The following is a 144,179-nucleotide window of genomic DNA, read 5'->3' as shown; positions in this document are numbered from 1 at the left end:
CACCATCCTTAGAGGCATTTAAAAGGCATACAGATGTGCCACTTAGGGACACAGTTTAGTGGTGCACTTGGCAGTGCTGGGTGAACAGTTGGACTCAAAGATCTTAAAGGACTTTTCCAACCTAAACAATTCTATCATTCTAACAGTGCTACAACAATACCACACTACCGTAAAACCACTTCTAAACAGCAGTGGGTATGCTTGATACCCAGAGTCAGCATAGGATACTATCTTAAAGCAGTTCAGTTGTGTTGGTCTTTTGGTTAATTCTCTTAGAATAAGTCAACCACCAAGGTAAGCCCACAAAAGAAAAAAGGTCTCAGCTTGTCACATTACACCACATAAAATGGGGATGGCCATTAACTTTGTTGTTGTTGTTAAATTCTTAATTTTGTCACTAGTTGTTAAGTTTGTTTTTTTCTGCTAAATTTCAGTTCCACCTTACTGCTACTCGTTATTCTACAACTTTTTCCTTTACCGTTTGTGTAAGAAATACTATGAATGGGAGGAACATTTCCAACTTAGGTACACACCTTTCGTAGAATCACCTAAGAAGGATGGGAAGAACAAGATATAGAACCCCATGTTAAATTCTGTAATAGAAAGTGAAAAATCTGTTCCACAGAAACAAATGTCCCACTTCAAAACTGTAATACCACAAATACAACACATAATTTGATTACCTTCTCAGTGGCATAGCTCCATAAGCCAACTGTGTGGGAAACATTTGCATCTATTTGAGCCCTATCACAGCAGCCTTCTATTCTTTGTAAGACTTCCAAACAACTCAAAAATACCCAACAATCCAAAGCTCCAGGAGGAATAGAGACCTGAAGATGAACAAATAGAATTAGCTGGGAAATAAGCATTAGTCAGATGAGAAAAACATTTCAGCAAAATATTTTTATTGATACAACACAGCAGAGTCTCTTAGAAGAGCTTATTCCAAGAATACACAAAAAACCCCACCAGGCCAACTCTCACTACCTCCTGAATACTTTATATATATTAGCTTGTGAAACAAGAACAGCTAAGCAACTAAACAGTGATTACATTAACTAGATTTGATACATTCACCGAGATGGAAGAGAATGAAAAGAGGACTAATAGATGTCCTTGGGAAAATTCCCCAAATTTGGAAACAAAGCCTAAGGAAAGCAGAGTTAGGAAAAACTTCTGTAAATATACTACTATTTTCCTAAGGAGACATCAGATCTGAGACTGAAGTTTACAGTACACTAAGAAGATTAAAAAAATGGGGAAAAAAAAATTAGTCTAAGTTTCCTTCTCAAGAGTAAGTTAGTTAATGAAAGGATAAGACATCTGTCATGGACAGCTGGTTAAAGAATGAAGGCAAAACCAAACAACTAGACAAAAAAATTACAAAGAAGGGGTTATTAGTCAGGACATGATAAAGAAAGACAGTAGAGTTTGATACAGAAAATATCACAAATCAACATAAAGATGAGCATAACTAAAGACCTGGAATATGATCACAATAATGGTATCTCAAAATCCCGTTCATAAGCAAAAATATTCCTTTTAGAAAGACTATGAAAGTCTTGAAACCCATAATGAACTAGGGAGTTGACTAATGTGAGAGGAAAGTTCAACATGCAAGCTCAATGTATTTGAAACAGAAAATAAAAATCTGGATTCTGAAATAATTTTCAGGAAGAGAAAGGTCATGAGAACAGCACAGTTTAGATTTCCGCTAAATGGTGTCAAGCCGCATTAAGGGATTTGCCTGTATTAAGAAAAAGGATCACAGCAGGGATAACTACATGCTATGCACAAGTAAGTGTCACTGTCTCACAGCTTGAACACCTGCATTCAATTTGGATCACCACATGAAGACAGAAACAGCAGAAATAAGAGACAGTGCAGGAAAGAGCCCCAAGCACTGGGGGCACAGGACAGACTTGGGGTGGAGCAAAAAGGGGAACTGCAGTAAGCACCTTCAGAGATTTAGAAGGCTGCATCTATTTAGTCTGGAAACTAAAAACACCCACAACTACAAAACACACACACAAATGATAATATATATATGAGAATTACATGTTAGTTTTAGAATACATGAAGGTGTCAACAATGTAGCTGAAGTAGATTCTCCATTTTTAAATATGGATAAACAGATGGAACTCACTACCACAGTGCCAGACAGGCAAACGTTAGGAGCTACTGTTATAACAGCAGATAAAACTAACAGAGAACCCATGGGATTAAGGACATGGATGAGTCACAAAGTGAAATCCAGAAATATTCTTATGCACACTGTGCTGTTCTTAAAGATGTATTTCAATTCATAGACATCTGTGGTCCTACATGGAGGATGATCGGTGTGCAACATCCCTGATAAAAGCCCCTCAGAGGACTAAAAAACACCAGCAGAAAATAAAGTATGGAAGGAAGAGGGGCAAAGCATCGAGGCATGCAACATGATAAAAAGCTTTGAGAGATATCACTTGTTTCTATCTCTTTCTTCTGTCACTGGATGAGATAGGCAGAGACACATGCATAATACCAAAGAGCATTGCTAGGCACATAAAAGAATCACAAAGAACCAAAAAGACGATCAAAGCAGCATCCAATTCATATGGCAGTAAGAAGCCCTACCACAGGTACTGTTTATAATTCAGAACTGCTTTTTGTTACAGACTTCTAGCCTGCATATCAGCATACTAGCCACTCTGCCTTATATTCTTCAGTACAACACTGCTTAAGATTTAAATGATGGGAACTACAGTTCAAGAGACTGGTAATAACCCAGAAAAGAAGCAGACAAATTACCTACCAGCTTGAGAATTCAACTTTCCAAGTGGAGACTAGAATACTTTAACTAAACAAAGGTTTGTTTCCAAATTTCTTTCCAAAGACATCCTCACGATGAAGCATTCAATGGTAGCACTCTTACAGTCTTTTATTAAGGCCTCATTTTGATAACTCACAGACAGTGTTTACTGTATTCTGGTCGCCAATATCTAAACTTCAAAAATCTTGCTAGATCATCATTGAATAAAATCGTTCATATAATGGAATATATTATACTGACTCACTTCTAATAGTTTGAGTTCTTGCACACAGTTGTGAAGAAGCTCCAAAGCTCGCTGGGAAACCTCCCATGGCCTCTGCAGGAAGATTAATAACGTGCACTGGCGAGAAAATAGGTAACTACGCAAGTCCAGTAGAGTGGCTTCTTGATTCTGAATGAGCTCTCTCTTCTCCATGTCTATTGGTTTTCGCAGTATTAAACCATTCCAGCTCCTCACTGGCTGGCAAAAAAATGTCAGCCAGTTTGCACCATCTAAGTAAATAAAGTTAATATCCAAGAATCAACCACTGCTTTCTACTAAAGCCTCTTCTTCCTGCCCTCCAGAGGTTGTAAGCTGGCTTATTCTTTCTAATGTTTATCATATGACATAAGACATAAGACTTAATGTCTTAACTTCAAAAACAGAACCAAAAAACAACCAGCAAAACTTCCATAGTTAAACCAGATAACTGAAATTCAGCACGCTGAAATCCCATAGCATTTTGTGTTAATTGTGTATTTGTTATTAGCCTAATGGCATCAGTTTGTGATCTAGCAATTAAGCCTACCTGAAGTTTAAAACAAATAAGCTTTATCTACTGAAGTATTTCTTACTCAGCCATCATGAACACATGAATCCCCACTTTCAGGTATAGCACCAGGTTCAGTCAGGACAAATACATGTCACTGCAATTACTCCTGCACTATATTTTTAGCAGATTCATAACACATACCTGATTAAAGCTGTTACATAACAGCATGTGCTTTAGCTCATTAAAACAATTTAAAGTTATTTGATACTTTTTGCACAGTATTTTTTTCTTGGAAAAAACGTTAAATCTTCTGGAGTGCAGATTAAATGCATATTTCTATTTAGTTTTGCAATGAATAGCAAATATCTCATGTAATTTCAGGCAAAACTGAGTACATTTCTTCTGGAAGCTCTTTATTGAGTGACTTAACAGTGAGCTGGGAAAAGAGCAACTGTATCTCAGTCAGATCAATACTTCAGTAATTACAGAGTTTCAAGGCCCCCTTTGTAACTATCGCTTAGTAAGAGCCAAACACAGATTTTCATTTAAAATTGCTTCTAAGCCTCAGATGAAAAACAAAAATTAATGAGAGAATAACTGATGTACACTTGAGTTTGCATACAGCATAAAACAAGACCACAAACTGCTTCGTGCATCTTCACTACAATGTGCCATCTTTTTCTCCCATGTACGCATAAGGTACCCAAAGCACTGTGTTGTTTAGCAGAAGCATATTGAAGCAATTAATACACTTAACATTTATTAACACTTATTTAACATTTATTAACACTTGAGGACACTTACCACCAGCCCCAAAGTTGACAACGTACTGAGAAAACAAGGCATCCAGTTCATCATACTGTACTAGTGCATCTTCAAATTGCTGCAGCATCTCAAAGACGAAGGCCAGTTCTTCCTTTTGACACACAAGCAATACAAGGATCACGTTACTGATATTAGTCATGTCTGATATTGCAGCCTGCCCCCATCCATACACAGAGCTTTGGGAATTATTTTTCCAAATATTCTTTCCCTTCCAATATTCACACATGTAGGGAAACCTCCCATTGTAGCCAGATGTACCATTTCTTCTTAACACAGGGAGGTCCACAAAAGAAGATTAAGTCATACAGCTTTGCCAGTAAATTCTGATGTGGATCCAGATCCTGACCCACTACAAGATATTGTTCATACATCAATTAAAAAGTTGATATTTAAAAAAAAAAAAAACAAAAAAAACCAAACCACCAAACAAACAAAAAAAAAACCCACAACAAAAAAAAAAACCACAACAAAAGCAACAAAACTACCAAAACCAAAAAACTGAAGACTCATCTCCCATAATATTTTTCCCCCTCTGTTTACACTGTGAATGCATCAATTGCAGTATCAGTATAGGTACTGCAGACACAGTACTGGGACAATTACAAAAAATTCAAGAGCAACTTCTAAAACTCTTTCTAGATGCAATTTTTTTTGTTTCAGTGGAGGTCCATAAAACTTTGATTCTGCTTTTGTAATAGCGCTGTATAACAATGTAACACAAATCTGCTGCGAACAAGATCTAGGAATGCTGCTTTGTACAAGTCTTCGTATTTCCTGCCCCAACCCGCAAAGAATGAGCAGAACATTCAAAGTACCAGAAAGCCAACTACTACAACAATGAAGCCTTTATTATAATTAGGACTCAAGTACTCTTCTCAATAAAAAGAGAATCTTACCTGGACCATGAAATACTCGCAGAAGCTCCACCCTGGCTCAGTCCTTTTCTCTCTCAAAGTTCTCATGTCATCTTCAAACTTGCCTAAATTTTTGGTAAAAGACATGAGAAGCAACGTCCTGAGTTTGGTCAGGAAGGCATTCCAAGATTCCTGAGAACGGGAAGAGTCTTTCAAAGGGTCAGAAAGTACCACACATCTGAAAAGGAGATGGATAAAAATATTTTTGAGGAGGTAAAAACAAGGTTCATGTATAAATGCACAGCTGAATATTGTGTATACTTGACAGATTGAAACTGAACAGAATTTAGGTTTTCATTCAACACTAATCTGAGGAAAATACCAAAGTTGAGGGTTACGTTTGTTTCTTTGGGGGCAGTATGTTGGGATTTTGATTTTGTTAAGTGTTTTCCACAAAATAAGTATATAAAGCTTTACTTTTTCGTTTGTTTTTTTAAGCAAATTACGGATACATTATTCTGATTACTTAAACATGAGTAATGCTGTAGCTATCCAAGAAAAAGTCTGCTTAGCAATACATCAGCAGAACAGTAATTATAGTTACTCCTGGCAAGGATTATGCAAGATACAAATCAAGATCCATTAGATCACATATTGTCAGCTTTTCTAAAATCACCTGAAATAATCCTCCATAATATATTCTTACAGTAGTTCAATTTGCTATATTCTGCTTTTCTCAGAAAAGAAATAAACAAGTCACATTAATTCACAAATAAATCAGCCTTTTTTAGACCAACTTCTTTCCTCATTTTTTTCTATCACAATTTAGGAGCATTCAAAAAGCAACCAGTACCTGCAAAGGCAGGAAAATCTCTCATCCAAATAAAACACCATTTGTGTATAGAAAAGTCATCTTGAGGCAAAATGATTAAACCAAGCCAATCAACCAGTTAGAAACCAAAACCAAACTGAATCAGAGTTGTTGTTCTAAGCATTTGCCCAAGTAATCCTGTAATATATCAAACACTGTCTAGGTACAAAGAAAGTGCTGCCAATACACAGAATCTTTTAACATGCTGACCTGACAGTTACTGTCAGCTCACACCAAGGTCCAATGAGTGCTTCCATCTACTCTTTTCAGTTTCAAATGTTTATCCTGTTTAAAGTTAACTCTTAAGGCTAAAAGAAAAAAATGTAGCATATAATAGACTCAGTGAACTGTTTCAAAATAAGGAAGAGAGCATATATTAAAGTTGGCATCAAATTAGCATTTGTGTCTTATATTGACCTTAATGAAAGCAGAAACAGTTTCATATATTCATTATTATTTTTCCTTATTATTTTATTGGCTTCATATTCCCTGCTCACCTCACTCCTGTCACCTGTTATTCTGCTAATGCTTTTGCAAGCACCTAAGCAAACAAAATCCCCTCAAGTTCTAAAACCTGATTATTACCACACTGTTCCCCTTAAACCTCTCTTAGCCATGGGGAGATACTTGAAAGTTTTTTAAAACACTTTCAAAGCCACTGCAAATCCAGGAAGAACTGAAAATAAAACTTCTCCCTTTATCGTTTGTGTCAGTCTTCTTCGAAGTACAGGTCTTACAGTACCAGCAGTTTGAATGCTGGACATCAAAGAAAGTCCTTAAACGAATAAGGAACCTGTTACATAGAAAGTTTTTAAATTATCACACCAGTCAAAAGGTTAAAATATTTGCAAGTATAAGAATGCTTACCTGTCACTTTGTTTGTTACAGAAGTCATTTCTTATTTTATCTACTATAGAGGTTCGGGGAAGGATATTTGTTTTGTTCTTTTTCTTGGCATCACTCTCAACTACCACAATTAGCCAGTCCAATGAGTTGTGAGCTTTGAGAACATTCTGCCACTTAGTGATGTCATCCTTGACTGTAGTTTTGTACACTTCCGTGTCCTGGGATGAGAAATGGTGAATCATCAAATCAAACAGATATTCTCAACAATTTCAAAAGGCAACTTTTTTTTCCAGCAGAAGACAAACAAAAAGACAAGTCAAACAGAGTTAATGGTGATTAAGTTCACTTACTGAAAGAAATCAAATAAGAAAGTATTGTAAGGGTTTGGTCTTTGAATTTATTTCTAGCATTTTGTTTAACAGTAAATACATCTTAGTATTTGGTATCCTATCATTCTTTCAATAATAATTTATTATTTTAGACATTCTTGAACTTCACAACAAAAACATGTTTCTAACTACAAAGCTGAACTGTTTTATTCTCACATAGTAACAGAAGTGAGATGTTTGTGCCTTCTAATACTGCTCAAATCTTAATCTGTTTAAAAGCTTTTTCATGAAAATAAAATTTTAAAAACTCCAAAAGACTTGTTTGGCACTTTTCTGGCTTCTGGGTTGGTTTTAAATAGATCAATTCAGACAACTTTTAAGGCTTTTTTGGATACCTTTTGATTGGTCACAGATTAGAAGTCACCTTTCTGTGTCAACTGGATAACTGATTCGTAAGAGACCAAGCAAAAAGCAGTGAACTGTAGATAAACAGGATGAAGAAATTCCAAATCTTACCCAGTTTAGACTGCTGGTACGTACTAGTAACTGACACATATCAAAGATGCACTAAAGAAAAAAATCTTAGCTTACAATTAAAGCTCATGAATAAATCATAACTAAAATAACCTGGCCATTTCTGTATTAAGAAGCAAGCGTGCTGTGCTTCTGCATTAACACTGTTAGATCCTGGGTTTTGTCATGACAAAGTACTGAAAACAGGTTATTCAAAGGCCTATCCTCTTAGTGTCAAACAACATTACAAAGAAATACTGCAAAAAGTACTCAAGCTGACTAAGTTTGTGTTCCAATACTACTGGGTATTCGTGCTTATGCAGTGCAGACTTAATCGTTCTAACAAGCACAAAAATCAAATGAAAAATACCAGAGAACACAAGCAGAAAATCAAAACCATTTCATTTTTCAATCCAAGTACTCAGTTTTTCATGGTGTTTTCCTAATACTTACACAACATTCTGTCCAATAAATATGAAGAAAGGGAAAAGTCAGAAGAGCCTTATTTCCCTCTTTGGGTAGTAGCTCCTCTTTAAACTGAACGAAGTTAGATTCTAGATGAATCATCTTTGGAGCACGGCCGTAAGACCTACAAAGTTTAAAAACTGAAATTAACAGATAACACGTACATAGCAGAAGACAAAAATGAACACGTATTTTGGGAATGAGGAATAAACTGAAACACTCTAGCACAAACTACCCTTACTGCAGTTTAGTTTTAGTTAACTAAAGTTTAGTATCACTTGCAATGAGACAGATGCTCCTTTCTGCAAGAACAAGAGCTAGAAGCTTTTCAGCTTTCACTAAAAGATTTCCTGCATCTCTAGGACCATTACAAGTAGAAAATTCCAAATAAGAAAATCTACCTCTTTTTTTTTTTTTTTTTCCTAATCAGAAAAAAGTGGCCATACCAAACTTTCTGCAGGAAAGCACATCTAGTTTCGTGGAAGTTCCACCTATATCATCAAGAGGAAAGCTTATCACTCTCAGAACAAGGCCGCCAAAGCACATCAAAGCACATGCCAAGACAAACCCAAAAACCACACAAGCACAAAGAGAAACACAGCATTACTATAATTTTTCTTTAGGTGAAGTTCCCCATAGCTGAAGTGTGGAAGTGATCATCCTGATGTGCACATTTACCTTGCTTACCCAAGTTCTCTTTTCCCCTAGTCAGTTGCTGTAAGAGCTTCTCAGAGCACAGCAAATACATACACACAATGAAATAACATCACAGAATAAAATGCAAGTTTACCTCCTCCATTCCATGGGTTCTCTAGGAAGCTGCTGTGAAAGTGTAGGATATAAGGAAGTAAATAAATTCTGATCTCCAGCACCTAAAAGTGAGAAACACGAATCTATCATCCTATGCAAATTATGGAATAGAGATCAATAAGATATACTATTAATGTTTGTTGTTTCAATAAAAAGATGTAACTTTGTCTGCTATATGGAAACTGGAGTCTAGCACTGAACTAGACTTAAGTCTCATGCTCTCACAATCTAATACAACACTTTGACAAGGCACATACCACATAAAGTGTTACAGCTTCATATTACAATTTTCCGCACAGATACATAATCCATATATCAAAGACAGTACCATTCAAACAGCTGGTCCAACTCTAACTAAACAAGCAACTCCTTAGCCAGAGTCATTGGTCAAACAACATGTATTAAAACCCTCAAGAATTTAGCCTGACGACTATTTAGATAGTGGTTCACATCCCTTCTGTAGCTGGGACTGCCATAAGAAAATCAGCATTAGCGTAGTTCTGTGCTTTAGTGGGTTTGATTCCTCTCTTCCCATTATTATGGGGCTGCTGTTAATATGAAGCAGCTCCCTGACCACCATGTTCTTGCTGCCTTCAGAAAAATCAGGTCTGCTAACATGGTGCGGGTCCCCTGGAGCTGGCCCCATACAGAATCACACATCTGTGGTTAAGCTTTCATCACTTGGGCTTTGAACAACTACATTAAATGCAACACCACTGTAGTAGCTACTTGTATACAAAATGGAACAAAATGTAAGGTCTACCATATGGAAAAAAGTATTATCAGTAGCCTATTAACATTAATTCTTAAATTCTGTTCTTTTCCTTTGGCTACAGAGAGGGCAAGGAAAAGACAGGCTTAAAAGTAAGTTCTTCCAGCTTCTGATCGTTACCGGCATCTTTGAGCACAGAGATAGTAAACTCTGGATTAAGGTACTTTGTCAGACATGTTCGAATACAAATGGACCAGTCAACCACACTGGCAAATGCATAATGCCCAAATGGTCTTTCATGATTCTTAAACAGAAGGCTAGGCATTTGACATCTGGCAAACAGACACATCCAAATGAAAAGGGAGTAAGGTCAAAAACATACTTACCACTGCATTTGATCATAATTCAAAAATCTGTTATGTCATGTGCACTCTATAAATCTGAGAGAATGAGCTACTCCACGCTAGTTTAATGGTATCACTTATTAAATCTCTCATCCACATGTTGCCCTGACTTACCACAGCTATTGCTCCCTTCCCTGCACTTCTTCCTTACTGCCACATCATTCACTGGCTGTACTCTCTTTCTGTTGAAGATGGCAATTCAATCCTAAACTCTTTATTTCCTCCTGTGGAGATGCTACTCTTTCCCCTCCTCCCTCCACCCCACCCTTCCCCAGGATCATTTTCCACTCAAGACTTTAAGAGGCATAAAGGCAATTCTGCTATTTCCTCATGGTTTTCCACCTGTTTTCTATTTACAATCTGGAATCGTATAGCCCAGCCTGAACAGAAAGATCTTCAGAGAGCTATGGCTGGAGAATTACCTAACACCTTTCGTCTCCCTTCCACCATGCAGTCTCATCTCCTGGCACACAGCCTGGCATTACCTCCACAGTAGCTTAGCATGCTTTAGTTTATCTTGGAAACCCTTTTCTAGTCCACTCACCTTTTCCCAATTTTCCAATATGTGTTATTTTGATTACTAGCCACTAGCATAATTCTACCACCACATCATTAAAATACCAAACTTAAAAGTCTGATAGGCTGGCAGAACAAGCAAAACCAGCACTTCTGATGTCTCACCACAATAGCTAATATTCTATAATACAATTTTCTAAAATAGTTAAAAAACAAAATACAAACAAAACCCCACTCTACTATTAGAGCTTTAGCCTTAAGTCTCCAGAAAGCACTTTGCTTTTGACTTTTCACCTTTGTCCTATGCTGTGAACTAAGCGTAGCATGCCAGATCTTAAGACTATAAACAAAGCCTAGAACAATTATTGAAGCAAGTGTTAATCATATTGTTAATACTGTCTTATATCAAGTTACGTTATAACTTGATATAACAAGTTCTCTATAAGCTAGGCCACAGAAAACAGTCTATAGGTTTGAAACTCATTACTGCCCATAGAGAGTGAAACATGGCTTACTGATTTAGCAACATGAGCACCACAGTAGAATGATAACTCATAAAGCTTGGAGCCTGACTGAAAGAATGAACCCTGTATTTTACCTTGGGAGCATAGCAAAGTGTACTTTCTGTACTGTACCTGAAAGTCAGAGAATTATAGAATGGTTAGGGTTGTAAAGGATCTTAAGATCATGAACTTCCAACTTAATGGGCAGGGATGCCTCACCCTAGACCATGTCACTCAGGGCGGCTCTGTCCAACCTGGCCTTGAACACTGCCAGGGATGAAGCAGTCACCACTTCTCCAATGTATGCAAAAAGAAAGTTTCAGAATTTAACATTTCAAGTAAAAAGGGCTACTCCAGAATACAGAGGGAACTAAAAAATGATAATGTTCAAGCACCCTGCTATTCCAGAAAATAACAGAAAGCGGTAGTGTTCAAATTATATATATTAAAAAGAGAGACTTCTGGAGAAAAGGAAGAAATGAGAGAGCACATTTCCTTTCTTTCCACATTGCAAAGTACAGAAGGTGCGTCCTTTGTCACTTATCGAAACACTTGGCAAACAAATTCATACAAACAGCTCAGAAATCAAATGCAAGCAAAGCAATAGAACCTTAAGAGGGTTTTATGATAACCTTAAATCAGACAGCCCAAGTTAAAAACATTTCTATGACCTTCAAAGACTTGATATCTACCAAATTGACATCCAAAATACTAAGATGGCCAGGTCAAGTGAAAGAAAAACAAAACTTACTCAAATGAGTCTTGATTGTGAACCTGGATGTAAAATCTCACCATGTAAATGAAATAAAAACACAGGCTGCATTTCTATAGAGCACCTCATAGGCATAAACCTAATTCTGGGGAGAAATTCTGAAAACTACATTACCCAAGAACTGAAGCTGGCATCTAAGCCAAAACACTCCTTATTTAAGTTGTAGATTAATGCAGAGGTGACTGTGCATCCTAGAAAGTACAGCTCCAGAAGACCACATGAATGTCCAAACTACTAATTTTAAAACTTTTATGCTATTGGTCCTACATTTTCCCTTTCCCCCTTCTTCCCCATTTGTAAAAAGACAAAAAAAATGAAGACCCAGGGAACTACAGGCCAGTCAATCTCACCTCAGTGCCCAGCAAGATGGGGCAGATCCTCCTGGAAATTATGCTAAGGCACATGGAAACTGAGGAGGTGATTGGTGACAGCCAATATGGCTTCATAAGTGCAAACTGTGCCTGACAAATTTGGTGGCCTTCTACAACAGGATGACAGCATTGGTGGATAAGGGAAGAGCAACTGATACCATCACAACCGAACTTGTGTAAAGCATTTGACATTGTCCTGCACAACATCTTTGTCTCTAAACTGTGAAGACACGGATGTTACAGTTAGACCTATGAAGACAGGCTAAAAGAGCTGGGGTTGTTCAGCCTGGAGAAGTCTCTGAGGAGACCTCATAGCAGCCTTCCAGTACCTAAACAAGGCTACAAGATGTCTGGAGAGGGACTTTTTACAAGGGCATGTAGTGACAGGACAAGAGGCAATGGCTTTAAACTTGAAGAAGGTAGATTTAGATTAGATGTAAGGAAGAAATTCTTCACTGTGAGGGTCATGAGACACTGGAATAGGTTGCCCAGAGAAGCTGTGGTTGCTTCATCCGTGCAAGTGTTCTAGGCCAGGTTGGACAGGGCTACGAGTTGGAACTAGTAAGATCCCTTCCAACCCAAACAATTCTATGATTCCTTCCTCTTTGTCTTTCTCCCTGACATTTTGGTAGATCGAGTCAATGAAGCCATCCTCCTTTACCCCTGTCTGGGACACTTGTTCTCTTGAAAATTCATTCAGGAATAATATGTGAACCAGAATGACCACCTTACAAGGACTCCCAAGAGAAACATGTACTCTTTGTGGAAGCTGTTTGATACAAAAGAATCATAAAATACTGACTTCTTGTTGTTGCTGTTGTTGTTTGATGCCTGCCTAAAAAATGCAAAGAACTGGGTTTTTTTTTCCTAACAGTTTCCAAACTTCCTGAAAACTTACAGGCTTTGTCGCTGCAGTATAACTCACTACATAGGCAGGCAGTGAAAAAGAAAACTCCTGAGGCCAGCTGACTAAAGTAGGCAAATATTTTCCTTTGATACCAATGACAAACCCAGTCGACTGAGATAAAAGGCTTCAAACACTTTTAAAAAAAGCTGAGTGCTAAAACTACATTTTGGTGTGGTTTTGTTTAGTTTGTGACCCCAAACACCAGTAACTGCTAATCTTTCTAATCGCACTTCTGTTTCCAATGGTAAAAATTTCTGCTATGAATCTTTTTTGTAATTCCCTAGCCTATTATACGTGGATCCATCTGAAGTTTTGGAATGCTGGTGGGTGTATTGTATTTGTTTCTTTTAAATGTTTCTCCTTCCCCCCCAGTTCAGATTCATGTTCAAAAGAGGCCTAAGTTCAAAACACAAGACAGCTTAATTGCTATATAAAAATCTTAGCTGATTCACCGGTAGCCTGCAGATGAAAATCCTTTTTCTAAAACTTTACATCTTTACTTACTGCTCCACTACTAAATATGTAAAATAAAGGTTTAACACTAACAAGAATATGCTGCTGGTACTCATGACTATGTAAGACCAACTGCCTAAGAATGCCGTTCAAACTAATTTGGAAAGGAATCATCATGGCAGTCAGTCCTAATTGACAAAAATTATTTAATACTACATGGGATGCTGCCATCTGGAGAAAAGGGAAAAAACATACAGAAACACCATCTTTCTGTGAATACACTATTTTTTCCACACTTACAACATATAGTTGTCTGTTTGCCTAGAGAAAATGTCTCTAGAAGTTTTTGGCTAGATAGAATTCAGTTCAGAAAACTATTAACCTAAACTCTATTAAAACTGTAGGGCTTTGCCAGTAATACAAATACCACAAATAAAAGGCTAATGCATCTACATAAAAATCCTAAGGACAATTAAGTTGCAGTACCAACATGAGAAGAGTAGTGACAAAAACTGTATTTGCAAGTGCCATCAAATATACAAGCTACATGGTATCTACCATTTTTATTCTATAGGCCAAAGCCTGTACCTACATAGAGAGTGCTGAATTCAGGGTTATACCAAAACAGAAAATAACTACTGCTACAATACAGACTAACTCACAAATCTGAAAGCATAAATGTCTTTACCAGAAAAGCATTCCTTTCACAATACTGTCAAGTTTATTTCAAGTCATTTGTTTACAAAACGTCTCCGGTATGCACAGTGTTCAAAGGAAGTTTTATTCCAAACAAAACTCTCTCTTGGGTTCTTCCTTATTAAGAATAAACCCTAAGAGTTAACAGGAGTATTTCACGACACAAATATTTACCTGACAGAGATTAATCTAAATCTTGCAGCAAAAAGGAAATCCTTATGTTCCAAGACACAGCGTCACTTAACCTTCACTCTTCCTTCATATAATGAAAAACTAGGCACCCCCTTGCAGACCTGTTTCCCCCTCATGTGCACCTGCCAGGTGGGGCAGTTATCTCAGACATCTCCAAATGTATGAAATCAGAACCACTAAATGAAAGATAAACTGTATTTCTTGAACAGCTTCTAATATCATGGCTTTGAATGTGTATTCCCGCAGACCAATACCAAGCCAACAATTCTTTCCCTGGAAGACCAAGCTTCACCTCCTAATAAATCACTGGCAATGCAATGCTTAGAAGAGCTTGCCTTCAAGTAAGTGATTTCTGTTGAATGCATTTGTTTGAAATACTAGGGTTTCTAACTGCTTCAGTTCTCTGAACAGAAAAAAAAGGAAACTAAAACTGCTAAAGCAAAACACATTCCCCATTAAAAGCAAATGTTACAGTTTAAAAATGGTAGCAAGTTGCCCTTACTACATTTACCAGAGAGGTCATCTCTGAGCACTTTTGCCTTATTTTCTGAATTAGTTTATCTCAGACCAAGCCATTCTAGTAAATATACTACTGTCATGCTTGTTCACAGCACCGGAAATTATTCCTTCAGTACAGGAGCAATGCATACAACCAATACACAAGGTTCACCTCATATCTCATTTGTAAATATGCTGCTACCATACTGTATAGTGATAAATCCGAAACATTTTGCAACCATGAAGTACACTCGCTGTATGAAATATTATTTTCAGTATCAGATAATTGGGCTTGACTGAAATCTGATGAAATTTAACGTTCAGAATTTTCAAAATTTCCTTGCATAAAGATACCAGAGTTCTTTTCTGCATTTATCAAGAAAAAAGCAAGCCTGAGGTAAAACTGCATGTACTTCAACATACGCTCCTCATTCAAATCATACAGAACAGTAAGGCCTGACATGCACCGCCACCACCCCACACACAGAGACTCTCCAATTTTGAATACAGGATAGAGTCAGCAAATCTAAAAAGCAGGCCACCACAGCCTTAACAGTAGCATAAAAACAACAAGGAAGGCAACGATATCCTCTAGATGTTTCCACTGTGTATATTTTTCTGACTTTTAATCTGTAGGGAAATGGATTTCAAAAGTCTTGGAAGAGGTGAGTACAGAAGATTCAATACAAATATCACTGACTTCAGTTTATGAACTGCATTAAAAAAGTCTAAGAAAGACTTTTAAAAGCACATTTATAAAATAGCCTGGAGAAAATACATAAACACATCAAGTTCCATAACTACATAGTTACAAGGTTAGTTAGATATATTTTCCTAATATCAACTCAGTCTAAGACCTTAATCCTGAAAAATTTCTGACTTCAGTGTAAGACAACACATACCTGTGTAACAGTTTCTGTTTCACAGGCTCATAAATCATTCCCAGCATTTTAGTGATAAAGGGCAAATACACAGTTTGTTATGGCATCGATAGAGATACTTCTGACTAAGAATGAACAGTCATGGGTTGATTTTTGTTAAAAAAAAAGCAGAATTCTCTACACTGATCTCATTCACCTTACTTCTTTAATAAGAACATTATAGATGTACTTAGAATAGAACTGGCTATTTCAGTTGGAAAGAACCTACAGCAATCATCTCATCCAACTGCCTGTCCAATTCAGGGCTGTCCGAAAGCTAAGGCATGCATCTACTGCCTCTCTAGGAATCCTGTTCTAGTGTCTCAACAGCCTCTTGGTAAAGAAGCGATACCTCACGTCCAGTCTAGTTCACATGCCTAAGTGGACTTTTGTGTGCAATCAACTCTCCATACGTGTAAGGAGCTCATATTTTACACCAGGACCAGCATGCACACATCCCAGCTGCCTGCCTCTGACACCTAAAAGAAATAATTCACTACTGGAAACACACGATCCGGTTTGTTAAATAAACTGTCTCAGCAATGAAACCAAAGCACAGTAAATATTAAATTATAATGTCAGTAGGAATTTCTCCTCACCACAGAGGATATCTTACTCCTCGTGACTTCTCCAACCCAGATTAAAACTACAAAAAGCTCACTGGCAAGAAGTTTGGGGTTTAAGATTTATTGTCATATTTAAATCTCTTCCCTTAAGCACCTGTAAGCATGTCATTTGGTTTTTCTCTCTACTATAGCCCTGAAACACAGTGACAGAAAACCAAGTTTATCCACTGCCATTAAAGGGGGTGGGGGGTACACTACCAGTAAAGAGGCAAAACCGGACACCAGAGCCCCTTGTAGGCTCCGTGTCCCTCAGCCCCGAGTGCCGGCACCCCTCCAACCCGGCCGCTCCCAGCCTCGCCCCGCTGCCACCTCCCCGCCGTGCCAGCCACCCTCACAGTCCCTGCGGGCCCGCCCGCCGCCGGACACCGCCCCGGGCCGCCTTCCACCCGGGCCCAGAGAGGGGCACCGGCCAGAGCCACCCCCCTGCTCCGGACAGCCATTGCTGCCTCCACACCCCCCGGTTGCGACTCTTAACGACTGTCTGGTGGCGCGGGGCGCACTCACAGGTAACGATGGGCTTGTTCTCCATGGTGTAGATCACCGGCGGCTTCTCCTTGCCCTCCTCCTCGGCGGCCGCCGCCGCGGCGGGGTCCATGAGCAGGCGGGGTCCTCAGCCCCGGCTCCCCCGCCCGCACGGCGCCATGGAAACGCCACCGCAGCTCCCCCTGTGCTGGGGGGGCTGGGACGGGCCACTCCGCCTCGCGGCCTGCTGATGCCCCCCCCCCCGCCTCCCCCCACCCCCTCCCCGCGTTCCCGCAGCGCCGCTCCGGAGGGGAAGGCGGGCGAGCTCATCCGCTTCCTGTATCACCGCCTGAGCATTACCGCTTCCGGGGAGCGCCGCCTGCGGAGTTCGGCGCGGCCGCCCGGGGGTTAACCCGGAAAACGGGTGAAATAAAGGGGAAACGCGGGATCAGGGGCGCCGGGCGTGGCTGCTCGGTGTGGGTGAGGTGCAGCCCACCTCTTTTCTCCACAGGGATAGGGAAGGGGCGGTCACTGAGGCGCCGCCGGCCCGTTCCGCCCCGCTCTGAGCTTGGGGCAGCCATTCCCGGGCGGGGTTGTGGGGGCCTGCTGGCGATCGCGAAGCTACAGGTGGCCGGAGGGAACCCCAGGGGACTGGGAGCGGGGCTGCCGGTGCCCTGAGGAGACTGCGGGAAAGAGCCCCCCGGTTCTGCCCGGTTCGTTGATACCCGGCGGGAATATCTATTTAAGTCTGTTACAGGACTTCCGTGAGGTTCTGGTGGGCAGCGGCCCATGGCCTGAAAGGGCAGGGAGGGGGCCTGGCTGTGCCGTGACCGACAGTGACAATGCCCTACAACAGACAGGTTGTGGTGGTTGCTCTGGGCCCAGAAGAAATGGGTTTGTGAGACAGATGCATTACCAGTTTTCACAAGTGGATTTAAGCCTCTCTTTATCACCCTTAAGTAATCCCTGTGGCAGCATTGAGAGCTATTTTCTTCTCTTCTGCCTAGGTAAAGAAACCCCCCATGGCAGGGGAGTTGGAGCTAGATTATCTTTAAGATCCTTTCCAACACAAACCGTTCTATGATTCTATGACTCTGTAGCACATGCTTCAGAGCCTAGGTCATTCCCATGGCTGTTAGAGCCTGCAGCTCAGCTGGGTCACTGGGAGTAAGCGCATTAGGGTTCATATTTTCCACTGACCTCAAATACTTTAAGCAGTTTTGTTGCAGGCCATCTTCAAAATATGCTTTACAGATCACAGGGAATCAGGCAACAGATGACTGACCTTATAATTCACTAGTTACATTCTTGGAGCATGGAAATCATGAACAAGAAAGGACAGTGAGTTGTGTGTATAGAGCATGACCCTGGAGGATTATAGGGAACAGAAAAGAGCACACAGCATGGGCCAGTGGGTAAGTGGCAGTGAATGAGGCGCAAGTGCAAAACTGGCTGATGCAAAGGAAGCACAACCATAAGTGTATTTCCATGCCAGAGCAATGCATAGCAGTTTGTGTACATCGGTGAATAAGGCCCTTAAAGTTCAAGGGCTTGTACTGTGCTGTTTTAAAATGCATAGACATAGTAAGATACTGCACTTCTGTTGGCACATATTAGTTGCATTAGGCTTCAGTTCTCATAAAATTGACCCTTTTTTTGTTGTACACTGAGATCCTATTCCATTGTTTTTAATAAATTGTTTACTTTGGTATTCTGCAGTTTCTTCACAGTCAGGAGTCCTAAACTTAGATGACTTAAATTTACTGTCTCAAATAGAAGTAAATAAGATACAGAAGAGCATACTGAAAGTAGTCTACTGCAATGGGTAAAAAAAAACAACACTGCATACACGTGTAAAACCAAATGTAATCTAAGGTAGGACTATAAATGATCTGTGCATTCATGACTGTTCATTGCACAGTGACATTGTTTGGGTGTTGTGTTCAAGTATTTCCAGAAGTCAGTTTGTTTAGATTTTTCTTTCAGCAAAACCTTACCTGGGTTTTCCTGGTAAGGGAAGCCTGGTTCTCTTATTTGCTGGGCTTAAAATGTTTAAAAAATAATTACAGCATCTTTGTAACATGTTTCATTCCATGCTGCAAATGAATATTCCTGTTTTATCTCTACTATTTTGCTTTGGGGACTAATGGTTGTTTCCAGTTCTCTTGAGTATTTTCTTCAGCATTTACACAGAACTTCTCTCTCACCTTGGTTGTAATAAGGCTTGTTTCTTTGGCACAAATACAGAATTGCTTACAAGGCCAAAACTAAGAATCTTATACAGCACAATAAAATGTTGTATCTGATTTTTCAGGATTAGGTGAGCAGCTGGACACTAAGACTTTTTCATTACTTTTTTTTAGTGCTATGAATCAAGATGTGTCATGGCACAATTTTATTTAAAAAAAATGGCACCATTTATACATCATTTTACAGTATAAGTAATAACTGGGTGGCAAATACGTGATTTACTGAAACATAAAAACACCGTTGCGTGCATGTGCAGAAAATGATAAATTCCTTCCAGTAAGGTAACTCATGTCTTGTGTCTGTCCTGCAAAGTCCTAAACAACACAAGGAAGGAAAACAGGCAGGATTATAAGTCAAATAAGCAGGAATCTCTTCCAGTGATCTCCCTTTACTATAGAGTGCTTGTCCCCTTTTTTTTTAATCACCACAGAATTTCATATGTATTCAGTCACCTCTCACTAGCTGTTATAGCATAGCTGTAGCATTGCAATGTAGCTTTGCAGCATAGCTGTTTCTGTTAAATAAAGTCCTAACCTTGCTAGCTGTTTCTATAGGAAGTGAAGCAAATACATCTGCATTTGTGGTTTATTCCCAAACCATCTTACCTGCAACCAAAAAAAAAAAAAAAAAAATTAACATAAGCAAGAAGATCTAGAATACTAAGGACAACTTTTCCCTGTGTTCTCAGGTGTTTAATTGTCAAAAACACTTGAATTTGATTTGGGAACTGAAATTGACTGGTCTCTGATGGGACTAGAGAAGTAGTTCTGTTATAGCAAACTATACAGAAAAAAAATAAAGCACCTGGAAATCAGGACTTTGACAATTCGTACTTTTACCTTGCATTTTGCAATGAATGGAGGGAATTTTCTTTTGGGGAAAATGTGGGAAAGGGAAAAAGGGATCACCTGAATTGCAGTCAGAATGTTCCTCTTTACACCAACGTCTAAAATGCTCTTTGTCTCTACTTAAGTCATACATGTCTTAAGTGAACATTAATTTTTTTATTCAGAAGACCCAATCATAGACACAAGGCCACCTTGGTGCTTCCATTCTGTCCAGTTTTTCAACATGCTTAGCAAGATAAAATCACATTCATGCCTATAACATTCTCTTCAGCAAAGCAATTAGCAAATTGTCTTCATCATTTCAGTTTGTTGGGTATCAGGTGCCTGAAGTTTTTCCCTAGTCACATTAGCAGAGGAGAATTATACCTGCACTTTAAATGATGAATCAGTGAGAGAGGAGGAGCTGAACTGGAGGTAGTTTATAGCCAGACAGAGCCTGGACAAATGCTTCTCCTGAGTATCAGCATTATCATTTCTATTACAGCAGTAGGCTCACTGCCCAAGTAGGTCACCAGTGGGGTAGATCTTGACTTTGAAGTGCAGTAAAGGGAAGGAGCAGATTAATGTAGGAGGCATCTATGTGACTGGATGGAAAGACTGCATAGATGTTATTAGACAGGAAGAGTATTCCAAGTCTGCATGTATCTCAGCTTCCTCTGAATTTCAGGTTGATGTGGACAGAAGTGCACAATAATCTTTCATCAGTACTGCAGTCTGGCTTCTGCACAAAGCCATCAGAGGCATGCTGGCTGAACATGGCCATAGCACCTGCCATTGACTTCCTTAAGTGAATGCGTACAGGAACAGGGATCTGGGTGTGTGAGAACACACCAGCAGGAAAAGCAACCTCAGAAAAAATGGTCCCTCCTCTGAAACAAGGTGCACAAACTCTCTTGTTACACTTGAAAATGTAGACTCAACTCTTCTGGCTAATTTTAACTGCACCTCACTAACTGTTTCAACAGCTGATGTCTATTCTTCCAACTTTGTATATGCACTCAAATCTTGCAGCCACAGGACTTCCGCTCATTTCACCACTTCTCTGCAACAGGATTTTAAAGATACAGAGAATTTAAGATTTTCACCATCAAAATTTTCAGTTACAGTTGTTAATGTTCTGCTGTGATGTTTCTTTTTGCTGATGCCTTAGAGATTTGTACACCCAATAGTCACTGCCGTCATGCAATCCTGTCAGGATAACATGAATCATAGAATCACGGAACAGTTTGGGTTGGAAGAGACCTTAAAGATCATTTAGTTACAATCTCCCTGCCATGGGCAGGGACACCTTCTGCTACACCAGGTTACTCCAAGCCCTATCTAGCCTGGCCTTGAACACTGCCAGAGATGGTGCAGCCACAATTTACCTGAGCAACCTGTGCTAGTGCCTCTTAACCCTCACAGTAAAGAATTTTTTTCCAAAATGTAGTCTAAATCTCTACCTTAAATTTAAAACCATTCCCCCTTGTCCTATCACTACATGACCTTGTAAGAAGTCCCTCTCCAGCTTTCTTGTAGAGCCACTTTAGGCACTGGAAGCTGCTCTGCGGTCTCCCCTGAGCCTTCTCCAGGCTGAACATGCCCAGCTGTCTCAGCCTGTCTCCATAGGACAGGTGCACCAGCCCTCTCACCACCTCTGTGGCCTCCTCTGGAGGAATCATGTTACATGGCTTGTTTTGGGTTAGGCTAGTTTCATGGGCAGTTTCTGTGGCTTTTGGGAACTCCCCCTCCTAGACCAGGAATGAAGTCTGACTTGAAAGGTGGGAATTGTTCCAGAGAAAGAAACGGTTTCAGATCTGCCATATGTGTATATTGTACACATATATTGGTTAATGTAAACAAAAGGTTAAATTTCTTATTGTCCCCTTCTGTCCTATTTCATATGTTCTGAAGCACAAACTCACATGGCACAGGTATCAAGCAAAAGGGGAAGGCAACATACCCCATCTCTGCTCCTGAATTTCCTTATTTTTCCCCCATCTCTTCTATTACTGATTTGTTTAAATTACATTCTCTGCAAGGCAGGATAAGGAATTTCATTATCTCTGTAAAATATTTAGAACTTTAACTTGAGCATAATAAAATATAGCTGTAGTTCTAAATACAGGATCAGAGACATTAACGTGTTCAGTAACTGCAAGAGAAGCAGCAGTGGTTTGGGGAGGCACTGGATCCTCTCTCTCAGGTCTCCCAAAGAGCTGGAAGGTTAATTAAACCCTGGCTCATTGTTAAATACTAAATCCTAAAATACACTGTTGGTCTTCAGGTCCCTACTGGGACAGCCCTTATTGAAATTCTTTCAAATACTTAAGCAGCAGGAAGAAGGAAGGAAAGCAGTTAAATTGTATCCCTAATTGCCTTATGTTTTGCTGGAATGGAAACATTCACGTTTGAAAATCTTCCTGCTGAGTCTGAAGATGGTATGAACCATCCTATTTTGGGGAGGCAGAGAGAAAAGAAGACAGAATGATAAATAGTGTTGAGGAAGGGAAATGATTCCCACCAGGCAAGCGTGTGATAGGAAGAAAACAAAAATGCCTACGCCAGGTTTTGATCAGGACAAAGATAAAACTAGCAGTGTCACCAGTGTAATTTGATTCCTTCTGTCCAATTTTGCCTGACTGCCTGGTAGCCCTTAAGATAATGGAGGTCCCAGAGTATCACAGTAGATCCTAGGATCCCAGGATTTGCTAGCAGTAACAGTCATTTACGTAAAATTCCTTGTGCCCTCTAATCCATATACCCCACCGTTCCTATTTGGTGACCTCCAAACAAAGATTTTTCATTAAAAAAATGTATCATCATAATAACCGTATAAGTATCATAATAACATTTTTTTCTGTTTCACATAGTGGGCTGGCCCTGGACAGCAGCCGTACAACTCTCACTCCTCCATTCCCAGTGGGGCAGGGGAAGAAAAGAAAAAGAATTAAAGTGAGAAAATACATGGGTTGAGACAAAGACAGTTTAATAGGTGAAGGAAAGAAGTAAAAATGAAGCAAAGGAAATAGCACCTCCTGCAAGCAGTGCCCAGCCAGGCTCTGAACAGCAGCCATCTTGGGAGCCAAAACCCTCTACCTTAGTTTCTACCGTCAAGCATGATGCTATGGTATTACAGCTCTCAAAACCCCTACTAATCCAGTGAAAATGCTACCAAAAGGCAGATTCTTTCAGCTATCAGAGGCAGCTTCACCTTGCAGGCATGAGGAGAAAGGTGTTTGAACTCACAGATGAAATGCTGGGTATGTTACAGGTGCTCTTATCCACCTCGGTAAAGAAGTTCAAAGTATGAAATTTTGAGTGTGAACTCTTGAGTATGAAAGTATGAACATCATTATCAGGATGATAATGTTATGTATCTAATGGTGCAAACAATTTTTCTTTCTCCTCCTATGCCACATGAACAAAACAAAAGGAGGAAGAGGAAAAAGTAGACAAAACGGCTCTTACTCCAAACTAGTTCTGAAGACCAGAGTAATTCAACCCCATCAGGTTTGCAGCTGAGGCACCACTGTACTTGCCTCCTTTTCTTCTCCCCTAGCAGGTCATTTATATCCATTTCCTGAGTCACTCAAGCCTATTTAGAAACTAACTAGTAATAATGAAGTGATCCTAGAGCCTTTTACAGCTCAGCAAAAATCCAAACAACTTCTCAATGCTTCCAGCACAGGCAGAAATGAGGTCAGGTGCCAGCAGACAGAAGCTCTGGAGTATTCTCAGGATGTCAATCCTGGACCAGAACAGTAAAATAGGAACACTTCAACTGCCAGCAGAGAAGCACTAGGTCTAATTAGCTGGTCTTCCACATGAAGATCCAAACCAACAGCATCTAGCACTCTCTCCAGCAGGTCATGTGTGCTGCTTCTCTGTGTCACCCACTGCTGAACCCGCTCCCTTAGCAGCTCCCTTTTCATATCATCCAGCCCTGCTGAGTATGCAGCCACAGTAGCTACTGCGAGACAGTCAGCTTTTACTGCATGGAAATTGAAAGCACTTATCCTAGCTCAAAAGAAAGAAGGCTTGTATGTGGAGTTTCATTCTCATTTACACTGAGTTTGAGTGGGAGAGTCCAGTGTAGTTTTGAACTTCTTCTTGACCCTGAAGACCTTAGAAGAAAAGGGCTTATTTCTTGTTTATCTGGAAGGTTATACTATCTTGAGAGAAGGAGTTAGAAGCACAGAAAGATAAAAAGTTGAACACGGCCTGTATTTTGGGAAAGGGGGAGGTAAGACACAGTCATGAGATGTTTCCACAATCAACTCAAGTAGAGGGGCTTTGATAGCACCCACCAGGAAGGTGACTGCATCGCTAGAAATATGCAACCTGTTCTGACCTGTCACAAGTGCATAGATAGATCAGGATTTATTTAACCCATATCACAGCCAGCTGAGTTCATAGCTCAGGAGGAAAATCACCGTTACTTAAGTTGCTTTAGGAGCCACACACTGCAGTTCATGCACTTGTATACCCTTAGCTGGAGGCTGTACAGACCAGGCAAAATACAACCCTTTCCTTCAGCATATATTCATGACTCTATTCATTTTCACTTCATACGCTTTAGAAGTACACATGCGTAGTCATTTCTAGAAGTCCCTTTAGAGAACATTGTGGGAAACATTAATAAAATAAACTTAACCAGCTAATTATGGTTTTGCTAGGTTTACAGACATATTGTAACAGAGTAGTTCTGGGCTGTGCCTTCTCTTCATTTATGCTCCTGCTTAGGACTAGCTTCTGAAGAGTGTGAGTGAAATTGGTAAGGACTACACCATAACATTTATAATTTGATTTTTTAGGCAATAAAGATCTCTGCTTGTCCATTGTACCAGCCTGGGGAAGAGCGCACATGTCCAAGGTTTAATCAAAAATTGATGGGGAGAGGAGGGAACCATTATTTAAATACTCTTCTCTGAATTCATCAAGGGAAAGCCCATTTCAAAATTACCATGTCAAAAGCTATTAGTCATTAAGTAAAATACTGTATTAATTAGAAATGAGATTCCCTTGCAAGCTTACCTCGTGCAGGTCGTCCCTGGGTGGCAAATGGAAATACTACAGGAATAATGAAGTCTGAAGAGGAGGCTCAGAAAGCCATCATAAGCCTAGAAGTGAATATTCAGATAAGAATCCTCCACTTTATAGAGTCCTATTTCTTTTCCTGCATTCTGCAGTGACATGACAGGTATAACGAAACCCATCTTGTGGGTAGAGGACAGCTTTTATGCATGCACTGGAATGTTGTTATGAAGATGTCAGATGCTTTTATGCATAGTAGCAGGGGTGGAGTGTGGATTTTGGCATCCAAAGCATTCACAGAGTGGGTCCCATTGGGAAGAGCCTTTTTTCTTACACTACCATCAAATGGTAAGATGCTCTGTTAGCACTAGCCTTCATTTTTGAAAGTCTTATACCCTAAATGCCGAGATAGCAGTGATCCTCACAGAGGGTTAAACTGGCAATTTACACCTCTTAATTTCAGTGCATATGTGATTTCACAGAGGAGGACTAAGCAACCAGAGACACAACAGTACTGTATGTTTTGAGATCATAAAGACATCCAGGCAGCACAGGCTTTTTCTGTCACATGTTTCTATTTCAGGATTTGATCCTATTAGACACTGACACTTAGTAATAAATCTAAGGCAGCTGTAAAACAAAAGATACCGTTGACAGATAGGAGAGAAGGGACAATGAGATCTCTCATCAATTCTTGCTCTGAATAGCACTGCCCCCCAAAAGAATTAACAGTAAATATTTCTAACAGATGATGCTACTTACATCCAGAGCCCTCTAGCAGCACTGCGAGCAGGTCTTCACTACTTTTAACACTCCCATTAGTATTTTTCAGCTGTTCCTGAAGATGGAAAGGCACCATGAACCTTGCCATAAACACCAAACTGAAGCTGAGTAAGACTTGAGATCCCTCATCCCATGCCCCAAATGAGTTGTTGGTAAATAAGAACAGGTTTCCTCTTGTGAGTGAAAGAGCACAATTCTATTATTTCATATTTTGAAAAGGTACTATATGAAGTTATGATATTTTGTTTTACATTTTGAGTTGGAGCATGAACTGTTTTGTCACAGGTTGCACACCGAGTGCTTTTCCTTGGAAAGGCCATCTACCCTTCTGATGGTGGATTAGCAATTCTATCCTTGCCTGGGGGACAGTCAGAGGAGATCTGGGTGTACTGATGGTTTGGGTGCCGCTTCTGAATCTGTGCTGAAATCTCAGAGAAGCTCAAGGGAATTAAACACTTGACTCCCATTAGGCTGAAAAGGAAGTCATGTGCCTAATCCTATTAGTGCCTGTGAAATTCCCAGACCTAATATTAGCTCCAGAGGTTGCTACACTAAGAGATCGCTTTGAGACTAAAAAAAAAACACCCGTATTTCCTCAGTGCAATTTGTTCTCCCTAACTACATTATCACTTTGGAGTTAACAGCAGTGATTGATATTCCATTATGTGCGGCACTTAATTTAGATAGGCCAACTGCTTTCATGTATGGCTGCCAGCAAAAGAGTGCATAGGCTCAGGAAGTAACAAGTTTTCAGGTTGCTGTGGTTCTGGGCTGGAGGTAGTGGTGAGAATGATGTTTGTTCATTCCCATCTGACAGGGAACTAACCCTGGTCTGAGCAAATTTCCCTCCCCCAAAATACCGGGTTCCATTCTGCACCACATGGCTGTGTCTTGTCAACCCCTCACAGATGCAGGTTATTCAAAAGCCCTTTCAAGGAAGCATTTCTTAGCAGTTTGAGAAGGTCTTCTCCATCCTTTACTGAACCATTTAATTAATCAGATAAGAAATACAGGATTTGCCAGGCAAACTCTTGGACCATGTTCAGTCAGTGAGTCTTGCTGTGAACCTCCCTGCTAGCAAAGAGAGCTAGCAATGCACAAATACACACCCCAGTCACCACAATGGTCTAAACAGGCTTTATGTCAAGTAGAATCATAGAATAGTTAGGGTTGGAAAGGGCCTTAAGATCATCTAGTTCCAACTCCCTGCCATGGGCAGGGACACCTCACACTAAACCATCTCACCCAAGGCTTTGTCCAACCTGGCCTTGAACACTGCCAGGGATGGAGCATTCACAACTTCCCTGAGCAACCCATTCCAGTGCCTCACCACCCTAACAGGAAAGAATTTCCTCCTTAAGTAAACTTGCTGTCTTAAATGTCACCACATACATGAAAATGTTGAATGGCCAAACAAGCTGCAGGGCTCCATTCTGCTCCATGAGCAGTGCCTGGCTGGATTATAAAGTGGAGAGCTTTGGTCAGATGGAATAAAGTGCAGCATTGTTCTTCCTTCTAGAAACCACCATGAAAGAGTTCACACTTCCCAGAGTGATGGGGAAACACAAATGCCAGCGGAGAGCCCAAACCACTGCCATGAGAGCCTTCATGAACTGAGAGAAGCAGCCTGCAACAGTGTAGTTGGGTGGTTTTGCATGGTAAAGGTCTGCAATTGAAAGATGCATCTTCCAGCCCCAATCTTGACACATAACATTGCTACAGCTGATTTAAAAGATAGGACAAAAGGAGAGTGTAGCACTCTCTTACCTTTGATAAGGAGCTTTGAGCTGTTAGGAAGCACTGAAGAAATAGCATTTTCCTGAAAACACCTGTAGTTTGTAACTCATTGCAGCCAAGGTGGGAAATTTATACATGTTCTTAAACACTACCTACTTTCTTACACTGATTTTCCTCATAAATGAAGCATCCATTAGTTCATAGCCACTTGTAAATTCGTTGGAGAAATAAATAAAAGAGATGTTACAACTAGGCCACTACTGAATTCAGCTTTTGCGAATGTTGCCCTACATCAGCGAGATGAAAACAAAGGCAGTTCACATCGTAAGTGCCAGTGAAGAAAAATAACCTGTCATCAGAGTCAAATATGCTCTGTACCATGTTCTTCACAGCCAGTCCCTTGTAAACTTGCCCATTATATCCTTCCAGTTATGCATCAGTGTCTGTGCAGAGGCATCTACCACACACAACAACCTGCCATCTCCTTTTGGTAGCTTGCTTTCTAGCAAATGCCTTGGGGAGCAACGTGCTTTGCCTTTCAGGCAGGGAGCAGGAATGTCTGCTCCAGCCATGCTGCCTCAGGTGGTGCAGCTCAAGCCAGCTCACCAATCCTGCCCCTTTGGCATATGCCTTCATCACAGCAGGAACACAATAATGTTGGCATTATAGGGGATTTTTATATATATATACATATAATAATGGAACCATAGAATAGTTAGGGTTGGAAAGGACCTTAAGATCATCAAGTTCCAACTCCCCTGCCATGGGCAGGGACACCTCACACTAAACCATATCACCAAGGCCTCGTCCAACTTGGTCTTGAACAGTGCCAGGGATGGAGCATTCACAACCTCCCTGGGCAACCTATTCCAGTGCCTCACCACCCTAACAGAAAAGAATTTCCTCCTTATGTCCAATCTAAACTTCCCCTGTTTAAGTTTTAACCCGTTACCCCTTGTCGTATCACTATAGTCCCTAATGAAGAGTCCCTCCCCAACATCCCTATAGGCCCTCTTCAGATAATGGAAGGCTGCTATGAGGTCTCCATGCAGCCTTCTTCAGGCTGAAGAGCCCCAACTTTCTCAGCCTGTCTTCATACAGGAGGTGCTCCAGCCCCTTGATCATCCTCATGGCCCTCCTCTGGACTTGTTCCAACAGTTCCATGTCCTTTTTATGCTGAGGACACCAGAACTGCACACAATACTCCAGGTGAGGTCTCACAAGAGCAGAGGGGCAGGATCACCTCCTTCGACCTGCTGGTCACGCACCTTTTGATGCAGCCCAGGATATGGTTGGCTGCAAGCACACTGAAGCCAGCTCATGTTCATTTTCTCATTGACCAGCACCCCCAAGTCCTTCTCTGCAGGGCTGCTCTGAATCTCTTCTCTGCTGTGTCTGGGATTGCTCTGACCCAGGTGCAGGACCTTGCACTTGTCATGGTTGAACTTCATGAGGTTGGCATCAGCCCACCTCACAAGCGTGTCAAGGTCCCTCTGGATGGCATTCCTTCCCTCCAGTGTTATCAACCGAACCACACAGCTTGGTGTCATCGGCAAACTTGCTGAGGGCGCACTCAATCTCACTGTCCATGTCAGCGATGAAGATGTTAAACAAGACCGATCCCAACACTGATCCCTGAGGGACACTGCTCATTACTGGTCTCCAGCTGGACATTGAGCCATTGACCATAACTCTTCATGTGCAGCCATCCAGCCAGTTCTTTATCCATCAAGTGGTCCATCCATCAAATTGATGTCCCTCCAATTTAGAGACAAGGATGTTGTGTGGGACAGTTTCGAACACTTTACACAAGTCCAGGTAGATGACATCAACTGGTCTACCCCATCCATCAGTTCAGTAGCCCCATCATAGAATAATAGAATAATGTAATATATTGTTCTCATACCATATATCATATATTGAGATGGTATTATTGTAGGTGCCCAATAAACCCCTTTGAAGGGAAAGCATCTGAGTGGAAATTGGTAAGAGGGATGTGCCTATGAAGCTCAGGGAATACTGTAATGCATGACTGACCACAGCTGTTGCAAAGCAAGCTGATTTCAGCTCGACACAAACAGAACTGAAGGGTGACCTTTGTTTTAGATGAAGAGCTATCAACAGGTGAGTGGATCAACCCATGGTATAAACATCTTCCAGAGTTAGGCAGGCCACCATAGTGGGTATTAAACATTACACCTTCCACATGTGGGTATCTAAAACAACCCAGTCAAAGTGTATTCAACTCTGACATAGATACATATATATATATATGTATGTTCATGGATGTGAATCCATAGAGTAGCAAAATCCAGAAGGGTATTTAATTAACTCACAACAATGTTATTAAGCTTATATTTACCTATTAAAAATCTGTTATATTTAAATAAAGTTTTATTTCATAGATGCATTCCGTCTAACAAGCTTCTCAGGAACAGATTACAGTTTTAGATGTACAGGCCGTCTTCCCAAATGTATTAATGCAGTACTGGAACTTCTATTGCAAAAGGGTGGACTAAGTGAGATTAAGGAATCCAGAAGAGCTACCCCTACAAAGTGCCACCACCACAGTGAACTTCCTACTGTGTCTGCAGTTTAAAGAGAAGTTGTATAAGAAGCTCCCACAACCTAAAGGTCACCGCTATATGGATTCCTTTGTACAGAAACAAACTACCCAACAACACTCCTTGTGCCTTCATCCAGCTGGCAAGCATTTTCATTTCCACAGCTACCTCACACAGTGCTGGCTATTGAATACTGTGGTGACACGCTGCACCGTTCACCTACCCTTGCCCGTACCTCCCACTAATGACCGCTTCTGCTCCTCCAGTATGTGTGGTTGTGATGTCTGTCAGTGCCTGGTTCACCAAGAGAAAGCAGCTCAGGAAAGAGGACTTGCAGAAGAGCAGGTGGATAGGCAGTGAGAGAAAATAGGTACTTCTGGGGACAAGAACTGACAACAGTGATGTCTTTTTAGCAGTGCATGGGAAGACAACACATTGCTCCAGCACCAGCTGTGGCTTGCTTTTCATGGCTTGGTTTCTGCACGCATGTACTAAGAATCATACCATCTTAATAAAATTAATTCTTCATATTCTGTACTGGTAAAAACTTTGACTCATATATCTCACTTTAAAGCTTAAATAGTAGTCCTGGAACAAAGCATTAAAAATTCCAGGTCAAAATTATCATCCTTTAAAAATGGAGTATGGGTCTGAGGAGTCTCAATGGTGGCATAGAGAGAAGAAAAGCTGTGTTTGTGCAAAGTCACAGAAAGGAACCTTCTGTGTGCATACTCTTGAAATAGGAGCCCACCCTCTCCACAAAAGGTCTTTAAGGTGGCTCAGCACAACATAGAATATTCAAAGGAGCAAAGGATCATGGAAAAACCTACAGGAGAAACTAAGAACTCAGTGCTTGAACTCTAGCAAAAAGATGACAGGAACATAGTGTTCTCACATGCCTGTCACTTGTTACAGGCACAAACGTCCCAAAGCAGAGCTGATGTCTTCGGAGACCAAGCAGGCACAGAGACTAGGGGTAGGAATTGTACAGATCCACTTCTGTTGGGCAGCCTTCTCATAAAGGTATGGGGAAGGGAGCAAAAATGCTAACTGAACTTCTGGTATGTCTTCTTTTGCTCTAGTAGGTAGGAGTGCATGATGTTGGCATACAGCTGATGAAGGGGCAAGGTGTGTTCATCTTCCAGTGAATAACAGAAGCTTAAAAGATGTCAGATTTTGAAAAGTGGTTTAATCTACAGTTTAATAACCCATACAACCAGCTTACCCTGCTGGAGTCTCAACATCTCAGACCATACAGCTTTGGGTTTACTTCAGAGGACTCTTCCGGAAAGGAATATCCCTCCCCACCATCCACGGTCATTTGGAGTAGCTATGTGAAACTTCTACAAACGGTATGGCAACATACCGTCCCTCTGCAGCTCTCAATAAGCGGCTCAATGACTGGGAATGGACATGGGGTTCAGCTTGTTCTTTACTTGCAGCCCCCACAGAACAACCCATCCAGATTATTGCTGCAGACGTGCCCCTCACACAGATCAGTTTGCAGGACAGACCAAAAAGCATAAATGGAAACAAAAGCAAAAAGACAACAGCCCTTAGTGCATGTTTAGTTACAAAGACCAGAACGGCAAACAGGAAAAGGATGCAGATCTTCCAGTTACAGCACATAATTGGTAACACTGCAAAACACCCAGATGCTGGGCAGTCACCCTTTCTCATTCAGGCACCATTAAAAAACCCTCTATGCCAGCATATTACATACAAAATCCCATACAGTTAAATTAAGCAACTGAATGCATGAATGAAATTCTAATATACAGCACTTTCACACAGCCAAAGCTATTTTATTTCACAAGATGAGTCTTTTGCATTTGTCTTTTTCTGAAAGCCCAGTAAAAACAGCGTGAACTACTTCAGCAAAATTTAAGACAACTTACAAAGTAGTGTTTGCATAGCACTATAAATCTGCGTATTTGTTTGGGCACAGATCTTAGTAGAAAAGGTGACAGGTTTGGGTTTTTCCGAATAGCTTCTTGTTTTTAACCAGATTCAGACGCATCTCTTCTGAACATCATAAAATCAAGTGTAGGAAATAATCGTAAAAACGTACAAAAATATATACACATGCCCAGTAAATGCATACCCTGTGTACAGTGTTATTACTCGTTAGATTTGGCTACGTTTGACAGGTTTGTAACAGATCAGTCAGGTTAAGGAGGGTGAGTTTTCTCGGAGAGGAGGTTTTCATTAAAGCTACATTACTGCTGGTGATCTTTAGGAGTAAGCAACGCGTCAGCTGACGGTGGCTGTCTGGCATTCAGGCAGCAGCATTCCCTTGTCACAAGGTACAGCTCTGGCAAAGCTGAAGCAAAATAACACGAGGGGACACTGCTTGGCTCTCTGCACAGATGCACATGCACATAAACAAAGGAGGCCTCTAGAACCAGTTCACGCCTTGGGGGAAAAGTGATTAATTTCTGATCAGCATCTACTGCCCACTCTTCCTCCCTCTGTAAATTAGGTTTTAGTGTGACTGGTAAAGCTGTGTGTTTTCCTTGAAAATGCACACTGGTCAAAATGAAAAAAGAAAGAAAACGTGTAAGACTACAAATTGGTAGTGGTAGTACCCATACTAAAAAATACTTCCAATTTAGGTTATAGAAGTACCATAAAATCTGGTTTCTCATAAAGTGTCTATTTTAAAAATACATTTCCTCTTAAAAAGATGAAATGCTGCTTCTGCTAATGTAAAGCTTTTCAGAAATGACAAGCAGTTGCACTCAAGTACTCTCAACAGTGACAGTGCACAAATTAACTTTCTTCACAGTTTCAAAGTCTCAAGACTGGCTTGTAACTACAGGTAGGACATTTTAAGAAACACAGGCAGCTTTCCATAGAGTCAGAGAGGCCCAGGATAAGAGACATGACATGTTTGTCTTACCGATGCCAATCCACTGTCTTCCCAATTGCAAAGTATGAGATATTTTGATGACATTTGCTGGTGGCCACCAAATGGGGTGCAGAGTCTCTAACACTGACTTCCAGAAAGTTCTCCCTCAAAACCATAGCAGGTAAAAAATACACAACCAACAATCTGCAAGGACCTTGATGCAGAGATTGCGGAAACAAACTAGTCTTCAAGATAAATAGGGGGAAGCGTGGCAAGAACATGAGATGCCATCTGTAACAAGCCCTTGAAACAAATTCCAGTCCTGATCACATGAACATTTTAAGGGTTACCTTTTAAGTTGTCACAGGGAAGCTTCACATTCATATTGGAGTCAGTTTGCTGCCCACATACACACTTCTCTCTGGTTTGCAGAATTCTTGGCAATGGCTCCATTTTCTCAGGACAAGAATTTGGCCAGGCTGCCTTCAGCAATGAGCCTTGCAGCTCTCACCTGCTGCCACCTGCCTCAAATCCTGGCTTCACTCAGTGCTGGCAGCCCATTACGGATCAGAACATTCAGAGATGTGGAAACAAGTAGCTGTGTCAAACCTGGCCAGCATATAAATTCAGCACTGCCATTATGGGGATGGGTTTTTTTCCACAGGAATAAACCAGAATGCGTAGTAGTCATCTGCTGCAAGCCAGGAACTTCACACCAAGTGACTTAAAATGTATCCAGGAGACGCTGTGAGCTACACCACCACATCCAATTTTTAAAGGAAATCTAGGAATGGATTTTTCACTTTTATCTGCCTTGGTCTCCAGCATCTGAATGAAACACTTGGGTGAGATCTGTCCAGTCTTGGCCATAGACTTCTTAGTACATACTTCTCCAAGATGCCAAAATATGTATTATCTGCCTTCAATTAAAAGCCTCCAACCCCACATTTCTTTAATCAAAATGTACACAAAGCAAAACCAGTTTTTTGGGGTAGTCCCAGACAGGAACACTACCTTTAGAAATTATCAGATGTACAGTGTACAGATGTACAGTCCTTGCTAATTACTCCAAGTGTTAGTAAAGACCTTGTTCCAGCTCCTTCTGTTGGTTTCCTCAATGCCAGAGGGACCTGTTACCAGGTAGCGATGGCCTATGTGAGCAGGCCTGGGAAGGACTTCTCTTCCCTAATGAAAGTTTGGCTCTGAAGCAGCAAAGTTGCGTTATTGCTTAACACAAAGTGTGTCACTTCAGACCTACTGAGCACGTCAACCAGTGCAAAATGCAGGAAGACAAAACCCCAGCTATGTGAGACAGTTTCTACAGGATTGGTTGGACTGGAAAGCTCCAAGTTCCAGCTAAGGGGTTGTAACCGAACCATCTGCAGAAAATACAGGTGAGCAAATATAGACATCCATGACTGAGACAAGTGGTATCATGTGGAAGTGAGCAGACATGCTCACTTCTTCTGTGAATACCAGGCAATTAGGACAAAGGTAGTAGCTATATTCATTGGTCAACAAGCAAGTGTAGAGCCCTTCAAGATAATTTAAAGCAGAACAAAGGAACATTGCCCATGCTTTTTGTGCCAGACAAAGTCAATTGCAAGATCACATTCAGCACACAGTGGGCAACAGAGAACTGTAATTCCTACTGAGCCAAGACCTCTGGATAACAGTTATCCAATTCTTCTTCAGCATCAGCTTTTTGTGCCTTCCAAAGTGAGAGATGACACTACTCCAGCAGTCTCCAACCTCTCCCACCAGGTTCTCAGAGGTAGGTCCACGTGATGCTACCTTGGAACTGGTGACGAGAGCAACATGATTGTTCTTTATGACAATGTCAAAGCTGTCAAGGCAAAAAGATTAGCATCTGTCCATATCAGTCTGAGAACCATTCATCTTCGGAGTCAATGCTGAACTCCATGGCAGTCAGCTTGCAAGTCCATACTGGAGAATATGGTATTTAGTCTAAACAATGAAACAGTAAGTGAAAGTTTTCAAAAGTGGAGAGAGAAAACGCTCCCATAGCTTTAAGTTTATTAAACCTAGCATGGTTGAAAAGCAAAAGACGAAAAACGTGATATATTTTTGTTTATTATTGCTCTTAAAGGGCTTGGTAGTCAAATATACAAGCTATGTTCTATTAAACCAGAAGAAAATAAGATATAAAATCTATGCTCATTTTTCCAATCCAAGCCATCTGCTAATCTTCATTAGTGACATTAATTTCAGCTATTTCCAGTCATTTTAATTTATACATACTCTGTGTACATGTGCACGTGCGTGTGTATAAAAACCCCTATTGAAGAGGTAAAATTCAAAATGAAGAGACTTGTGTCAGTTTTGTACTGTTTTGTGCATTGCTATATATTTCAGTTTTCAAAATGACTACTGATATGTCTGTTTAGAAGAGCAAAATTTAAGTAAGTGATGATGTATTATATTTTCAAAAAGAAAGCATGACCAATAAGTTATCATAAGAAAATATGAAATCTTGATTATTCTCCCCTTGATGTACATGCACTAATCCCATGATTCAGAATAGGGAGCTACATGCACTAAGAGGAGAAAAGAATCCTGTAAAGAGAAAGGTTATTAATTCCCCTCTCCTTTAAGCATCTCCCCTCTTCTCAGTATTAAGAGGGGATTTATTTTGTGAAATTCTTTTCATGCCCATTAATATACTGCTCAAAATGTAAGTATAAAACATGTCAGTGGTCAGACTGCTTTGCAAGACTCACTCTGCTAAGCCAGTACAATTTATATAAACTCAGTATCATCTTCAGGAAGCAAGTGTACAGCATTTGTAACATCTCTCTAAGCAGCAAGAATTATATCCATTACTGAATTACTTAAGGAAAAAGAAATAAAAGACTAAAGAAAAGAACAAAAAGCCCACTGGTTTTAGTCCTCTGGTTAAAACACAGGGAAAAATCAAGAGAGTTATCTTCATCAGCATTTGGAAGTCCAACCGTATTTAAAGACAAAGTACAAAAACATTCAGCAAGGAAAACAGAGTCCTGGCTAAGCTCTGCTCTTCTCAGTTCCAAAAGCATATTCCAAATTCCACTAAGATTAACAACAGTTTTGCATCCCTATCTTAGTAAAGATTTATTGAGGGGACAAAGACGACATACGAATGCCGGGGCTACAGGTACAGTGATTTGGTGAGGATGAGTCTAACAGGATACAATGTAGGTCATCCTTCAAAACCTCTTGTTGAAAAGACCACAAATGAAAATCAAGTGCCTGACAGAACAGTGACTAATGACCCCAAGTAAAATATTTTTCTAAGTTACAAAATTGCTTTTCCAGTGTTTGAAAACAGAAAAACCTGTGGGATAAGAGGTTACATTCCAACAGTTGCAGTAAATATGAAAAGGTAAATTATTACTCTCTTATCTTGGCTACTAGAGCAAAGATGAAAATAATGACCACTGTTTTGATAAGATCCGCTCTTTACAAAAGTGAGATAAGTAGTGGCAGCTGGGTTAAAAATACAGAACCCGAGAGTCAGCTTCTGCCCTCAGCTTTAGATCTGCAACCCATTTCACCAACTTCTGAGCATAGCCAAATGCAGATTGTGGCCTTCAGACTTGAGTATACAGGTACACCGGTTAGATAACATATCTGTTTGCTACCCATACAGCAGCACTCTACAAAAATGTCAGAATGTGTGTCTGGAAAAAAGCACAGGTACAGCACGATTCTAATTTCTGCAATTTTCAGTGGAAAAAAGCCCCCCAAAAGTCAACAAGCAAAACTAAAGGTATTTAAAATCCCTGAAGAGACCCTATACTCTTTCTAATGCTTAACAGCACAGCTCACCTTGCAATATACTTCAGACTAACATCTAAAGCATGTCCAAGTAGAAAATGCAGCACACCCTATATCATTGCAGTACACAGGGCCAGTAAGAACCTGGCCCCATCTGAATCAATGTCAGAACTCTCATTAAAAGTTCAAGAAATGACAGTATTTGAAATCTGATTGCTACAGACCTCTCTCCTTTTCAGATTTTTGTAAAAGATGACATTTTGAAAACTATTGTGCTGATTTCTGCCGCTGCCTCCCAGTTTACTGAGAGAGGTTGGCTGAAATGGACTTTGGTGATAAGAGATTCAAATAGAAATAATAGGAGAAAACATCAGAAAAACTGAATTAATTTCCTTCTTCACACAACTCTAAATTCCTCAGTCACCATTAATTCAGAAAACATAACAAGCCCTTAAAGAGAAACAAGATCATCATACATGTAGGATGTGAAACAGGGAAACAACACTCAAGACTGAAGTAATACTTGGAAATTAAACAGCCTTGAGCAATTAGCAGGAGGTATGATGAGAAATTTAACCTGTTTTAACACTAGTGGATCTGTTCTACAGTATGTGCTGATGAATAATGCACTGCTTCCAAACTCCGCTACCCATTCCCTCACATTAAAGAAGTTTTAAGATGTTGCCTAAAAATAAAAAGTATCATTGTAACAGACAAATACGATTTCATCTGCAGCCATGACAACACAGCCTTTCCAAAATTACTCTAACCAAATAAACATCTGCAATTAATTTAAGAAGGGTTGATTTTCCTGGCTCATTAATACAACAAACATGTTGGCTTTAGCAAGAGGAAACATTCAATGGCTCCTGTTGTAAAAGTTAAGTGTAGTGCTCTTGACAGAAACAAGTGTATTCAGTCATCTGAAGATGCACGTGGCCATGGCCAATGCCCTCTTTTCTTCCCCCACTCCCAAGTCCCCTAACAAAGCAAGAAAAATTAGCTGCTTCGTTCATCCCACCCCAGATTTTCTCCCACAGTTTGACTACAGTAATCCTTAAACAGGCAGAAAGTTGATGTGTTCTCTTCAGTTGATGCCTCCAACTTCTTCATTCTTGGCTCAAGTTTTATTCATTAATATTAGTCATCAGTTATTAAGAAAATACAGTTTCTAAGTGTTCATTGTTTTTTTAACTGAAGTTAATTGGACACCATAGTCTGGTCATATGTGCTGAACTGCAGCTATCAGTTATTTCTTTTTCTTGAATTCCTGGTTGCCATAGCTGGAGCCTTTTTCTATTTCGGTTACTCCTATCAGTCTACGAACTCCAAAGGAAGCTTTAAAGTATAACAGAGAAATAGGGAGTGTATTAAAACCAGTTCAAGGATTCAGAAAGTAACAAACAGACAGGCATAACCAACATGAGTTAACTTAATCCTGAAGACAGTAGCTGACTACAGACCAACAGCGTATGAGGCTGGATCACAGGTCAGGTATCACTAGAAAAGGAGGGCAATCTATATTTAAAAATATAATTAATGCTTCTATGTTGATTAACAGAACATGTAGTGTGAACACTGAGGTATATTCCCTTCCCCAGTCCCCATTCGGTTTTGGTATTTGGTTGTGGGCTTGTTTTATTTTTCCTTAGAGTTTTTTGTTTGGGAGAGTTTGGTTTTTTTTTCTGTTTGTTGTTTTTGTTTGTTTGTTTGTTTTGTTGGTTGGTTGTGGGGTTTTTTCATTCACAGGCAAGGTATCCATTAAAAGTATTTCCTCCTTCAGGAACCATAATAATGGGCTATAAGACTCACTTGGTATTGATTGCTATAGATATTGGCCAAGATATGAAGGCAAGCCTGCCTGGATTAAAGTGTTCCAAATAATAAAAATGCTATACAATATAAAAACCTCCAGAGTGAGTGCCAAATACTAATCTGCAAGCCCCATCCAGATTAATTAATACACAGAACTTGTTGGAGGTAATGGATCCTGTTATGTGTCATTCTGGGCTTAGTTTTGTCTTGCTTTTATTACCTGCTCCAACAAATCCCAGGAATGCAAGGATGAGGAGAGGTGATCCACTTGCAAAAACTCCGAAGCCAAATGTGAAGAGAGGAGAGAGAAGAACTGTGGCCCAAAAAAGAAAGTTTAGGAGCGTCCATGGTCTCCTACGAGGTTTAAACTGCTGGCCAGGGAATATGCCTTCCTGATTATACATCTCTTGCAAAGCATCCTGGGACAAAGAGAAGATAAGAGAAAACAGGTTCGTAATGTTTGCACACCAAGTGATCCAAGACTAGTCCACTGTAGGACAAGATCAAGGACAGTATCTGTGGTCAATACCCATCCGGAGTACACAGCATCCATTTCCATCTGCTGTCATTTATTTGGGCATTTCCGTTGATCGCTGAGGCCACTGTATAAGCTCTCTGAAGGCAATCTTAGCCACCATCAGAAACTGACATTGTATCAGCCTCTCCATTCACCTCTTCTCTTAATTGCAGGGGAATTTAGGGCAGTGTCAAGCCAGAGGCTAATTCAGACACTACTTGCCTATTTGCTGAGTGCTTTTTCTTCCTGTTTTTACTTCCAGAAAGGTTAGCATAGCACAGCAGGAAAGTGTTGTATGTACAGCGAGAAGACGAAGACAGTGCACAAGCTAACCAGCAGAGACAACACTGTGCTAGCCATTACCCGAAGTCTTCAACAGAGCAGCTGCATACTGAGCTGAGCCTGCAGAGAGATGCAATCATGAAATGCATCACTCAGAGGAGCAGAGTGCCCACAGCCTTCCCTCAGTTTGTAAGAATGTACTGTAAAGTTTCCAAGCCATTATTAAGGGGGGCTCAAGTTTGGCTATTTATTTTTTTTTCCCACTTAAGCTGTTTTACTTTTTAGCATCTCTTAAAAGGCCTAAGAAGCACAAGGTGTTCCTTGCCAATAACACATCGTTTTGAGGATATACCCTCTGTGCATGAAGAGTATTTCAAGAATTCCAGTTACAACATGTTGCTACCACCATAAGATCAATATATAATATCCACATATATAAGTAACATCTCCACAGTGACAGCTTGCACCAAAATTGAGCAGAAGTACAGTCAACACCAGCAAGAACACCAAGCCCTCCATCTGGAAGCAAAGCAGAGCATTATGCCTAAGGAACAGCACCAAGAGGAGTGAATGCTCTGTGCCACATCTGCATTTACTGTTCTGCATTTACTGATTAACAAAGCAGGAGCCAAGCACAGGAAGGCCACCTCTGTAACATACACCTTAATGTTCCAGCCCAGCAACATCAAAAACCTACAAACTAGTTTGATATGCCTGCTAATGGGAGGTGGTGAGATGATAGCTACTGCTCTTTGTGAGATAATTTCTCTCCTCTTAATTAAAGCTTAGATATTCAAACAAATTAGGTTGAAATGAACTAAGCGAAACTCAGAACGATCTGCTGCCTACCTACACATTAAATGTAAGCTTGGAAATGCTGCAGCACAGGTCATCACAGCAGAAGGAAGCCCAAGATAGTTCCTCTGTTTTTCCACAAAGACAGGCAAGACAAAAATCAAGATACACATTTCAAGTTCAACAATCCACCAATTAGGGCTCGGCAACATGAATTACAGTTCACTCCTCCTCCCCACAGAACTGTTAAATCTGTCAATAAATTAACTACAAGAGAAAGAAAGGGAAAGGGACGAAGAAAAGCTTTTGGCTGTTTGAACGCATGCTGGCTATGTGCTACACCAGGCCCTGTCAGCAGAACCCAGGCCCATACCATGTCACACACCACTGCAGAGGTGTTAACAGGAGGCAGAAGGGAAGAAACAATGGAAAAAACATGAAAGCAAAGGACAATTGCAACTAAGAGCCGACACCGTCTGTCCCTGATAGACAGCTATCACTCTTCTTGAGTGTCTAAAAACACCCACAGGGAGAATGAAACTTTTACAAATACATGACAGAGACCCAAGAGCTGGAGAATATAAAAAGACAGTGGATTGCTATTAGTCTTCTACAACTCAGGCATATCTCTGAATCCCATAGTGCTTCCTGGCAATTTGATACCTATTCACCAGCCAGCCTTCTGTGGCCAAGGGGTTCTTGTGTACTGCTCCTTCCAGCAGTTTGAGGGATGGCTGCCTAATTACACAGAATATTTCCATCTCTTCTCTCCATCCAGTGGAACAGTGTGCATTACTCAGTGCCTTAATACACTGCCCCATGAAACTCCCAAAAGAGAAGAAAAAGCAAAGCTGTTTACCTTTTCCTGGTAAAGCTTATGAAGCCAGTTTGCAGCTTCCTTTTCATCTTGAGGGATATCTTCTAGAGGAAACCTCCTAGTTTAGTAGAGAGATTAAAAAAGAAAAGAAAAAAAAAGAAAAAAAAAGGAATTAAGGGGAAATCCAGGTATTTGACTTTTGATCTCTACTAGGGAAGATCTTCCATTCAATGATGGGGATAAGCTACAGGTATTGTCACTGATGGCAGGGGACTTAAAAGCACAAAAGAACTGAGACTTAAATTTTTTAACACCTGATTCTCACCTAAAACCTCAGGTTCCTAAGACAAAAGAAACTGTGCAAGCTCCTACCAACTTCAGAGCAAAGTGAAACAACCCTTTCCCATTCAAACAGTCATCTTCTTTCACTGGAGCTGCCACCAGCTGATTTCTCAGTGAGCTTAGACTAAGGCACCCAAAGCCTGGAAAAGACAAAGAAGTGGCAAACCCCAGGATAATTGTTACATTTTGTTAGTGAAACCACATTTTGGATGGGTGCAGGGGTGGTTAAAAATTCACTTTGTACCACTCTATGGAAAACATCTTCTACAGCTGCTGCACTTGGCTTTCCTCACATCTCCAGCCCTACAGATTGAGGCATGCACTTCTGGGTGCATACAAAAATTATGCCCAGCTCAGGTACTTACCTGACCTCAGTGAAAACAAGCATCTTGTTAAGAGCCCCTTTCCAGTGGTGAAAAGCCAACCATTTTCCTGTGTTCTTTTATTTTGAAAGATAAGCCACTAACACACAAAAATGTACTGTCTCCTTTCTCAGTGGCATACATCTTAGTCCTGGATCAATTCTGAAAGAGGTTGCTTGTTTTTTAGAGGGCAGCCACACATCTCACCCACAGCTCAAGCATATTTTGGCAGTACCTGGACTGTATCAAGGCCCTTTTACAGCAGGGTGACATCTAGGAGGGCTCTAGACACAGTGATCCCAGATACCACTTACTTGCTCCTGTTCAACCAGGGAATATATTTTCATAGCATGTACTAAAGCGTTGAAGTCTGCAGCACCGACGGAAGACGTTCCAATACATTTCTCATCATTTCTGTATCCCATAAACCAATCAGACACCAGATTTTACAGATTTTCTTTCATTAGCTCTAACAGGAGGAGCTGTTCAATTAATATAAATAATGCTTAGTGAAAACTCAGTAGAAAGTAATTTGCTGAAAGCTCTGTAATAAAGTTGTCATTGTATTGCTATCACCACTAGAGGGTACTCACAGCAATAGCATCTGGTAATTCAGCTGATTTTCTCTACAGCCAGTCAGGAGAAAGACTGGATCCTCTGCCGCCAGCTAAGTTTCTTACCTCTGCACAGGTAACTAACTGCACACACATATGCCAAGAACAAGAGCTTACACGCTTTCTCTGTCTGAGCTGAACTGAGTCTGTTGGCACATTATGGACAAATTCACTCTTCAGCAAAAAGACTATAAAAATAATTTCCTTATTTTCACTGCTTCCTCTCCAAAACAGAGAAAAACTTCAAGTGTAGAAAAGGACTTTGAGAGTGTTGATTCAGTACACAAACATATTTTAATTCGAAGTTATCTGAACATAGCAGTTTGTTTCTTTAGTGGTGTACAATCAGTAATTGTACCCAGCAATATCGTCCTCATCTTGAACCCAAACCTCTTTTAGATTACTACTGAAAACTGCATTTGTCTTCTTTCCTCCCCCTACCTCACCAATAAATAAAACCAACTTGCATCTTTATTAGCAAGCCATAAAACACTTAATTGAATGCAGCTGCTCTTCTATGTATAATTACAGAAATGTACATCCATGCCTGTGCGCCCCAGATCTAGCTAGACATGCTACATGCACCTGCCATCAGTACAGGATTACAGGTGGCAACGGCCAGACCAGCTGTTTTGCTAGCTGCTAAGCTGTCTGCTCACTTTCCTCATCAGGAATATGTCTGGCAAATGTAAATAGTCAAATCACCTTCAAATGAGTGATGCCAGCTCTGTGCCCATCACTTCTGCAGCCTTCTTCCCAACTGAAAGGTTAAAATGTTGCAGTATTTGGTAGCTGAAACACATTTCCTTCCCTTCCCCATTAGGGCTGCAGCACTCTGCCTCCCCTGAGGTAGCACTTCTTTCACAAAACTCTTGCTGCTGTACCTCAGTACAATAGGTAATCACTGTCATTTTCTACAAAGTCTTTCACCACTAAAACAGGAAAGGACATTCATTTCCTGTAAACCTGAATACACATCAACATGATAAAGCATGCATCTTAGGGCTCACCTCCATCATTACATGCTCACCTTACACACATGTCTGCTTCGTATTTCTTCCCATAAAGAATTCCTAATAAAGATGGGTTCTTGTTTCCTCTGAAATTTAGTGTTACATCATATACTGCTGAAACTGTTGTAAAAAAGAAAACATGACTGTTAACAGTAATTCTAGCAACCACGCTGCTGGTACCTTGCATGAGAAAGCAAAAGAGCCTTGTGCAAGCCTTGCACTAATGATGTCAGGTAGCAGCGCCATTCACTACTTCGTGTTTACATGTCCTATTTATGTGTATCACACACCTGACATTCCCATCTCCTTAGCACGTAAGTTATCAAAACACAAGACAGACTTGACAAACTAAGCAACAATGACATACATGAAAGGATTATATTTTTTAACGACTGGTATGTGAGATTTATGTGGCAAGTTAGAAATTAATGGTTGATATGCTGAATGCTTATCACTGCCAACTCACTAATTGCAATGGATCTAATGAACAATAAGAGTATACTACACTGTGCTACACAGAACATACTAAGCAACATGTTACAATTACTGCAAAGACCAAGTAGTATCTTGCCAGTCAGTACCTGTTCCCCTGAGACACTGGACAGCAGTGGTGAAACCTTTGGTTCTGGGCAACAGGTGGTATTTCAGTTTAGGCAACCCCTTGGATTCAGCTACCTCCATACTGATCCGATGCTTGGTCTCTGTAAAACGGGTTCCTTCACAGTACAGGAGAAACTAGTACAAGGAGACAAAAGGCAAAAGCAAGGACATCTTGAGATCAAAAGAAACTGAGCAGAACACTGAAAATCTGTGTAAGATAAACATACATCCATGCATACACACACACTTCAGTTGTCTCACCTGATCACCGATTATTAGGCATAAGCACCACCTTCCAACTCATTTACAATTTTATTTAACAACACTGGTACCAAATTTAAGGCGACAAAAAGTCTTAATATGGTTATACCTGAAACTTTTAATTAAAGACAAGAAAAATCCCTGAAGGCTTTGGCTGGCTGCTGATGGATCACTCTACAAATCAGAAAAAGCAATCCAAATACATCAGTACACAGCCACTTTAGGAAAAGACATATTAATCACTAGCTACCTCATTTAAAATTTGTACTATCCAACCGGAACTACTCATCTGAAAACAAACTTGTTTGAAAGCTTTTCTCTTTTTTTTTTTTTTTCATTTGTACCAGTTGTGTTCATGAAAAATGGTGCTTTTCTCCAAAATCTCTACCTTGTTCATCTTGTAGGACACTATTCTGACTGCAGTACCCTGAGTAGCTACTAAAGACTTAAACTCTCCCATACTGACTTCAAGGAGCAGAATATATCCATCTGTCCTCCAGCCTTTATATGGCCTCTGCTCTAGTTGAGAGTGAGACCAGAAGCAAGGCAAAGCCAAGAGCAGTCAAACAAAGCTCTTCTGAGGGTCCTAGCGTGAATTTCTGTTTATCCCTGGTCTTTCTGAAAAGTGGACATCGCTCCCATTGCAACATTAGAACGAAGCCATAGACACAAGAGTTAGACCTGCTGAAGCACAGTGAGAGAACAAGAACTGGCCCTGCAATCTTCACGTGGCCCTTCAGGCCATGTTCCTCATGAAAACTTGACCAACCACCACCAAGTGGTGAGGACAGTACAAGGCAGCAACCCCACAATCTCAACTGCAGTCTGCAGTGCAAGCTCTTTCATCTATACCGAGTTCTCACCCTCTTCTAGTCAACGGCACAGTGATCCTTTTGGACCAAATAAGCAGGAGAATTCCAGACTATGCACGGCAGTGCATGTGTGAGAAAGACCTCCCCAATGCAGGTTGCATAGACAGCCCTAATTATGGCATTTACAATGCACAAAAATGATTAAATTGATCCACTCAAGTCAATTTTATTCATTATTTAAATTGCCAAGCAGGAAGTCTTGATTTAAATAATCAATGCGAACTACATTTTGCATTTACATTTTCTAGCTGTTTTCCCTAAAGGCTTGTCCATGGTTCTCAATCATAGAATCATTAAGATGTATAGGTTTGCAACTAAAATTGAGTCTTAAGATTTTTTAATTGGCTGGGTTCTTACTTCTTTTTTTCAGCCCTAATCAGAAGGATACATTAAATGTAATTCATATCCGTATATTCAAGCAATTAAGTAGTTTAAAATACATTCTCCAGATTGTTATTTTTTTAAATCTTTTTTATATATTTGTAATGATAGGAAAAAAATCACAAATGACACATTCACAATATGCTAGTTAAGGCTTACTATTTCACTATTCATTTTAACAAGCTGTACTGGATATTGAAAAATCACTTAAAATGCACAGAAAAAGCATCTTAAAATGTTTTATGAGCCAAATAACTGTACAAGCACTACTATAAAAGCAAACCAGTAAATTTATCAACACATTTTCATTCAAAGCAAAAAAAAAAGTTAATAGGTTGATTATACCACGGTGTAGCTGCAGCAAAAGCTAGCATCGCACATAAAGAAATATAGATGTTTCACCTTTGACTCAAATAATGTCAAAATAAAAAGGAAAAGCATCACTGCAAAAGCAGATGTAACCTTGCCATGTGTTCTCATAAAGACATTTTGGGAAACCTGTAATTTCACAGATCAGTGAACATGCTAACAAAACTCCTATCAAAACCCATGGTCTGCGCACCACCCCCACCCAAATTCACTCACTTCTCCAGAAAAGATGGTTTCATTTTCATGTTTTTTTAGCCTACCTCAGAAAATGTAGCTTAAAACCATATAGATTTACTAGTCAAATATGGACTGTTATTTTATTTTAAACATAAAAATAAATTCAGAGAAAATGAACAAGTATTACACAGGCCTGATTTATAAGTTATCATCAAATTTCTAAACATCTATGCAATCTTCTGAACTGTTTCCCAAACGACTTAACTTAGGGGGTTGACTTAGGGGTGGCCGACACGCCAGAAGGCTGTGCTGCCATCCAGAGGGACCTGGACAGGCTGGAGAGCTGGGCGGGGAATAACTTGATGAAATATAACAAGGGAAAGTGTAGAGTCCTGCATCTGGGCAGGAACAACCCCAGTATAGGTGGGGAACGACCTGTTAGAGAGCAGTGTGGGGAGAGGGCCTGGGGCCTGGTGGACAGGGTGACATGAGCCGACACTGTGCCCTTGTGGCCAGAAGGCCAATGGCATCTGGGGTGTATTAGAAGGGGGGTGGTTAGTAGGTCGAGAGAGGTCTCCTTCCCCTCACTCTGCCCTGGTGAGACCTCATCTGGATATTGTGTCCGTTCTGGGCCTCGTTAAGAAGGACAGGGACCTGCTGGAGACAGCGCAGGGCAACTAGATGATTAAGGGAGTGGAGCATCTCCTTGGGAAAGCTGAGGGAGCTGGGTCTCTATAGTTTGGAGGAGATTGAGGGGTGACCTTATTAGTGCATATAAATATATAAAGGGGGAGTGTCAAGGTGGAGCCAGGCTCTTCTCAGTGGCAAACAATGAAGGACAAGGGGAATGGGTCAATGGACACGAGTCCACTTAAACTGAGAAGAAACTTCTTCTCAGTGAGGGTGACGGAACACTGGACAGGCTGCCCAGGGGGTTGTGGATCTCCTTCTTGGAGACATTCAAAACCCGCCTGGACACGTTCCTGTGTAACCTTATCTAGGTGTTCCTGCTCCGGCAGGGGGATTGGACTAGATGATCTTTTGAGGTCCCTTCCAATCTCTAACCTACTGTGATACTGTGATACTGTGACTTCCCTTACCAACAGGCAAACAGAGCAACACTTTATCAGCATATCCAAAAGACCTCAGAGCATGGGTTTTCCTTGGCAACACTTGAAGAAAGCAGTGAGCAGATCTTCTCCTGATACATAAGGCTACAGTACCACTGAGTACCTCCATCACCATTTCACTTCCAGCAATTGATACTAGAGGAGGAACCCAACACTTACCCACATATATTCAGGATAATCAGCCAAGCGTTTTAATCCTTCAATAACTGTATCTCTGTCTTCTTCCCATTTCCTTTTGCAGAAAACAATCTCAAGGAAGTACCACGTCCAGCCGATTAGGGGCACATATAGTAGCTCTCTCTTAGCAAGGACTTTAGAACTCTTGGAAAGAAACAAAACAACAATCCAAAAATGTCATTTGCTGTTTTGTACAATGAGATCAAGGACATTAAAGTTAAGATGGTAAAGAGTTGATGGAGTTATACCTGGAAATTCAAATGCAAAGAAACTGTATAGAGGAGTTTTAAATTGACTCCAGATGAAAAGAAAGCTCAGGGCCCAACGTACCCCTAGCACTCCAAAGCGCTCTGTCATAGTCCAGCCGCACAAGAAATCGATTTCAAAGTTGTGATTCAAGATAATGATGACATGTTCCTTCCCGAAGGTGTTCACCGTGGCCTCGTCTGAGAACAGGGTGCACTCTGTGCCTGACCACCATTCCAGCAGCATTACCAACTCTAACAAACAAGACAAAGATGGAGGGAGGAGTTAGGGGTGCTGTTTAGTGTTTCCTCTCCAGCCCCATTCAGTGCCTAGTCTCTGATTCCCAACAACACTATCACCTTTTCAATCCAACCCAGCAGACACAAAGCAAAAGCTTGGATAGGTATAGACCAAATCACATCACCATCCTTAAGCAGTATTTAGGGCACTAGATACATACATTATGGATAATTTAGCAAGTTTTTAACAGTGACAAGTTTGGGCATTATATTATGAATGCGAAATTTCATCATCATTGGAAAGAAACCCTGAACTTTGTACCTGAAAACAGACAGCTGAGCTGTTGATTGCTCCACTAAATGAGTAGAGTTTCTCCCAGGTGGAATATAAATTATGCATAGATGCAGCCTAATGCTTTTACTCAACACGAAACAAGTTTTATGGAGGTAAACAGACTAATAAAGGCTTTTTAAAGGGATACAGTGCCATAGATCTTCTGCAACAGACTTTCATATTAGAAGAGAGGACTCTAATCATTCTGTACCATGGTCATCAACACAGAGTCAGAAGCACCAGAGAACTGAGCTAATTTATCAAAACACCTGGGCAAAGACAGGAATGGTAAATTGTGTCTTTCTTTTACTGCAAAGAATTAGCCCTTTCATCTCTGTCTTCTCCAGCTTTTCAATACCCCAGCATCTCCCTTACTCTACCCTGAGTATTTCCCTTGTTACCCACTCTTCTAATTTTCCATCTCCCCTTTTTCATCTTAAAAACTCCTTCACTTAAATTCAGCAAGCACTACTGAATGTAGTTGCTATGGTTAGCCTATTTCTCTCATTTCAGCACAAGGCAGATGGAAGGCATTGCTTGTATCATGGGACAACTATAAAAAGTATGAGAATAGTTCATTCTTCCAGTAGGAAGATTTGCTTCCATGCAAACTGCAGTCATTGGTATTTTCTCATTTCAGTGAGATATGGATGCAATCAAGATTTGGTTGCACAAATATGGCAGTTAAAAAGTTCCAAATCTTGTCTCATTACTACGACAAACTTGCAGGGAAAATGCTGCTCAGGTTCTGCCATGTGGTATTTCAACTTCCTGTTGGGAGGCCCTGGTTTTGCAAAATAAGGCAGTGCCTCCCTACTCAACACCTTCTGAGCTTCTGCTGAGTGGGATCACAGAAGGGTAATCTACCCGTACTACTAAACAAGAGCAGGTCCAATTTTGCACCACATCAGGGAGAAGGCAAACGCAGTATTTAGGTGAATGATAGGGAAAACAAACCCTGGTCTGACAAAGATACATAGCTTTTCTAACGTTACTTTTTTTCACTTGTATTCCCTGTGTGGCCACTTATTTACCAGGTTAGCCGCTGTATCATTTTCAAGACTCACTCCTTTGGGGGCATGACAAAGTTATGCAACTTGCTGATCAAGAGAGTGTAACTCCAGTCAACTGGAAATACAGCTGAGGAAAGACAGTATCAGAGTTTATACCAAACTACAGATTTCTATCATGGCTTTCTAGCTTTGACTCCTCTGCAAATGATGTGATCACTTACCTTTCCTTTCTCTCCTGGCTCAGTAAAAAGGGAAACAGGACAGTAAGAGTGTCCTCAGTTGAGAGGTATGCTCTTCCACCAAGTTGGTGGCCAGGAGAATGGAACAGTGGTACCAAACACGGTGTCGTACTCAGCAATTTTCCCTTTCCATTGCTGTCCATGTACTAAAGGAGAAACATCTCCAGTACCTGCTACAGTTGCTGCATTTTCTTATATTAAATACAATAAAATGGGCGTGTTTCTTCAAAATCAGAAAAAAGAAAATCTGCAGGTGTGGATGATTTTCTGCAGAGCATTTCTCATACCATTCACTTTAAAATAACAGAGGAAGCTTTGCTGAGAGATTTGCCAGAGTCCATACTGAGAGAGAAGAGTTGATAAGCCAGAAAATTAATAAGAGGAGACAGACTGTCCTTTACAAGTGTACTGATAAATGATGTAATTATAACCAGGAGTGGGCTTATTTCCTTTTTGCTTAGTGTGTAAGTTACAGCTATTTTGTGCAGCACCAATCCTTGCTATAGCAAGCCCATCCTTCTGAACAAAGGTAACATTTGCACTGCTTGGGATACCTCCTGTAGAAGACAATACCTTGCTACAGCAAACCTTATCCTTCATGCAGGGATCCCACATGCCACCCAGAAATAAAGCAAACAAGGCACAGTGCACCTCGCAGTTTAAAGTACTAACATTTGTGAGATTATTTTTCCAATCGGACTAAACCCAACGCATTGCACTCTACTCTCCGAAGGCATGAGTTACCTGAAAAGAGCTGATCTAGGGGAGTTTGAAGTACAGACTACCCACTACAAACCACATGTGCTGCAAAGGGTTTATTTACACTGAGGCCAGAGACTGACACTTTCTCCGCAAACATCTGCCACTAACACTGGCTAGTCTATCTCCTCCTCCTTCTGAAGCTTTGCTTCATGTATTTGAGAAGCGATACAGTGTGAATAAAACCTGGTTTTCAGCTGGCTATAGTACATAGCCACATAGACGATCACCTGCATATCTACCCCTGCACATCAATCCCACGTTGGACAGGCAGAGCAGCTTCCTTTAGAGACAGCTCTGACATGAACACCTTCAGCTGAAAACTAGACAGCTTGGGGTAAGCAAGCAAAACATAGCATCTAGAACAGAACACCAATCTACAGGTTTGTTGCCAAAAGGCTTCCACATAATGAAATACATTTCATTATGAATGGCAACATTTGAACTGCTGCGTCTACACGGCTTATTTAATTCATTATAAATCACAATTGAAGCGCATATTCTGTCAGCTCTTTCATTACAGGGCATCAGTGCTCTACAATCCCCTATTACGTTTATTACAGTAATTTCCACAGTTTAATTTCTCAATAGTTTAATTTATAATAGGCTGTACACGAAGGGTTATCCTAGGTACAACCCAATAATCTACTCAGCTTCTCCAAATCTTTTTGAACAGTGGTATAAGTTATTTCCTGTGTGTAGAAGATATAACAGCATTTAAACCATGTTTTTTTCCATGCACAATTCTAACTTGTACAAATCAAGGGTATGAACCTATAGGCCTTACAGGCACAAGCAGCTCAGTTTCTCAGAAAAGCCAAACTATCAATGCAACAATAGCTTTCAAGATGAGATAAGACTCTAGGTTATATAAAATCACATTAAGAAATTCCTACAAGCAAATAAAAAATAAATCCCATATGCCCCCAACTCCCCTCCAACCAAGCCAATCTTGAAGTTTCTACCTATAAGCTCTTCCATCACAATACCTTCTCCTCCTGACAGTTTGCCTGTCACTCTCTATTTAATTTCCTTTCTCCTGTGCTTCTCAGACAACATTCTCAATAGGTAAGACAGAAAGAACAGAAAGGACAAGGAGAACAAGCTTAAAAATAAACTGAACTAGCTATTTGGAGAGTCTGCATTGATAGTGCTTTACATCCGTGATTTAAGAAACGTGGGTGCCCATCAGTGGACTGCTCAACTGTAATTTAAATACTCATTTAGATGACTCATTTACCCAAAGTGGGAGTTGGATGCTGAGCACTAAGGTAAGTGGCCATGCATACTGGGAGGAGATGGAGAACTGAAACGAATTAGATGATTCACTCCTGAAACAGGAGGTGACATTTGGACTATACAGCCTTCTAAACTTCCATTTCAGAAAACCAATCACCTGTTAGGTTGTATGAGAAAAAAGGGCATCCACAGGGAAGTTTTGCAAAGGCCTGAAAAAAAGAGAGCAAGCAGCCGCACTCACTGTAGAGCCGTCTCATGGGCAAATGGGGAAAAGAGTGACAAATTGCTCACAAGAGGAGATACTGGCATCAGAGAAGGACACTGTAGGGTATAAGAGGACTCTGAAGTTGTCACACAGTTCAGCTACAGAGACAGCTCACTAGATACTTTAAGACAGACATCTCCATCTGCAGACCACACAGCTGATTTGGGCTCATAAGTAAGTGGTCAATATGGCATGTATGCTTAACTCCTGAAGCAATCTCTGTGAACTTCCCCTTCCCCATCACTTAGCAAAGGGTCTGATGCTGGATGAAGATGATATTGAGACAGCAATTCCTACCAGTCAAGACAGGGTAGAGGAAGAGTTTTATCTCCCAATTTTTTTAATAAGAGTGACAATATGCACCAGTCCCTTGACTTCCGTATGTTTTCCCAGTATTTCAGAAAAGGTGGCTGCTTTGAACTGCTCTGAAAGAGTCTATTTACCATTTCTTTCTCCCCTGTGTCATTATGTATATACATACACATATGTATACATGTATTTTTCTTTAATTTACAAAAACAGAAACAAACCCACTCCCCTCTCCACCCCCAGCGTTCACATCCCTTTCAAGCATACTCACGGCTCCAAAGTGAATAGGCAAGGCGACAGTTTACTCGTCGATAAAACTGCTTGTTTATGGGCCAGAGGACTAGTGTGCATAGTTGAATGAAGTTAATGATCAGTCCACTCACAACAAAGACAAACCCGATGAGGAGGTGAACTATGAACTGGGTCTTCAGAAAGGCAATGAAGCCCATGATAACCACTCAGAAGCGTTTGCAAGGGCCGTCACTCAGAATAACTGTCCTGAAAGAGAAAGAGAAGAATCAAATGGAGACTGGATTTACAAACCCTGAGGAAGGGCAAAGAGAGAGCCCTGAAACAGTCTGTGCAACTTCAACAACAGGAGCCCAACCCAATAAGCACTCTGTTCTCCAAGCCTGCCTTATTCAGGTCTTCACACAATAAACTGTTGATTGTGCAAGTCACTTCCAAAAACAGGAAGGAATCGTTTTCAATTTACAGCCCACTAAGAAGATTATTTTTTGCTGAAGACGAATCTCACACCACTCTTCAAACAAAGGTCGCATAATTGGACTTAATGCTGGGAGGAACACAGAGCCCTGCATTTGCAGCGAAGGAGTTGAGCTGGGATGGGTGAACAAGCTACACAGTGATTGCTGTGCTTTCTGAGGTTGCTGTCCCTGAACTGCAACAGGATCCTTAGTCCCCCTCTCCCAGCAAATGGCATGCTGAGCCTCTGGAGCAACACAAACTGACCAAAGCTTTCCTGACCTGCCTTCAAAGCAACCACTTTATAAATACTTCTCCCAAATAAGCACTGAGAGACTGCTGCTGGGGGCTACAGAGACTTTGCTTTGACTAGAAGAGTACAACAGTCCATCTGGGGAGCAGGCTCTTCATCCTAAAGTGAATTTGGGGATGAAACGAACACGGCTGCTCACGAAGTGTGTCACTCTGGCAAACACTTAGGCATGGAATTGGAAATTCAGTATTCCTACATCCAAAACCACGATGAAGCAAGTTTAATAACTTCTCATTTTGTCAAGACACAGTTCCATGATCAAATATACCAGATACCGGGGGGGTGGGGGAGTAAAATAACAGAAAAACCTTAGGCTATGTAGCAGTACAAATTTGATCTGTAAAGGACTCATGTGCAGAAATGTGATTCCCCTACATCAGCTCTGAGCATGTGTCGTATTTATACCAGGTGCAGAAAGACAGGCAATGTCTGAACCAGCAGAAAGTCACAGTAGTTTAGACAGACAAGCCATATCCAATATAAATCCTGCCAGTACAAAGTTAGCCCAATAAAGCCTATTTACCAAACCACCAGACCGAGTTCATTACAAACCTCATGCTGATGCATGGATTGATTCCACAACTCGTTAAAGTTGTAAAGTAGGTTTGCTTTTTATTCAGCGCTGAGACGTACGGGGATAATTCCTCAAAGTCATGCGTACCCCAGTGTTGTTTCCCTCTACATTTATAAGGTTGCACCATACGCCTATACATATTCATGTCCTATCCCCACTTGGTATTACAGTGAGCTAGAAAGTCCTTTGCGCCTGCGCAGTGCCCCCTCTGGTCATGGGCAGGGGTCTCAAGATGAAGTAAATGAGTCTTCCTCCTGTGGGTAGGGGTCTTCAAGATGAAGTAAATGAGTCTTCCTCTTCTTGAATTTTTCACCTTTTAGTCCTCATGTACGGCCTCAGGGTTTGCTCCCAGCCATAAACCATCTGCTTCTCCCCCTTCAGGCGTCTGTTTTTCCCTATCAATAGGTGCTTACCAGTAGAATCAGGCATCTGCTTTTCCTTGTCAACAGAACCAGGTGCCTGCTTTTCCTTATCAATAGTTAGTGCCTTTTTTTCTGCTTAGTAGGCATGATAGGTACAGATAATACCTCTGTTTAAGCAAGTGAATTCCTCTAACCCCCTTGTACAACCCCCCTGTACAACCCTCTGCATCAATGTTATCTGGCATTGGCCATTTTGACCTGCTTGGTACAAGAATCCCCGCAACTAGGCCAACCAGACTGTCAAACCACAACCTCAGTGTCTCACCCAAACCACAGACTCCATGCCCCTTCCCAAAAATAACAGCATGACCCCGATTTTCTGCCAGAGCAAAAGTTTGCTAACAAGTGTTTAGGCTCAGCTTTTAGAAGCATTGCAAAAGACCAGACCAACCAGTAGATGGTAGTAACAAATACTTTTGACAAGCCAGGCATTTGAAGGTGATGCAGAAGTTGCCAATGCCCAAAAATAAAGCACCTGCCAGAAGTGAGGAACCAAACCATTTCCATTTGCCACCTGCTTACAGTATGGTATTATTTATAAAACTCAACAGCAATTTTACTTGTGAAAGCTTATTTTCTACTGTCTTGCCTACAAATCAGGTATTGCCTTTCAAGGCACAGAGTGTCTCACTTTTGCACAATTAAAATCTGTTTACATCATTAGTAATCTACCCACTTCAGAGGTACATTACGGAGGGGAAAAAAAAGGTCTGTTTCAATATAGCCAGTACTATGCCTACCACAGAAAGGAAAGCAAGTTGAATAAGCCAATATTGGAGTTTGTGATTAAAAGTCTGAGTTCTGCAAATGTTTTCCTGTAAGAGGTGAGCCTGCCCCTCTGCTCTCGTGAGACCTCACTTGGGAGTACTGTGTACAGTTCTGGTGCCCTTAACATAAAAAGGACATGAAACTGCTGGAGCAAGTCCAGAGGAGGGCTACGAGGATGATCAAGGGGCTGGAGCACCTCCTGTATGAAGATAGGCTGAGAACGTTGGGGCTGTTCAGCCTGGAGAAGAGAAGGCTGTGTGGAGACCTCATAGCAGCCTTCCAGTATCTGAAGGGGGCCTATAAGGGCGCAGTGGAGGGACTCTTCATTAGGGACTGTAGTGATAGGACAAAGGGTAACGGGTTAAAACTTAAACAGGGGAAATTTAGATCAGATATAAGGAAGAAGTTCTTTACTGTAAGGGTGGTGAGGCACTGGAATGGGTTGCCCAAGGAAGTTGTGAATGCTCCATCCCTGGCAGTATTCAAGGCCAGGCTGGATGGACCCTTGGGTGACATGGTTTAGTGTGAGGTGTTCCTGCCCATGGCAGGAGGGTTGGAACTAGATGAACTTGAGGTCCTTTCCAACTCAAACTATTCTCTGATTCTATAATTAATAATGGAAGAAACATATCTTCCACTAATAAATTATTTTAAGAACAACTGTTGGGAATCAGAGACTTGTGTTTAAAAATAAACAAGTGGAGCCCTCCTTCCTCTCCCCTCCCAAAAGCTTGGAGGTTATAGCTGTGTCATACAGCCAAAACACTGTACCATCATTCACGTGTACCGTACGGGGAGGCAGCCATGGTATTCGGTGCTTGAATACCTAACACAGCAATGGGCTCATTTATCTGTTCCACTGGCACATTCTATTAAGCATTGCCTAACATTCAACAACATGTTCTTCTTCCAAGATCAGTTATTCTCTTCATCTGGTCTCTCTCAAAGTTTGTTTTCAAACAAACCAGAAAAGAACAAATCCCACCCCCCCACCCCCCTTTTTTTTTAACCTCTACTTGCCTCTATCTCAATTGTCAGACCAGTACTTACTGCCTTTCAACGCACAGTTTAGCCCCTCCCAGACAAGGCCCCAGCGCACACACGAATGGCATGAGAAAAAAGATAAATGTCAAGTATTATCCTCAAACAAAATGGCTCCACTTCCATAGCCTCTTTGCTTTAAGTGAAGTCTGGAGCACTCTAGTATTTGTCCCTTACATTAAGGACATTGCTGTATTCCAGATACAAAAGGATACGTACCTTTTTACCAGACAGAAAGCTGGAGACACTGCAGCATGGTGCTTCTCCAGCTTCATTATATGTGGAAAAACAGGACTTCTCACTCTAGTGCCAGTGTCCCGCCCCACAGGCTGGGCACCACCTCACTCTGATGGGACTCCAGAGCTGTGATTTAGTCACCTCATATGCCTCATATACCTGGGCTCACTGCACCCCTCTGCATCTGGGCACTTCAGGTCTTACCAGTACTGCTACAGGGTAAAGAGAATAGCAGCTAAAGCATTAGCTGGCTCCTCTCCAGCACCTTCCAAGGACAGCTTGTTTTACTTGTACTTCCTCTTAAAACGGACAGGAATCAACTGAAAAATGGGTTAGTCTTGTTGTCTGACCCCTCCAGCTTCAACGTTGGATACAGAACCTGACAGTCTCCCTTTTGCCAATCCCTCACTTAATTGTATTTGACTTTTAAGATAATTAGAAGTTAACCTTAAACCAGGAATTCTTTACTTTTCTGCATTCCTGCCCATGTAGGGCAGCCAGGCAATTCAGGGGCAAGCCAACAGGCAAAGAGTAGTCAGCAACTGTTTTGCTGAATCCCATGGTCAGGCTGGAGAGAGGATGGGGAAATCCATATTTGCTAGAAAGAGAAGCAACTTTTCTGCATCTAACACATATATTAAGACCAGTTAAGTGTCTAGGAAGTAAACATCTGCTTTAGTTAAAGACAGCAAGTCTCAACATGATTCTTTTTGGGGTTGGTTTTCTTTGTTTGTTTTTGTGGTGTTTTTTTGTTTTTTTTTTTAAAGTATACCCACATCTTGTGCATATTCAAGAACCTGGTGATAAAATCTTGTTTCTCCCTTCTTTTCCTGAAAGGCATTGTAACTTCACAGTACTGAACTTTCAACACAAAACCTCCAATTCCTCCTGTGCAGCCACACTCAGAACTGCAGGCAATTTTAGTACTCTTCCTTGCTTTCACATCCTTGCCCAATACCTGCATTTCACAGCCATGCTGTAGAACAGCACTAGTGTAAACCGCAGCTCAAACCAAACATCACACTTCCATTGCCTTTTAGTGCCTTACTTGGCCTTGGCCAGCAGCAGGCCCCTCTTGGAGACGGCTGGCATTGGTTTTATTGGACATGGGGGAAGCTTCTGGCAGCTTCTCACAAAAGCAACCCCTGTAGCATCGCCCACTACCAAAACCTTACCATGCAAACCCAACACAGTCGGGTACAGAGTTGTGTCTTAAGGCTCTGTGTTCATATGGATTCTTTGGTATGCAAAAGACACTATGTGCCTCTCAGTAAAAGGAGGACTACAATCTTTTTCCTTTACCCAGCTTTCTACATGTACGAAAGTTCTAATGATTAAGCTGCTTTGAGATTTCTATCTCTCTGTTAAATGTTGCTAAAATGTGTCACCAAGTTCAAAAGCCACTAGAAGTGAGAATGATACAGACAGCATGATTCCATCAGTCACATTTCATTAAAAAAATCAGGTTAAAAAAACTCAGATGCACATCGTGCACGAAGCACTGATGAAACATCATCCACTGCATGAAACACGTAGGTATTTATGAACTCAAATTAAAAATTAAGCCATTAATCATTCTATAATACAGTATTTCCAGCTTGAACTCCATGTTTTAATTAAATTTATTGCTGCCATGGATGTACAGTTCCTCTGAAGTTCATGAGGTTTGCAGGAATATGAGCATGAAATTAGAAATTGGTCCACTGATCCTAATATTCCAGCTCAGTCAGAACTAATGTGTCTGACAAAAACTGTGGCAGCCAATACTTGTATCTCTAGCCTTTTGCCTTCAGTTGTTCTGAGCATGCTGCTGCCATTTTCCAGCTGTTTCCACCCTACCGTGCCATATTTATCTCCATTTATGAAACTAACTGCAGACATCTTTTATTCTGAACACATTGCTGTCACCCTGAATTCTGGTATTTTACTTACCTCGTTTTTGCTAGTTGAGGAATTGAGTGAAGCCCTTACAATACTGAATTCTACCTTTTACCATCATATTTTAAAATACTGTATTTTTCAGACTGAGCCTTGTAAGCCTCCTTGAAGTCTGTATAAACTTGTCGAGCTCTGCCTATGAAGAAAGGCTAATAATGTTGGAAGTCAAAAGCAGTACACAAAGGCCATGTCCTCATCAATAATTTCCTCACCATTTTTTACAATTCTATAAACTCTGCTCACTGAAAACAGACATGGAAAATTAAAACCTATTTTTTATTCAAAATGAGAACCATTTGGTCTACGAGCTGCTTCATGTGTATGAGGAGGACAGGCACAAACAGCAGTAGCCAGGAGCTGACGAAAACTGTTCTCAGTATACTTTCTACCCTCCAGATTCCTCTGATGACCTGTCTCAGGCTACTCCTCTTTTAAAACCAGCTATGAAAATCACTGGTGCCAGCATCTTTCCCCTCACTTCTCCTTACAAGATCAGAAAACTCCAAAAATACTGACCAGCCACCCAACAGTTGAGGCAGAGATGTAGAGAGCTTTCAATGCCACTGTTTATACCTGTTCGGCGGATAAATAAAAGTACAGGTCCCAGTTTGGTTATTCTAGCATTCCTCCGAAGTATGACACTGCCACAGGGACAAGAGATTATTTTCCTTTACATTTCTGAAACGTATCACACAAAAATGTGTTGATCATCTTATGAGGTGCATTCAATGCTTAGAAGTGATTACCTCAGTTATGTCTAAAATACTTTTTTTCTTGCAGAATATGCAATACTTTTCTAGATAAAATACAAAAGGGCAGTGGCTACCAGCTTTTGAAAGTGTAATTATATATTTATTCATAGCAAATACCCCGATGTAGGAAAATATTCAGGAAGAAAGCAGGTATCTGATAGTCTTTCACTTCCTGCACTGTCACATCTCTTTCTGGGATGAGGAATTTGGGAGCCTGACCCACGAGATGCAGAAGCCATACAAAACCAACAGATGGAGTATTTACCCAGGGTTTTGCCCTAGACTTCAAAAAAAGCAACCCAAGGCTCCTTTCCACTCAGCCACTGCACATATAAAAGCAGTCTCCAGTCAGGCCTGATTTATTTTAGAAGCACGGTTTTAGAAGAAACACTGTCAACCACAGCTAAGTAGTCTAGAAAACATGGCTTAGATCAGCAGCAGTGAGTCAGTAAAGAAAATTAAAGGAAATAAGGTGCAACAACAGTTTTGGTATACATTTGAACAGCCTGTGGTAGGGATTCTCCAGATATGCTGTAAAAATAGACATCTATTTGATCACATCCTACGCAGTATTACAAACTGCCTACTACAGATCTAGCCTTTTAAGCCTAAGCATGACAGGAAGATTATCTTAGTTTCTCGCATAATATACTAATTTTCCTGCGCATCCCTCAGTGAAAAGCAAGGCTGATTCAGGGCTCATTAAAAATCCTGCTTGTCATGAATTTTAGTTAAAGTGTATGGAAGAGGACCTTAAGCCAAACTCAGGTCACAAGGATGCAACTTTGCTTTCGAGTACTGAGAATAAGGAATATGATCTCAAAAGGAAAAAATATTATGAAATTAGATGAGAATTTACTCCTTAAAATGTTGTTAAACTTGTCTTTGACACAGCACCACAGCTGGTTTCTAGTAAATGTCAAAATTACAAGATTATCCCCATAATCTGACCAAAATATATTCATTACTTCAGTCTTAATTTGAAGTCCACCAGATCAAAGAAACTTCCACTAGTGTCAATAGATTTGGCTCCGTATCTGTAGCGATTTTTGATGAGATTAGTCTATTTTCATCAAATAGTTTTTTAGAATCATGGAATGGTTTGGGCTGGAAGGGACCTTAAAGATCATTTAGTTCCAACCCCCCTGTTATGGGCGGGGACATCTTCCATTAGACCAGGTTGTTCAAAGCCCTGTGCAACCTGGCCTTGAACACTGCCAGGGATGTGGCAGCCATGACTTCCCTGGCCAGCCTGTTCCAGGGCCTCAGTATCCTCACAGTAAAGAATTTCTTCCTTATATCTAACCTAAATCTATCCTCTTTCAATTTAAAACCATTCCCCCTCGTCCCATCACTACATGGCTTGCTTGACTTGTTCTATTAGTGAGATGCCAACACTTTAAGGTTAAAAAAAAAGCTGTGCACATTGCTGACATTCACCATCATGTAATAGGCATAAGAAATTCTGCTGTAGGTAAAGTGTAGGCATTAGCTCCAGGAGGCATTATGTGATGGTCACTTAGAACAATGCCAACCACATAAAGAGCACACACCCTCAACAGAAACGTAAGTCCCTCTTCGTGATTCCTTCACTCTAAACCTTTAATTTTATCATTAAAAGACTAAGTTTAGCAATTAAACTTTAGGAGCATTTAAATAAAACGGAGCATTAAAATAAAACGCATACGTGAATAGTTTCTGTGTACCAGCAAACTACACTGGGAAGTGACCACAACGAGTAACCCCATCACCCCACAAATGCCACACTGGGGCATAGCCCCCCTGTGGGAAGGCCTTTATGTGCTTGGAGAACCTCCTCCTATGGAACAGCTGCCCACCCCACAGACAGCATCCTGAAGAGGTCCACACCCTACTGGGACTTCAGCCCCAGAGCTCCTCCCTGCTTCTAAAATAAGGGGCAGCTTTTTAACAAGATATGGGTTGCTCTAAAATAATAATAAATATTAAAAAAGTCAAAGTCAAGATAACGAGTTGTTTAACTTACATTTTGTAGATAAAGACCACAGAATGTGTAAACAAAGCAAAGAAAAACATTCAAACAACTCCATGGAACCAGAAGGGGATATATCAGCTCTGGATACCACAAATCACTGCACTTGAGAGGCAGTTTTCCCACTTCCCCGCCCTATAGAAAGTGTTACTGACATGATTAAGACTCCTCACCAGCATGGAGAGCATTGTGCTTATGCCTCTGCTGGAGATGAAATTCTGTTTTTCTAACTCCTTGCTACAATATTACAGATGAAAACAAAAGCAATACTTAAATAGCTGTTTTCTAAATTTAATTTCAACTATTTCTTTTTGGCAAACTCAGAACATACAAAATAACTCCAGAACAAGTGTGCACAATATCAATTTCTCCTCAGCATATGAATTCAGTTAACTCAGCCCCTATTTAAACAAGTGGATCAAATACCTGACATGAACCCTGACTTGCTTAGAAATCTTCTGGCTGCAAGACAACCAACAGAAGGAAGTAGAACTGCTTAAGAAACTTCTCTCATTGGAAGTATCTCTATTGCTGAAGAAAACAATGGATTTTCTGTTTACAAGAGGGAAACCAGAGAGATTCTGTCATGAGTTTTCTGAGTAAAACCAGCACAGACAACTTCAGTGTCACGCCTGAGTATCACTGAACTGAGCTGATACCATGTTTTCCATAGAACAGCCTCACTGTACTTGTAAGAAACCGCAGGATTCTTCATTGATTTTTCCAGTGAAGGTGTCCCACTACTTCAAAACCTGGTTGTACGGGCATGTAACTTGATTTTATTTCAGGAAGAAAAACATTGCCTTCTGGTTTAGTAATCTGAGGATAGTTTCTATCATAGTATGCCATTTACAACTGCTTGCAGGTGTTTGCATGCTGTTTTTTCCCTATTTGTCATGGTTCAGTCTCCAGTCTGGCACTTTTGCTTCAGTATAAACACCACAAAGTTAATTCTTCCCAAAGTTATAATTACAAAACCTTAATTGCATATTAAATTTAGATTAGATAATAATTTCACAAGTTTGCCTCATCTCATAAGATATGGATAGGGTTTCTGTATATTTGCATATTTACAGAATTAGCCTTGTTTTTAAACTCAACGGCTGGTAGACACACTTTACTCTTGGTTTCATCTTTAATGGAAAATTTAACAGTTGCAGCAAATAAGTAAGAGCTTTTTAACTCCCATCTCCTGAACCTAAAAGAAATTGTACTTGAGGAAGCCTTACTGCAGCAGGGCTAAGCTAAACTGTAAGCTAACATGCATGTTGTAATGCACCAGCTTCCCCAGTAAAGGATACATGCCATCCACAGTAAGGGTCCCACACACTCCCCAGAGCTGACTGCTCTTTTGGAGGCTGCACAGGACTGTGCGTTTGCCCTTCTTTGCAGCACTACAGAAGCCAGCTTCCCTGTTACAGCAACACACAGGGACATGAGCCATTGATCTAGGGTGAGGGGATTCTCGCCTTGTTCCCAACAGCCTCTTGACATAGCAAGACACAGCAGGAACAGATCTGCCTCCTACACAGAGGGGAGAAGACAGAGAGGCTGCAATTTAGAAGAAAAAGGGGATAAGCCCAGGGGAAAACACCAACCCACAGCCCACGTCATGTTCTGTGTATTTTAAGAAATAAATAGGAACAATTACCCAGTTTTGCAAATTCCTTACGGGTCCAGACAGACAATTATGTGTGCCTCACTCATAAAGGCTGTCAAACACCTTTTGCATGTCCTGCTCCTTCTCTTGGGAGCTTTTAAACCCCCCTCTGGCCCTTTTGTTTGTTTGGGGGCAGCTATTCTCCTCCTCCACCACTTTAAATAGAAGTCCTTCAAGGGAGAAACAGGATCCTAATCTTTACTAGCTCCCCAGCTCCATATTCCTTCCCTCATGTTATACTCTCCTCTTTTTCTCACAGGCTGATGCAAGAGGCCTGCTGCCTGCTACATCAGGTTTATGCCACTCTGTCATCGTGCACAGCATTACAGGCATTGCCTACCCATCTGGTATTCACTTTGCACATCAACCCCAAGTTCTGAAAAGAAGTTTCTGGCTTGCACAGGCTTTAAGAGCAAAGCAGGCTGGGAGAAGCTCTTGGAGAACTCTGCACACTCCAACATGTCTAACAGGTCCACTCCAGGCCTCTGGAGCCGAATGTTTTTTGTCCTAACTGCTCTGCATTTTCACCCTAAGTGCAACAGCAGGGTGCCCTTTGAAATTTCAGGTGTGGCAGATGATGGGCAATACTGGATGCAATACCTGCCAAGATGCTAAATACTCCCTTTTGTTTTCTCCCAGCCAGGTTAGCCTTCTGTAAACATTGCATATCCTTATACCAAGGGAATGGATACATGTGTGAGCCAACAACTAGATGGAGCTTACTGAATAGCCCAGCAGCAGCTCAGAGATCATTTAACCATTGTATTTGAAATGAAGACAGGTCAATGGAGCGGTCTGCCTTAGTTGATGAGGAATGGGTTAGAGAACAGTTGAGCAATCTGGACATCCATAAATCCATGGGTCCAGATGGGATGCACCCGCGGGTGCTGAGGGAACTGGCGGAGGTCATTGCTAGACCGCTCTCCATCATCTTTACCAAGTCTTGGGAAACGGGAGAGGTGCCTGAGGACTGGAGGAAAGCAAATGTCACTCCTGTTTTCAAAAAGGGCAAGAAGGAGGACCCGGGTAACTATAGACCGGTTAGCCTCACCTCCATTCCTGGGAAAGTGATGGAACACCTTATCCTTGGTGCCATCTTAAGGCATATCAAGGATAAGAGGGCTATGAGGGGCAGTCAACATGGCTTCACCAAGGGGAAGTCATGCTTGACCAATCTCATAGCCTTTTATGAGGAAATAACGCGGTGGATGGATGATGGCAGAGCGGTGGATGTGGTCTACCTTGACTTCAGCAAAGCGTTTGACACAGTCTCCCACAGCATCCTCGCAGCTAAATTGAGGAAGTGTGGTCTGGATGATCAGGTAGTGAGGTGGACTGTGAACTGGCTGAAGGAGAGAAGCCAGAGAGTTGTAGTCTATGAGGTGGAGTCTAGTTGGAGGCCTGTATCTAGTGGAGTGCCTCAAGGGTCGGTACTGGGAACAGTATTATTTAATATATTCATCAACGATTTAGATGAGGGTATTGAGTGTACTATCAGCAAGTTTGCTGATGACACTAAGCTGGGAGGAGTGGCCGACACGCCAGGAGGCTGTGCTGCCATCCAGAGAGACCTGGACAGGCTGGAGAGTTGGGCGGGGAGTAACTTGATGAAATATAACAAGGGAAAGTGTAGAGTCCTGCATCTGGGCAGGAACAACCCCAGGTTCCAGCATAGGTTGGGGAACGACCTGTTAGAGAGCAGTGTAGGAGAGAGGGACCTGGGGGTCCTGGTGGACGACAGGGTGACCATGAGCCGACACTGTGCCCTTGTGGCCAAGAAGGCCAATGGCATCCTGGGGTGTATTAGAAGGGGGGTGGTTAGTAGGTCGAGAGAGGTTCTCCTTCCCCTCTATTCTGCCCTGGTGAGATCTCATCTGGAATATTGTGTCCAGTTTTGGGCCCCTCAGTTCTAGAAGGGCAGGGACCTGCTGGAGAGAGTCCAGCGCAGGGCAACTAAGATGATTAAGGGAGTGGAGCATCTCCCTTATGAGGAAAGACTGAGGGAGCTGGGTCTCTATAGTTTGGAGAAGAGGAGATTGAGGGGTGACCTTATTAGTGTATATAAATGTATAAAGGGGGAGTGTCACAAGGATGGAGCCAGGCTCTTCTCAGTGGCAAACAATGATAGGACAAGGGGCAGTGGGTACAAACTGGAACACAAGAAGAAACTTCTTCTCAGTGAGGGTGCCAACACTGGAACAGGCTGCCCAGGGAGGTTGTGGAGTCTCCTTCTCTGGAGACATTCAAAACCCGCCTGGACACGTTCCTGTGTAACCTTATCTAGGTGTTCCTGCTCCGGCAGTGGGATTGGACTAGATGATCTTTTGAGGTCCCTTCCAATCTCTAACATACTGTGATACTGTCATACTGTGAATGAAATCGCCACCAGCACCACAAGACATTTAAACAGTTTTGAATGCTCATCATGAAAAATAAGCCAACAAACCTCTAATAACCACATCATCTGCATGCTTCTGACTTACTCCCAAAGTTGCACTGCAGGCATGGGAAATCTCTTCTTTAATGACAACAAACAGCTTTAGGATATTGCAGATGCAAAGCGCATACATCCCCACAGGCACCTGTTGATTGCCCACTTGCTTGTGTTGCTCATGCTGATGCGCGGATTGACTCCACAACTCATTAAAGTTGTAAAGTAGGTTTGCTTTTTATTCAGCGCTGAGACGCACGGGGGATAATTCCTCAAAGTCATGCGTGCCTCACTGTTGTTTCCTTCTACATTTATAAGGTTGCACTATACGCCTATACATATTCATGTCCTATCCCCGCTTCATATTACAATGAGCTAGAAAGTCCTTTGCACCTGCGCAGTGCCCCCTCTGGTCATGGGCAGGGGTCTCAAGATGAAGTAAATGAGTCTTCCTGCTGTGGGCAGGGGTCTTCAAGATGAAGTAAATGAGTCTTCCTCTTCTTGAACTTTTCACCTTTTAGTCCTCACGTAGGCCTTTAGGGTTTGCTCCCAGCCATAAACCATCTGCTTCTCCCCCTTAACGGTAGATTCAGGGGTCTGCTTTTCCTTATCAATAGGTGTTTATCAGTAGAATCGGGTGTCTGCTTTTCCTTGTCAATAGAACCAAGTGTCTGCTTTTCCTTTATCGATAGTTAGTACCTTTGTTCTGCTTAGTAGGCATGATAGGTACAGACAACACCTTTGCTTAAACAAGTGAATTCCTCTAACCCCCTGTACAGCCCACCTGTACAACCCCTCTGCATCAATGCTCCCTGCTGTCAAGCCATGATTTATCAGTTTGTGTGTAGCACCACAATGATGTGGCTTTAAGGTTTCTGGGTCTCAGCTGGTCAAAGGTGGGGAAAGGACAGTGGGGCAACAGCCAGCAAATGTCCACACAGATCGGCTCCAATCACAGTATGTTAGAGATTGGAAGGGACCTCAAAAGATCATCTAGTCCAATCCCCCTGCCGGAGCAGGAATGCCTAGATAAGGTTACACAGGAACGTGTCCAGGCGGGTTTTGAATGTCTCCAGAGAAGGAGACTCCACAACCTCCCTGGGCAGCCTGTTCCAGTGTTCCGTCACCCTCACTGAGAAGAAGTTTCTTCTCAAGTTTAAGTGGAACCTCTTGTGTTCCAGTTTGTACCCATTGCCCCTTGTCCTATCATTGTCCAGTATCTCCCATCTCTTCCTTAAGCCTCAGGAGGAGCTTGCTGAGAGACCTCCCTCTCTCACAGAAAGAAAAAGATACAAAATACTTCCCCACTATGCAGCAGCAGGTGATTTGGAGAAAACTCCAGGAACAAACTCACCAACAGAGTTTCAAGCTGACAAGCAGGTATTCTTTATTGCAGCACCAGGAGACGCAGGGGATAGCTCCTCCTAATGTGTGTCACCGTACTGCCATGCAGGCCATCCTTATATGGTCACTGGGCATATTACATCATTTTCCTGAAGGTTTCCGGCATGCATACAAAAATGTGGTGGTCTTTAAGGGTCATTTACTTTTCCCAACAATCTTCATAACCAGCTTAATTAACATTACAGACATAGCAATCATCCTGTCCTTCTACTTACCAGTTAGTTTATTAACTGCTCCCATCCTGGACATCAGCTAGTCAGGTATACTTCCTAGTAGAGGTTTACACCATCTTAATGGCTTTATTAACACCACAAACATAGCAATCATCCTGTCCTTCTACTTATCAGTTAGTTTAACTGTGCCCTCCCTGGACATCTGCTAGTCTCAGATACTCCCCATCCCCAGATCCTCCTTTTCTATTCTGCTTTTCTTACACCTTTTGTACTAAGGTCCTAAGGACCTGAAACTACGTCAACTACCTTCAAGCACAGCAGTTATTTCCCATTACAAAGCCACCACACTTAACATTGCTTAGAACTGATTACATTTTGCGCTTTTGTGCCTCCTTGTCTCACAGGTGGACGGGGGAAAAAAAAAATAAAACATTGCCATGAAAACATGATTGCCCACTCCTGTGCCCAGGGCTGGGAACATCCCCATTTTGCCTGTGATAAAGAACCCCAGATCTCTAGCGAAGGGAGCAGGAAGCAACATGCTTCTCCATAGAAGAATGCTGGAAGGGATGACCCATTTCAGTCAGGTTTAGTGCTCACAATGTGGCTACTCTGGCAATCTTGTAGATTTGGTGGGTAGCACCATACATTCACCCCAAACAACGCCCCTCATCTAACAGCAGGTGTCCGTACAGAATTCCACATAGACATGGTTTTGAAAACCACTTTCCCTATTTAAACATATGCACATATATTTATAAACACACATATCTATCTATCTATCTATCTATCTAATCTATCTATAACATGCACGAGATATTTCCAGGATAGCAGTTGTAGCCCTGAAGGAACTGATTTTAACCCAGTAGTTGTGCTAGTATTTGGGAAGTAATGGTCCGCAGAAAAATCGCATTGTATTCAGAGAAAGAGTAGGAAGTGGAAGCCAGAAGAGAATGGACTTCAGGATTTACAAGTAATGCCACAAGGCTGGGCTGGCCATAATCAGTGTTCTCAAACCAGCTCATTATTTATTCTATCCCACTGCAGTTTACACACCTATGCAACTGTTACACAGTAACTGCGATCCCACAAAACTGAGATAAAATTTGCATTTTGACAAGCATGAATCTTGCTTTTATTCAGGCAACATGGAAAGAATATAAAATCTCTTCCCTCTCCACAAAGTAACTGATGCCAGTTGAATTTTTCCTGCTGCACCAACACACAGATTATTCAATACACAGTAATAAGAAAGCTAAAATGAACATTTTATATACACTCTTTTCTAATAGGACACACAAAAAGGAGTCATTCTTCCCAGTTCTTAACTGGCTTGGAACAGATTCTTGCTTTGCATATAATAACTTTACAAATGCTAAAGAAATTCTTTATGTGGTAGATCTTTGGTTTCTTCTACTTGTTCTCTCTGAAGGTTAGTGTTGCTTTACAAACACATCGAACAGGGGGCACTGTTGCACTGATCAGCCCAGCGCAATTCTCAAGGCTGTGATGGGCCAGGAGGAGTAAAAAGAGCAGGGGTTGAAGCACAGCAACCAACCTTGCACCTGAGCTGGCCCCAGACTCATTCTTACAAACTCTTCCTCCTCTTTATGTGAAGGTGGGCAAAATCAACAACTATTGGAAGACAGAAACACAATTCTGTTTGGGGTTTTTTTGTTTTTTTTTTAGTTTGATTTAAAAAAAACCAAAAACACAAAAAAGTCCCCAAACCACTCCGGTTGCTTACCATGATGAAAGAGGACTGAGGCCAAAACCAACTATATAATCTATTAACATGTAATTAACCACAGAAATAGTTGAAGCTTTAAGTTGCTTCAGTGAGTTCAACAGAGCTGAAAATGGGCATTTTTATTATTTTGAAGATCTCAGGACTTTTGTCCTACCTGACTGGAGGTCAAGTCAAGATTTCACCACCAGGAAATCACATTCTGCATCTAGCAGCTCTATTATTTTCAGCCTTTCCTATGGGGCAAATGCTGATACTGACATTTTCCTCTCAAATGTAAGCACTTTCAATTTCTCTTGCAAAGAAAGACTTTTTGCCTTAATTACTTCTGGTTTCAACAGAGCTAGAAGGTGTAGTGAGACTATTTTCTTCATTGCAGCTAGGTCATTCCAAGTTGAAAACCCGACGGGGAGCTGGAAAAGGAAAGCACCTCTTGGAATCCCTGAAGAAGAAATAGGTGGGAGAATATGAGGTCTCTATTTTAAACGGGGCCAGACTGTCCTTAGCACTTCTACCTTGCTTTTTTTCACCTATAGTAGGCTTCTGTTCTTCTCAAAGTGAATATGTTCTGGCATCTCTCTTTAGCGAGAAGAATACTGCCCAGAATTGATTTTCAGAGTAATTCAATACCCCTCCAAAGCCCTTCATTCTTTCTGAATTTATTAAGCCGACAGTTTGCCTGCACAGATGAAAACGCAATTTTATGAATACAAAAAATCTGAAGCTACTACAATTACAGCTGGTACCATAAAATAGGATTTGGTCAGATTTATGTCTAGATGCCAACTGCAGCACTTTTAAAGCATAAAATAAATGCTATGGGGAAAACACTTAACAGGTATTTAAAGAGTAATAAGACTTAGGTAGTTTGTCATCACCTTGTCTCCTACCTTCTAACTTGAGATTAAGATTTGCTTCGTATCTGGTAATGAAGAATTAGGTCCTTAATTCTGGAGTTTAATAAATTTTAAAAAGCTTGTGTTTTGTTTGTTTTTTAAAAGCAGGTTAATATACAACTATTTGAATAAGAAACTTTAGTATTTCTGTATTTCGATGTAGGGACTTACACTTTGACAGAAGACTTGCTGGAGCACCCTTTCCTTAATCACCTGCTCTAATGTGTGCAATTCCTAAATTGCTAAAAAATCCAGAGTGCCCCCACCCTTGTTGAAGGGAGAGCAGCAAGGGGTCAGAGCCCTAGCCAGCGAGGTGCTAGCTGAAGTGGCAAATAAAGCCATCTTCCACTGGATGAAGGGATTTTTCCTAAAGTGAGCCACAGAACTGCAAAACAGAAAACCTGACACATGGGACCAACACTACTGAGTTCAACAGTAAGTTCAGTCAAAAAATGCACAGGGACCGCACACAACTCCCTCTGAACAGCATCTTTCCCACATCCCGATGGAGCTAAGGTCAGGGAGGATGTCCAAACCTGATTTGCAAGTGCTCAGGCAGCTAAGAGGAAGGGTAAGATAGCAGCCTTGAAATGCCAATGACTGAAGAGCTAAGAGACGAAGGTGGAATACAGGAACAAAGCAGCACAGGGTAGCAGACATCGCTACCAGACCACGCTCCCCCCTGCAACTTGTATGTCTGAATTCAGAATGTGATCAAGTCTTCCATCCATCACTCTCCACGTCCATGCCAGTATATTTAGCATGTTATTTCCCTTCTCTCACTACATGCAACTACAGGAGTTATTTATATGTCAGAAGAAATACTCATTACTTTCACTTTCCCCTCTACTTGTTGAATCCAGAGTAAAACAACAATCTGGTATTTTGACATCAACTTGATAGCTAGTTACTACCATGGCACAGAGACATAGTTAATGTCACCACTATGACACTTAGATTTAGTCGGGCAGGAGGAGCTTACCAGTTGCCAGAAAATACTATAAACTGGGCTATTTTTTTATTAACTGACTGGGCATGAGAAGGAAGCTGCATCTGCATGCTCACACATCACACCGGTGCAGCTTGCTTCAGCTGTGCCCTGTGCATCAGCTTCCTTCCACCGGATCCGTTCCCAGGGGACAAGCAAAACAATCGCTGGTCAATCAAAAAAGTTCTCAGATGTGTCAAGAGGATAGTAAACCTAAAATATACCTTACTTATCTTGTCTCCTTCTCCATATAAACATCTATTTTCAGAAGTGTAGCTTCTATTATTGATCTCTTGAGAACAACAAAGGTTTTCTAATTCTCCCCTTGCCATGGCAATACATGTACCAAGTAGCAAGACTGTCTTTTTAGTACAGTGCATTTGATGCTATTTCTGTACATGAGATACAAAACAATACCCCAATGGTTTGCAAGTTTTATCTGTATGGTAATTTCCCAAGAACTCAAGTCCCCACCAATTTTCTATCATTACAAGCCACTTCCTCAGTTGTGTTTTCTGCCAAAAAATTTTCGAACAACGGCTACAGTATTTCAAGAGCAACATTTTTTTTTTCTGACATTTTGGTTCATACTATAATTTCTAGCTAATTTTCTTTGCAAAGCTTCATCCTCTTCTCTGTGTTAATGAATTCTTGACATCCACACTTTTTTGTTATCTTACCTACTCCCATATACACAGCCAATTAGTCTCCTCTATCTTGCCCTGGATGACAGTTCCTATAAGCACTTTATGATCTTTGCTGCACATCTCAAAATTCTGCTTTCAGCTTCTAGCTTTATAAATAAATTAGACCACGTGAAAGCATACAGAATACATGCATGACAGTGATGCGAGGGAAATCACCTTTGAACAATGACGGCCTATAGGAGAAGTGGGAGAAGGAGAACAACCCCAGCTGCTGATAGCATCCATTTCCCTCACAGACTCCTAATGCAGGATGACAGATCAGCTCTACACATAAACAAGGCCAAACTGTGGACACCTGCATTGGGTTTGATCCTTTCCTTCCAGGCACAAAGGCTGCCAATAAAGAAAACCCACAGTGGGCTTCCAGGTCTGCTTTGGTTTCAAGGCCACCAAACTTCAGATGTTTGCTTTGTCTCGGGAACAGGCATCTCTCAAGAAGCAGCCTCCAGAAAATGTGAACTATCATTTACTTTTGGACATAGACTAATAAGAAGGCATCTCAGTTGCCAAAATTCTGGATATGTATGAAGTCATCTTGGGATGCCAAGTCACAAAGCCCAACCCTGACACAGGTTCCCATTCCCAAGCTGACAATGCTTTCCCATTCACCATCTGTCTGTCTGCACTAAACAAACATGGCCAGTGCAAAGAGAGACAGTACTGGATCCACCCCGCAGTCATCACGTTGGGGTGACAGACAGCACTCTCTGTATTAGGGGCCAAAGCCCTGACACTCCCCCTGTGACAGCTCACAAGGATCTAACTTAAAAAGCCCAAACACAAACATTGGGAACATCAAAAAACTTCTTGCTTACAACAGCCCTTCACATTCCCAGAACTTCTTCCAAAAGGAATTAACAGCAAAGTCCAGTGCTCACCAAGGCTTCCTGTCTCTCTTTGCAGCCATTAAAAGATCACATCGATTTGTGCTGCTGCAAGGTGTATTAGCAACATACAAACAAACAGTGGTTCAGTGCTGGAACAAGTTGTCCAGAGAGGCTGAAGAAACTCCATCCTTGGACATTTTCAAAACCAAACAGGACAAAGCCCTGAGAAACCCAACCTATTTGTCAAATAAGCCCTGCTGAAAGCCACATCAATCTCGAACAGCACACTCCAGAGTTCCCACCCACCTACATTCTTCTATATTTTTATTATTTTTATAATCATTGAATCATAGAATAGTTTGAGTTGGAAAGGACCTCAAGTTCATCTAGTTCCAACACCCCTACAATGTGCAGGGACACCTCACACTAAACCATGTCAACCAAGGCTCTGTCCAACCTGGCCTTGAACACCACCAGGTTTGAAGCATTCAACACAACTTCTTTGGGCAACCCATTCCAGTGCCTCACTACCCTCACAGTAAAGAACTTCTTCCTTATATCCAATCTCAGCTTCCCCTGTTTAAGTTTTAACTCGTTACCCCTTGTCCTATCACTACAGTCCCTAATGAAGAGTCCCTCCCCAGCATCCCTATAGGCCCCCTTCAGATACTGGAAGGCTGCTATGAGGTCTCCACGCAGCCTTCTCTTCTCCAGGCTGAAGAGCCCCAACTTTCTCAGCCTGTGTTCATACAGGAGGTGCTCCAGCCCACTGATCATCCTCATGGCCCTCCTCTGGACTTGTTCCAACAGCATAATGAATACTTGTAAAATTACAAGCCTGCAATTGCAATCTCCATAGAAAGAAAGGATGCTGAGACCTCATATTTGACCATAGGAAACCATTCTGAGACCACTTTTCCTCCATGAAATGTCACCAAGTGAGCTCTACAGGAAGGCAAGCAACGCACTTTGACCAACAATAATTAGTCCAAACTGCCTGAGGTTTCACTCCACTTCCCAGGTGGTTTTTGCAGCCTGAAGCGAGCTTTACGTTACCATGGCTACTCTTACAAGCATTTTACCTCTCCTTTAATCACATCACAGCTGCAGTACAGACATGCCCTATCAGGTAATTCAGCTGCAGATTCATTTTTTTCCCTGTACCAGCTCTGCAAATTAAGATTGGATTTAAAGCAAGTTCATCCTTCTTAAGGCAGATGCAAGTTTAAGTATTACTTAAAGCATTTGTTTTGCTACTCTTAATCTCTTTGCTAGCATTAAAACGATGGGTCTCTCTCTCTACCTTCCAAATTTCTGTGTGTTAATTCACATCACGTTCATCCCACAGTCTGATATAATTTGTTTACAAAGGGCATCCAAATTTTCCACTGGGGATGAAGTGCCTGGGGAACTGCACTGTTGCACATCCCCAGTGAAATGGGAACAGTGCCTGCCTCTCCAGGACAGATTCTGTGGCAGAGCAACCATAAGGGGTATGATCGTCAAAGTGCCCAAGGTTGACTTGGTTTGTGTTCAAGAATAGAAAACAGTATACGCAGTATTGACAGCTGTTCCTCCAGTCTTTACTATCTCACCTTCCTCTTATGCTCCAACTCTGACCAATATATAGGAGTCTCTGTTTTGTTCATGTGTTACAATTGCTCTGTTTGCTGAGAAGAGCTTGAGTAGCCAGCTACACATCATGAGACAGCAGCCTGCTGATGAAGGGAATTTAACAAGAAGTTCCATGAGCCTGGTTCCCTACAAAGTTGTATTTTAATGTTGACTGACACTTTTACAAGCTCATATCCACATGGAGACCTGGGTATCAAAGAACACCCAACCCTATGTCATGAAATTTCCCTAAGGTAAGGTTCTTAGCAGTCTCTTTCTCCTCTCCCTAGCTACTTCCATGAAACTTGCAGTATTCCAGTTATTTTTGGGATAAACTCGCTGCCACCTGCCAGCCAAGCATGGCTGGAAACCCTCAGTGGGGTCAAAACTTATTGCCAAGGAGAGGGACACAGATAGATACATTTCAAGAGCATGATACGAAGTTTGATTTCCACAGTTGAAGCAGGCTGAAAATCTGTCAAGCTGAACCTCTATAGGCTGTTGATCTTCACTGGTTTGCAGATCCACGAGCAGCAGCCACAGCACAGAAACAATCCCCCAAAATCCACATTGATAACAGTGCTTAAAGCTTCAACTTCTCTGCAAAATCCTGATTTATTTGAATAATCTAAGCTCTTAAAATGCCATGGTTTGGTGCTATTGGTGTGTTAGAAAGATATTGGCTGCTTTAATCTCTAGCCACTTATCTCATAGACAACTACACAGTCAATGTAGGACACCTATCTTCTCAGTGCTTCAGTTTAAGCTGCCTAAATAAAGCAGCAGAGTATACAGTGACTTTTACACAAACATGGTGGTATTTCAAGCACAACAGCCCATAGATTATGGGCACATTGCCCACAGCTAACAGACATTATATAGAAATAGATCATGCTGCCTTTGTCAAGTGATAATCTGTACAGGTGGACCTGGAAAAAATGAACTGCTCCTCTACCCGGCTCGGGCTCCTTCTTCCTCAGCCTCCCTGTGCAGACAGGCTTGATAAAGGGTGTGCTAGCCAATGCATAATGATCCTCTGGCCCACCATTACGAGAAACCATCAGTGAAGTAGACTAGCATTTAGATACGGGAATAATAAACTAAGGAGAGATGAGAGATATTTTTTAAATCTCCGTCCCAAGAGTTCCCCATCCATGAGGGTGCCCTCCCTTCAGCCAGTGTGGATGGCAGGGCCCACAGCAGACCAGTGCTCTTCATTGCTCTGGTCCTCCCCTCAAGGCTGGGGAACTGGTGCATCCCCACTAACAAACGACCTGGCTACAAGTTTTTGCCTATTTATCTCCTTCATAAGTCAATCTTCCTTTAACATAGAATTTTAACAGGCAGTCACTGTGCAGTCTTTTGCTGAGCTACTCTGGATTAAAACACAAACGAATCACCAAACTTAACAGGAGCAGGGCTCAAAGCTCACATGTTTCACCAGTTTACCCTTTACACAGCACACTTCCTACAGTGCTTAACCATCCTCAGGGCCAGCAGCACTGAGCTCCCCATCAACGTGGAAATGAGCTGCCCCCCCGTGTGCCCAAGTCATCCCCACCAGCAGATACAAATGAGGAACCACCAGGTTACTCTGCCTAAAGTAACAGACAACACATTCACTTCAAAAATACAGTGATAGGGGATATTAATAACATCCAAGTGAAGATGGAGATCATGTGCTAAACTATTGCTTCAAACACTTGAAATTGAGATAACAAAGCACAATTATAGTCAATAAGCAAATAAAATAAATGGCAGTGAAATTAAACAGCTCATTAAAACTGCATGAATATAAGTGAAAGCCTAGCACAGGCCTCCCCTCTCTCAACCTGTCTCAAAAAAATGATAAACTATTGCAGTACAAAATACAACAGTAGCCAAAAGTGTGATCTGAATTAATTTGCTCTTAACTCAAAGTGTATTAATGACAACAAAACATTTATGGCAAGTTCAGGTGTTTCAACAGATCACTCAAGCTACAAGGCAGGGCTAGGAACATGGTGAGATAGAGCTAAATTGCCTTAAGTTCTAATGGAAAGCACACTGGTTAATCAAATTAAACACTGGTATTTTGGGCTCCTGTGGTGGCCAGAAGATGAAACTTAGAGGGCAGATTTTGCAACAGAGGAAAAAGCCATTTGTTCCAAACATATTGTACCTTCAAATGGGACAATTAAAAGCCACAAAAAATTAGAGCAGAAGATTCCTACCAGCTTACCCTATTTATTAAGTGACGACAAGCGCACACAGAATGATAAATCCATTATTTATGCACTAAGCAATTTGTTGATTGGTGAAAAAGGACAATTCTTTTAGGGTCTCATGTTGTGGGAACACTTTAACCAAACAAACTCCTGAGGAAGTGATGACTGACCAAAGAAAATGTGACATCTCATACTCTTGTAATTTCTGTGGACTTTAGTTTGCACTGTGGGTTATACACTGGATTGCTGCAGTGTATCTTGTGAAACATTCATGCCTGATACCAGAACAAGCCTACATGAAGAGACACATAAAGGGTATACAAATATGAGCCCTCTGCACTATTTCCTGTAACTTCAGGAGAGCATTACTGTGGTGGTCCCTTGCACATCTTTCATTGCTGCCTGAGCAGCAGCCTTCACGAATCTGAGCAATGCATTTTTTAATTTTATTTTTTTTTTAACTTTTTTTTTCTTTTATTTTCGGGGGGGAGGGGGGGTGGGGTATGGAAAGATGTTATGCTGGATTTCCTAGGATGTTTCTGAAGTTGCTGTTGTTTTTACATCAGATACACAGCACAGGAGCCAGCCCCAGGCCGGCATATGGGTGCCACATAAATTCCAGAAGGACAAAGCCAAGTTCCTTAGAACATACAAACTAGATCTACCTCAGAAGGTGATCAAAATACATCCTGTCCAGCACGCTAATAAGGGTGATCCAATCCAGGAGAAGCCAAAGACCACAGAAGGAATTACAGAAAAAATGGGTTAATCTCTCAGTATGCAAAACTGACGATCTCTGGTGATCTCTGATCTTAACACCCTAGCTCTGTCTGAAGATATTCTAAGAAAATTGCAGCAGCCAAACTAACACATTTAAGACAAAGGGAAAAAAATACTTAAAAAACACTCTTTCTAGTTACTTCCTACAGGGCAGACTTATGTTAAAATATTAATAAACTAAAATACTTATCAAAATTAGCTTTCTTCAAGCATCAAATTAAAGAGTTAAAAATATCCAAACCAACATAGCCAAAAAAGCATTCTAAGGTACTCGCATTAGGTCTCATCCATATCTAATCAGAGAGGTTTGAATGAGCTTTCTGTTCACAGACAAATAGACGATGTCATTAATTATCTCCCTGAACCTTCAGGCTGTTGAAGAAGAGGATCTGACCTAATAGTGGCTAATTCCTGGTGTGTGCAGAGTTGTAATCTCTCCTACAAACCAGATCTGACCTGGATTCAAGTCAAGAATTTTAAGAGTGAGCAAAATAGGGAAAAAGACAAAAAAAAATATTACAAGAAATGTATACTCTATGCCTATGTGTAACATGCACTCAAATTTATATTTGTGTCAATACAAAAGCATAATATATCAGGTATGAGATGCATATACTACATGCCAATATTGAGCCAAGACATGCAGAATTAATTAAAAACTAGTGTTCACATATATATACACAAACCTACCACATGTACTTTCTTTGGTAAAAAAAAAAAAAGAACAAAAAAACCTCAACAAACATTTAGCAGGACAACCCTTAACATCCTTAATCTCTGCTCTTTCTGGTTTTTGACATTAAAGCTACTACGTCACTTATATACATCCTGTTTTCTTGGACATTTTGCGGACTAGAGGCCAGTAATCACACACATTTTAATTTGAGCTGCTACACTATATAGCTGAAAGCCTACATATCTGCAGAGATTCACTGTAAAGCTTAAATGGAAATAAACTAATTAATATTAGAAGCTTGTGCATGCACACAGAGAGGATTGTAGGGTTGTAAATAGCATAAGCATAACTGTCTGGCAAAAACAAAGCCTAGATCACTCCACCGATTTCATTTATTTGCCTCTTCACTGAATTACAAAACAAGTAAAAGAACCCACATGTTATGCTGGAGACTTGTTCTTAGCAACATCACACCCCATGGTAAGGTTTCCAATTGTAAGCATACTAATTACAATTCCAGTAGGCTTTTCTTTTTACAATTGAAGTGACATGTAATTCTTTCATTAAAACTAATCCACAGATTGCACTCAGATTTCTTCTGTAAGTTGTTATTTGGTCCAGATGCAGCTCTAAGAAGTTCTGAGGTTTCTTTTGGTTGAAAGTCTTGGATACACATACAGGCGCATACAAACAGACCCAGCTCAGAAATCTAGGGAGGACCTGCACTGCTCTTACCTTCCCCAAACCCACAAAGGTCCATCACCACATGCTCCTCAAGCATGGTGAATACTCCCACCACTCCATACCACCATTTTTCTGGGCCCCAGCTCACCCTCAAGGGGTAGCAACCTGCTGAGCTCCTGGTGGCGGGAAAAGCTATGGCAGTCCTTAATTTGCACCTGCCTGAAACATTTATTATAAAGTACTCAGAACACAGGTTGCCCCACAAACACCCTAATGCATTGTGAGCCTGTTGCAGCCTAATTCCCAAGTTGCCTGCCCGGAGAAACAGCCATGAGAACTCAAAGCACAAACATAATGTAAGTGCAAAAGAAGTTTAAAAAGGCTCTCACAACAACCTGGGAAGACAAAATCGCCATCTTACCCAGTGTGTACTATTGCTCTCAGCTGAATAAAAACATAAAACCCTCAAACAACAGCAAAACCAAGTGCCATGACAAAACAAGAGGGTACCAGCACAAATCAGGGAAGGTACCCCACATTGCATCAGTCTTCTAGAGCACTTCAAAAGGACCACCACTCTCTAAGCCTACTCCAAGAACGCATTTTAAAGAATAAGCCACCACTGCAGTTGCAACACCAAAACCCAACTTACCAATACAAGTAATAGGCTAAAGCCAGGGCGATGAGCGTAGCACAGATTCCGGCTAGCAAGCATATACCCGACTGGCTTACCAACATCTTCCCAATTTGTTATTGCTTAATAAAACAAACAAACGAACAAAAAAAAAGGAAGCGGAGAAATGGAACGGCAAAAATGGACGATGTGAATCTTGCCTAGGAACGCAAATCAGTCTTGACATGTAGGAGGGATTATGATGACAAAAGCACACTGAGGTAAATCTGGAAGCGCTGCAGCTACTAAAACAGCCTGCTCAGCAGCATGCAAAAAAAAAGCTGGGTGTCCTCTCTGCTACATGGCTTCATAGAACAACCTAGTAAAAAAGCCGCTCTTACCTCAAGAATGAAGGTATGACTGAGGCATAAGTGGACTAATAATTAGAATAGGTAATACTCCTCAATAAATATTACTGTCAGGTGGTGTTGCTGACAAACCAAGCTTTTGCTGTAATCCAATAATCTTCTTACAGCAAATTATCAGGCTACAATCAACTAGATTCGCTTGTGTGAAGTATGTATTCTCAGCACTGCTGCTTGACACTTCTTTTATTAACAACTGACAAAACGATTTGAACAAAATCTAGATTTTAACACAAAGAAACCTCCTCCCCCCCAGCCAAAGCCTGTCTTTTCTCCATGAAGAGCTAACATTGGGCTTGAGAGAACACCATGGCAAAGAAAGAATTTGGTCTGCATCCACAGTACAGCCCTTGCAGGGCAGAAGGACCACTTGGCTTTGTGGCATGACAAAGGGACATCTTTGAACTGCAGAGACTAAAGAAAGGGACCCTGCAGCAAGCAGGGGAGCAGGCTCGTGGGGTGCTTTGTTTGAAGGGGGACCTGGGACACCACTGCCCTTTCTCTGCAGGTCTCTGAGGAGAGCTCTACCCAACTAAATAACAGTATTTTCTCCCTGCTCCAAATTCAGGGCTTTTGGGAGACCTGAGCCGCAGCAGTCACACTCCAGGAGCTTGATTAACAAAAAGGAGATACCAGAGCCTAGAGAGGAAAGAAGTAAGGTGGTCGCAGCTATACCCTACCCAGGTGGCAGGAACACCGTACCACTGGTGCCGTTAAGGGTATAGGGCCTGTCTGGCTGTTCTGCACCACAATGTGAACAGTCCCGATAAAGAGAGACTTGATGCAATGTCCACACAGGGATACCAACAGTTGGACACAAGAGTGTGATTCCTATTCACCTAACACTGCACCAACACAGCCCTTTGTGCAGATATAGTTTTCACTGGTGTAACTGATCCTCACCTGAGGAGTTAAGGTTCTACAAGAAACAAAATCCAAACAAAATCTACCTTAAGTGCTAAAGAAAGATTAAAGTGGTAATTGCAGCACCCTGATGCTCCCATTTCTAACCAAACTGTAGCAGCAGCGCTAAAGAAAGCTACAACATGCTGTCAGCTCCTCTTAAACCCTTGGCTGCCTTGTAAGTGGAGTCAGAGAAATTTTGGAGGTTTCAATAAAGAGAAAAGAGTATAAAACCACTTAAGATACAACAAATGGAAAGTTTTTACAGTAAGAGAAACATACAATACCTGAAATTATTTGGCCAAAACAAAAAAAGAATATAAGCTGCCGCCTCTGAGTTTTAAAGCACACACCAAATAAACATGACATACTCCAGAAAATATGGTGAATAGGGTCCAGTGAAAACCAACTTCTCAATCAGGACAGAAGCATCCCAGCATTCATGAATTAAAGGAAAATTTTGGGTGGTCTCTATGAACTGTCTATAGGTCCTCCTGCCCCCTTAAATCCTGTGCAAAGTCCAGGTCTGTTGTAAAACCTTTTTCAACCTCACCTATAGCTCAACCATACTTCTCAAGTGACTGCACAGATAAAAGTCTTACTGCTATCTACACATTTTGAGTGGAGATAGCTTGCAACTAAACTCCTTGCTTAGGAATAGTCAGTTTCTGTGGGCTCCAAACGGACTTTTACCGACTACGTTCCCCAATTTCCCTTTGAGACTGCTCACACTGTTTTCTTTATCAATTACAGAAATAAAATTATTTTAAAAGAAATGCCAAAACCACAAGAGAAGCACGTAATTCAAAGTGACAGGAGGGTTCCAGGCATGCAGAGTCTATGAAGTAGCACTTGCAATGTTTTTGTAGGTGAAGCTCAATCACCAGTTTCCAAGATAGCTGATCAATACTTTTTCATTACAGAAAAAGCATATAATGGAATATGAATGGGCAAAGGACAGGCTTAGAATTTTATAAATAAGAAACAAACCCAAAGTAGCAGTTATCAAGAGGCCTCATTTGGGAAAAGAAAAAAAAAAATTAGGATAGTGCAATAATTGCCTATATTTGGGAGCAAGGCTTACTTGGTATTTCTATTATAAAAGCAATTCTAAAATTATAGTGCTGGCATTCAAACAGTGACTCTGTAATACAAGCCCTTATATAACAAACAGAAAAGGAGTTATCTAACAGAAGTCTTATTAGTGCAAAACGATTTGAGTAACAGGCCTCTTGTATTGTATAAAATAGATCAATGTTATGTAATTATATAATGTTGCCAATCTTAGTCTCTGATGATTAAGAAAAACCTCAGTAGTGTCTACTCATCCCTACAACTATGCAAAATGCTCCTCTTCACTCCAAGTGGTTGAATTTTTGAGGCAAGTGGGAATTCATCCTTTGTATTCAGGTAAAAATAAACTACAAGAGAAATTCCAGCAATATAAGTGCACCTGCACACCAAGCTGTGAAACCTAGGGACCCATTTCCTTCTAGAGAGATTGTGCCAATCTGAAAATTGCTTTGTGACACAGTTTCCTTACTTGTTAAAACAGGGATGCAAAATAAAGGATAAACAAAAGCCATCTCATCTGCAATCATCTGAGATAGGTGTTATAAAATGAATGATACACTTCGTTTTCTGGATGGAAAATTCTGCAAAAAAAAAAAAATCAACCTTCAAACATAAGAAACAGAGAGCCAACCACGAGATATCTGTCAACATGCAAATGTGCTGTGGCTGAACAAGGAGAAGCTTTTGATTGCTGCTAAATGAAGTTTCAGCAAACACCGTGTGTGGGCCTACAAGCCCCTACCCAAGTTCAAAGCTCTTCTTTGAATTACTGCATACTAATCGGGAAGAAACTGGAAGTGTGTCTTTCAAGACGCACTGACCTGCTTTAAATTTTAGGTATAAAACACTAGAGGAGCAATATGATTTATCCCGTGATTGCATCCACAATAACACATGATCACTGGTGCAAGTGAACCATCAGGAGCAGTCAGGGGCTGGCCAGCAGCAAATCCATCACCTCCCCTTACCTACCCTCTCCCGAGAGCAGGGCTAGGAGACAGACACAAGACTCAGCATGCCTGCTTTGCTCACTTATGCCTCATGCTTATGCTCCAGTATTTGCTACCACAATCTGTAACTGCAAGGATGGAAAAGCTTAAAGAAATACAATTACTTATTATCATGATAGGGGGGTTGGAACTTGATGATCTTAAGGTCCTTTCCAACCCTAACTATTCTATGATTCTATGATTATTAAATAAGTAAATGAATAACCCATTAAAGCAAAGCACCCAGATGACATTAGAGCTATCTGTAAGCTGTAAGAAGCACAGCTGCAAAACTGAGGAGAGACAGCAAGAATGTTTTCCCCTGTGCTACACTAAATCCACAGATTTCCCAGAAGAGCATTTGCATTATTTCACCCCACCAATGTACCTCCAAGCTGCTATCTGCTCACAGCTTCCCAGCAAGGAGAAAGGATGCTCTAGAAGACAGCTGAGAAGCAGAATATGTCACACAATTCTAACTTTATGGTCCCCGTATTTCTTGACATATCTGTGACAAGTGAGAAAGACCAACCAGCCTTCTGTCACCAGACTGACATTTGTCACATGGACAAGGATGTGTCCTCTAGACATTTATTTATAAGAAGTCTACGCTTCCACCATGGAGGTGGGGGCCACATGAAGAGGGAGGGAAGGTGGAAGCTACTGTTCTGGAGTGTCTGGATGTGGAAGATTTCCAATACGGGGGAGACAGGGAGAAATGTAAAAATACTAAAACCAGAAGCAGTAAGTGCTAGGTGACGAACTGTTACTGAGTTTACAATAGCTTATAATAGAACCCTATTGTTTTGCAATCAGGAAGGACTAATAGGTGAAAAATGTGGTTTGGAAAACCAACAGGTACACAACCCAAACGGTTCCTCAGTCAGCTCATGTAAGCTGAACTGGCAGCATGAATTGCACCAGGGAGCTTGATCCTGCAGAGGAAGAAGATGTTTGGTGCAATACTGCTTCATACAATGCTGTGTGCAGCCTGCTATTCACAACTCAAAGGGGAAGAAAGCAAAAAAGATAAGAGCTGTCCCTGGGCAGGAGCCCACATCATCACCCTTCTTCCTTGTATGGGATCCAACTTGTGTCCTCTTCTCCTTCACCTGTGCTGCCATCAGCAGCATGTTTCTACCTGAACACAATGGCTACATTTCTGTCGGATTATTTCACCGACAAATGTTTCATGAAGATGTTACCAGTCTACAATCATAATTATCCTTGTGGTCAGATCTCTTTCTGCATGTACACAAAAGCAGGTATCTTTCTAAAAAGATAAGAGCAGACTATCAAGCAGACTGTTAGTAAAAACAAATACATGCTGGACAAAGTTTTTTACTCTTCTTTGTCAGACAAGATCACACCACCAGCCCCTTCTGGTCTGAATACCAGTAGTGGCAGCAGCCACATGCCACGCAATCTCTTCAGTGTAAATGGAACATTAACACACACACTCTCCCCAACAAACCAACCAACCAAAAAAACCCACCAAAAAAAAACCACAACCCCGCAGCACAGCATGAGAAAAAAAAAAAGAAAAAGAAAAAAGTTCTCCCCAACTCAAATCTGTAGACCGCATTTTGAGCATAAACCTGCACAGGAATGTGCACTTACAGATAAGGTGAAACTTTTATGAATTACAACCAGAACACTTTTCATCCAAAAACATTAATGTAGAAGTGGGAAGTCTGTACTTGGTTAAAATGCAGGCTGCTGCTGGCTGTTCACCTGGGAAACGGAGCAGCAGCCACTCTGCAAACAGCCCACCTATCTTAGAATCCATGTAAGAGGTAAACGTGAAAAGAAACATCTACAGCTTTCCCTGTTTGTTAAGATCTTCCACCTCCTGGTAGCTTGGCATCTTACTGCTAAACAGGCCTCTTGTAGCACATACAGTTAATTCAAACCATTATGAATTCTGCAGAGCAGGGTACCCTTCTACAGTTAACACATAGTCTTTGGTCTCTGAAAGATGCACCCAGCACAGGGTAGTATTGTCATGATTCAGTTTCACTTGTTCAGCTTCTTCTGGACACAGTGCCTGAGGGGGAGGTGACCTAAATATCCTTGTAGTGAAGGCTGCAGGGATCCTTTAAATGACTGCCCCACTGGAAACGTGCGCCTGCCCTGCACCAGCAAAATTCAGACACCTACTTTGCATGAGGGCTGCTCTACAACCAGTGGCAAAAGCACATGAGTTTTCACAGACACTCTCTGCTCTTTTTATCATTGTGTCACGTAAGCTAGCTACGACTGAACTGGCAAAAAGGACGTTAAAAAGTTCTGATGTTGCGAGTACTTTTTCAGTCCTACAAGTGCCACAGTACTGATACTAATCTGACCACAGGACATTTCCCAGCTGCCTGCATGGAAATTTCTACATCTCTGTACATTCCACTATATCATTCCCGCTTCTGACAAATATGTACAACATCACAGGAAAGATGTTTTCTGCTACCTGGCACAGTTATAAAGCACTGAAAGAGATGTGAAGTGTGAAATTACTAGCATAAAAGTGAGCACCCACCTTTCTTGGAGCTTGCAGCATTTCAGAACAGTTTGACTGCCAAGTCAAAAACCGCTCCCCATTATCTGAAAAATCAGAAGCTAATTAGTAAACAGAGGTGTTTATTGTACCAAAGCCTCATATTGAATAAAGCCTGTGTGCCATACTCCAATTCTGGACGTCACCACTTCTCGCTTGGCACTGCTCTTCACATGCTCCTCAGTCAGGCAGAGTATTGGTTTGAGAAGCACCATTTATGCTGTTATGATTCATTCTTATCTGCCAGAATTACCCTTAGTTCGTCTGCAACTGTATGCCAACAAAATCAGATATTCAAGGATATTAAAAAGTGCCTGCAGTTCCACACAATGTGTTAATACAGGACACACCTCTAGACAATGGGTCTAGCAAACCAAGCTACCTTCGTTTAAAATAGACAAACAAGGACACTGGTCTAATTGCTAGAACTAACCTCAAAGAATCAGTATTTCTCCAGTCAAGACGTGTAACAAGAACCTTTGTGCTATTCACTCAGCAATGTGTAATTGCTTCTTCAGTCTGCTGTCTGTGCTTTGTGCTGTTCACTTTCAAGCCCATTAACATGAATTACTTCACCTGATTCATTCTGTTTAAATTCCTTTTACCTTTACTATAATAAACCAGATTTTGTAAACACCTGTAATAATTGAAACTTCACTCCATTAATAAGAAGTATTTTTCTCTAAGTTAATTACTTTCAGGCAGCTGGGAGCTTACCCTATGCCTGGTTTGACTGACTGCTCACAAGTCACTGCTATGGGCTCGGTCTTACGCTTAAGGTCAGTGTTACCCTGGGGTTTGTCTATGTAACTGCTTTTACAGTTATTACTCATCCCAGGTCTGTGGTAACAAGATATATCTTAAGCGAAATTCTTCTTTTTGGAGGGGTTGGCGGTGGTTTTTGGGGTTGTTTGGGGATTTATGATTGGTTGGGTTTTTTTAGTATTTGTTTACAATTTTCAGCAAATAGATAATTCTGCTAGACATCAGTGAAGTTAACCTGATAAAGTTGAGAAATTGCTAGTGGTAGACACAAAGGGATGATCAGCCTTAATAGAGCAGCACCCACAACTGGGCTATAAGTTTGTTACCAAATGTCCCAGCAATGGGACACCACACTGGCCCACAGTCATAAACAATGAAGATGTTTCTCTTCTGACATACACACGACAATAACAAGTGGCATTGATATACCTTCAGTAAAGGAAAAAGAACCACACAAGGAGATGCTTAGGTCTTTTGCTTCCATCTTGCAACAGAGACCCCAAGCACCCAGACGATTTCTTACCGAACAAGGCTAAAGATCACAAAGCCAGTACAAAGAGCATCTACTCGTGGCCTTCACAACTTAAAAAATAACATAAAAACAACTGCTCCACAGCACCAGTGACATTTTCAAAACAACTAGAAAAGAGTAAGACCTGAGAGGGCTGGGGCTGTTCAGCCTGGAGAAAAGGTGGCTCTGGAAAAACCTCAGAGCAGCCTTTCAGTACCTAAAGGGGGCCCACAGGAAAGCTGGGACTTTCATGTAGGAATGGGACAAGAGGGGAATGATTCTGAATTGGAAGAGGGAAGATTTAGATTAGATATTAGGAAGAAATTCTTCACTATGAGGGTGGTGAGACACTGGAACAGGTTGCCCAGAAAAGTGGGTGCCTCAGGCTGCATGAGGCTTTGAGCAACCTGGTCCAGTGGAAGGTATTCCTGCCCATGGCAGGGGGCTTGGAACTAGATGATCTTTAAGTTCCATCCCAACCCAGCCCATTCTATGATTCTAGCTTCTTATAAAGAAGCTTTTAGTTTTATTTTTTCTTCTCAGAATAAACATCACTAGAATATCCAGCCTATAAGTCCTTGGTCTTTGATTTTCACCAGCTGGTTCCCCAAGTTAGAAGTGGTCCCTTTGCTGGCCAAAGCACAGACCACCCTTGCAGGGCAGAACAAGCACTGGGTCCTGGACAGAAGCACAGCCAGCACTGTCCAACAAGGCTGCTCTTTCCCTAAGCTTTCTGGGGAGTAAAGCTTAGTGTGAAGCAGCCAGAGTGGTTTCAAAGACTGAGAGAACAGAGTGCTTCACAAAATACAGATAACTTGCTTGGTTCTTCCAAATAAATGCCACAAGGAGTTGGTCTTCTGATGCCTGCCTCTTACACACACGCAAAAGTTAGAGGAGACATACTCAAGTGAAGGACATGCACACAGTATTTGCCATGTCCTGAAAGAGTTTAGAGTAAAGTTTTCCGCTCTGCAAAAGAGTGTTCCATGCTATAATGCACTTAACACACCCAGACCTTCTTCAGTGCTCCTAAGACTACCAAGGAAAATTACTCCTTTCTGATTTTCATAGTCTCTCAACTCAGCATGCTACCTATTGAAAAAACCAAAACAAAATAGGAGAGAACATTACCTTTGCATATTGTGCAAAACCGACTCACCTTAAAGATTTTATCACACCATATAAAAGACTAACATCAGGGATTTTATCTCTGGTAGCAGCTTTTCAGAACATCTGTCTGTCAGAGAAGAGACCTCTGTCTTACAGGCTTTGAAACAGCCTGTTACTTTAGACTCCACATTGGTAAATAGGCTATGAAAGCAGAATGTAATTCTGCTTCCAATGTACTTCACATTTCTCCTTGCTTGAACTATGGAAAACTCTTGAAATTGTGGCTGCTGTGATTGCTTTTGTAAGCTGCTTTATGGCCCTGCCTGCTGTACCTTTACGTTCACAGACGCTTTGCAAAGATCGGTGGTTTTTTGTTTGGTTGGGAGTTTTTTGGTGTTTGGTTTGTTTTTCTGGGGTTTGGTTGCTTGTTGGTTGTTTTTTGTTGTTTTTTTTTTTTTTTTAAATCTCTTTGTGGCCCCCAACGAAGTTTATATGAAAACCGGATCTTCATCAAAATTGTTACAAATTGTAACACTGGCAAGTCTGAGTAAGCGAAATCCCCTCACAAAGACACACAATGAGGACAGAAGCAGCAGATGATACCCATAGGTCCTCTGCCTATGTGTAAACCCCAGTGGGAGGGGACGGCTGCTATGGCAAATGTTACCATAATTTGGCCTTCCCGTAATTCAGTCCCTCACCTCCTTCCCCTGTGTGCCTGTTGGTATCAGCTGTGCTTTGGTTCGTCAAGTGGGAATTTGTTCCACAAAAAGAAGCATGCACTGGGACACTGAAAAGCTCTCTCTTTATGCAATTTCTGTAATCCATACTAATACCTATCTCAGGATTTATCTGAGCAATCAAGAAGGTAAAAGCTGAAAGAATTAGTCATGGGATTACTCAACCCATGCAGCTTCCAGAATGGCCATCCACTTCACATTCAGAATATTTAATATCAAGATTATTCCTCTTTGCAGGTTCTAGCAATCTGAGATAAGACATGCAGGCACCCACTATAAAAGGAACACAGGCACCAGCCTTGGCAGCCTGCAGGGCTGGATCTGAGAAGCCCAAGTTCTCTCTTCTCCAAACAGAAGCAGAGCTTAAAAATTGAAGAACTGTACATAATTCATAAAAACCTGCCCCCCAAGCATATCTTAGCTTCTCAGTAACACACACTGATGGCCTTTTCAGGCCTCACATGCAAAAAAAGGCAAAACATTGCAGCCGTGTAAAGTGCAAAATATGCCACAAACCAGCAAACACATAAAAACAGGCTTTTGTGTATTCTGGGGCATTGCTCTCACACCAATGGCAATAAGCCCAGGCACAAGCATTTGGCAGAACTGGTTTTGAAAGTGGCTGATCACCATGACACTGTAACAAGGCTACATTCATCAATCAGCCTACTGGGTCTCCCTCTACCCACTAAAGCTGCAGTTGGTCAGCATTAACCAGATTCTGCTGCAATAACTAATTTTCGGGGTTGAGGGACACCCAGAGGGAGACCCCTCTTCGATCCAAGAATATACGGGGCTCACAGAGTGGTTATTTGCCCACCTAATGCGATCTGGGATAAATGCTTTAACTTCCCCTGTAGCAGGAAAATGTATGACTTCAAAAGGGATGTAACTTTGCATGAGGTCAGAATACGTGCCCTGATCACAGATGGTGGCTGTACTACCCTGTGAATCAGAACTTTGAGAAACATTTCACAGAAATGAAAGTTTCTTGGGAGTCTACTTGCCCTATAATAGACCTTGAAATGCTATTGAATACTAAATCAAAACTCTGGGTCTTTGCAAAATCATCAGATGACTTTCCTATTAAAAAAAGCTACTTGCAGCCCAAGAAGGGGCAGGGTATCAGAGATCGTCATTAAAATATCTACATCTGACATTAACCATTCTGGGGTTTTAAGATCCTGTCCTGGAAAAACCTTGTCCTAATGCTGTGTTGATGGGGTCTCATCAGCTTTCCACTTTTGCTGTCACTGCAGGACAGACTACAAAAAAAAAATAAAAAGGAAGTTTGCTTCTGTAGCTTAACATTTCCATGCCTGGACAAAATGAAAGGGTGCTCTGGGCTACAGAGAGCCTAAGATGATCCCAGAGTCAGCACTCAAGAGATTTCTAAGAATTCTTTAAAGGATATCCTCAAAGTACTGTAAGGACACAGTTCTCCTTCTACATTTAAGGGGAGAGACGATAGTTAAGTATTTCTAGAGTCGCCTGGAGTTTACTGTGGTTAAATCTTTGCTGCAATGATTACCAACAGATACAGCATACATGAGAGAGCAGGAGCAAACACTAAAGGAAGCAACAAGCTAAAGCGCTGATTTTGTCCCCAGATTAAAATTCTCAGAGTAGGAGACTCTTGACGCCTCCCCCAGCAACTCCTAAGATCTATGAAAAGAACAGGATTTGCACCCCCTTTTTTTTCTAAAAGCAGCTTATTGCTACAGACAAAACACAAATACAGAAATGTGGGGGAAGATTTCTTTCTTACCACCACCACTGGGGACCACTTCTGGCACCTGGCAACACTCAGAGCAACAGAAGAATCCCCATCTCCTCCCTCCGGGGAAGTACTACTGTTTATGTTTCAAGATATTTGCTTTCTCATTTGCCTATAAGCAAAAAAGACATTATTGAATGAATGAAGGTAAAAGTATTTTGTTTAGAAGCAAACCACAATGCAAGCAACATGCAGCTGCTAACCCAGATCAAAATCAATAACTGAAATTCTTATTAAAATTACCCATTTCTCTCTTTTCTTTGGGGAAAAAAAACCCACACTGTTTAACCGCCCTTCCCATGTACTAATACTACACTCTGCTCCACAGGTACCAACCACTACTGCTTTTAGAGGGTCTAACTGGCACATACCTATGAAATTAAAAACAAGTGTTCTCAACTTATATTTAGCAGTAAAATTGCAGCTTCTATTCAGAAGAAAGAGCTTGCATACTCAAGAACTAGCCTACTTTTCCTAGCTTTACTAATCAGCATAACAAAAGGTATTTCTTTTACCTACAAACCTTGCCTCCATATAAGCTATTGAAAATGAAGCAGAAGCAATTATTCACTCTCAACACACACAATTAATCCTTATATTAAGAGCATTTTTTAATGATCCTGAAGCAATTAAGATAATCATTATTTAATTTTAGATTGCTGAACTGGAGATTTACTTCAGACACAATCTCTATCTCCACATAATTTAGTGTCAGTAATTAGAGATGTACTTTACCCAGAGGTGGCTTGTTTAAAGCACGTTATCTAATTTCACAAGCCTTATGCCATGAAATCTACAAACCAAACTTCAAAAAAAGAACTCCCCCAAAGAAACTCTGATTTACCAGACTGCAAACCTGTTTATCTGTAAAAATAAAAAAACCTGAAGAAAAAGTCTTTAAACATCTGCTCAACAAGTCAAACATATCACAAAAGCTAATAAAGCATTTCTTTAATCCACCACTACCTTCAGTAAAGTTTAAAGCCATAAGAACAAAAAAAAAAAATGCTTTTCTCACACAAATCACTTAATTTACAACTTATTATAACCACGATGTAAGGTCTACAGGAAAATGTACATGCCTATTAGGATGCCAAGCAGGTCTACAGGAAAATGCATGTGCTTATTAGGATGCCAAGCAGGTCTACAGGAAAATGTATGTGTCTGTTAGGATGCCCAGCAGGTGTCTGCCATGGGATGTAACAAGTACTGAGTCATTCACTTAAACACATCTGTGACAGTGCTATTAGAGGAATAGAAAAAAAGACTAGGTATGTTTATACTGTACATATTTACCCTGATTATCATACCATTCCAAAACCGCTCAATTCCAATCTACTTCAGACAAATTTGTGTAAACACGTTGTTGAAACCAAACCATGCTAGGAAATGCTAGTTAGTTATCCAGCTAGCTATTTAGCTATCCATCTAGTTCAGCCTTAGGTCTGTATACAGTTAATGGCAACACTGGCAGCCACTCCATCTGGGCTGGCACACTGCCCAAGGCCAGTTTTATGTCCAAACACATTTGCTGGTTTTTGGAACAAAGGGTGTCATCTTCCACTGCTGCCATTAGAGAGAAGGAAAACAGATGACTGGGAAGCATTTCAAAAACACACACCACTTTCTGCAACTCTTTGTCTTCAAAATTGTCCAGCAAAACCAAACACATGCAACTGCTCAACACTCAAAAGTCAACTGCATTCAAATACAGAACTACCTCTATAAATGTGGAAGACGCAGATTCATTTCAAGAATTTAGTGCCAGTATTTTTATGAGCCAGTTTGATTTAGTATAGAATAAAGGCTACAGAACTCATCTGAAGTGCATAAAATTTCATCAAAGACTGACAAAAAAAATAAAGACATGAAGCTACAAAGAGATCAGGACACAACACATTTGCTTCAGGGAGTTTACTCAAAATAAATGTAAGTAAGTCTTGGTTACCTGGCTTTTCAACAAGCATTATTTAATACTTTTCCATGTAGTATTACACTGAAAATGTGAAGTTGGAAATTAGTAGAGGAACTCATAGCAGCAAAGATCCTGCCCAAAAGAAACCATGGCAGACAACACAGGAAGGAAAAACTGTAGACATCTTGGATGTCCCTAATGAAAACACTAAACAAAACCAAATGATCTGCCTTCTGCTTCATTTTTCACCGCTTAATGGGTTGCATAGAAAAAAAGTAATTATGGCAGCTGATGGCAAAGCTGGGAAGCAATTTGAACATAAGGGTGTACTGAGTCATTATACAACAGGCACCACAGCCTTCAAGACTGGAGCTGTAAGAGTGGGATGAAAGTCACTAACATACAATGCACAATCACATATATAAAATAAACAAGGCCCAGGTAGAGGGAGGCTAACCAGTGCCTGGAGCAGAAGGGCCTGGATGCAGTAGCCCATCCTAGCACAAAGTAGTTGTGTGTTACTGCCGAGATGCAGCTGTGAAAAGCACACATGCAACCCTGGGATGTATTCACAGAAACCTTTCCAACGGAGACAAGGAAGTACAGGGAAGTACATAAGAAGTACTCCTAAAATCCCATCTGGAATGCTGTGCAAGAGAGGCTGCCCATGTTCAAAAATGAGGCATTAGTCACACAGGAGGCTGAAGAAGAATTTTCAGTGCTGACAGCATGCACAGTGATGGGCACACTCAGCAGAGGGATGCAGGGGGATTTATAGGGGATGTAACTGCTCACTGTAAGACAGCAAAGTTAACTGCTAGGAAGGGAAATAAACCATTTAAGCCAAAAAAAAAAGGTTGCTGTTACCAGAACAAACAGGTATCAACTGGCCAGAAGTAAGTTTAGGCCGGAGACTATCAGAACAACAAGGCTCTGGGATAGGCTTTTGGTAACAATAAACCTACATGCTTAAGGAGGCCCTTGTTATGAAAAAGACATTATGACATATTACCCATTTCCTATAGTTCCCACCATTTCTGTAGCTGTCCCATCTAAACATTCATTGAAGGGTCTGTTGAGCTATCACCAAAAGCAGCTGGTTCAGTTCTCACTGTTGGTGGAGGCAGGTCTGTGAGTTAAAGAGCAAGGGATGGAAGGTAAGTTATAGAGGAAAGTGTAAATAGTTACCATAACATTCTTGTATACCTAAAAGGCAAATATGTATCTCCTAATTTAAAATAATAATGTTAGCCATTTTGTTTACATTAAAATCCTCACATACAACTATGGCAACAAAACCCGTCCATTACAAAAGATCAGCAAGCCATGAACAGTATCTCATCTCACTTCCCACAAGAAAGAGGTCTGTAGAACAGATGCAAGAGAGCATGCCAACGTTCAATAAATTGTATCACTTAAACCGAGCTGCTCCCTGGAACAAGAACTTTCACTGGTCTTGAAGGGATTCTGGAATACTGCCTTTATGAACTATCAAAAGGATGTCTCCCTTTTCACTGCCTGTAACATTTTACTAAAACTGATAAAAGTAAGACCAAAGTTTCCAGAAAGACTACAACTGGTAGAAGAAATTCTAGATCAATACTGAAGCACAGCAGTGTTACGCAAGAGAGCAAGTTTTGATCTGACACTGGTTTTGCACCGGTGCCTGCATAAAAGGTACTTGAGCCCTAAAGAGAAAGATCTTTCCATTTAAGATCCTCATCTTCCTCACATATATATATATATATATACACACATGCAAATACATTTATAAACATGAACTGGAAACTTCAAATTGTATCAAACTGCTTTCTTATGTCTTCTAAGACTGAACAAACAGATTTAGGCAGTACGCTGAGGATAAAGGAGTCACATTTAAATACAGACATATTTTTCCATTAAAAAAGTCAATTAAATATAAATGCATATGCACACACTTGAACACTTAAGCAGTTTCTCTCTTGCATAGTGCCTTGCATTGAACTCAATATGATAACCTTCAAACCCAAGTTTCCATTAGCTACTTTGATAGCATAGCTTTGAAAATATTCTCAGTGCTCCAACATTTAGGACACACAAGACTCAGAAGTGGATACATACAACTCTGCCTTCAGCATCATCTCACAAGGGGAACAGTTCATTCTTTTTTTTTTCTCCTCTCTCTACCCCCCCCCCCTTTTTAAATAATTTATTAAAATTAATGAAACCATCTGGCCAGTTTTCTTCCTCATCAGAGAAAATATCAGTATCTTTGAATCTTCTGATTATTTCCTTGAACCACAGCTCAGTCCATTCTGTAAAGACCATCTTGCATATTATAATATCCCAATGTTGATAAAGGAATGGCACTCGGGGAAAAAGTTTGATAATGTATTTTTAATCACAAGCTAACTTGCTCCTTAGATGGAAAACCGATTTTGTTATAAACCTCTGTCAATGTTTTATGTAATCAAAGAGATATTAATATAACAGCTTCAGGAAATTACTTCCTACAACCACCCAACTACTGTGGCCATCGTCTCTTAGAGACCCTAAAAACTAAATGCTTCCCTAATGATAATTGGAAATGATTGACTGAGAAAAATAAGTCTACACTCATAGCAGGAAAAACTAGAAGATTGTCAATAAATTATAAAGAGTATACAACAAACAATCAGAAGCATTTCCCCACATAATGCATGCCTGAAGTGCGAACCTTCTTGTTGTGGCTATTAAAGGTGGCACAAGTAGACTGAAAAGAGAGGAATTGGAATTATTAACGAAATGAAAATTAGGAGGATATGAGAGAGGAAATACAAGTCATTGTGTTGACTGCAAATCCTTTTGTAAGACATCCATTGTAAGCCAGACTGCTGATCTAGATGGACCAATGACAGTCAGTCTCTCCCTTTTCAAGGCTTCTGCAGGAACAAAGCACTTTTGCAACCAAACCCTTCAGTTTTGAGCTTCCCTCTGTAAGGTGGGGAGCAAATAAGCAAGAATGAAGAGAAAGAATGTACCTGTGGCCTCATGACTCTGTAAAATTTTCTGTTTATTTATCAGAAGAGAGCTTGAGCACCAGCAGAAGACCAGTTACACCTAACCCTATACATAGCCTTCTGCGGAGCCAGGGCTCTGAAGGATAAACATCCTCCATCAGGTTCAGTTGTGGCAGCCTAAAACATTACTGAACCCTCTTGTCCATCCCAGCCTTCTGCTAAGGACCACTGCTTCATAGCTGGAACATCTTCATAGCCTGCACCTTAGCTGCCTTAATTCAGAACTCAGTGTGTTGGTTTATACCCCTGATGAAGGTGGGTTCTTGCCATGACTCTCTATTTTTATTTTGTTTTTAAGTAAAAACAGCAAAGTCCACCAGAATTTACCAGCCGTGTACTGCAGGGGCTGAAGCTCCTGCACATGGCCCTTTCTGTGGTGCCAGTGGTTGCTAACATCTGAAGGAGCAATCAAATTCTGAGATCACTGCAGCAAGATCTGCTAGACAATCCTGATCCTAGTTAAGGAGACTGAATTATTCTTGGTTAAAGACACTATAATTCTTCTCATACTTGAGACCAGAAAAAGGGTAAGACCTCAGCAAGTTAATTCAGGTGTCTGTGTAGCACTATGGTGCTTAGTCGGAAAGCTTTCATCTCACTTCTAGCTTCAAATGTGACATATAGAAAAGGAAACCATGGCCAGTTAAAATGACATAAACTGTGAAAGCCAGAGCTGCCCTAAACAACTAGGGCAGAACATCTTTGAACCAAGCCGGCACTGTCCTGGGATATGTTACCCTGGTTACAGTCCAGACAGGTTTATACCCAAGAAAATTACTAATTTATCTGCAATTTCTTAGACAGCAGTTATCTCTAAGCTTTTGCCATGACTTATCCCTGATTAAATGCCTAAATAAAAAATCCCAGCATAAATGAGTAAGAAGGGAAGTTGAGTAGGCTCAGGCAAGGGTTCTGTATTTCTTCGTGTTTAAGAATGCTTGGGTTTCACTTGGGTTTGTTAATGAAATTTGAACTGTGAATAAGCCCTAAATGTGCTTTATAAAAAATTGCATAAATTGGCTTCTGGGAAGGAGCAGGCTCTGAAAAAAGGGCCTAAATTATTTTTCTAAATGGCTATTACTTATAAACCTGTTTTGTTCCTACCACAATATATAATGTAAGCCTGCCATGTTCAGAGTAATCCCAAGGATATTTCTTTTCTTTTAAACACTGTAATATTCTTTTGCTTAGAATATGCCCACTATAAAATGTTTATGGCAATAACAGCACACAGTTCTGCCTACCACAGAGCTACATAAACGACTGCCTTCACCAAAATAAGGATAGCCAGCTGCTGTATCTAGCACCACAATACTATAGAGAGACCTGCTGTGGAGTTAGTGTGGAAAACATACACAGGAATAATCTGCAGGGTAAGGGATAAGCTTAATTTCCTCATTTCCCTCCTTCCTTCACTTTTCAAATCTTACAAGAGGCAAAACAGCTGCAAACACCCTCCACTGATATCCTCTGGCTGACCTTCATAAAGGCACACTCCTTTCACTACAGTGGCCCTCTGCCACCTTGTGCTAAGCTCCAAACCCTGGGGCTGAGGGTCCCTGAACTGCACTCTGGGGAAGCCTCCGCTGCACAGCTGGGGCTTCATGAGCTTTTTTCCTATTGCTCTGTCGTTTTCTTTGGTGTACAATACATTGATAGTTTTTAGAGCTGTAGGTTTTTAAACAGCCTTCAGTCAGGGGCGATGAAAAATAATCCCCAAACACAATTCTTCTTAGTCACCCACTAATGAGAGACAATTGATCATTAATTGTCATGGTCTGATCTTCCACAAGCAGGCTTTCCAGTTACTTCAAATTAATAATTTCCCTAGGAATTCACAGATAAAGTTAATTGGAAGGAGTTACCTCATGGGATTTGAGAACTGCAGCAAGTCTTTGGCAGAAATACCTTTCCTTTACCAGTCTTGAATTTGCAAAGTTCCAAAACGAAAACTTGTAGGTGAAGTGTTAAGTCACATTAGGATTAAAATTCCCTGCAACCTGTATGTGTCCAGCACATCAGACCTATGTCTTCCCCCTGAGCTCCCCCACTTCCCTCCACACCGCTTCCCTATCCACATTGAGCCTTTTTCAGCATGAGACTGCCAACAGGATCATGAGCAAACAGGCTTGGCTAAAAATATTCTCCAACGCTGTCCCTCATGTGCCTCACTGTTGTCTACTACATGCTTTGCCTTGATGCTGGATATCCTTCAAGCTTCCAAACTGTTTGCAAAGCTCCTACTGCTGTCAGTAGTGTCAACAGCAAATCCCAGGAGACAGCCACTTGCTAGCACTGGGCAGAAACGTGTGGCAGCTATTTGTAGCTGAGGAATCCTCCTCACTAGTTAACTTACTGCCCCTGGTTAGACTAAACTAACTACACACATTCCTGTTTATTCACTATTCATAATTCAAATACAAATGAAATTAAAAAGATCCAGCAATCTAGTTAGGAACTTTAATGAACATGAATAGCAACTTAGAAATAAAGTATCATAAAGAACTTGAACTAATTAAGTTTACTTCCTGCCCAAACCCCTCAGCATTCTGCATTAAGAAAGTAAAAGCCTTTTAAAGAAAGCTTTAAAATTCTGAACAGCTGCAGATAAAATCTGAACAGACAACAGTGAAACTAGCTACGTTTGCTGTCATAGCTGAGTAATGCAAACAAGGAAAGAACCGTTAAATTCACCTATACTGTTACTGGTGAAATCATTTCACAGTGAATGAGGCGATAATTTTGGATGCATCAGCTCTGCAGGATCTCAAAACAAACACCCATAAATACGCATAGTCATACCCTAGATATGCATACTCCTTTCAAAGGTACAGTGGCTAACAGTAAAATAATAGAAATAAAATACAATCTTCAACAGAGCTAACAGCCGAGGCAGAAAGGCCTGGTTTATCTTCTCCAGGAGCACCTGTGCACTGAAACTTTGAACTTTCTTCAAGAAAAGTTTAATACCACCTTAACAGCATTTTTTAATCAGAAATATACATGAATAACAGATTTCCAGAAGCCTGATGAAGCTTGAGCTAGTTCTAATCTAAAATAACGATGTAATTCCTAAGAAGATGCAGTATCTTTACACTGTCCTAACTTGGTCTTGGTTGAACACAGCAAGAGAGGAAATTGCTATGTTAGAGGTCAAAAGCAGAGAAAAAAAAACAAGTCAGATAGAAGGGCACAGACTGAGACAAAAGATACTTGTGATCAAAGGGTAATACAGCACAAGAGTTTTATTAATTTTGCAGGAGTCCAGCCAACAATCCTGCCAAGGGGCTATTCACACTCCTCCCCGAGGCTGTTCCACATGTACCAAAGCAGAGAAAACCTCACCAGACCACTCTGGGTCATGCCAGCCCAGCAGGACTGCAGCAGGTGCCAGCTATTTTTGTGTCTAAACTGCAATTTACATCTGACCGTTATTAAGTTCAAAGGGAGAAGCCGCTGCAGCAACACCACTGGGCAGGCAAAGCAATGTGCTCCCGTCTCATCGGTGGAAAAGGGCAGGCTATAGCTGAGTGGGGAAATGCAGTCATGGCCCTCAAATGCTTGGTGGGCTGCAGGAACAGTCTGCAGGAACAATCCAACTGTCATAAACTAGCTGCACAACCTGTGAGATACCAAGAATCCTGACCCTTTCTTCCCCCTGCATTACACAACCCACTTCTGACAGCACCAGACTGCAGGTATCACACGCTTGTTTAGGCTCATTTAATGTTTCTTGATACTCTAAGGTGTGCATAAATGTAAATAAAGGAGTGCGGCACTGAATTAATAAATTGTGAAGTTCTGCATGACAGAGCACTGAAGCAGTAGTCTAACTGATTCCGCAGTTCATCCTCACATCACAGATCTCAAAGGACTATTTGGAATGTAACCAAGTGGCCAACTATGTACAGGGAATTGTGTCCACAGCAGATCATCTGCGATTTGAGAATTACTTCAAAATCCTTTTCAAGTAAATTATTCTCCTGCTATGAAAATATCATCTTCTATGATCAGAGACATTTGGGAGATTATTCATTCACTCATCTCACACTTGAAAGGATGCCAGAATTACTATATCCTGGACTGTAACTGAAGCCATTCAGCACAAGCAGCTTTCCTATCAAAGGACCATCTTTTCAGTGAGATTCATTATATATCTTAGGTTTTGACTGAGGTATTTCATATCTTTTTTTTCCCCATAAAGACAAGAGCTGAGCAGTCTTCTAATCGCTGAGATTGTAAATGCCCAGCTTCTACAGCTGCAGTAATTAAAGCAACTTCTCATTCCATTATCCACATCAAGTCTCTTCCTCGGCATCTGCTCTATTCCCACACTGCACTCTTAAAGCAAGATAAGCTATTTTCTAAGATCAGCTGACTTGCCTCTCTCTCAAAATGATTGCAGCCAAAATGATTCTGAGATGATATGAAGCATCTTGATAAATATCCAAAGGTCTCTTTTAAAGAAAAAAATGTAGATGTCATGCAAGTGGTTATTTTTAGCACCTGAGTTGTGCTATATTTATTCCTTTATATCTAAAAAAAAATAAGCAGCATGATCTCTGAGGAAGCATTACCAGAAAATATGTTCTACTGGAAAGTCTGCCTTATGAGTCCTAGCTCCATGAGCACCGCAACAAGTACATCATGCCACCCATTCAACCATACAAACCTAAGGGTTACGCATGTACGCTGAAGAATATTTCCTCAGTTTCAAAGAGGTGCTTAAAAAAAAAACCAAAAACCAACCAACCCAGAAAGTAAACTCCTCAGCATCATCTTTTTATCATTCTGCTTAAATGCAACATTTCAGACTCATACTTAAAACCTGCCACCTTTAAGTATTTCTAATAGGCTAGCCCCCCAAACCCCCTCAAGACGCCTTGTAGGCTAGCTCTTAAAAACAAAGCAAACCCATCACCCCAACTGCAGGATACACCATACCCCAACAAAAACTTAAGTCAGCAGCCATAGCAGCAGCTCAGGCCACACAAACCCCTCAGGCAAGAAGAAACTACTTATCTCTTCCTTATTCTCTTTCCTAATAACCATCACCTCCTTGCCCTGAAGACTCAGGCCCTATAACTGCTAACATATTTATTCTACCCCAACAACCTCATGCCCCTGATCTTACGGAAATCATCTGAAGATTTATTTTCAAGGACAGGATACAGCTTATCAAAAGTGTAGGTTATTTGTGTGGGGATAGGTCTGACAGACAAGAAAAGCAGAACTGCATCAAGGAAGTTTCTCCTAATTGTCATAAACTTTCATTAAAAACTAAAGAGAAAATAAAGCAGTTTAAGACAGGGTTTATATCCACAAAACTGGGATTGTATTCTGAAGCTATTTCAGTTTCCCGCTCTAGAAAGATACCTGTTATTTACCCCCAGTTATTTTAGATTTTGTGTTAAGCTCGACCTCTTAACATACTCATCAAAACAGCAAAAGTTGGGGTAGGGGCATATCTCTGTATATAAACTTGAAACATCTCCTCTGACTTGGAAGGACTGTCTTCCTTCCAGGTATTCCCTACTACAAGACTACTCATCACTCAGCCATACACTCCAAGTATTTTTCCAATTACCTACACTGACACCTCTAATCACAGGGTAAATAACAGATAGTTGAGGGACTCCATAATACAAAACTACACCACAAACATCTCAGTGCACACATTGATATCAGGTGAATGGTGAGTGGGTTACTACTACTTTCATACAGTGCAAATCACCCAAGTCTGCAACTTGCCACAAGGTGGAAGTAAGGATTTAAAAAAAAATTATAGGCTTTCCAAGCTAAAAATCTATGTGCCTCAATTACCTCAATCACATACTGACCCTTTGAAGGCCTTGCACTGCATCACCATTGCACTGTGGAAATCAGCAAGACTTCAGGTCAATCTTACACAATTTTAAAACAAGCTGCTAGGTGGCTTTCAACTGAAGAAACCCACCTATCTCTTCTATCCAGTTCTGAAATACTTTTGTCCCTACTGATTGAAATGTTTCCCATGCAGCTGTGATTTCATTTCAGTCTTCAGTAGAAAATTAAAGACAAGGAAATAGCTAGTTTGAACTCAAGAATCCTCTCCTCTTTGTCACATTAAATTCACAAAAAAGAGGAAATTCTTTCACTGTTGCCAGCTCCTCCTCTACTACCAAACAATAGTTTCTTTATCATTGTAAACTACCCCAAAGCAAGACAACAGAAGCATCCAAAACCTTAGAGAGAAATCAAATGCTGTATATCCTCTCTGATTATGAAAAACATAATAGAAAATGCATACACTAACCAAAATCAAGTTCGGGTTTGCTTAAAAGAAGTGCATCTGTCAAAGAAGTGACAGAATATCAAATTTATTCTCATATCCTAGTTTAAAAGCCATTGAGTTCACATGACAATTCTTTGTTAGACCATTTATCTACCTTTTGTGAATTAGATAATCCCCCTTTTAAAATGGATTAAATTCCAGAATAAGCATGTCAGTAAAAGTTTGTCCAGAAACTGCACTGTGAATGAAACCAGTTTTGTGTCTGGCAATCTTCCCTTCTGTTACATTACTCAATACCCGAATTAGGCTGGTTTATGGCTTGTGTTAGTACCTGGGTGTCAAATTGACCATATATAACCTGTGTGCTGATAAGCCAATATGCAGCTAGGTATAACCCATTTGTAATTACAGACACATGCGCGTTGCTCACATATCCTCCTCAGCACTAGAGCTGTCTGATGTGCTTCTCTGAGCAGATCCATGCAGACATCCTGCAGATACAAGCTGGCTCCTTAACATGAGCCAGGAAAACAAAACTCACAAGGACACATTCAAACAACTGAGGGGGTCACTCTCAGGACAGTATTTCTGTGATCATGGGCACATGAGCTGCAAAAATAGTTTCTTTCAGAGAAATTAAGATATCAACAAGATCTCCAGCACCTGCCCTATCATAATATGCTAGAAAAAGCGGCAAGGGACACCGAGCCATAGCCACAGCCAGCATCAAAGTCACCAGGGAAGATACAGGCCCAGTTGATCTAAAATAGCACATTAACCCACAGTACCAGTCTACTTTTGAAGGGAATACCCTATTGCTTCTGTAACATGGATCAGAAGACGGGTTTGGTGTGTAAAAGCCAGTTTCCCTTTGGATGAAATCATATCGGAAAATCTATTTAAGAATATCGCTCTAAACACACAAGCACCCAAAGCAATGGGCAGACTGCATCTCTGCAAAGCTCTTCAGCATGTCCCAAGCATTAGGAGACTCAACTGACACGAATTTATGCAATACTTGGAGTACCTCATGCTAAACAAAGGACTAAGTAGCACCCTTTGCACTTTTGTTACATAAAGTACTTTTGTGTCTGATGTTAACCACCAGTTAGTTCCCAGTTCTCTGCAAACCCTTTACCTTGTGCTGAGGCCTCTCTTGCTCCTGTGCCATTCCTCTTTCCCCAATACCTGTCCTGCTTTGTGCTGCTTTCCTCAACATTGCTGAATGCCACTACTACCTTCAGCTTTATTTTGTATTGTACTTCTTCAAAATGTCCCTTCCCATGGCAAAAAATCAATCCCCTTCATGCTCACAGAAGCACAGTGGCAGCTGGAGCCACGTGGACATACCACCAATCATCAAACAATGCTGAAAAGGGAAGAAGGTTTCTCTAGCAGCAACAGGAGGATAACCGGCCAAGAAGAAAGACCATTTACTTGCAAGTGCAAAAGGACTGGTGGTTGGCATCACAAAGATCAAGGGGACGAAGGCTGCCTTCTTAAAGACCACAGAACATGCGAGCAACATGGCAGGCAAGCCTTGCAACAGATGCCTTCAAACAGATCTTTAGTCACCTCATCAACCCTACCCCCTACTACCACAGGATATGCTTGTGCTGGGGACAGGGTCATCGTATAGCATATACTCTTAAGACAAGGTCGCTATGCTTGCTGTTCCCAGACTCTGCAGGTAGCTCCTATGAGGGAACACTGATGTTCAGGGAATGGACCCTTCCTTTTGTTCATTCACACATGAACAATATCAGCAACTTCCTGCGTTTAACACCTCTAATTCCAACCTAGTTAGGTTCATTGCTTTTCTGTAGCTGTTGCTAGGGAAGAAGGATGTATGCACAAATCTTGAGGCCGAATTACAGCGCATTGATCCTAGGTCTGCAGAGAGCCAAATCAGCAGTCTGACTGGGAAGGCTGTCATGGATTTAAAGGCAACTCCACAAGGGCAGATTACTGTTGCTCACAGCAAGCAGCTAGACTAGATAGCATCCCTCCACTCTGTGCCCTGTACAAAAGCCCTGCTCAGTCCTGCTAACCAAGCACACACGTGCATAAAGCGTATTCTGATAACTCAGCCCACAAAGGCCCTGACTATTGTGACCTCCTTCCCCAGTGTAGGGGCACAACCCCAAAGCACATGAGTCTAAGTGACCCCTTGATCCAGGAGGTCTGTTGTATGGCATAAAGCAGTCACAACAGTTACCAACGGATGCCCTCAAAGGCCACGAGATACTCTCAACTGGTGCTCCCTTCAGTGCTGACCAGCAAAAAAAAACAACAACCAAAAGATCCACATCTTTGAGGAAGCCCTTTTCCTTCCTTTTCCTTTTTCTGGTTCTCCCTTTTGCACTGCTCCCCTGTGCTTCTCTGCCTTCCTCTTACAGTTTGTTTTTCTCTCCTCTTTAAGGTCCTCTCACATAGAGGAGATCTCAAAAGACAGCCCTTATTCAGCAACCCCAGGCATCTTATCCGAAAGTTTCTGTAGTAGGCGCCCAAAGGGTTGGAAGCCTAACAAAAAGACTAATTAAAAAGGACAAAAAAGTGATGGTGGATTTGAGTGCCACCAGGAACAGAGATGCAAACATGGGGAGGGCAGGTCAAGCAGATCCAGAGTCCATTGGGAATCTCTTTTTATTCAGCACAGACGTTTTCACACAATAATAAGTCATGGCATATTGTTTCATTCCACTCTGTCTGCTCCCAGCCACTGATCACGGTGGGTTTCCTCTGTGTAATATGAAGTGGTCCAACATTTTGAAGCTGATACGGGAAACTGAAATTACAGCCTCAGAAAAGGTTCACCCACATCCTCAGTGTCCACAGCAGCCACCTGTGTGACTTGCAGGGTACTGAATTAATTTATGTCCCACCTTTTGTGCAGGCAGAACCAGGCAGCCTGTTCTACCTCAGTAAAGAAAGATACAAGGCCATGTCCTGGAAATTCCTTACTGTGATCTGTAAACAGCAGGACTAACAAAGGGCTGCCCCTACTGTTTATTTAACAGGGGTGCTGGGTCACAAACCAGGCTGGAATCAATACTGCTCACACTGCCTGGGGATCCACAGAAGGCAAACATCCAGGTTATCTTGCTGATAGCTCCACTACATGGAGGTAAAAGGTTAGGAAGATGACCTTGGAAACCTTGATGACAACTACACCAAGATCAGACTTGCTCACTCCACATCAGCTCACCACTAGTGGTGGGAACTGAGGGTCCTGAGACTTTACAGATGACAGTCACTCTTTTGTCCAAGGTCTGCGCTGCTAAAATTTAATTTGGTGACAGCAGAGATGCTGCTCCCTCTGACAGCAGAAGTCCTGGACTGTGCCTCATCCCACACAAAACCTTTGTGCACACTGCTGGTCATTTCATGCCTAGAGAGCAATGGCATAGAATCATAAAATCATAGAATGTTTCAGGTTGGAAAGGGCCTTAAGATCATATAGTTCCAACCCCCTGCCATGGGCAGGGACACCTCACGCTAAACCATGTCACCCAAGGCTCTGTCCAACCTGGCTTTGAACACTGACGCAGACGGGGCAGCCACAGCTTCTCAGGGCAACCTGCTCCAGTGCCTCACCACCCTCATTTTAAAGAATTTCTTCCATATGTCTAATCTAAATCTCCCCTGTTTAAGTTTGAAGCCATTACCCCTTGTCCTATATCACTACAGGCCCTAATGAAGAGTCCATCTTTGGCCTTCTCACTTCTCCAGGCTGAACAGCCCCAGCTTTCTCAGCCTGTCTTCATATGGGAGGTGCTCCAGCACTGATCATCCTCATGGCCCTCCTCTGGACTTGTTCCAACAGTTCCATGTCCTTTTTATGTTGAGGACACCAGAACTGCACACAATACTCCAAGTGAGGTCTCGCAAGAGCAGAGGAGCAGGATCACCTCCTTTGACCTGCTGGTCATGCACCAGGATACGGTTGGTTTTCTGGGCTGCAAGTGCACACTGAAGCCAGCTCATGTTAAGATTCTTATTGATCAACACCCCCCAAGCCCTTCTCTGCAGGGCTGCTCTGAATCACTTTTCTACCCAACCTGTAGCTGTGTCCGAGATTGCCACGACCCAGGTGCAAGACCTTACACTTGTCCTTGTTGAACTTCATGAGGTTGGTAGTCACCTCTCTAGCACGCCAAGGTCCCTCTGGATGGCACCCCTTCCCTCCATCATGTTGACCGCACCACATATGTTGGTGTCATCATCCTATGGCATCCTACTGCACCAATCTTCTCCACCAGCACCAGAGAAAAAGTAGCTGCAAAACTTCAGAGAACATTCTTCTTTCCCAAACAAAGGATGTGTTGGAGGGTGAGAGTCTGGTCTTTTGGGTGTGTTCCTGGAGCAGCTGACAGCGAAAAACACCCGTCTCCAGCACTGATCTCAAGAGCCAAGAGGGGATTCAGGCAGCAGGTTACAAAGGTCACTTAGATGAGCAGGAAGAGAAATTGTTTTGTTTCCACAAGAAGCTTACACAGACACTGCTGACAGGGCAATGACATGCTGGCATCTTCCTTGCGAAACAGGGAACAGGACAATTTTACACTTCCTGAAGCAACAGTCCAAAGAGCAGAGGTTAGTGGGACAGCTTTCCTTCAACGCACTCTGCAGCACAAACACAGGGAGGACGGCTGGTCTAGGGAGCAGGCTCACTCAAATTCGAAGAACAGTAAGTAGACAAAGCAAGTAAAACTGAAGTGTGATCTCCTGGCCTGCTCCGACTGCCCTGCACATGCAGTTAACACAGACATGGCTAGCCATGACTCCTCTGGCAAAAAGATTCTCTCCCTAATTGAGAAGAATCCAGACAAAGCAGCTCCAAAATCCCAGCCAAAGACCAGCACCAGCACTGCAGGGAAGAGACAACTTCTGCTAAAAAGCATTATGAGTATTACATGCCATACTGCAGTACAGTTCTGCTGTTTAGGGGGTTTGTTTGTCTTAACAAACTTCTGCTTCAGGTATCTGATGGACAGGTGCCTTTTCAATCATCCTTTCCTTAAATATGTGCCTTTGTTGTCTACTAGAAAAAACAGGGAGCAGCATGTTTAATTGAACAACTGATAAGGACAGAAAAGCATACCATATAGTCCTTTGATTTCTAGTTTGAGCAATATCCTGAGTCCGAACATTTCACATGGGTGTATTTCTCCCTTTCCTCCTCCAAACATGACATTCAGAACCCCAGAAGTCATCAAACACAGAGCTAGTAATAATTAGCCCCTCAGGAGCCAAATGGTCCCTGGGCAAATTACTATAGAAGCCTACTTCTTCTTTGGTGGATTTTGTACCAATTTTGTACCAATTCACATGAAGAGTTTAAGGCAAGGTAGGACTCTCATTTTGGCATGCAACCTGCCAGGTAACGCAGCCACTGATAGCTGAGGCACTAGTCTACAGCTAGCCCAATGCTGCTAAAAGAAAGGCCAAGTCTGGTCCAAAACAAGTCAGGGGGCAAGCCAACAGCTAACAAGAGTGGATAACAAGGGCTGTGGTCCTTAGAATGATTTTGTGGACTGTTTCTACAGAATTCCCCTCTCTGGCTCCACAGAAGTCAGAGCACTCCAGCAAGTAACACCACCAAGTGCTTTACTGATGCATCCACTACTTCCCAAACATGACCCCTTTCCAGCTTGCCATGAACCCTCACCAGCCTCCCGGCCAAGGGCTCCGCTGCAAACATGCATGGAAGATGTCCGCTGCCTTGACCTTTCCCATACTTCACAATTCTGAACAGGTACCTATATCCTCCATAAAGGAGATATTGAGAGATGGAGGGAATATTTCCTCTCATCCAGGCTTACTGTGACACCAGGTGATTATAAGGGCTCTCTAAAACTGAGGGACGTGAGGAGAAATATTTTAACTAAGAGGGAGGTGAAGAAACCCCGAATCTTTACCATTATTTCTAGAGACTGAAATATTTTTTTCAGTAATTTCTTGTTCTGTCTGTGCTTTGCCAGCTCCTAAACTAGAAGTGCTGACCTATCCTCCCAACAAAAAGCATTTCTCAGCCACTGAAATCCAAGAGATACCAGATCTCACACACAGTCACATTATCACCACCTAGATGTACACCTTCTGGTGGTCCTTCCCAAAGAGGGAAGAAACATCTCCTGAACAAAAGGAAAAAAAACCACCAAACCCAACAAAACCTCTTTATCAGGCAGCTCGTTTCTCTTCTAAGGGTCTGCATAGCAGACAACAGGGAAGAGACAAATTGAGGGACAGGGGCAAAAGGAATCAAAAAGGTCAATGTATGGAACAGACTAAGTGGATTTGGCAGCTGCCTGCAAAAGGGGACAGAAATCGCTCCAAATGGGATAACAGGACCCTCAGAAATGCAAAGGATAAATCCTGACTAGAGCTGTACATAAGTACCTTAGTACCATCCATTTCTGCTCATGGTTGGACAATACTCTAAAGCCTGAGGAAAGGACTAATTTGAGCACAGCTAATCACTGGGATGAATCAGCTCACCAGTGTGCATTCTCCTTACAGAGAGAAGAGAGAATTGGCAGAGGACAGTACTGCAGAAGACAGCAATAGGAGGAAACAGCTGCTGAGTTTGATGCAGGAGAAGTCTGTCATGTGGAAAACATTTTGGTGCAGTGTTCTTGGCCAAAATCATCATCCCCAGCCAAGCATATCCTACAGCACGTAAAAACAAGTACATTCCCTTTGGAAATCCACAGGATTTCCAACTCCAAAACGCTGAAACAGCAAAACCCAAGGCTTCTGCTACTGTACATGGAAGTAACAGCAAGACAGAAAACATCCTCTACCACATGGCAGACATCAGGGGAAACCTGTATCAATACTGTCCTTTCAAGGATAGTATCAATCACGTGTATCCAAAAGCGATGAGTCTGTGACAGATCTACATCTTTATTTCAGAAAACCCATACTAGTTTGAGAATAGTTTTTGCAGCAACTTGAGGTCCACTGGCTTACAGTCTGCACTGTTAACTTCACTCTGTAACCTTTCGTAACACTAAATGCAAAATGGACTTCAAGTGTTTTCTATAAACTTGTTTTATAAAAACCTGTAAAAGTCTTCAGAATAAAATAGAAGTGCAAAGCCCCAGGTAGGGCCACCATGGAGTACAATGGACTTGCTGCAATTTTCAGAAGCAGTTCTCTTGCCTCTTCAGCGTACTGCAGAGGTTACTGCACCATTTCTGCTAAAGACGCTTCCACCTTTCCCCCTTCTCATTCTCCTCACAGAGCAGTTCAAGCACCTGTAGAGCAGCCTTCAAGACTGCAGCACCAAGCCTTGCCATGAACACTCTCCCTACCATCCTCCAGACTGCCATCCGCCTTAAAAAACACTGCTTGGGGAACACTGAATCAGGGGAATGGCAAGCAACCCACTGACCAGAGCAACCATAGGAAAAGTCTTTCTACAGTTCTCATTGACAAAGATGCTGGAATGAGTTTAAGGATCCTGACATCATGGGACTCTGCTGGTTAGCAAATTTCCAAAAAGTTTAGCACCAGTTCTGTACTGACGCATCAGAAAGATTGGTTGGGAAAGGAAAGGCCCTAGACTAATGGTTTTATCAGTGGCCCTAAGACACTCTTGGAACCACTGCTGTATTAATGCACTTCAGCATACTGCCAAGGAGCTCTTTCCATCAAAAGTAGACACTGCACTGGGAAGCAACAAATCAGGAGCAGTGGTACATGAATAATCTCCAAGGCAGTGACAGCTATGCAGAGAGCCAGGCAGCCATGGACTATCACATCTGTAAGTTCCTGTGCAGAGCTCCCCTGGACCAGCACCAGCACTGCCAAGCTGAGCTTCAGCACACAGAGGCTGTGCTCCATCAGGAGCCAGCTTTGTCCCACACGAAGATCTCCCCCAAACAGGCCATGGTCATTTCCATATGCAAAAGGACTGAGCTACGAAGCAATGGGCCTGCCTTGCTGTCTGTCAGGAAACAAAGATGGAAACTCCAAAGGATAGAAGAACTGCAGGAACTGGTATTTGAGCTTGCACTCGCAGAAGCCTACGTCCTTAGAAAACCTTCTTATGACACACTGGAGAAGTGAACACCAGAGACCAAACAACAGGTAAGTAAAGAGCCCACGTCTTGCTAATCTCACAAAATCAAGCTGCCATGCAAGCTTGCTGATAAGAGAGAGGTAGGTCAAAGCCATTGGGTGGACATGTTCTGGATTATTTCACTTTTATGGAAAACTTCATGCAAATACATGTCTGCACAGGAGTACTTATATGGAACAATCTTTATCTAAACATATTATCAGTACTTCATATGAAATTCTACCATCTGTACTAAAAATTACCCTGCGCAACTTGAACTTTTCTCAAGATAAAGCTCCCAGGTACTCCTACCTGTAAGAGGAAGTCTGACAAATAAGCACTGTTCTTTAAATGGCTTTTTTTCAGTTACAAAGATTTGATTGGCATCATCCTACCGCACTCCAGCTGAGTCATGGATCAGTTAAATTAGACCAGTAATCAAAAGCAAAAGCTAGCTTTAGCTTTGGAGACCTTTATTAAAGGAGCTTTATTAAGCTGCCTCAATGGGGCAGAGAAATATTATGGAACAAAACTGCATTTCATATTTTTGTTCAAGCAAACACTAGTTTACTACTGGACTACTACGGACTCCCTAACTGCAACATTTTCAGTGACAAATAACAGCCTACCTCCAGGACTGTTGTACACTCCATGCAAAGGCAAAGAACCACGTAATGAAAACTTACAGCCTCAAATGTCCATATGCTTCACGGGCTTTTCACACAATACTATCTATTCCACCAAGCAATTTTTAGACTTTGAGGAACAAAAGTGGGTTTTGTATTCCTATGCCAGATTGACTGACCCTCTCCTTTGAAAAGTAAAGAAATGCTGCTTGCGATTCTGCAGCACAGAGATAAAGATCTAACTTCAGCAAGAACCGCAAGTATCCTGACCTTTTAATTTTTCCTAATGTTTCACATGTGTCCGCTCAGCGGCATACGAAAGGTTTACTTATTTGTTCTTTTTCCACATGGCATAAAAGAGCTTCCAGTCCGTGTGAAAGATGATGCTCCCAGTGGGCCTCTTATTCACTGCTCACTGTAACTTCTTTCTTCTTTCTCCTGCTGGCAACTGGAGACTCCTTCACCAGATTTCCATGGTGACAGGTATGACAAAAGACAAGAAGTTATCTTCTGTTGCATCTCTGGACACCTGCTCTGAAAGAGTCTTCTGTTCCTGCGTGCTTTTATTTGAATACATGAATGACCTTTCCAAAGCAAGCAGTGGTTTTCTTCAGAACAGGCTTGGTATGACTGTCAAATTGAAGGCTGGAAAAAATGCACTCACTCTCCTCAATTACCTGTCAGTGTTACCTTTGAGAACTGAGAAATCAACAGCCTTCAAGACTTGTTTCAGTCCCTGCAAGTTACAAAGCTTAAAGCAATTGAGGCCTTACTGTCGTACTACAAATAAAACTATTACATTCTGCCTACCTATACAGATTTTAGTAATACAGAGTCCTGTGTATAAGCCCTGTCGATTTTTCTTCCAGGTGACCAAAAGGGCTAGTTTTCTCACAGAAGCCTTGACAGGCACTTGGAAAAGCAAAGAGGTACTGAGCCACTGAAAACAAAGGGAGAGCACTACGTACACAACTCACTCCTGAGCCTGGTGAGCCTCACGACTTGGGGTCATTGCTTCCTCCAAAGCCAGCCTGAAGAGTAGAACTATCGTAAGAGTCTTCCCAATGTTGGCTCAGTGGCTTTTAAAACAGTCAGTTCCTTTATCCAAAACGTACACAAATTAGGTCCTGGGGGGTCCTCATCACTGCACAGGTTGCCCAGAGAAGCTGCGGCTGTCCCACCCCTGGCAGTGTTCAAAGCCATGTTGGATGGGGCTTGGAGCAGCCTGGTCTAGTGGAAGATGTCCCCGCCTAAGGCAGCAGGTTGGAACTAGATGATCTTTAGGGTCCCCTCCAAACCAAACCATCCTGTGATTCAGTGAAATGATGAAGAGGAAAATCGCACATTATCAGAAGCTGAGACAGTCCTTGAGCAAGGGGAATCAGAGCAGGTGAAGGAAATTCCATGGGAAAGGCAAGAGAAGAAACAAAGAGTGTACAAAAATGATGAAGATGCAGGGTGGAGGTCAGGAAGCAGGATGGAAAAGGAGAGAAAATGTAAAAAAAAACACAACCCAGGGCCTTGCTGTAGCCCATACAAACAGGAGACGGGGTTGTCATGCATCTCACATCACTATGTCTAGTTCTGCCTTCAGTAGTTCAAGGATTATGTTTACAGACTGATAAGTGTGCATGGCAGAGCTTCACAAACAAACTTCAACCACCAGAAAACAAGCCTTCAGCAGGAGATTCAACAAGGAGAAGTTGCTTCAAGTTTCAGGAAAAAATTAAAACAAATGAACAAAAAAACACAAACAAATAACAGAACACCATACACTTGATCACAGTCTAAGTCCCTACATGGAAACAAGTTTTACAGCAGATTATGCCTCAGCTGCTGGAACCAAAGCCTGCTAAACAGAAGCCACCAGCTTCTGAATGAAACAAAAAATTCAGGTCACAAGCCACATATTTCAGCAAAGATCGCCAGCCACTGCAACAACTTACCAAGGGGCAGGATAGTCTTCTGACTGATTGTTTTCTAAATCAAGCCTGGAAGTTTTTCATGGAGGCAAGTTACAGTTTGCATACATATTTATGAGATACACGCTTAATCCTGATATAATTCCTACACCCTCAACCTTTGTCTCATGGCCTAAAAAGCCAAGGGGTAGGTGTATGAAGGGGTTGGGGAATGAAAACAGAGGAGGAAAAGAAGAGAAAGTACAGAAAAAGACATAGAGTGAAACAAATCATACTGATAATGAAGTAGAATGAATAAAAGCACTTAGAAAGACAAAGGATGTACATAACGATTTCATTTCTTTTAATTGAAGATGCATGGCAGGAAGAAAAGAAACAGAACAAGAAAAACCAATTCTGAACAGGAGACTGGGGCTAGAGAGGGGGGAAGGAGAGGCCATAAGGGAAAAGATCTTTTTTTATTTCCTCAGGTCACTGAGTATTTCAAGTGTGAGTCTTTCAAGTGCAAAATTCCCTGCACCACAAAACCCAGGTCCAGCTTGCTATGCAGTACTCTGTTCTCACATTGTGTAGGCAGTACACAGTGCCACATGACAGTAAGCCAGAAAAATGCTACAGCTAAAACATGCCCCCAGTCATGCTCACAGACAGCCTTCTTCTAGGTGACAAATCCTTACACTTAGTGATCCCCTGTCCAAGTGAAATATGGAAGCAGATGCTCTTTAAAGTCACTGTATTCCTGCATGCTGCCTTGATCAATACAGCTGTGTTCATTTACTACTTGTTTCAAGGTCCATGACAAGGTACAGCAGCGAAACTTTACCTGGATACCAGTTCTATGGGGGATCAGATGTGTGCAGGCATTGTGATCTATGCAAAAGGAAAGGAGACACCAAGACAGCAGGTATAGATACACAAAAGCACAGGAAGGAAAGGACTACCTAGCTCGGCTCTTTCTGTTGGCTTTAAACAACTACAGGATTGAATAACAATAACCAGATTAAAAGGGTTTTCCATATAATGGTTCACATCTTTACAGTTAAGAGTAGCTGAGGCGGCAAACTAAAGGACAGCTCAAAACATACTGACTGATTTGTTAGCCATCGAGTTTTTAAAGTAGGCTGGTTTGTCTCACTTACAGCTCTATCAATGAAAGTAATCAGCTTCTCTGAACACAGCAAGAAAGTTTATTTAGGGCAGCACCACAGGCTTCTCTCACCTCTGCTAGGCATGGGATGGTAATTTGCTGTGGGGGGGATGGATCAATTCCCTCATCAGATCCAAGTTCACTCCTGTCTTTGCTCTAAAAACACATTCAACAAAACACACACACACACACAGAGAAACTTCTAAGTGGATAAACACTGCACAAAAGCTTACACTTTCTGCAACTGAGCACTATTGCAAGCAGAAAAAACACACAGCATCATACAAGTACATAAAGAGTCATGGGCAAAACTCAAACTCTGGGAAAATAAGCCTCCTGAAAGTCTTGGGGAAAACAGCGGGGTTGGTACGTCCCCTTTTGCTTCCACCTACATTTATGTTTCATCCACACGGCTTCTTCCACTGGAAATTTAAAAAACAAAACACAAAAAACAAAGACAAAAAAAAAACCCACAGTAAACACACAGACATTCAAAGACAGGTCTGTCCCACCCCGCCAATCAATCCCAATAGTCTTTTTACAACTTGTGTAATACCACTGTGGATCAGCTCAGTGATCCCCACACTGCATTATGTGGTCCCAAGCAGTATTCGCTCTGGAGGTTTCAGAAGGAAGCAGAAAAAAACTTGCTAATGTATAGATACAGCTGAATGACTCCAGAATGACTCAAAGAAAGGAGAGTAATTCTTCCTGAACACTGCAGACAGCTGGTAGTGTCCTCACACCCCCCACAGAAAGGCTTCTAAGTGTTAAACAGCAGTCATAGATTTATTCCTTCTCATGAGTGTGCTTCACCCAGCTTCCAGTCGCTCTGCTCCTGGGAGCTCCATTACTCATGTTAAAGAGTATTCCTTTTTAATCTACCTACTGCTTTTCAGATTCATTTCACAGCATGATTTTTAAAATTTTAAAAGGGAAAAAACCCACAACATTTGACTGTATGAAACTACCACTGAACAAATAATCCAGTTTTGTTTTGTTTTTTTCCTCTGTACAAGTTTTCCTAAACACAAGGAAGGGCAAAGGAAAAAGAAAGAAATTAACAGTCAAATCCTGAGAAACCAGACTTTTTATTTCTAAGTGACAGATCTGGGTCCTGCAGTCAGACTGTCTGCCTTCACCTTCCAAGAAAGTCAATGGCACCTACATGTCAGAAGCCTGTTTTCACACCTCATTGTCAGCCTAAACATAGGGTTATGTTTTCTCTCATTCTCATTTCCTAGATGCCACAAAAGGCTGAAACGCAACAGTAGAGCATTTCCTACCGTACTAAGAAACTAAGTTTAATTAAAAAAAACTGAGATGCCTTTCCACATTATCACATTCATCTATTTTCACATATCATGGGAGGCAAAAACTGTCTCATTATCCTCACAGGGAACAGGAATTCACACATAAAGACAACTTTTCCTAAGTGGATGAGAGATTTTACAAAAAGGATTGCTGTTTGAAGAATATAGAACCCATAAAACAATAAGTAAAGGTCACAATGTTTACTGGCATATGGAAAATAGAATTCAACATTGACAAAATAACCCAAGTATAGCACATTCCATGGTAAATGGATTAAGACCTCACACACACTTCAGAAGACACATCTAAGGGCATTACAGCTTTTCTTTTATGAATTCCCAGCTTCAACATTGCCCCCCCAGCACAATCATCACCTTAAAATATTAAATCCCAGCCCACCTGGGCCTCCAGAGATATGCAGAGCATGTCTGGAGAAGAACGGCAAGTATATACTGACCCTTATGTGCACACCACCACTCACCTCTTTCAAAGGTCCAGCTGCAATCTCATGTTGCTTAAAATATAAATACCATTTGGAAAAGCCACATAATCAGGGTAAAGTGCACAGGCAAAGCAAACATAGAAATGCACTCTGGATCTCTGTGGCCAACCCTGGCACTGAGAAATACTGTCACAGCCTTCGACTAATTTTACCAATGAGCACAAGTCAGTATGAGCAGGTTTCTCTTTTGGAGTGCTTTTTACAGTCAGAAGGAATGGTAATGATTTCTCAGGAGGCATTTTCCCAGCTGCCAGGCTTGGCTTTTCAGTCCAGTGTCCTGCCCCACTGCCCAGCCCCAACCACAGCACTGTAGGCTCTGCTGCCTCCTACCCAAGCTACATCCACCCCTGCAAACATAGCCAGGGATTTCTCACATCATAAAGCAGCATTTGCTTACGATCCTCAAACACAATTTGAACTATTTAGAAAACATGAATTATAGTAGTATTTAGCCATTCCATTATTATAACATGCTGTTGAAAGAGGTTTTGCTTTTCAGTGTACATACTGGTGAACAGAATATATTTTCACCCATATACAAAGCACTGGCTGATTTTTAGACAAACAGATAAAACCAAGCACGCTGTTAACACTTCCTGAAATTAAATGCATTAACTACAACTGCAACCAGCACTTGATGCCTTCCAAAGGAAAGGATGTTTGCTTTCGGCAGTGCAATAACCTGGATCATGACTTGAAATGCTAGTTACTACAAAGATGGGCACGAGCTACTGAGGTGGAGGGAACTCTTAATTACTAGACTTAAAGCTCTGCCTATTGTTTGATTCTTAAAAACAGCCAACTATGCTCGTGTCTCTCTTCTGGACATGGAACCCCCCCCCCCAAAACAAAAAAAAACAAAAACCCACCAAACAAAAAATCCCCACAAAACCAACAGAAAAGGAATATACACTTAACCCTCCCACACCCTTTTCTCCTTTCATTGAATGCTTTTCCTCCTACAACATGAAATACTTACCCCAAATACTAAACAGCTGAATGCATACAGATCCTTTACAGGCACCTGCATACTAGAAGTCGTACTAAAGCCTGACTGCTTACTGACCAAGTAGTTTGCTTCACTTTAGATTTCTGATAGGCATTCAGACACCAAGAACAACATTCAGAGACTCCTTGAATCATACCCAACTTCGCACCATTGATGTGACTGGTTTTCAGAGGCTGGACTTTCCCTTAGTATCCACACTAAACATTCCACAGCACTATTTCTAAGGTGGTTCTGCAACTATGGTCCTTTTCGCAAAGTCCAAAATGCTCTTCATGGATGATGATCAATGATGATGATTGATGATAATAATAAAGCAGCTTCATTCAGCACACATGGGAATCTTGAAATCAAGAGGACTTACACATAAATCTGAGTGTTTTAGTGAGTTACAGAGGGTTAGAAAGCACTGAGACAGAAGTAATTTTTGCTAGGGAATGATTTTGCTCTTCACAGGACAAATAGTTTTCCAAAGCTGGAAACCTCTGGAGGTGTTTTGTCTCTTCAGAACATCAAATTTATTACAAAGTTACCACAGTGTGTTCCAATGCATTCATTAGTTTGGAAGTACTGTGTTAAAGGACAGTGGGAAACCAAGGAATCAAAAAATAAACTCTCACCATACCAATCACTACCCTAACAGTTTTGCCTTCACCATAGTAGAGGCATGCTATTTCATTAAATTGGATATGACAGTGTGGGTCATGAATAGGGAAGAAAGAAAGCAATCAGAAACTACTTTGCTCAGAAACTATTTAATACATAATAAAAGTCTTGATCACCACTACTAACAAAAATATTAAGGTTTACAGCACTTACTCCCCGTAAGTAGCTATCTGTGAAGGCACACTACTCATACACTGATACACCTGCATTTTTGGAGTGTTGAATTCATGGAACATTCCTTAATTACAGATTATCCCAAGATCTTCATTTCAGAGAGATTTTAAAGAGCTTTACACCACTGAAATAACATCTTCATGACAGTCAAATAATCTCAAACTGAATTAACACTGACCTATGGGTGTATTTTTGTATGAGCACTTAAAAGGTTTTGACTTCAAACACAAAGACGAACAGTAAGGCAGGGAGCTGAAAAGACAACTGAGGTTTGAGGAAACGTCTATCTCTTATGAAAGCTTCTAGGTTAACAGGCAAAGAAAAGTTGTTCTTTAAATTCTTACTAAGGCTTAAGAAGAGATGTAGGTTTCTAAGTACAGGTGCCAAATATCATTTTTAAACTCTTCTAAGATCCACATCATCCACATGGGTCTGACAGATGCAACACCAGAACACTAGGAAATCCATACCTTTTGAGAGTGGTGGCTCCAGACCAACAGAAATACCCTAGGGTGCCTAAAGTGACATTAGATTTTCAGATATCCGAGTAGCCCCACTAGTCTACAGCATTTAATTAAGGCAGAGAAGAGTACAGCTGGGTTTAGAACCAGGCTAGTCCCTCCACCCTACCCCCTTCCAGCCAGCTCATATGGTGGATGGCCACATGATTTCAATGTGAAGAAAAGAAAGCGGCTTTCTCAGAGTAAATATCTGTAATACTTTGCATGGTATTGGTCCAACAAATAACTGAAGAAACTTTTGGGACTAGAGACTGTGAGAGAAGGAGGCATACTAAAAACTGATCTGCACAGAAGGCAGATAGAAGATAGCAGCACGGAAGGACTAGGCTTTCACAATGCATCAAGGATTTTACATCGCTGCGTCCCACTATCTGTCTGTGATGGCAATTTCTCTATTTATAAAATAAAATTAAAAAAAATAAATAAAAAAAAAAAAGAGCAAAGGCAGGCCCCAGTATGGAAGAGCACACATTACAAACTCAAAACCCAAGGTTTTAGGTATCAAATACATTAACTACCTGATACACACACTTTTGGAAAGTGTTTCCTACCTGCACAGAGCTGGTATCATTTTCTCCACGACCACTGCCATTACTGATGGGAATCACCTTGACACCATGGACAAAGGTAAAGTAAGCATGCATTAAGACTCCAAGTACTCCACCTTACTGTATTTGAATGTTTATTTATTAAGTCTACTCTGCCAACGGGCAGTACTTCAAATTTCAAATTCTTATTAGGAATGAAATAGGTCAACCCAAAATATAGCCACAGCTGATCTACAGAAAAAAACACTAAGCCAAAAGGAAATAGTTTTGTTCTCCTTTGGCCTTTATTATTTTTACCAAAGTATTTGTGTTAGACAGTCAAAAGTACATTTAATACAAAACAGAATTTAGTATTCAGGAATCTGAAATAAAACCGTGTCAGGAAAGCCAATCATTGCCAATAGAAAAGACCACTAGTATAAAGTAGTTTAAATACTTCGATTCTTCCAACTTCTACTGAGTGATACCCAGCAACCAAAACACATCCATACAAAATAAATCGGCCTTGGCTAGAGTTTGACTTTTGACCTGATTACATTCTTCTTCCCTAAACAACCTCTCATCAGCTAGAAAGGCTGCATCGAGAACTGCCCAATATAACCAGGGTCTTTAGCAAGCTTACACAGCTGCCTCCACATGCAGAAACTATCACTTCCATCTCAAGAACTGCAAAGCTGTCTGTGCTAACATCTGAACAAGTCTTAAGATAGGATCCCTACATAATTTAGGACTGCATCCAGCCCTGAAGCTGGAAACTAGGACTCCTGAGAAAAAGAAGACATGTTGCCCTCCTAAAAATTGGGCAGCAGCTCTTAAATGCCTGAGAGACCCCTCCAGAGAGCAGTCCTAGCCTCTCACCCTCTGACAAAGCAGCAGAGTGCCTTGGTGGGGTATGGAGGGAAGTAAGCAGCAGAAACAACCCCACAAGACCATGGTGGAAGAAATAAAGAAATTTGACAAACTGCATGTTCAAGATGTGAAAGACAGATCCCAGGAAGCAGTAAGCAAGGCCAGCAGAGATGTGCTGTAGTAATTCGGAGCAAGAAGACAACAGGGAATCTGAAAATCTGTGGGTTGAAGAGATGAACCTGCACACTCCTGCACTCCTCTATTTGAGCCCAAACCCTTTCAAAAACCTGCTGGCTTAGTTTATAGCTGAAATAATGTCAGCATCTACCCAATCACATTCAGGTCTGTTGGCTATCTACACAATGCACTCAGGAGTAAAGACCCACAGGCCCCACCCGAGGCAGATGTGCTTACATAAACATAAATTCAAGGAAACCTAGGAACAGTTTTTAAACTTTTTATGCCCTTTTTACGCCCTTCATGCCTCTCCTCTTTCCCCTCCCTTCCCCAGTACATCTAGTATAGAAAAAAGTTAGATGTACAATAAAGAAAACCTGATCTAATTACACTGGAAGTACAAAAATGGAATACAAGAAGACTTAAGTGTTGCTAGTACAATTACTTCATCTCTCATCCAACGCAGCATTAAATTTACCTGCTTGTTACTGTAATTTGGCAACTGAATCAAATGCTTAAAAAGAGCCCTGACAAACCACACAATGAGTGGGATTAAATGAGGAAGAGGAGGAGGATGTGAGAAAGAAAACTGCACCAAGAGACCAAGATTAAGTTGGAGACACACAAATTCACCTGCGTGAGAAGACCCACCACCCTCTTCTAGAGAGTATCTGCAAGCTGAAGTTTCATGCAAAAAACACGGTGGAGAAAAAAAATTCCTGCTTTGTAACCAAGTTGCATGTGCTTGGCACCACTAGAACTTGTTAAGAAAAAGCTGCTGTCAGACACCCTTGCGGAGAGAATCTGTATCAGTGCAGTGTGTTTTTAATTTGTATAACAATTATTCTCTGGTTTAGAAGCACGTAGCTAATGAGGAATCACTGGCTACCCAGAGCAAACGCGTATTGAAAGCACAGGTACTGGCTTTCTGCTGTTTATACCCTCTTGTATATGTAATTTCACCAAATCTGTGAACTCCAGACACCGCATTAACTACAAAAGATGGAGTCTTCCAAGATACAAGGGCCATTTACCAAACAATAGCATGCAAAATAATTTCAACACACAGAATCCTACTTTAACACTGTTCTGGAATTAAGGAAGAAACACAGTAGGGCTCCCCTTTCATAAGAGCATATGGCATTTTAAAAAGCAGAGCATTACAAATTCCACCAACAGCTACTGAGTCATTCAATAGAGGCTCAAGTTATCTTAGCTCTGTCTCTCCTACCTAGGCACATGCTCCACAGCGAGAGGAAGACCAGAGTTCCCTGTGGTCATAAGGAAACAAGTTGTGTCTCATTTATATTAAATATATTCACACTTTTGATGAGTTTTTCAGACAAAGATGATGACAGCTCAGCACTGCCAAGTTTACTCACTGTCCATTGATGGGGGGAGAACTCAAAGAACAAGAAGATCCTAGATTGCCTGTGCTTTACCAACATGCAAAACCCATATGTCCTGCCAAACCATTTTAGGCATACTGTGCACAAAAGAAAACATTTCAGGAAGCTGAATGGTATTTCTTTTCTGTTCATACAGAGTGACAGACCATCACAGCACATAAATTTTCTGGTACTTCGCCTCTAATACTTGCTAGCGACGCATTCGCCAGTACAGGGAGCCAGGAACTTGACTCAGATTTTAATTCATTCCTTATCATTCTGCAAAACTACTTCAGCACCCACCAGCCTCGTGCAATGGCTGCAATACCAAAAAGGCAAGCAGTCCTCTGTTGGAGAAAGAACCAGCACTTGCATTTAAATTCTGTGGGCACACTTCAACTAGCCTCTGAATGGGGTTTAGCCAGCCTTTCAGCTTTTGTTTAGTGCCCTCCACACATTGCTGGTAGTCACTGCTTCTGGCCAGGGCAACTCTAAAGTACTTTGGCTGGTCATCAGGAATTAGTTCTCTGCCACAGAAATTCACCAAGAGCCAAATGGATGAAAAAGTAGCAAACCAAAGGAAATAGGCACCATGCTCTTTCCGGTAGCTGGGTTCAGGCTTCAGTTTTGGGGCTGATCTCTAAGGGAAACACCTTCAAGGCTTTGCTCCACCTTCTGCATGGAACACACATGGAAATGAATTCACCACAAGCAAATTATTTCACACACTTAAGAGGAAGATATGAAGCAGCCACTAATTAAAAGGACCCTTTGTCAGAAAAGCAAAAATACCAATATATCCTTGCTGGGGCCAGTCTGACACACAGATTGAGCAGCATTGCCCTGTGCTGGAATTCACAGCACACAAGGCTTCCAGAGTGGAGCAGGCATGGAGCATGAGTCTCTACCAAAATAAAATGGCAGTGTGTGCAGCTGAACAGGGTTTCAAGAGGACACCTAACCCAGCTGTCTCCAACGTTTGACAGCCAAGCTTCTCCAAAACCTTGAACTTATTTTCATCTTGGCCACTTGCCCCCACAACCACCTCCCACACGTTTTTTACACAGCAACAGAAGGAATGAGCAGGACATCCAGAACTTCTGTTCTCTGGATCCTCCCTGCCCCTTGTCCACATCTCGTAAGGGTGCATTTCCCACCAGGAACCCAGCACTCTGGTTCCCAGAGCACCAAAACCCAACCCTTCCCATATGCATCTGGCAGGATCTTTTCCTTTTGAATTCTTTCCAGCAACTGAAATTTCACAACTCCCATTTGGCAACAGAAAGCTTTTTCCAAAGCTTTCCAGCTCTTCCTTCTGCATCTTAAATCCATAACTTCTTGTCTCTATGGCTGCCACAGAGAGCAGCTGATTCCCTTCTCCTGCAGCAAGCTTTCAGGTATCCTCTATTTAAACCAACTTTCATTCTGTAAACCTTCCTTTTGGTAATGTTTTCTAGACATATATGTGAATTTTTTCTCTCAAGTTTTCTTACAGCTTTGTCCACAGAAAAAGGTGTTTCTGAAAAGGTGATGCCTTCAGTAGCATGCCATAGCCCAGCCCAGTAGAACCATTCTGCACGAGTGTGTATGCACCCCAGCCTAGTATGCATGCATCTCCACCTAGTGAGCTTGCTTTTTACTTTAGGGGTCAGAGAGGGGAAAGGTTTGGGGTTGGGGTTTTGCGGGAGTTTGGTTGGTTGGTTGGTTCGGGGTTTTTTTTTTTGCAACCACTTAAGACTGACTCACACTGAAGTCTGGAAACTGCTGAGTGGAAGCATTATACTTTTGGTTATTATCAAAACAGGTATTTGGCAGGAATACAGGCAAAACCAGGGCTAACTTTTCCTTTAGATGTTTTGCCAAACTAGCTGTGCTAATGAGTAGTATTAAAGAAGACACTCCATCATAAATCCAGAGGTACAAATTAATGTAGGCAATGATATCACCAAATACTGAGGCTGATCTGTAAGATCTGGTTAACCTTATTCAAAGAGAGGGATTAAGAGTACCGACAAGCAGACTCCTCCCAGACTAAATCACAGTCCCACTAGAAAAGATGCTGCCAACATTTATCAGTGTTGGTATTCCTATTGCATTGGGGAGGAGGAAGGAGCCAACTAGACAGGAGATAAGCATCCAGTTTTATCTGCCCTGTGACAAAATACTCTCAGTGAGGAGTACTCCACTATTCCACTAATTCCCACGCTGCTCAGGAAGAAACCTGAACACACAGAGAAAAGGAAATAAAAGGATGTTATGTTCTTTTGCTGTAGAGAAAGGTACAACAAAATACATTACCTGAATGAGGTAAGGCTCATAGTGGGTTCCATGCAGCAGGTGAGTGATGATAACACTGACTATCTGTTTTTTACTGTGAAATATAACCAAGATGACACTGTCAATGGCAGTTCTTCAGGTAAACAGCAAAAACCTTTTTTTGCCAGTAAAGCTAATGATACTTTTGGGTCCTGGAAAGCTACAAAACCTCCTTTCCAAGCTATTACATAAAATTCCCTTTAATAACACCACTACTTTGGTCAGCTCTCTTTCTCTAGTATGATATTGCTACTGAAAAGCCAATATACTACTCCAGCAGTGTATCGGAGTATACCATAAAAAATCTATAGTACACAAATTGAAATGAAAGTTTTCAGCCAGGAAAGGTTTTCCTTATTGGTAAGTCGCTAGCAAAAGCTTATAAATTAAGAAATAGAAAAGTATCATCAAGTGGGCTTTGCTATAGGCACAGATGCACACAGGAGAGCTTGTTAGCAGTATACATCTAACAGCATAAGCATACATACGTGTTTAATGGACATATATTCATTCTAAGAATATATGCTGCAAAGCCCTTTCCCATAAGTTAACTCCCAGCCACAGCTACAGCTGCAACAGGCAAGCTGAAGCAATGCCATTTGTAAACAGTTTTCATTTCAAGTGCAACACTGAATGCCTTTTCAGGGCTGAGCAGGATCCAGGCTGCAAGCAAGCACATCTGTACCAGGTCAGAACCAAGGTCTACCCCCATCTCACTACATGTCCCTGGCAGCAGCAAGGAGACAATGGCCAGGGAAGAACAGAGAACTAGGCCAAGCGTACTGTGCCTAACCTCCCAGCGTCTACTAATTTGCAGCCAAGGCACTTCTCAAGGTACAAGGAGCACAGCTATCTTTAGAGTTCGGCTTAAGACACATTGCCATAATGTTAGAAAATGAATGCGAATTCAGTCCTTTCAGAGCAGACAGAGGAAGGGAGCTTGTTGAGTGTTTTCTGGCAAGTATTTGGACAGGAAAGCCTGAAAGCAATACAGCAGCATTTGGCAGTGATAGGTCTCATACCATCACAGAAAGATGTCGGGAAAAAAACACTACTGGAGAGTTAAGCTAGCCAGGTTAGTTTCCACCATCAAAACCAGTACACCTTGAAAGGACAAAAAAAGCAAACTGCACTACTCAAAGTACATCATATTTCAGATTAGTCCATCTCAATTCTTAAGAGAGGGCATGTAACTATCCTTTCCACAGTGCTAGATCTGTATTCAAGTAGTTGCCTTCTCCACAGATAACAGTGACACCACACACAAACTCAACATGAAAAACATTTACAAGTTTCAGAAGAGTTAGAAAGGCATGGCAATGTCCCACTGCCACAGGTTGGCCAGTAAAGCAAAAGACAAGATAAAAACTTCAAAACACAAAATACAAAGAACCAACTGAATCCTATGATCCAAGTGATGGGAATATTTCACTGAAAATGGGGGGTGCCAGTAATCAGTAAGGATCTGGAATTTGGGCCAAATTCCCACAGCTGCTTGTCATTTTAACTAAAGGTACATTACAGGAGAAGTTAATTTAGAAAAAAAATAAAGCCTTGAAATACAGACGGCAGACTCATCGTGCCTGGGAAGAGAAGGGCTCCAACCCTCTGAGCAACCCCAGGAAGCTGTTTGAAGGTGTCTCTCCCTGCTGTGACCACCAGAAGCCCACTGCTCAGCGGGCCTGGATGGTTCGGGTCGTGGCATCTTCTCTGACCTCAAGAAATTAAAACCTTCCTTTCCCTTTGGCTTCAGCCCTCTCACAACTCAAACTTAAAGCAGAGGCTGGCTATATCGTTAATAATGCAAAGGCAACAGGCACCAACGGGAGGCAAGAGAAGTTCAGCTCAGACACACTGGTAGGGATCCCAAGACTGCAGCAAGGCATTTGGATCAAGGATGCCCACATAAAAGTACACAGCATGCAACATAATATTGGATCAATCAATCACAACTGCATCTGGGAGATGACTGCTCGCATTAGGCATTAAATTTGCATATATCAACCATATAGCTGCACATCTCTGCTCAGTTGGGAGGAGGAACAATGCTCATACTGAAACCTGATGGAAGGCTACCAGTCAGGCTAATGGGCTTAAAAACCCACCTTTATCAAATAAGCTGATTATAGCTGTGTTATTTAATGCCGTTCTCAAAATTTGGGTCCATAAGCAGTCTAGCCTTTACTTCAGCAGTCTAGCAGGAGAAGACTGAAAACCGGTAAAACTAAAGCATTATATGAATTATGTTAAAAGGAAAGGTTGATTTTGAACCAGTACATAATGCACCCATTTCCACCATCACATTCTCCTGAAAAGACCAAATCTGCATTTGAAGTACCGACAACTTCAAATCTTTAGGGGAAAAAAAAAGCTTTCTTTGTACAGAGTCAAGCTTAGGCAAGTCTTGCAACAGTAATTACAGACACTGGCTCCCCAAGCCATCTGCTGTGGCATTTATAACTCCTGGAAGGGCAGCCAGCAGAGCTGGTGAAGGAGAAGAGCCACACATACCTCAGAAACCCAAGCCAGGCTTCTCAGAAAAGCTGTGATGCTGGTCTGACCCTAACAGGAACTTACATCCTGGTTATCCAGACCTCCTTCAGCTTGCAGATAGTGCTGATGTTCACATACTGAAGGAAACAGCTGGGTCTGCAGATTTGTCAGATCAAAGGGAGTTAGGAGCCCAATCTCAAGGCAACTTGTAACTCTGAGCAAGACCAGTGGGGAAAGAGCTCAGCTGGAAGAGCTTGACCAGGACCTCATCCCAAAAATGAAAAAACTTGTGCTCTGAAGTCAGTGTAAACAACCCAACTTTCACATATGGACAGACTTTAAAGATACCAGCACAGCCAATAGGTCTTGGTATCTCTTCTCCAAGAATAATGGGCAGAATAATGCAGAACAAGCTAAGTTCATCCTTTATGAGGATGAATAGGGTCCAGCCTAATGTACTCACCTACATAGTGATAACCACTGCATCTGCCAAATGCTTTCATCAGCAAACCACAGCTAGCAGAAGAGGTGGAAAGACACGCTAACCCACTTACACAGCCACAAGTCTTAGCGGCAGGCCATGCTGCAGGTACTTTGAAAATCCAGCTTTCACAGTACAGCTGGAAACAATGCCGATTAATTGTTTTGCCATGGGTAAAACATTACAATACCCACTTCATAGGGTTGTTGCAAGTATGATTTAACATCTCTGAAGAGCTTTGAAGAATAAACAGTGGCTGTTATTCTGAGTACCACAGAATTTGGAAAGATCTCACATGAATTCTGCACAACCGTGCATGTGTGACAGCTTCAGCACCAATAGATTATTTTCTCTCATAAAAAAAAGCCTCCCAATAGCTCATTTGCTCTGGGCAACACTTTATTCAGAAATGTATTTTATTTCGCTTGTTAATATATCCTAAATTGCCATCAACTTTGACTATTTAATTAATAGATTCAGGTGTTGTTTCTAGTCTCTCTTAATTATGGGAAACATTGCCTTTCTGACAAAAACCTCAGTTTAAGCTGTCAGGGTTCCCAACCAGCACACTGTAATTACCTAAGTAATGCTAACACACAAGAACAGCAACAGGGGGGAAAAAAAGCAACTAAAATTTTCACTGAAATCCCGTTTCCCTTACAGCAAATGAGAAAGTCTGCCTGCATGGGGAAGAGGTGCTACACACAGAAAGAGGCCAATGTCACACTGTTTATGCCTGCCTATTGAAGAGCTCTTAACACTGATGCAGAAACATTGTGAAGATTTTAGTTAGGTTTGCTTTTACTTTTTCCCCATGAACATACAAATACACAGGAGCTGCTGGATTCTAGGAGTTCTGCTATACACTCAAGTCTACCTCTTCTGAAAGGAAAACTTCTACCGCTTCGCTCCAAATGTATAAGGAATCTACATGCCTTTTCATTCTCATAAAACATAAATAGCTCAACATCTACTCCAAGGATAAGCATTTTCTTTTTTTCTGAGCAGTCTCAAACTACAGCAGTAGTCACAATTAGGCAACAAGGACGCGCCCTGAGTGAAGATGGATCTGGCTGAGAGAACTAACATTTCCCCTATACAAAGCTTCAGGCTCTTTAAACTCTTTGGGACACAAACCTCATTTTTGTTTGGAAAGCAAACACCACACTACTGATACTACTGCAAGATAAACAACAGCACTAGGACTAGTCAGTACACCAGCTTTTATTCCCCATCCAAGACATGACAGGAAGTTTCTTTATTTCACTCTAGGTCTCCACCAAGAAGCTAGCACCACTGGGTGCACAAAAAATGCAGCATAGCAGTACAACGCCTCACAAAGAGTAGGTCCCAAGTTCCCCAGATCCCAGGGGAATCAGCAGCCCAAAATTCTCTCTCCCTACAAAATACATGAAGGATGTTGCATGCCTGAGAATAAGCAAAGGGAGTGGGGAGGAGGCGGGGGGGGAACGACAAAAAAGCAACATGAGCACCTAGGCTATTTGGCCAACAGCACACAGCAAGAAGATGTACCGTAGATCCCAGCTTTTCCTCAGTTTATGTCTCACAGAGATCAACAACTTTAGGGGAAAGTTCAACATGCCAAGACAGTATCGACCCCCTCATAAAACACCAGCATGAAGCAGAAAGGCAAGACTGATTGAATCCCTTGAACATTAGTCTGACAGGCAGCATCCTCTCACAGTCTGATCTGTGCATAGTTTCTATACAGCTTACCTTGCCTATTCCCTGGCAGGTATCATAACCTCCACCCAGGACTTCCTTGGTAAAGCAAGAGGGTACCCTGGCACAGCCAGTCACCACACTCTCCTCCTAAAACTCTCTGGTTTTGCATGGGTTTACAGACAAAAGAAAAGCTGCTGTGGTACTTGGCTCCTTTTCACAACACTGAATACCTGTTTGGCAGAGGACAAGAATCCAAGCCTCCTGCTTCCCAAGACGGATGTCCCATCTACTAAACTGCACAGTTGTGCTGTCTGTTCCATGGAAGGTTAGACAGGCACAGCAGAAGGAGGTGTTGTTGTGAAGAACCAGATCCAAAAGTAACACTCCTAGACTGGTCTCTATAAAAGAGACAAGCATTTATTTCATTTTTGCTATGACATGTGTGTAATAGCTCTAAATGCCCAGCTTCTCATCACCATCATGTCTTGCACCCTTCTAAATGTGTCAAAGCTCAGAGGCACAAGGAAACTTTACACATAAACAGTAAGCATCCACTGATTTTAGCAGCATCAATAAAAAAATAAAGAGAAAAAAAGCAAGCAAGGGTTTGCTTCCTTTTTAACCATTTGAAATTTGGACTCCTGCAATAAAACAAAACAGGAAGCAGAGATTAGTAGATCGGTGCTCCAGCAAATTAAACACTTCCTAGAATATACTGGTTATAACTGTATACCTGTGTCCTAGTGATAACTGGTCCCTAATTTAGGTGGTAACTCACTCCTGGAATCCTGACATGATCATGCATCAGATGGCAAACTGATTTTCACGTAACACATTTAACACACTTAAGAGTATTTTCACCAAGCACACAGCAGAGGCCTTGGGATTAGTGCTGCTTTTTTTATTTTTATTTTATGTTGGTTAGTATCACAGGTAAACAAAAACTTTCGATAATACCTTCTAATGCCTCTCTATTCCCTTCCTTTCAGCCTTGTTTACAGAGACGGTGTCAATTCCTTCTTAAGAGCTACCCACAAGCAAAAGTTCCCTGGTATTAGCCTGAAACACAAGCATAGACAATCTTTATTACTAGTGGCTCATCACCAGAAGGTAATGGAACAGTCTGAGACACAGGTACTTTCTGGCTTCACTTTGCTTTTTACCATTTCTTCTGTTCTTTATCTTGCAATACGCAAGACAGCAATTACCTAGTCACCTGTTCTTTGTTTGGCCGCTTACTATGAACAGAGTAACACGCATGCACCAACATTCAGTATTAAAACTAAAAATAAAGAGCACTGAAAGAACGGAACATTTTTAGCCTTTACAGATGACAGCTACATTTCTTTGTCAGTACCTTGGCCACTCCTATCAATAATTATGTTCTCATAAGGTAGAGGAGCAAGACTGATGCTGGGCAGCATCAAAAGAAGTGTGACCAGCAGGCCAAAGGATGTGATTCTGCCCCTCTACTCTGCTTTTGTAAGACCACACCCACAGTACTGCATTCAGCTCTTGGACTCCCAACACAAGAGGGACATGGATCTGTTGGAGCAAGTCCAGAGAATGCCACAAAGATGCTCACAGGGCTGGAGCACCTCTGCTATGGAGACAGGCTGACAGAGCTGGGGTTGTTCAGCCTGGAGAAGAGAAGGCTGCAGGGAGATCTTACAGCAGCTTCCAGTACCTAAAAGGGGCATACAAGACATCCAGAGGACTTTTTACAAGGGCATGTAGGGACAGAACAAGAGGGAATGGCTTCAAGCTGACAGGAGGGCAGATTTAGGTTAGATATAATGAAGAAATTCCTTACTGTGAGGGTTAAGAGGCATTGGCACAGGTTGCCCAGAGAAGCTGTTGCTGCCCCATCCCTGGAAGTCTTCAAGGCCAAATTGGATGGCGCTTTGAGCAACTTGGTCTAGTGGAAGGTGCCCCTGCCCATGGCAGGGGGGTGAAACTAGACGATTTTTAAGGTCCCTTCCAATCCAAACCATTTTGTGATTCTATGACTGCAAACATTATTGTGGGTTTTTTTATTTGCAGAAAGGCTAGAAGCAGCCTACCACAATTTATGGCTATTATAAATTTCATATAGGTGAACTTACTACATTAAGCAGCAACACTTTATTCACACCAGCCACCCAGAAAATGTAAGTCCCAAATCCAATTATTCGGTAATAGTTTTCTAAGTAAACAAAACACCATTTAGGATTTGAAAACAATGCATCTTTCTGAAAACAGAGGCAGAAAAAAACAAAAACCCCAGCCCAAGAAGCTAGCACAGGGCTATGCAATAGTTTCATTTTGTAAGAAGATTAACACAGAGCAGAAACCTTCGGCTCTGGCTGGAAAAAAAACATACACTTGCTGCTGGGACAGAGTTCCCTGTAAGTGGAATTTGTCCTGTTTGTTAATACATCTCTACAGTGATAAAAGAAATCACACAGGGAAGAAGAAACAGAATCCTTACTTCTGTCCAGCATTACCTCCACTCAAGCCCATTCTGATTTCAGTCCTTGTCAGGCACAACGCGCGCACCCTCGCCTGAGCTATCTGCCATGTGTTGTTGAACTGCAGCACAAAGTTTTGATAAGCAGTCCTGCCATTTTAATCATGCTCAACAGGGACAAGCTGCTCAGGTGTTTCTCCTGTGCTTGTTGAATTCAAGCTATATTTGGAGACCAACTGTTCTCTACCCTGCTTTCTCCAATTAAGTGTGTGCGAAAGGGTGGAGAGGTGAAGGTGGGAATTAAGAGAGAAAGAGATAATGAGACTTTGTTGGAGTACATAAGGCTGTCCTTAAAAAGGATGAAGAAAAGATTCTGAAATGTAATGCACATAATTTTAATTGCGAAGATTCAGTAACAACAGATGTGAAGGGGAACAAGACCAGAGCACACAGAAGGGAACCAAAAGCCAAGGCTGTTCTGAAAGCTAAAGCAAAAGACGAGAACATTTACTTTTAGACTCCAAGGGCCAGAATAAGGAACTCTAACAGTCCAACACTCACCACAGCAAAGTAAGTCCACTGCAGATTACGACAAAAAAAAAACCTCCGTGGTCTTGATAGAAAAATGAATGGGACCAGTCTGGGTTTGCATGGGGAAAAACTAAATGAATGTCCCTATCTGTGATTATGTTGAACTTCACCCAAAGGAGCAGCAGTTCAAGCAAAGAGCCTTGAGTGAACACTGTCACCACAAAAGAAACACTGCCAAGACAAGTGGAGAGTTCACCACTTCATTCCCAAACATGCCTGTACGTGTCAGCAATTCACTAATGGCAAACATGCATTACTGGACTCCAGCCTAACTCCCCTGGAGCAGGAAAGTGGGGGAAAGGCCATGATGTTTATTTTGGACTTGAAATTAATGAGTTTGATGACATGATGAACTAATGAGATTATTATTGCTTTGAAAAAGGAGCTGCAAAATTACTGCACACTCTGCCGCTTTCCTGTTTCTCACCCGCTCTCTCCTGATTGAGGAGGGCAGATGAAGATTCAAAGAGCAAAACACAAAGAGCAAAAAGCACGTACATATGTGGCATTAAAAAAGTAACAGTCTCAACACAAAACTCCCCATAGTATACAGTCTGTTTAATATAAGGGGATAATCAATGTGTTCATCGATATAGATGCCTACACGTTAGGTTAGCAGCTTATTAAACCCATCAGCATCATCTGAACAGAATCCACTCACAACAGCATCCTACTTCGTTGCTGCTCTCAGATCAATACGGATTGCACTTCTCCATTTTGCGCTCAGAAGCCGCGCACCCGGGTACACCCTTCGGAAACGGGCTTTCCGTCTATTTTTTGTTTGTTTGTTTCTTTTTTGTTTCAAACCACTCTCTCACTTTCCTCCTATCCTCCCTCCCACCCTCCCCTCACGCTCGGCGCAGAGGCCAGCTGCCATCCTCCCAGCGCCAAGCCGCCAGCCAGCGCCTCCGTCCCTCCGCACCCCGAGGAGGATGTCCATCTCCCCCCGGCCGTGCAGGCTGCATTCCAGCCGGGGCCCGGCCGCGCCGGCGGGACCATTGTGCCCATCCCAGCACCGCCACCACACACCCCCCACACCCCCCGGTACCCGCCTTCGCCGGGCCCACCCGGCGCACAAAGGGCTGTAGTGCCGGCGGCACCGGCACCGCGGCCAACGGACCGGACTGAGCCGAGCCGAGCCGGGCCCGGCGCGGCTGCTCCAGTGCAGCCGCAGCAGGGGGCGGTGCTCTGGGGCCTTCTGAGGGGGATGCCCGGCGGAGCTGCCACCGCCGTCAGCAAAGGGAAGCGCCGAGGCGGGGGGCGCTGCCCCGGCCACGGAGGGGTCGGCATAACACGGGCAGGGTCCGCCGCCCCCCTTCCGCCCGCAGCCCGGCACCCGCGCCTCCCCGGCGGAGCGGCACCAACCTGCAGTCCTCGCCGCCGCCTCCTCGGGAACAGCCGGAGCTGCCTCTGCCCGCCTCAGCCTCCAGCCCCGGGGCGGGCGGCCTTCCCCGCCTCCGCCTGCTGCTGCCCACGCTGCCCCCCCGGCGGCGGCGGGCTGGCTCGGCGCCGCTGCCCTCGGGAGGCGGGGAAGGGGCGAGCAGGGCGGGCGGCTGCGGGAGCCTCGCTCATTGAGTGCGGCAGCCCCAGCTGTCGCCGCCGCTGCTCCCCGCAGCCGCTACTTCCTGTGCAGCGATGGTTCAGTTCCTCCCGGGCCGCTGGGGGCAGGAGCTGTGGGGCGGAGGAGAAGAAGAGGCAGGAGGTCGGGTCAGATACCGCTGGCAGCACCGACAGCTCCTGCAGTTCCTCCCGAACAGGCCAGACCTACTCCACCCCCGGTCAGCGCGGCAGGACCCCAGCTGACGGCTCCGGCAGCACCGCGGAGGGACGCGATGCAGCAGAGCCGCCCCTAGCACCCCCCACTTCTGGGCGGCCGCCAGGAGGCGCCGCCGTTCCCGGTCGAGGAGCCCCTCATCGAGGCCCCTCTCCTCCGGCCACCGTTGGCGGCGGACGGGTGTGAGGCTCGGAGCTGGTGTTCCCTTCTGGAGGGTGCGCGGCAAGCGCAAGGCCCGGGGAGGGGAGTGCCGAAACACTGCGCCCCGTCGGTGAAAGCCCACTCTCCATCTCAGGAGCGGCGCCTGACCCCGGTCCCTCCATGCGGAGTGAGAGCCGCTTTGCCGGTGCACAGCCGCTCACCGGAACCATGGTTCTCTTTCCCGCCAGCTGCCCTCAAGGAGAGGGGTGTTATCCTCCGTCCGGCTGCCGCAGCGGCAGGGAGGTGCGGGGCCTGCCACTGCCGTGCAGAGACCGGCGCTGCTGTCCCGCTGGGCTGGGAGCTGGCGGTTGCAAGCGGACCTGCGGGTGCGCACAGGGGAACAGGGGTATCTGTGTGGAAGGAACGCGAAGGTGGCACCGCGAGGAATCAGTAACAGGAATTCTCGGTAGTGCAGGAAACCGCTACGTAACTACGTTAATAAATAACAGCTCCATCCCGGGTCCGAGTGAGGAGCAGTGGGGAAGCGCTCTCAGCTGTAGGGGTAATGCTCCACATGCGGTAAATCGGGTGCCCTGCCAAGGACTGTATTGGAAGTCTTTTACGAAAGGAGCAGAATATCACCGAGGTTATTTGATTTCGAACCAATATAAAGCTGTCAATATCCTTGTGTTGTGTGCATCATAAAGAAGCAGGTCAGAACATACGAGAAGGAATACGAGTTTAGTTTGGTTTTCACAATAAGTGTTGAAATACATTGGGGTTTGTTTGTAATCTTGCTCGTTCTCAGGGTGTGACGGGACTGAGTGCCAGGGCTGCTGCAACTGAGTTTTGTTGCCAGAGAAATCCAACGTGGTGAGGCTTTTACAGGTGATAATGAGTAGGGCTGGAAAGGTCTGCTCCTTTCTTGGGTGCAGTGTGTGGGAATGTCAAAGTTTGGAAGTTACAAATCTTTTATTAGAAAAAAAAAATCTTTAAAATTGGAGCAACATTTTAAGATACCGGTATCTAGCCTCATCTTTCAAATACCTTACTGGTGCCACTAAGTAACTGGGCTTACATTTCACAATGGGGAGTGCCTGCAACTCTCAAATCCTTTTGTTTAAGATTGCATGTGTTCATTACCTCTGAAAGTCTGTTTAATTTGGTTCCAGAATAGAGATTTCAAGGAGACCACTGTTAGGCAATAACATGAAATGACAGTGGTTATAAGTGCTCTCTGGATCATCACAGTAAAGCAGATACTACACTTGGCAGTTGTGGAAGACTCGTAAAATGTTTTTATTAGTTATTTAGGTTCTAATGTTCTCATCTTTCACCTGTGGTATGTAGCATTCAGAACATCATAACTTGACCTGCTTTAGGAAAGTACACACAAGTAGTATCTAAATATTTATATTCTGTGTTTACTTGAAGTGCCATAAAATCCTTAATTGCTGGCTTTTTCTGCCATCACAGAACTCACTGCTGGTTTCCAGTTTTACATAAGTTCTAGTACGAGGCAGAGATTCTGCCCTTAGGTCAAGTGCCTACGCTGTTTTTTCTTCTATCTCCTCCGCACAGCCTCTTGCCAGCAGTTCTGACGAGCCTTATCTAGTGCTGCTCAGCCCATACTGATTTGGCCAATCACAAAATCTTTGGCTGGTTTCCTATGCTGGCGGAGCTTTATAGTAGGCTGCTGTAAATGACAGGAGCCTCTGTGGCTTCCTGGAGAACGTCACAGGTGATTTCAGTCCCTTGTGTAGCTCAGAACTGTGACAGAATAAAGGCAACTGTCATTCCTTTAAGGGGCCTGGTGCTGAGTCTCCCATTTGTCTTCATTTTCCACACTGTAATACACAGATAATTGTGGTTTTTTTATCTGTATGAACTTTAAGCATACCTCACAAGTCTGTTTCTAAATAAGAAATAATTCTTTCGAAGAAATTATCTAATAGAAATAGCTTATGGCAGTTTGACTGCAGAAACAGAGCATGACATACTACCTTAAGTCAGAAGTTTTTTCGGATTGTATCACTAATGTGAAGACAGTTAAGCTTGCCTGGTGTGTCTCTGCTCTACCTGAATTTTAACTACAGCAAAGTATAAACTACCTGTATTTTTCTAATATACTGGTGGTTCTGCTTCACAGTGCTTATAGTGCTCAGTGAGAGTGTTATGCATATGACAACCAAATGATGAAAACTAAAATCTGAAAGGATCATTCATTCACATGGTATTTTAGCATGAGACAGATAAAGAAGAGAAAGAGAAAATACGTGTGAAGTTTGGGAATAAAAGTGGTGAATATGGAAACAATATGGAAAAAAAAAAGTCCCAAAAAACCTGTAAAATTTGCCAAGAAATTAATTTCCACTTTTCCTGCCCAGCTGTGTTCTGACACCTTACTGGCAAACTGCATTCTCCCTTTCTCAGCTGCTGAGGGAGCTCTGTGAAGTGCTGACCGTTATGTCTAGAGTGAAATTGAGACCAACTGTCCTGGTATTTATCCATTATCATCCCCAGGCTTAAAATGAAATCTTCCAAAGAATCAGTGTTTGCCATGTGCATGAAGCAAGATTTCAAATAAAGCACTATTAGCCTTTTCTGTTGAGCAAAAACCACTTAACATATTAACACAGTTGAAATGTATGTAAGAGCATCAAGAAAGCAGCTATTTCAAGTCACCCAAACAGATCTGCAGGGTCTGCTGGAAAGAATCTTACAATGGTCATCATTTGTCAATTTTTCTGAAAACATGAATATAAGTAGAAGAAGCAGATTTTCTCTCTACCTAAAGAGTCTCTTAGTTTTTTTAGATGTGTCTTCCCTTTTGTACCTGCTGTAGCCCCTCCCACCCCAAATCTCATTCTGTTTTCTCAAACCATTAGTTTGAAGCCACTGGAGGACATTTCCACATTAGTTTTCAATACTGAGCTGTGTCTGAGTTCTGTTAAACACCTTGGTCCAAAGGCAGCTCCTCTTCACTTCCCATCAGCTGCAGTGAAGCCCTGATTAACTTCTGAAGTGTGCAGAAGCCAAGGAACCATTCGCTGGTTTGTACAGCAGGAACTGCACCAGCCACTGGCAGGTCAAGGAGACTTGAAGATGACCCTGAACTTGAAAATCTCATCTGTACTTGAAAATTCAGGGGTGCTCTGGCAAGTGCAGATACAAAACATTGGTTATCTAAGTGAAAGCACGACATAACACCACCACTTATATTCTAGTGTTAACACACACTATCCTAAATTTAAGCTCTAATTAGTTTGAGGTCTTAATCAAAACCACATGCCGACGCAATGCATTAACATGCATGTGATACAAAAGATAGAGAAAGGCAGAATTCATCTCCTGAAGAGGTTAATACTTTAAATCCAACCTAACTGAATATCCGCTTATCTTACCAAATGTTCAACATTGTCTTTATAATCATTACTACAGTATTCTCTGTTTTGTTGTGTTCTCGGTAGGATTGTGCTGTTGATACTGACACATGAACAGGAACCTGTCCTACGAACACAGCTTTCTAACAGTTACCTGAAAATTATTTACTGTTAGAGCTGAAATTTGTTGATGCATAAAACATATTTTTCCCCCCTTTCGGAAAGCATAGTCAGCTTTCATTTGGTCATTTTTTAATTACATAAGCATTCAAAAAAGTCCTATCACCATAATTACAAATACTTCCAGTATGTTAGAAGAAATATGCCTAGCAATAAAGAAGCACAAGCTAAAAATACATATATAGCAGTTATTTCAGAAGGGACTGCTGATTCGGAGTGCCTAACTGTACATGCTTTAAGGGGCCAGCTTTTCCAAAGTCGTTGAGTTTGTGTAAACAGGTCCGTTCCAGATGTCTCCAGTACAGCTTGATTATTTTATTTTCTCTCTTCTCTCCGCTCTAGTGTTGGCCATTAGGAGTGAACTGAGGAAGTCTAATAGACAGGGTTGCTTATGAGACTGGGACACTGGAATTCCTACTTTACGGATGCCAGATCATTTCAGCCAGAGATGACACCCCTAGATTTCCATCTCCATGTGTTTAGCTGAAAACATGTCAGGCAGCTAAGCAAAATCTAAGCAGAAAACTTAGGCACCACTTGGGAGGTGTAGAAAGCAGCTTAAATTCCCTTCATGCACTTCAGACTCCTAAGTGCTTAACTGTCATTGTGGTGGGAGATGGATTTTAAATCATATTAAATCCAAGTGTAATTTAATTTGGATTTTCCTGATACCTTGTACATTTTTTTGAATAAAAACTTCAATGAAACTACCTACTGCCAGCAACACACAAGTGTGTGCATATGCTTTACACATACCTATCTTTCAAAGGGTTATGAAGTTTAAATAAATAAATGGAAACAAATGCCACATAATACTATTTTATCTTGCAGAATTAAGGAAAATCAGATTTGTATCTTTTCCACTGGAAAATTAATTGTACTTCTTTACAGAAGAGTCTTCCAATGCAAAAATCACATGATGCTGGGAAATAGGTCATGCTGCTCAGCAAAGACCAAAACCTTGCACAACACAATGACGCAATACAGTTTGCTGTAACTACAAATCTCTGTACTTTCTCTTGAAAATGCATTTGTTACCTTTGGGTGCCTTGAGGTGAATTTTAGTTCTCTTCTTATTGCAAGGCACTTAAAGCTGAACCAAACACTCTTGGCTTGCACTGAAATTGCATACTTTTTCCTGTAATCTAAGAGCTGTATCTTGTACATCTGCTTAAGGAAAAAATACCAATTAAGTTAGTGGGAGTTTTTCTGTACAGGGAAAGCAGAATCACAGTCCTACATGGAACTGAATCTGAGGAAATGTCAGATAAACACTACTTTGAGTTAACCCCTCTTGGCAGCATATATTTAATCCCTCTCTTAGTGATGTATTTTCAACCTCAAAAGCCTGAGCAAGGCTTGGTCTCCTATCAAGGCCTGTTGCCCACTGCTAATGCAGGGAGCTCAGCTCAGTGTGAACATCATGAGTGTCAGGTGAAATGAATCCAGCACATGCTGTATTGTGTGGCTGCGTAAGCATTGGCTGGACATCACCTACCCTGGTGCTTTTTTATCTGGTCCAAGGGCTACATGGCCACCTCATATAAAATTAAAGGAGCTTATAATGCACCCACTCTGGTTTTCATTTACAAAGAGAAAATGTTAAGTTAGTATTCAAGTATCTTTTTACTAGCTTTCTTTTAATGAACTTGCATATTTTCTTGTTTGCATGTATGCAAAGATGCAAGTATGTCTGATACTGAGTTTTAGTGGCCCATTCTGCCTTCTGAAAGGTTATGAATTGTGCATGGCTCCCAGACTACAGTGTGAAAAAGACTCCTGTAGAAAACATCTGTACAAAGAAATAGGATGGGGTAATGAAACCCTACTAAACACATAGGATCAAGGAGACAGAGCTGAGTTTACTGGATATTCTTAATTCTGAATTTTCTGATTTTTGCCATAGATGTAGGAAACAGATTTGGTATTATGTGAGTTTTTAAAGAAATTCTGGAAGCTTAGTCAATTGATTTTCCTTTGCATTGCCAGAATGGTGGATGAGGACCAAAACGTGAAAGCAAATGAGATTCCTCAACTTTGGCACTGCATTAGGATTGCTTCTTTCAGCTGCAGTACCTGGCTTTCTAGCTCTAGTGGCACTGGCATACCACTCAGTTTTGTTTTGTTTCCAATGGCGGTCAGCACTGTATGCAGTGCCTCAGTATGCAGAACCAAATGTTGACAGACCAACGTACCTATTTTGTGAGCTGCTCCAGTAAAAACCTACCCACTTGGAACTAAGCCATTGCTGCTGGTTTTGGCTGGAGCAGCTAGCAGGTTGCCCTGTTACATATAAACATGAAAAAACACAAAAAGATAAAAGACTGCAATGTGCCAGGTCACTAACACGAATGAAAACTTGATTTCCTACCCCTGCGTGGAAGAAGTTGCTTTTTCCTGCTTTTCCTGGTTTTCAAAGCATTTACAGTTGAGTAAGCTGCTGCTCTGTGGAAGGGGAAATGCTTTCCTACTATGGTTTTGATATACTTCAAAATGCTATTCTGGAGTAATCTGTGGCTTTGCCATCCTGAAACTCAATAAACATATTTTTAAAAGGACAAAGATTTAGTGGTACTGCTCTATGTATCATAAAATAAACCTTTGTTGATTTTTTTAATGTATGAATGAAGCCAGAGGAGATGGTCCAATATTATCTGTCATCATCATATACAATCCCTGCTCTATAGATGTGACTCCTTGGTTTCTCAAGTGTGGTTTGGTGACACAAGTGGAGTCAGACTAGCATTACACGAATATATCCAAGAGGAAAATAAAACCCCATTTGTGCCATTAATTAATGCCATAGGCTAAGGATATAATTAAGCCCACAAACCCAGGTGGGAACTACTATGCAAGGCTGTGGAAACATTTCCATTAAGCTTATTTGTATGGTTTTGTAGTCTTTCTGTATGTGTTAATCTTTCCACATGAGTAATTTTCCCAAGACATCACCAAAATTAAATTAAATGTCACAGTATCTGTTTGGTCTGTGCATCTGTTACTGATGCTCTGGTTTACATAATACTGGTGAATTGTTGTGCAGCATAGAATATATAAAAATTTTTATTGCAGATTTCAATGTAATTGTCACATTTCTGAAGCTAAATAGAGAAAGAAGCCAGTGAACATCCCTCTCCTCCCTCTGAGAACATAAGGGCATTTATAATTCACACAGTCTTAGAAATCCCATGGCTCATGCATGGTTGCTTTGAAACCTACATTCACAAACCAGAAGTTCTGAGAAATGCCAGTTCCTCAGTCATGTTACAGAATGGATTTGCCAGAAATGGAAACGAGAGTAAAATACAGCAGATCCAGCATTATCAGCAGTGCTTTAACATATATGCAGTTGGGAAGAAATGTTTGGATGCATTTGTGTCAGAACAGGAAAGCAGCAATGACTGATATGAAGCCTCCGAGGCAGATCCAAGTGGATCATCATATGGCAGACTGTCTCTACTGTCAGATGAAAAAAACAAAATATGCTTGGAAGAGCCAGGGATTCATGAAGTGCTAGTTAAGTGTAATGCACAGTAATCAAATGTCAGAGAAGAAAATCTGCAAAGAAAATGGACAACAGGTACTTCCCAACTTTTAGTGGGGACATTGGAGCTGCAAAAGCCCATTATCATTGTCCTTGCTCCCATACATACACTGAGAATTAAGATATCATTGTAGCAAAATAAGCATGGGACTGAATCTGGAGACTAGACTACAAAGCACTCCTTGATGCAAACATTTTCTGCTTAAAAATAGGATATCCATTAATCCAAATGCAAGAACCATGACTGACTCCACAGTAAGACTTCTACCTCCATGAAACCATGTAACAGGATTAATGGAAGAAGCACTTCCTGTTATAAACCAAAGTCTGATTTTAGGGAACTACCCTGTTGAGACAGAAAAAAAAAACCCAAACCACAACAACATTCAGATAATTTGTTTCTAATATGATTGTTATCTATAATCTGGTGGTAAATACCTTGCAGAGCTCAAAACAAGAAAATCCAAAGCAATGTACGGGCCAAAAGTTTTTGAGTAGAGTAACAGTACGGCCAAGAGTTGACTTCACTGCTAACACCATGTGAATCACTGCGAGAGAAAGAGGCCAAGCAGAAGAGAACAGAAGGCCAGCTGAAACCATCCCAGGAAACAGCTCTACATTACAGAGTGAACCTAATAAAAAGGATGAGTGGATATTTGCGGATCTTCCAGAAGATCTCTCCTTATTAGCACTCCAGAAGAGAAGCTGGAAGCTGTAGATATGACATGGCATTTGGCATTTGGCAGGTAAGAACAATAAAGGCACTGCAAGAAGCAAATGATATTTCTCTTCCATTACATACCCACAGGGCACACAAAAGTCTAAGAACAGAGAGCTTTTTTGTATAGCCCTATTTATAAACCAGGATTCATCAAATTATCACTTGATAATTTGACCCTAGACGTGGTCTGGGGTGAGGTGTCCCTGCCCATGGCAGGGGGATTGGAACTAGATGATCTTTGAAAGGTCCCTTCCACCCCTAACTATTAATTACTGGTAAACAACTAGCAAGAAATTCATCATATTTAAACCTAGCCTAAAAGCATAGAAGTCCCTAACAAAGCATCTTTAGAATTTGCTGCCTTCAGTGTTACCAAGAGCCAAAATCTCCAAACTGGTCTCACTGACTACCTGACCCTTAAAGAATGAAGGCAGCAGCATGCTCTGGCTTTGCTGCTATTGCATTGCAATCTCAACAGAATTTCCTAAAAAGACAGTATCCTCAAAACATGAAACAGAAAAAAAGAAAGGAATACATGCAAGATACTAACATCAGCAGCTGTTCAGTACAGGAATACGTGTAATTCAAACATTCTTTTTATCAGTGATTGAACAAGCTCTTGGCAGATTCTTAAAATGTGAAGAAGTCCAATTACTTAAGAAAAATACTTTCTGAAGTTTTTAAGTTAGAGGAAAGGAGCCGGTAGTCCTTCCTTTGTTTAATAATTTAAATGCAGACAGGTACCAGAGAAGGTTCTACAGCACATAAATCACAAATATGAAATACTGACTTATCCCATTTTTTAATGAATTCCAGTCTTCCTTAAAAGTGCTTGGCACAAATTAGTTCACATGAACTTTCTTTTTACTGACATATTAATCAGTACATTAGGAATACAAAAATTAAGCATTTGAATAAATGTATGTTAAAGTAGTTAATTATTTTAGTAAGTATATATACAAATTCTGCTTGCAAGGAAGAAGTATGAAGTATTGTAAAACTATATATTATTGCAAAATTACCTATTCTAATGGTTTTAATGCAATAATAACTTTTCCAAATGAAAAATGAAAATAGCATAAAGATGAAGGACAAAAAAAGCTTAAGATTAATTATACAAATCAGTGAACATCAAACAATGCCTTAAATCATGATTGAAATTACTATGGAATCAAAATTAGAATTACTGTGTAACAGAACTTCCAATCTATGAAAAACTTTTACCTACAAAAATGGGATTTTGCCTCATACAGAATTTGACACGGCAGTATTTCTTGCAGCAGAGCTTTTAAAATGCTAACTGTTGAAATGCTAAAGGTCGGACATACACACATACCTGAACATATGCAGATACATTTTCCTGGCTCGCTGCTCCCCAGTTCCTCTTTGAGACAGAAGACATACGTAGACTGGGGATGAGCAAACTGCATCTCCCACCTCACAGGCAGCCCAGGTGCACAGAGCCATGGTCTCACCCAAGACTGCCCGCTGTGGTTGGGTTTGCACCATACATCTGCCAAAAGAGGTGTGACAAAGCAAGAGAGAAGCCAGTCAAAACGAGCCATCGATCGCAACCTCTTCTGCCTTCCACCTGGATGAGAAATCTGAAGTAAAGCAGAGCAATGTTCTCTGTGCAGTGTGCCAGGAGCACACTACGAGGTCATCTTAGAAGCCCAGTGCTGGCATGCCATTGGCTTCTCCCAACTTACCTAAGTGGCAATAAAACATGCTCTAGAAACAAACCTTCTGGTTTGGGTCTTGAAACAAAACAAATTGTTGTCCTAACAGGTTATATCAACCTGTTTTTGTTTCATGTGTGTACAGAGCAGCTTTCCAGTCATAGGTCTGACTGTTGAAAGTACAAAGAAGGTAGAGTGTATTCTGATTTCTTTTTCTTTTTTTCAGATCAGCAAGACATTACTTCCCTACAATATATTCCACCATGCAGTTTACTGAGCAAGTACTGATGATTAGACTTTCATTACACAGTCTGAACATGGGTTTTTTTGAAAAATAGTAGAAATTGTCATTTCCAACTGAGAGACGGCTCATTAAAAGGCATGAGATCATCTCATATTCTGCCAAGAGGGAGAAACAATAAGGCAAAAAGATCCCAAGGTAGTTTGTTACTAGCATGGATTATTTTCCTTGCTTTAAATTTAAGACATATTTAACAAAGGGGATGCTTTCAGTTCCTCTTTGGAGACTTCAAAAATAAATCTACTCTTCTTTCTATAATTTTTCTTTGGGTTTAACTGCTCCTCGGTTCTGCTGTGATAGCAGTTATTAAATCAGTGGATGTTGAACACCAACATCTCAATGTTTATTTACCTACCTCTAAACTTGGAATGGTCTTCCTAGTTTTTAGTGGGCGTTAATTATTTGCTTATAAAGTACAGTGGGATACCTGTGCCTGAAAAATGCCTCCTCTGCCATTTGACTGCCTCTAAGGAAATTCTCCCAAGCCTCCCCTGTGCAGCAACCTCACTAGTTAAATGGAGATGAAATCCTAAATTCACTCAAGGGTTGTCGATGTCATGAGCCTACCCTTCGCTGCTGCATTTCTAGCTGCTGGTGACTGACTTGTCTCACCAAGCAGTGCTCCATCACCCTGGCCCACTTGCTGGCCCATATAGACAGTCCTTGCTTATTGGGTAGCGGGGATACAGACACCTTCTCACAGTGGATGTCTGTGTAGAGGTGTTTTTTACCTTGCTGTTTCCTTAACTCAAACTTGCTCCCATGAGCTCAATTCATCACCTATTAAAACAATAGGAACCTTTGCATTCACCATGATTAGGAGGTGCAGCAGGTTTGGGCTGCTTGGGTTTGGGTTGTTAATAAGTTTTCAAAGCTTCACCAGCACTGCTGGACTATCAAGTGCTGTACCTGTGTTGGGAGATTCTGGCCATCAGCATGGGATACCACAGAAGAGACGAGTTTTGCTGAAGTTATGCTTTGAAATGTCATGGAGATAAGAAGAAATATCTACAGTCTTGAATTAAAGGTTTTCTATGTTTACTGTCTGAAGAATATATGATTACCATGATCATAATATATAGTATACCTAACTATTCCCTTAGCAGCATTAAATTTTATAGCTGTTGTTTTAGAAAAGCTGCCATTCAAAGTAGTCTGAAATTATGAAATCAGGAGTTTTAGGGCAACTTCTTTCAGAGAAAAAGAACTGAACCAAACAACAAAACAAACCCAGCAACACAGACAAATATACTGCAGCAAACCAGAAACAGTTAAGACAGGTCTTAAGAAAGATTAATTCAGTCTAATTGCCTTGTCAAAAAGAAGAAGGGAATGTCATGTTCATGTTGTTTTCTCTTCCCCTAAATCAAGAAACAGAATTAAGTGAAACTTGCCAGCCACGTATTTTGACCAGGCAGTATTTTGGGGGGGGTGGGCAGGTGAACAGAGGCCCACAGTCTGCAGGAAGATGGTCTGGGGAGCTCTGCACAGCTGGAAGTCATTAGGAAGCAAATAATAACTGATGAGACACTTGATCAAAGACAGTGGGGAGTGATATGGGGTAAAATTGTTGATGATTTCTCAACAGAAACTATGGAATAGTCAAGTCTGCTTTCAAAACAGTGATCTGACTACCCATGAAAGAGAAGTGGTGCCTGTTGGGAAGTTTGCTCTAAGCAAAAGGAAACCAGCACCCTGCCCAAGGCATACGCAGAGACCAGAGAAGTGGTGCGCTTCTTCTTCTGGGGCTGAGCGTCATGGAGTAACCCAGGTCCTAGAGCCTTCCAGACTTACCAGGCCTTTCATTTGTAATGGTGCACAACAGCATCAGGATCACAGCCTCACATGACACTGAAGAAATGTTAGGACTTTTTGGGAATTTGGAGGCTACTGAATGAAACCAATTTTGTAATTACTTCAAGGAGGGTGGACAGCCAATGGCTCTGGAAGCAGCATACAGCTAGCAAGTGTGATGTGAACTGAAGGATTCAGTTTTTATGCGCCAGCTTCTATGTACACAGAAACCCGTACATTCAGGGTTGCCTATTGCAGCAGAATGAGGACCTACCCTCAAAAAAGTAAACTTGACTGAATTATTCAGGAGAGCAACATGATAACAAGTAACGGGAAAGAAGAACCACCAAATAAGCATTGGTTTAGCACAAAATCATGCTGGAAGACAAATTTAATCAAGGCATCAAAGACATGCCAGGAAGGATGTCTTTAGTTTGCTATACATCAGCTCTTGATGACTGGGCAAGAAAAAAGAGTTGGGATTTCTCAAGTAGCTCAGCCTGTTTAGCTTAATAAGGAGGGAATAATAATTGGATCATAGGCTCTAAATACCTGTTTACACAGGAACAGAAACCTGGTAAATGAGGGCTTTTCCATCTACCAAACAAAAAGTCCAATTGACTAGCTGAAGCTATAAATACAGACTACAAATTATAAGTGAAATCTGAAATGTGAGGATAGATAACCACTACATACTGTCCTAATGTTGGATTTTCCATTTTTGGCTGTTAGAAAGCTGTAGCAATAGTAATGGTGGATTTCCTACTTCTGATGTTCTTAAAATTAGAAACAACAACAAAAAAAAAAACAAACAAACAAAACCAAAACCAAAACACAAAGGCTGTGTTTGGGTTTTGGTTTTGGTTTGGTTTTAGGGTTTTTTGGTTTTTTGTTTTGTTTTGTTTTGTTTTTTTGAGTAGCTTTTCACCCAACAGGCATGATTCTAGCAAGAGTTTTGGGAAGACAGATTGTATTGTAGAGATGCTTACCCTATATAATAAAAACGCCATGCAGTTTGTAATCCTCAAATCCCTCTTCTGTGCAAACTCATCTGCTCAAGGTGCTTTGCAGGATCTTTCACAGTTCAAAGGGGTAAATGTTTGTGGGAACTGCTTGTCAAAATATTGGCAGCCCCTTACTGAGGCATCATCATTAAATACAGCTCTCTGTGAAATCACAGATGTGTGAGACACTGAAATATGCAGACTATCACTGGTAAAATTACAATATTCTGTAGAGATTTTTCTCACATGTATCTAAGCAGAAAGAAATGTGAATAATTCAGAAGACAAACGGGAGGTCTGTGGTTGAAATTAACTGTCACATCATCGAATCTATAGATGTAAACCTGGTAGTTTAACCAAAAAGTGCACCCAAATTCCCACCTGTCACAAAT

The 144,179-nt window shown here is 41.6% G+C and overlaps 2 protein-coding genes and 1 long non-coding RNA gene across 6 annotated transcripts in view; all 3 read right to left on the bottom strand.

The window, feature by feature from the left end:
* TRAPPC10 (trafficking protein particle complex subunit 10) overlaps positions 1-17,384 on the bottom strand; it is a 43,830-nt gene extending 26,446 nt beyond the window's left edge. Inside the window, exons 1-8 of the mRNA XM_061359273.1 lie at positions 17,152-17,384; positions 9,058-9,139; positions 8,256-8,391; positions 6,982-7,178; positions 5,286-5,481; positions 4,369-4,480; positions 3,057-3,304; positions 684-830 (exon numbers count right to left, since the gene is read on the bottom strand). Coding sequence (XP_061215257.1) covers positions 684-830; positions 3,057-3,304; positions 4,369-4,480; positions 5,286-5,481; positions 6,982-7,178; positions 8,256-8,391; positions 9,058-9,139; positions 17,152-17,242 — 1,209 coding nt within the window. The 5' untranslated portion in view covers positions 17,243-17,384. The remainder of the gene's footprint in view (positions 1-683; positions 831-3,056; positions 3,305-4,368; positions 4,481-5,285; positions 5,482-6,981; positions 7,179-8,255; positions 8,392-9,057; positions 9,140-17,151) is intronic.
* A 7,043-nt stretch (positions 17,385-24,427) lies between these two features.
* LOC133215309 (uncharacterized) lies at positions 24,428-28,081 on the bottom strand. Of its 2 annotated transcripts, XR_009726373.1 has the most exons (4): positions 27,774-28,081; positions 25,986-26,061; positions 25,739-25,815; positions 24,428-25,309 (listed from the first exon to the last, which is right to left on the bottom strand). It is a non-coding gene; the product is annotated as an uncharacterized LOC133215309 (long non-coding RNA). The 2 variants fall into 2 exon arrangements; XR_009726372.1 differs by lacking the exon at positions 27,774-28,081 and having other exon boundaries at positions 25,986-27,157.
* A 7,155-nt stretch (positions 28,082-35,236) lies between these two features.
* AGPAT3 (1-acylglycerol-3-phosphate O-acyltransferase 3) lies at positions 35,237-131,066 on the bottom strand. 3 transcript variants are annotated; one of them, XM_061359271.1, is made up of 9 exons: positions 130,632-131,066; positions 52,374-52,600; positions 47,790-47,959; positions 47,442-47,603; positions 44,074-44,227; positions 43,510-43,612; positions 41,204-41,279; positions 38,971-39,169; positions 35,237-38,273 (listed from the first exon to the last, which is right to left on the bottom strand). In XM_061359271.1, the coding sequence occupies exons 2-9, from the start codon at positions 52,549-52,551 to the stop codon at positions 38,185-38,187; spliced, it is 1,131 nt and encodes a 376-aa protein (XP_061215255.1). In that variant the 5' UTR covers positions 52,552-52,600; positions 130,632-131,066; the 3' UTR covers positions 35,237-38,184. The 3 variants fall into 3 exon arrangements, with proteins under 3 accessions (XP_061215255.1, XP_061215256.1, XP_061215254.1); XM_061359272.1 differs by lacking the exon at positions 130,632-131,066 and adding an exon at positions 95,934-96,092; XM_061359270.1 differs by lacking the exon at positions 130,632-131,066 and adding an exon at positions 56,145-56,424.
* Between the last annotated feature and the right edge of the window lie 13,113 nt (positions 131,067-144,179).

Source organism: Neopsephotus bourkii, unplaced genomic scaffold, assembly GCF_033783945.1.
Source record: "Neopsephotus bourkii isolate Nb327-2 ecotype Australia unplaced genomic scaffold, CSIRO-AGI_Nbou_v1 NB_962, whole genome shotgun sequence".
NCBI lineage: Eukaryota > Metazoa > Chordata > Aves > Psittaciformes > Psittacidae > Neopsephotus > Neopsephotus bourkii.
Note: the sequence above shows the minus strand (reverse complement) of the source record. Positions and strands in the feature narration are given on the sequence as shown.

What these genes read in the sequence shown, in the direction of transcription:
- AGPAT3 (XM_061359271.1), bottom strand. Translation starts at nt 52,551, where the DNA reads ATGGGCTTCATTGCCTTTCTGAAGACCCAGTTCATAGTTCACCTCCTC. An exon ending in TGCCTATTCACTTTGGAGCC is followed by an intron (nt 47,960 to 52,373) that starts GTGAGTATGCTT and finishes CTTGTTTGTTAG; the next exon opens with AGTTGGTAATGCTGCTGGAA. An exon ending in ATAAGCTTTACCAGGAAAAG is followed by an intron (nt 39,170 to 41,203) that starts GTAAACAGCTTT and finishes TCTTTGTCCCAG; the next exon opens with GATGCTTTGCAAGAGATGTA.